General features: G+C 37.9%; 1 protein-coding gene across 5 annotated transcripts; it reads left to right on the top strand.

The window, feature by feature from the left end:
• Nucleotides 1-12,969: 12,969 nt before the first annotated feature.
• On the top strand, nt 12,970-95,329 carry DMXL1 (Dmx like 1). Of its 5 annotated transcripts, XM_059834059.1 has the most exons (45): nt 12,970-13,056; nt 23,686-23,811; nt 30,494-30,560; nt 31,798-31,802; nt 32,497-32,575; nt 33,179-33,311; nt 35,592-35,658; nt 38,592-38,767; nt 40,258-40,447; nt 42,178-42,346; nt 45,771-45,983; nt 46,672-46,922; nt 47,023-47,707; nt 48,215-48,336; nt 48,874-48,963; nt 49,274-49,376; nt 51,500-51,616; nt 52,896-53,120; nt 53,782-55,479; nt 56,063-56,173; nt 57,489-57,658; nt 58,822-58,919; nt 59,638-59,803; nt 60,617-60,860; nt 62,516-63,606; nt 63,873-64,064; nt 65,312-65,388; nt 65,572-65,699; nt 67,463-67,711; nt 75,995-76,173; nt 77,191-77,330; nt 77,661-77,746; nt 79,624-79,825; nt 81,091-81,208; nt 82,515-82,577; nt 84,470-84,556; nt 84,921-85,042; nt 85,155-85,296; nt 90,023-90,083; nt 90,650-90,777; nt 90,952-91,044; nt 91,514-91,605; nt 92,549-92,601; nt 94,369-94,586; nt 94,992-95,329. In XM_059834059.1, the coding sequence occupies exons 1-45, from the start codon at nt 12,970-12,972 to the stop codon at nt 95,214-95,216; spliced, it is 9,138 nt and encodes a 3,045-aa protein (XP_059690042.1). In that variant the 3' UTR covers nt 95,217-95,329. The 5 variants fall into 5 exon arrangements, with proteins under 5 accessions (XP_059690042.1, XP_059690043.1, XP_059690046.1 ...); XM_059834060.1 differs by lacking the exon at nt 82,515-82,577; XM_059834063.1 differs by lacking the exons at nt 47,023-47,707; nt 82,515-82,577 and having other exon boundaries at nt 46,672-46,902.
• The last annotated feature ends 37,698 nt before the right edge of the window (nt 95,330-133,027 follow it).

Genomic DNA, 133,027 nt, shown 5'->3' with positions numbered 1-133,027 from the left:
ATATTATCCACTTAACTGTTTACTGGGAACTGCGATAAAAGAGCAAACATTTTCCAAAGTTTTGCCTTTGACAAAGGATCCAAGCTTGGCTCTGCTGAACTTCAGAACAGTGCCTTAAAATACAGACAATCCCCAGGAGAGCTGTTAATGAACATGAAATAGTAGCCAGAAATCTTTCTTTAACCAAGACAGCAAAAAGCATCCTGGAACCCCAATTAATTAAAAACATCATAAAAATGCAAAGAAAAGTAAAATGGCTAGGGTGCCAGGATGCTAAAGCCTCAAGGTGATATGCGGTAGGCTCTGCTACTGAGGGGACTGCTCATATCCCTGTGAAACATAAGATTTTGAATGACATTCTTTCAGGAAAAAGCTGCCATTTCCCCTTTTCTTTATCTTTAGTGGGAGATAAGAGGAGGACCATGGAGCAGCGAAGTAAAGATAAAGTGGAACAAGTATAGAAATCTACTTCTACCAGCTCTCATATGGAAAAAGCTGTCAGCAGCTGCAGCAAGCAGGAGGGAGAAAGGAGTGCCTCTTAGGGATCTGCTTCATCAAACACACTCTTGTAGGGGTACATAAGCACTTTCAAGATAGTTAATATTGAAAGTGCTTGTAATATAAAAGGCTAGATATTTTTCTGTTAATGTCAAGGATAGGCTCACTGTCATTAAGAGCGAGCAATAACTAAGTTCAAATGACCATGGTGCCAGGTGAGGAGGGAGCTCTGGGAGGTGTTCCCAGCAGGGTCAGCCATGGGGTCAGAGCACTGCTGCTCAGGGAGGGAGGGAGCCTGCACACCCCCCGGACAGCCTGGACAACCCTCGCCTGTCCTGGGGAAAGGTTTCCTTGTGGCTGGTCCCAGCCTTACCTGTCCCTGACCTGTCCACTGTGCCCCTGAAAGAGCCTGGCCCCGCCACAGCCCCTTGTAGGCACTGGAGGCTGCTGTTAGGTGCCCCCAAACCCTGCCTTGTCCAGGCTGAACCAGCCCTGGTGCTCCAGCCTCTGCGCACAGCTCTGGAGCAGGCTGGCAGCCCGGCAGCCTGTCTTCCGTAGGTCCCATCGGTGGAGTCTCTCCCACCTGCTGTAATGTGTTCAGTGACATTTGAACTGTGAGTCTGGCTATGGGTCTGCTTCCTTAAAAAGCTTGAATCATCCCCATATTCCCCTTGTAAACGCTAAAAGTTTTGCGGAAAAAAGAAAATCCACAGGATAAAAGTAATATAGAAAGCTGTATTTTTTTCATAATACTAATTCTGTGCATATATAGACTTGTATTTGAGGACAACTTGTATTTAAGGAAACACCTTACGGAACAGATTTAAATAATCACACCCTATCATTTCCCATGACAAGTAAGATCTGCAGTACAGAGGAATTCAAAGTCCCATGCTACAACACTGTGGCCCACAGAGTAAAGAACTGCTGTGAGATAATAGGAAAAGATGGCTCAGTGCTCTTGCACTGAGATCAGTACGAAAAATCAGCATACACTTCGGTGAAGAGTGGGAAATAGGCTGGAAGGAATAAACCTCCTGCATGTTCAAGGCCAGCTAAGGTGACATCCGCATGGAAAAAAAAAAAATCACGAAAGCAACAGCACTGTTTACGCAATGCTGAAAGAAAAGCCACTTAACAGCCAAACAAAGCAAATATTGCAATTAGTTCGGCTTAAGGCTGCACAATATTACGCAAAGCTGCACATTTTAGAGTCTTCTATAGTTTGAGCTGTGTCTGACACCGATTTTGCTGTCGTGTGTCTGTGTGATCATGTGCAGCAAAGGTCTTTGTTATGGTCTGCCACCTAAAGTTATGAAACCGAGAAACGGGAAACAGTGGTAACGTCAATTTTGTGTGCCCTTCTCAGCTGCAAAATCAATAAACCAGCTTCTATGTTAAAAAAGTCTGTGCTGATATCTACAAAGGTGACAAATTCATACATAGCTTGTCAAAGGTTTATCTTTAGATTATCTTGTTTTGCACCCAGCTTGTTTACTAGAGTGCGCCAGAAATTTTGTTGGTATGATGTGTGCACTGCAAAGTCAGAAAGGTGTACTAATGAGTACGTTAAATTACTGGGAACATGTATTTACACCACCTTCAGGTGCTCAGCATGTGCACTACATCGAATAAACTTTATGTAGAGGTAGAGAAGTGCAGGCAATTTTTAAAGGAGAGCAGCAAACTGTAAAATAATCTAGTTTGTGTCAGCCTGCACATCACCTGATTTGTCCTGTGCCCACGGCCCATTTGTAAGGAGATTGAAAGCAGGAGCAAAGGGAGCTGCGTATGAGCCTGAACAGACATGACAAGCAGGTGTATGCTGCTGACTGCTGCTGCAGTGGGGCCTGTCAGCCAAGTACTGGAAGGTATGTTTAAAAAAACTTCTATCTTAATAACGACACCTGTGAAAAAACTGAGTGTCCCAGCTATTTTAGGCCAAAAGCTCACGTATTTCACTTAACAGTGGTAATGGAAGAGAAGGGGCACACTTCTCTCTTTAGTCAGTTAATTTATTTCTTTCCACTGTGCCTTGTGATAGTCTCCTGCTGGGGCTATTGCCAAGTATTTGCAATAGGCGGGCGACAAATACCATCTTTAGAGGCCACTAGTGAGCTTCTCACCCTGCTCCACTGGTGCGCTCAAAGGCATACTGCCTACTAAGGTGTTTCACCAATATATATATACTTCAGTATTCATCAACTTCACACCGTAAGTCAGATGTCACTTATCTGATTTACATAAAAGAGGATCATATTCCTATTTTGTACATATTTAGTCTCTGTGAAAGAGTTTGGAAAATTCCCCGGTCCATCTCTCAGTTCCTTCTTCTAATCAGGAAATGAAGCCCACACTTGACTGAAACTTAGATCACTTGCCTTAGGAAGAAATGAAATTACTTGTAGACACTTTTCTCATTAGATTCCTCCAAAACTGATAAAAGTAGCAGCTGATACATTTAGTACATGATTTGCATTGTGCTTTAATTTCCATGTTCCTTCCTGTCATCTGACCAGAGGACATTACACAACGGTGCAGCAAATCTGCTCATTTTTCCTTCTTTTATAAAACTTCAAATTTCTTCCAGTTAAATTATTTTATTTCATACACTACTATGCAAAGTGGGCTTATAACCTTTACTATTTCCCAAACCTAAAATGCATTTGTGTTCTTTATGTAATTTATCTTGACAAAGAAGAATGCAGTGATAGCATTTAAATTGGAAACCCGTAAATTCAAAGCTTTCATAACTAAAACCAGTTTAGAATTAACATGTAAGTTATAAAATATGAAATATGAACACTTCATTTTTTCCCCCAAGTAATATTCATATCCTTTGGTAAAATGGGTACATTGCTTTGCTAAAGAGTTCTAGGGTTTTTGTTTTTTTTTTTTTCTTTTGGGCCCTCTTTTGCTTACAGTTTTGTAAGTTATTGAAGATAACAGTTGTGAAACTGTGCAAACAGTACAGATACTAAGATATAATACTTCATTAGCACTTTCCTGAGGACAGTTATTTTTAATTACGTGTGTATCAACCATTCAGTAGAACATTACAGTTGTCACTGTAAATTCATCTAGCTATGATCAAAACCAAATTGATTATTTCAATGGTTTTGATATATTGTCTCATATTTTGTGTTGCTTATTACATAGCACATTAAACTAATGAAATATTGATTTGTCAGATAGTAATTTGGTGTTAATGCAAAAGCTGTAGCGCTACATCTAGGAAAAAAATCCAATTTATATTAGACAGTACTTCTTATGTAATATGAAAACAGTGTGAATTCTTAGAATGGTAAAAATCTTGTAAACCAAAGGGTGAGGAGCTTTTGGTTGAATCATCTAGCAATAAAATCATAAAAAATTCGTATCTCCTCATATTTCAAGTAATCATTGCTGGTTGGTATGCGTTCTGAAAACATGCCAAGTAGCATGCATTAGTGACGATTCATAGTCTCTTTCTTTGTCTCACACAAAAACACACGTATGTGGACACACACATATGCACACACATACTCCCAAAAAGGTAAGCAGGACTGTTTAATGCTTACGTGGAAGTCAAGAGCAGGAAACAACTTCCTAGAACGAACCACCAGTTTTAGGGTTTTCAGTGCTGATTATTTATTTATTTATTTATTTATTTATTTATTTATTTAAGTTATTTTCCTCTCTGGACTGGTATATTTAAACAGAGAACCTAGTTATAGATTATACCTGATTACTATCAATTTTATTTCTCTCTTCTCCTGAGGTGAGGCTTGGTCTTTCTGTTTTTATTTAAGAAGAAGACAGAGTAAGCTGTAAAAGCAAACACAGGATGCATATCAGGCTCCTCTTTTGCCTTGTGACTGTATTTGCTACCTGTTTCTTTGGAAAGCCCCCCCGAAAAAAATAGAGATAATATACTTGATGTAAATTTCAAACAAAAATTCCTTTTAGACCTCGGTATTGACAAAGCAGTACACTTCATCAGAGCCACCGAATCACAGTGGTCTTTGCAATGGAAGTTGAGCAGTTAACATACAGATTAAGACACTGGGATTGCAGAAGAGGAATTTATTTCTCTTCCTCCAAAATGTGTTTAAGGATATCATCTCTGCAATACAGCTGTCTACCACAACCAGTTACATTTTTTTACATGTGAGATAACTGTATTTATTGAATAAAACCTTGAACAGCTGTTTTTTATTTGCCCTGTTGACATTTTAATATCTGTGTGGTTCAAGCAGATTTTGTTTTTAAATCATTGCCTGAAAACGTGACAGAGTAAACTGCTTACAAAAAATATACCTAATGCAGAAAAAAAGACTGAAACAGCCTTGCCTGGATCTGAATCGTATATACAAAGTGATTTAGTGTGTCAAAGCAGAGCAGGACACCCCACTTCTTCATGGCTGTTATTTCATTTCTTTCTTTCTTTTAGGTTTGGTTCTTTCTCAAGTGTGTGCTTCTGGTACAACAGGATCCCTTCTGTTCACACATGCATGGAAAATATCCTGTTACTTGCTCTGTAGGGGTAGAACAACACTGTGGAAAATGCACCTTCCAGGATTTATACATTCCTGCCTCACACAGTATTTCCCCATTGGCGGGTCAAGTCCTATAGGACTACTGCAATACAAGCAATAAACAGTAACAACCAAGGCCTAGGCAAATAAAATATGACCATCTTCCCTCTCATCCACCATCCATATAAGCCAGGAAAACCTTCCCTGCTGTCATTCCCGCGTAAGCTGCTACACATGCAGCTGCCTCTGCCTCTGGCGCCTGCCCCAGTAAATGTGACAGCGTATTTTCCGCCTTTCAGTGATCCTGCTGCCTGCTCCACCAAACAGCTAGCAGTGTGTGATTATCAGCAACATCAAATAGCCCTTTGTCTTATCAAAACACCTGAGATAATTCTCTGCCATAGTTATTCTGCGTAGTCCCTTTTTTTCACCTACACTTTACATTTAAACGCACTTTTGCAACTCCACCTGCTAAAGGGAGCTAGGACAGACGAGGAAATCCTGTCGTTGCCCATGCCAACTCTCATCTGTGAAATCATGTGTTTTATACAGCAAAAATATTTCCTGATGAGTTTCTGCAATGAAATATTAAAACTCATGTACAAACAAATAATGTTATGCTACAAGAAGGATCAAAATTTAAATGGAAAAATAGATGATATTTCTTAGAACTGCTCTGTTACATGTGGTTTCTGCAATCAGACTTTCATTCTAGTGCTTTGGGGTATTGAGCACCCTTAACTTTCACTAAAAACTCCTTGAATATGACAGGATTAAGGCCTAAACGCTTTAAAAAGCTCCTGGTACCATTCAGTTCTCAGACAGGGATTAAAACTACTGCAGGCAGTAGCAAAGTGGTAAATATTGACTCAGCAGTAAATAAAATCAGTCCGTTGAGGTGGAGTGTACAATATGTGGTGGAGGAAGAGTCACGGGAAAGCATTATCGCTCTTGGGCAGATTAAACAGTTTACATCACAAAACCACATGCTGTTTCAGGAAAGTCACAGTCTTCATAAAACACAGTAACACTTTACACTCACAGCAAAATTTAAACAAGGAAATTGTGTGTTCTTATTTTTAAAAATCCAGTCAAAAAGTTATTTTCTTTAGTTGCAAACCAGATGAAGTCTGGTACTGACGGACAACCCACCACCCTTTAATATGTCTCAAATTGTGCCTGTGTAGATTTTAGATCCTGTCAACAACTATGTTAAAAAATCTTATAATTTGTTATTTATAAAATGGAGGATGTTTCAATACCATTCTCTCCTATAAAAACACAAACACTTTACTGCCAGTTAAACAGATGACATATAGGTGATCAAGTGATGAGAAAGACAGCAAATTTAATAGCTCTTTTCAAGCCTCGTTAAGTGTGGTTAGTTCCACTCAAAACCAGTAACTGCAACGCCATTTTCTAATCCGCACATAGCAGTCAACTGTGAATCTACCACCACACTGAAATGTTAGTGTTTTATTAGTCTGAGGTTCTTTGTTTTTTATGTTTCTACAGAGCTATGAATATGGATCAAATGGTGGAAGGAATTTGCAGTACCACAAATATGAGCTCTCCTTGATTTGGTTGTTCTTGCTTTCTCTTCTGTATTTTGAGGGATAAAAACAATATAAAGAAGGTAATACTAATACTTAAAAAGCAAGTATGCCTAACTGGCCAGGCACCCTGCCTAAATGCCTGAGCAGAGGAACATGGCTCTGTTACTGAAATGTAGCAAGCAGAAAAAGAAACAACTCATGAGCTTTCACTGTATACCACTAACATCTCTGGCATAAAAACAAAAAGTGAGACTACGTCACGAAGTGGCTGTGAGATAAGAGGGGGTGTATTTGAGAGCAAAATGGTTTATATTTGAGTTACACTGCAACAGGAGAGAACAAGAGGCTGGTGTGTTTCATATTTTTCTTTCCCAATACTTGAATAGCCATGTGCTTAAATCTGTGTATAGGTATGGGTTAATAACCTGTCCTCTGTCACAAGCTCACATCACCCTCCTATGAGGTTAAAACCTAACCATAAAAAACCTTAAAGAGGTAAAATGTTGAAAAAATAACATAAAATCACTTTTTTCTTTTTTCAGTCTAGCCCTTGAGCATCTTAAGCCATTTTAAAGGCCTAAATATGAACATCCATACGCACTAGATTTGTGGAGATATGCTGATACTGAATTTGGAAACATATACATCCAAACACTTGATATAAACATGAAAGGAACAGTAAAGCGATTGCATTATACCTCAGATAAGTTTGTTAGGGACACCAATAAAGGGTGTCACCCTTTTAAATATGATATGGAAAACATATATGAAAGTTCAAAATATATAATGGAATATTCTTTATTAGAATAGACTGGCAGTATGAACAGAATATTCATTACGTGAATGTAGAGTCCATATATTTATTTACATATCATTTAACATTTCATAGTAAACTAAAAAATAAATATTTGGTATTATACTCAAGCTGAAATTGACAGTATCTCTGAAGAAAGAATAGACTTACTGAATAATTTAGGGTTTACATAAAAAGGACAAATACATTTGGGTAAATAGTACTGTGTAATGCATATTTCAATAGGCTTTCATGTGAATTTCAAGTAACAGACTATACATGAGCTGCCTAATCAGAGTTCAGTGCCAGCAGGTGAGCTGTCAGAGGAACTTCGTGGAAGCCAGATGGAGTCTCCCAGGTCTACACAAAGAACCGACCAACTAAAAGGTTATCTTTTTATGGGTGGAGAAAGCCTGTCTCAGTCATTCCCAGGATACTGACTATTGCACCGTGGCACAAAAAGTACCCTGTGCACAACTGGAGACTGATGACATTTGAAAATCGACTGATGTGTCTGGAATTGGCACTGTTTAGCATTTGCAGTAAAACAGGACTCTTACATGCCATGCAAGATTACTCCTAACCCTGCGCCGCAGAGTCCACCAGCGGGTATTTTGTACAGCGGCTGCGTGCTGAAGCAGCTTGCCCAGCTCTCACAGCCCTTATTTTATACATACACAGGGAAAGAGTGGACAGTTAATGTATTATCCAGCAGCCCTTTTATGATTTTCTTCAAAAGTAGCTTTAATCTCAGTCTGTGAAATAAATGAATGTAAAACTCTGAATATGAATGGAAATTTTAAAAGCTTGTTAATTGTTAACTGTTAATTTGCAAGCCTGAAGGATCTAATAATGGTTGGTTTTTACCTTGGAAACAACCACTAAAGATACTCTGAGCTTATAAAAAGGAAGTATCACCAAAATCCAAATAAAAGATGAACTGAATAAACCAAAACATCTTTACTAATCTCTTGTAAGAAAGGATACCAGTCAGCATGTATCTCCTTCACCAAGTGAAAGGTTATATCAGATCACTGCGGTGAAAGAGAATGTACTGCACTGTACATATTAAGAGATGTGACAGCAACATGAGCTGTTACAAAATGTCTTTCGCCAAATGAAAACAGTACAAAAAAAGAAGCAAACATCACTCTAACCTGCAGGCTACAGATCTAAAACATGGGGTACTGAAGACATGAACAAAGCAAGCTTTTTGCGAAGAAAGGTTTCACGAAGTGGTCAACTGTTTAGGACGGTACTACAAAGTGTCAATGTTTAGGTATTTATGAATTTCATGTTTTCCAAAGATGCCACGTTGTGGTTTGACTCTTTTTACACTGGTAAAAGTCATAAAAGCTCAAGAGAATCAAGTACTTTTTCAAGTGATTCCTGGTGTGGGCCCAGAGGGGGGACTCCAAAACTTGGGGAGATCAGTAAGGGTTTTTTCTCTTGACGTCACTAAGGTCAGACTTTTGGCTCGGGTATTCAGGCAGCAAAGAAACCCTACAGAAAGAACAAGGGCAACAAAGACAAGATCAAAGAGTATATGAGGTGGAACTGTTGTTCCCAGCTGCAGTGCATTGTTTTTGTAAGAAGCAAGTTAAAATAGAATTAATTCTGTATGATAAATTATTTCAGAGGAAAAAAAGAAGAAAAGAATGCTACCTGCCTGTAGCTTATTATTGAGAAATCAGGGAAGAAAACAACATTTTCTAGTACTGTAGCCAAACTCTAAACATGCCATTTAAATGCCAGCTTCTTTCAAAGCTGCCTGTGTATCATTGACATAAGTGAGCTCACTGCTGTTAATGAGTGACTCAGGGATGTTTATTGCAGAAAGAACACAAAATATGTCATTGAACTTCTGCAAGTGAAATAATTTACAAATATACATCAATTTTCTACTGCATTACACTGAAGAATATTGTTAATATAGATTTGCTTTGCAGAGGTGCAATTTTGAATTTAGAAGAGACTTGTGAGAGTATGATTTAAAATTATCATTTGGATTTTCCTCGGACATTATTAGGGAAATACAAGCAGGATTTACTAATGAAAAATGCATATGTATATACTTGATATTGCTTTTTGGAGCATCCAAAGGCCTCATTGTTATTGAAAAAGTAATGCTTTGGTCAATAACTAAAAAGCAGTAAATCATTCACTTCCAAGCACTTCTATGCATGCACAAATGCTGAAATACTGACTTTCAGAACAGCCACAGCCACTATATGTTAAAATATTGGGAAATGATAGTCCTTCCTGTCTTCTGCTATTTTGATATTGAGAATATTTTGTATAGTACCCCTTTAAAAAGCCAAAGGCAAGGACTGAGTGAGCATGTTCAGCAGCAGTTGTGAATGACAGGAGTCAGCAGCTTGTGAGAAGAATTACAGCTCTTGAAGGACTCAGAGAAAGAAGATTTATTGATGTTAGGGGGCAAAACAACAGAAAGGAGCTTGTGACAGTACTTTGTAATCCTGTAGGGCAAACTCAATGCCTTTTCTGTTTTTTTAGATACTTCTGGGTGAAAGGCAAAACAAAGGGCTTTTTGGAAAAAACTGTTTACTGAGAAGGTAAGAAAAATATGCAAAATGAACAAAAAGCACAGGGAACATTTTTGTGGTTACTAGCTTTCTGAGATTTTTTTTTACCTTCCAATAACCGTGAAGTTTTGAAATTCTGAGTAAAGCCAACCTCTGTGTTTTTGTCAACAAGACAATGTATAAATATACTTTTAATTATATTGATTCATTTTAAGCTTTTTTTTTAAATGCCTGCAGCATGCAATTGCACAGGCCAGAGTCGAAATTTGTCACTGTCCAACAGTGCACTCACTTTGATATTATAATAAAAAGTACAGTACATATTTGTCTGTAGCTGAATTCACAGATGTTGCAAGAGAAGTGGGAATGGGTGCCAAACTGAAGGACACGTGCCGAAGTCCCACTTGTTTTGGCTGCCCTTGCCATCCCCCAGGCTGAGACATAGAAGAGGCACAGCAGCAGTGTCAGGAATCAGCAGAGAGGAGTGAGACATCCTGTGCTACAGCTCACTGCTGACAGCAGATGTAGGAAGGGGAAGGTAGTGCCCATCCCTGTAGGGACAGGAGCCAGGATAAGGATGCATGTGCCTGGCTTGTCATCACATAGGCTCTCACTCTATCCACAGAGGAGAGGATAAAAGGTAATGTCCTTTCTGTTATGAAATAAGCCAAACATACTAATCTGAATAGTCACAAAGACCAAATCTAGTTAGGAGGGAAATGAGAAGTTCTGTATTTTCTTACCATATCAGCATGTTAAAGTGCGTCAGTTCTAAACATAACATACTGTGTTGTAATTAGATATAGATTAAAAAGCAGTCATCAGTAAAACTCTTCCTTTCATTCTTTTACTTGGTGTTCTGAGTTTCCCCTTCTTCCTGAATTCTTCAGCTTCCTCAAACTGAGGTCTGGGATTGCTGCCTACTGTTACCCTGCTATCTCATCATACTGCAAATCCTATGTGCTTTATACCTGTGGAGTATACTAGAGCAGTCCTTGTGGGAAGAAGTATCAGCTGGCTGCAGCCAAAGCTGGAGCGGTTCAGTCTGAGCCCAGAAGTAGATGGCCATGCTGAAAATCTCAAATTAGGGCTTCTTACTCTTTTCAGTCATAATTCACTTTCTTGCTTAGAAGCCAATGAAAACAATTTTTGTTAACTTAAAAATCCAGTAAGGTTGCTTTATGAGATTCTGCAGCTGGCAGAAGGGTAAGATCACTTATTAGTGATCAGCACTCCTGGCAAGGGTAAGATCACTACTCATTGATAGGAAAATTTGATAAGCTTTTTGATCCTTTGCAAAACAAAAGTGATTAGGGTTATAGCAGTTTATAACCAGCATGAGAAAAACATGGCTCTTTGAATGTCTGTGGAACATCTATAGGCACACAGTACCAAATCTGATGGATTTTTCTCACATCAGAAGGATTTAGAAAATAGGAGAAATCTTTCATTTGCATGAATTATTGCAGCAACCAGTGTTATGGTGAGATGCTTTTCAATCTGCTTTTCAAAGGATGGGAGGCTTATACTTACTAAAATAATGTGTGAAATGCCATGCATGAAAGGGTATGAGGTTGACCTTGCTTACACAAAGACTGGAACACCTTATAAATATTGTGGGATGTGATACACAAAGTTATGCATATACATAATGAAATTATTTTGATTTTGTATTATTTCTTTGAACAGAAAGAAAGGTGGGCAGAAAAAGGCTCTAATATTCGATACTGGGATAATGTAACTGTAAGAATGAAAATTGATGCGGGAGCTGTAGTTTGCAAGGGAAAACACAAGTAATGCTGATGTTTCTGTGAGAAATTGTTGGAACACTAAAAACTAGTTACAGTGGAAAGAAACGTTAATAACAAGACATAAAGTGCTTTCAATGTAGCAGAGAGAGCGGCCATGCTTTCTCACGATTGAGAGACACCTCAATCTTTCAGTCCATTTAGAGGTGAAGAGCCATTTAAATGGTGAGGTGCCCTGGTAGGACAGATCTGAAGATCCTCCTGTCATCCAAATGTGCAGGTTATGCTGCCTGTCGCACTTGGGCCTGACTTGACCTTCTCTCATCTCGTTGGACCAAACAGGCCTCCACTAATTCCGCTCTTAAGTTGCGTGTAGAGCAATACCCATCCCAGATGGCTCCCATTTTCTTTTTTCTGATGTTGTGAAGAAGGTGAAAAACGCAGTTGCCTACAGCTAACCTGGTGTCCCAGGAAAATGTCTTCTTCGTTTCCCAAGTCTCAGGGAACCATGTCTCCCATCGCCAGATGCTTCCTCTTCTAACGGCCTGTGGAAAGGCTGCGGCCGAGTCCCTCTGCTTGTGAAATTATGTGGGCTAGAAGGGGATGGGATGCATCTGGGGTTATTGATTCTTGTCAGGGCCACTGACTCTTGTGTCTGCTCCACGAAGGTGGGAGGTGGAGGCTTGACTAGGTTTGTGTCCCCCTCCTTCGACCCTCTTGCCACCAGGCCAAGGCTGCATTTTCCAAGGCTATTTTAGTAAGAAAGTTAAAGTCATCGCTGAGCCACCGTTACCCACGGTCTGCCCTTGTGACCAGGCGTACTCGATGAGGGGCCAGCCGGCCCAGAGCAGAGCAAAGGCCCGCCCTCCGTGCCCAGCCTGCCCTGAGGGGCGGCACCCGCCCCGCCCCCGGCGGCGTGGGGCGGCCGCGCATGAGCTGGCAGGACCCGCCCCCTTGGCCCTCCCTTGCCGTCGCCTGTGGCGGCCGGCGCGCATGCGCGGCGGCTGGAGCCTGGTAGGCGCGGTGGGGGGGCAGGCCGAGAGGAGCGGAGTCGTGCCGTTGGGGGCGGGCGGTGACGGTGCCACCACCGGAGCGGGCTCTCGCGAGAGCTGGTGCGGCGCGGCCGCTCGGCGGGCGCGGAGGCAGGGAGCGGGCAGGCGACGAGGCCGGTGGCAGGGGGCGCTGCGCCTCCGCGCCCCGCCCACCCGGCGAGGCTCCGCCCCGCAGTATGTGCCGCTGCCTCCTCCGCCGCCCGCGGAACGAGGGGCGGCCGAGCGGCGGGGGCCGGCGTGCCCGCGGCGGCCTCTCGCCATGAACCTGCACCAGGTGCTGACGGGGGCCGTGAACCCCGGGGACAACTGCTTCTCCGTGGGGAGCCTGCACGACCAGCCCTTCACGGTGAGTCCTCGGCCGGGGCCCGGGCGCCTCCGCCGGGCCCGCGCCCCTGCGCCGCGCTCCCCGGCGCCTCAGCCGGCGCCGAAAGCGGCTGCGTCAGGCGCGGCGGCGGCAGCCGGCCTTTGGAGCGGGGCGGCTCGGCCCCGGTGACGGCGTCGGCCGGTAGCGACAGTGCCCGCCGCCGCGGGAGGGCTGCTCCTGAAGGCCTGCGGCACGCCTGCCCGGGGCCGGGGGGTGGGGGGGGCGTGCAAAACTTTGTCGGAGCGGCGGCTGTGCCCGAGCCCGGAGGTACGGGCATCGCCGGGGGTGGGCGGTCCGGGCGGCGTTTCTGGCTGGGCAGGGAGCTCTGGGGCGCGGGGCGGGTGCGGTGCCCGGCAGAGGCAGGCAGGCACATGCCGCTCCGAGGGGGTTCGCTAGCGCAGGAATATGGTGGCTTTGATAAAAGATTACATAAACGTCAGCCGGTAAATGCGACTTTCTGTGGAAGGGAATTTCAGCACTCGCCTTCAGTCGGATATGTAATTAAAATTAAAATCCTTACTGGTCATGGTTGAAGAAGATGTTGAAATACCGTGCCTTAGTGTTAAGATTTTAAAGCAATTTTTGAACTCCCTGTCGGTGTGTATACTTAGAGTGGAGAAAAAACACTTGCAGTATTTAGTAAAGGCTAAAGCCTTTTATTAGTGTTTGTTTTCCTCCCTTTCACTTTTGTTTTGTAAACAGACTTCTGTTGTGGTTTTTTTCCCACCCTCTCTCCGAGATATACCCTTCCTGCCTTCTGTTTTGGCCTGAAGAGGAATGAAATAAGACACAGCAAAGTTTCTCAGTGCACTGCATTTGAGTATTTTTGACCTTACCTTTTCTGGCTGCCCGTAATTACAGCATAGTGTGGTTTTGAGTTTTATAGGGAAATGATAGATAGATAGAAATGTAAGAATTAAGAAACTTAGTTTTTTCTGTCCTGTCTGGTGTACGCAGTTAAATTTAGCTGGCGATTTGCAACCTCCCTCTGCGGCAGCAGTGCAGTACCAGTGCTGGAAAGGTGGGATACAATCAGTGTTCAGAGCGGAGCACCATGGAGCTGTTTTCCCCAGAGTTAGGCTGGCTTTGCAAAGTCCGTTTATCTATAGCCCTGTCCGGTGATGTGGTTGCTTCCAAAAAAATGAATCCTGTAAATAAGTTCATGTTGGAAGACTTCTTAAACTGCAGCAATCGGGATTTCAAATACCAACTGTGCCTAACTTTCTGATTTTACATATCCAGACATGTTAAAGACCCACCAGGGTGGGAAACCATTTGGTAAGAGACAAGGAGGCTTGCTTTACAGGGAAATGCTAGTAGACTTTCAAAGTATGTTCGTGTAAGTTTTCCATTTTGTGTTTTTTTTTTTTTTTGAAGGAAGTAGTTTGAGTTATCAGTGTCACTGAATTACTGTCCGCCTGTTGTGGCCTAACTTATCAAAAGTGTTAGAACTCCCTAATGGGTAAGAAGAGTAAGACTCTCTCTTTGGGGAGAAAGGAATGACTGCGAAGTGCTGTTTTCAGTAACTGTTTCTATGGTCTTTTTTACAAGAGCTATTTTGACATAAATATAGTAACAATGTTTCCTATAGACACATTCATCTTGCTTTGTTTTGTCCTTTTCCTGGGAAGGTTATTAATGGATTTATTTTCCTCATTTAAAACTGCTAACAGAAATATCCTCAACAGCTTCAGTTTTGGGGTTTTTTTTGTTGCTGTTAGACATTTTATAATGCCATGTTAAGTTCACGAGATTGCTCAGAAGGATTAAGAAGTGAAAAGTACTGAAGCTAATTTCTGCCTTTTTGGAAAGAAGTAGTGGACTTAACCTTTAGAAAATCCAACAAGAAAAATGGACTGTTGTTTTCCCATATCTGAAGTCATGATATAAGCATTAATAAGTATAAATACTGTTGAATAATATCTTAGAAATGGAAAAAAACATGTCTCAGCAAACTTTCATGCTTCCAGTTTTCGTGGCTGAGAACTCATAGGAGTTGATATTTCAGGGTTATGTACTGTACAGGTGGGGTGAGTTACCTTTGCCTGACAGGAGAACTTGGTCTGTGATACCTTGAACTTTTTTTATAAATATGGCCTAGAATATTGTCTGATATGTTGTATTAAATATTTAAGGTGAAGAGTTCTAAAATATTACAGTTTTAAGCTAAAAATAACAGGTTCTTTTCCTAAACTCTGAAAAATTGGAAATGGAACTTGTAAAAAATGCCTGTACCCACTGAATTGCATGCACCTTTTCTGAATATGTGCAGTTCTGTTTAAAATTGGTATTTGAGATACTTGTCCTAATAGTGTGCAGTTGGCAGAGTTTTCTTGTTCTAGCCTTCTTTTTTTACAATGTGAAGTGTCAAGCGGAGCTTGAGCTTCCTTAGAGAGAATGCTGATAAAAAAATTTTTGGCATGTCTTTTATTTATATGTAGAAAAACGGTCATAAGCATTGAGATACCATAAGAAGCATGCCTGTTGTTTATCTGCTGAGAGCGGTGGTAATAACGTATGGTACACTAAATGAATGAGAATTCATCCCTCAGAAGTCAGAATTTAACTGTTTATTCTCTGTGTGCTTCTGCTGAAATCTAATTGTTTTATTTTCTGCGTACTTGTCCACAGTAGACTACATCCTTTGCTTTCTTTTTTTTGTTTTCAGATCTGAAATATTTGAGTAAAAAACCATTTGTTTAATAAGTTCGTGGAGTTTATCACATAGGATACTGCTGTATGAGTTATTACTGAAGTTGTATTTAAGTTACTGGGTAACCAGCACTGATATCCCTTTTGTGATTGGTTGGCTTTATGCATTTTGCTTATTCAGTTCTGCTTCTCTAATATTTTTTTACCTTTACTTTTTTCCAAGTGTCAGTAGAGGGGGGAAAAAAAATAACTATGAGCAATAACAACTCTGTAAGCACAGGTCCCAAGACTAGTAATGGAAGTCACAAAAGAGTGGTTGTTGGTAGGGGTAAAAATTGGGGAAAGAAAGATAAGTAGCATGGTTTATTTCAATGCAACCAGAATCTTTTCTGAATAGATGTCCTCTCTTTATGTGGTTAAATTCATCCTGGACTTGAGACTTGCTTTGTGTGATTGACAAAACTGTGAACTTCAAACGTTAAGTTGAAAAGCACTTGGAAAATGTGTTTTTTGAATAGTTTGGTCAAGACCACGCTGAATTTTCCAAAGATACTGGGTTGTGATATAAAGATTTTTGGCTTTGTAAAATTTTTTTCACAAATAAAAGTAGTTTCTGTGGCTCAATAAAATTGTTGCTTATCTGTCTAGAAAATACTTAACATTTTCTTTGTATTTAGAGCTCGGTGTGTATCTATAGTCAAGAAAATTAACTGACTGGTCATAAGAGTCACTCATGAAGTTACACTGTTTACACCTGCTTCTTGATTGTGATTTAGAAAAGGGAATGAAACCTTTTTGATACTTTTTTTTTCCCTCCTATGTTCCAGTTAACCTATTCGGAACTTAAGAAATGAATTGGTTTTTTAACTGAACTAATCTAAAATTTAAAAAAAGGGGATAAAACCAGTTCACACTTCAATGAAAAGTGCAGTTTCAGTGAGACTTGATTCTAAGTGCATGGCCAATCAATTTGTCATTTAAAGAAGTATGTTCAAGTAGTTTTCATAGGTAAGAAAGTTGGTTTTTTCCCCCAAAGATGATAAAAGAGTATGTCTTAAATTTAATTAATCTTCTTAATGAAAGACATAATTTTTTTTAAAAATAAGATATTTAAATATAATACTTGGATCAAGTTTTGATACAATAATGGGGATGGGGAGAGACCATGCTAAAAAGAGTAATGCAAATTTATATCTGCACAGGTGAGTTTTTTTAATAGAGTAATTCAGTGAGGTACCGTGTGGCTCATGGTGACTGTGCTTTTTGATTTTGACCATTGTGTGCAAAGGAGAAAAATACAGACGTATTGCAGTATCACCCACGTCATAGATTTATTTGCCTTTAATTTTTATCTTTACTTTTTATAAGAATGACCTTTGTTCTAAATTCTTCTTCTTAGAAGAACCGATGGTGGGGGAAGAGAAGTGAGACACAAGGAAATACCCCTTTCCCACCTGTTATATGTTTAGGTGCTCAATCCAGCAGAAGAAACAGGTGTCTGATGTAATTAACAAAGATGATTTTTTCTATTTTTTTGGTAATAAGTTTTTGTTCCTTGTCTACAATGCTTTTCCTTGGAATAGTTTTTTTTTTAAACTGGGAAATGAATCTTCCGTAGGGTAAAATAGTTGTAAAGGTCCTAAAAATACCTATTGAAAACTTCCACTTTCAAACGTGATAGAACTATTACTCAGCCATTATAGAATTTTGATAAAATCTCTTTAATCAGTCAATTTGATTGTGAGCCCTGGCATACTGACCTTTGGGACTTGCTTCATTTCAGTTGCAAGGGACATAAGAACCATTGAGACCCATCAGTGATAAAAATGGTCTTGATGTGGCTCGAGAATTACCTCCTATAAAGTAACTGAATCAGTTGCAAAACAAAAGAAGCAAAAGATAGTGTGGGTTTTTGAACTGGTAAGCTTCCAGTATAGCTATAGCGGGGAGTGAACATTTCCAAATAAGTTAAATGCGGTCCTTTGGTCTGCTTTGGCTAGGTGGTTCTGTATGACCTTGGGCCCAGCACAGAGTTCTGCATTATCTTTCTAGTCTGTAAGTTCATCCCATATATATTTGCATCTGCTATATATATTACTTTATAAATGCATATGTGCGCACACATGTACTACTGCATTCACCTGTGGATAATAGTTGGCAATTTATGTTAGGTGTACTTGTGCCTTTCATGTACGAGATGTAGGTTAAATAAACTTCGTGCAAGTTGTGTAAGGTAATGTGTCAATCATTATATAGCTGTAGCAGAAACTATGGCAAAAACTTTGTATGGCAGTGCATAGAAGAAATATATAAAGAGGGTCGAATATAAGGGGGATAAGTGCTGCACTATGTAAGAGGTCAAGACCCCTGCTCATTTGCTTTTCTTCTGTTGAGAGTAGTCTGATTTGCCAGTACCATTCTCTGTTTCTGAGTTGTGTGTGTCAGGCTTTCACTTTAGAACGAATCATTCATATAACTGTCTATACTATTTTCTGTTGAAACTAACATGCTTTTAAAGTAGTGTTACTGCCAAAATACCAGTTAATCTTCTCCAAAGAAATATCATTTTAGAAATAAGTTTTTAGAAATAAGAGCTGACATCTGATTAAAAGAATGTGTAGAAATTGTGTGAAAACCTAGTACTGCCTGCAAAATCACATTTATTTTCACAGGCCTGAAACATCCTTCACTTCCTAATTCCAGGCTTGTTTTGCTAGGTCAACAGCTAGTGAAATCCATGTTCATGGGGCTTGAACTAGTTCTATCTTGTTTATTTGTGTAACAGAAGAACAAAGCATTGTTTAATAAACGTTCTAAGAGCATGATAATGTCAACATTATCTGCTTGTCCCATTGTGCAAAGACAACTTTTTTGCAATTATTCTAGGACGTTCTTAGGGTGAAAGGCTTTTATGGCTTGCCAAAATCAGACTTAAAGGCTCTGCTTGCTTGAAAAAGGCACCTGTGGTTCTTTTTTTAATTAATATATATTTAGGAATTCTTTCCTAGTTGAACTTTATGGCAGCATTTTGTGCCACCCCTCCCAAGGACCAGGTAATGTAGACAAGAGTATAGATATGAGAAATGCTTATACTCTGAAATTGCTTCTTGTCCTACACATGATGGGATACTTGAATTACCTTTTTTCTTAGTCTCCATAGCTTATAAAAATGCAATCTCCATAGCTTCTCTTAAAAGGAAAATGAGTGACATGCGAACTATTGTGGACAAGTCTTGCAGTAAAAAGTAGATAAAGTTGACAGATAGTCAGAATTCATTTTTGTTCTATCTGAGAGACTGTTAGGGTATAGAAAGTATCCCTTACTCCTGAATACTGACTTCCATTATAGCAAGCTAAAATACCTCACACAGTTTTTTGAGGTGAAAAAAGTGTAAGTGTAAAATTAGTCCAGCTCTTAGTTTTGTGCTCTTGTTTTAGAGAAGTGCCTTTATAGGAAAATACTGCTTAGAAACCTCATGCAGAACTGCAGTCGGGGTTCCAGTGAGTGTGTATGAGGATGTGACTTCTCTGCACAGAGGCAGCTAATGGACGAGTTGCGATGGGGACAGCAAAGAACCAAAGGAAGGGCACCTTAGGAGCAGGGGAACACTCAAGCTTCCCTCCCAAAGTGTCTGGTCAGTGTGAGGTGTAATGGGATTGGGATGGTAGGCAACAGTAGGAAAGGGAGCCTATTGCAGTTTCATTTGCCAGGCAGCTTAGTTACCTTCTATTCAGACACTTCTTTCTTTGAAAATATATAGCTTCTTTCCTCTCCGCATCCCTTGCCTTTTGTCTTTGAAATTGCGGTTCTCCTGCAGGCAAACATTGACTAAAGGTCAAAAATAACCTCCAAGTCATCATCCTTCTGCTTGGCTGTAGTTATATTTGGAAGCTCTTTGAAAATGCTGCTTTTTTTTTTTCCTTCCTACCTCTTTGGGGACAGATCAGCTCTACAGGCTTATGAGCTAGTCAGTGGTTCTGCAGCTTATTGGGCATTGGGAAGTCAATGTGACCACGTATGATCTAATCCAGCTGAACAGACTGATGTCAGAAGTGATTCTTTTTTGCCTGAATGTCAATTTTTTCAGGTAGTGTGGAGAATTACCAGAACGTAAGGATGGAAAGATTGTATTTTTCTTCCAAGAATAAGATTTTAAAAGGGCAGTTGTATTGAGTTTACGTGGCAAGGTTTTGGTAGCCAGGGGGCTACAGGGGTGGCTTCTCTGAGAAGCTGCTAGAAGCTTCCCCTGTGTCGGATAGAGCCAATGCCAGCCGGCTCCAAGACAGACCTGCTGCTGGCCAAGGCCGAGCCAATTGGCAATGGTGGGTTGTGCCTCTGTGATAACATATTTAAGAAGGGGAAAAAAACCCAACTGCTGTACAACAGCAGCTGGAGGAGAGGAGTGAGAATATGTGAGAGACAAGACACCAGTGAAGAAGGAGGGGGAGGAGGTGCTCCAGGAGCTGGAGCAGAGATTCCCCTGCAGCCTGTGATGAAGACCATGATGAGGCAGGCTGTGCCCCTGCAGCCCATGGAGGTCCATGGTGGAGCAGATCTCCACCTGCAGCGCACAGAGGACCCCACACTGGAGCAGGTGGATGTGTCCGAAGGAAGCTGTGACCCTGTGGAAAGCCTGTGCTGGAGCAGGGTCCTGGCAGGACCTGTGACCCTGTGGAGAGAGGAGCCCACAATGGAGCAGGTTTTCTGGCAGGACTTGTAACCCCGTGGGGGACCCACACTGGAGCAGTCTGTTCCTGGACTGCACCCTGTGGAAAGGACCTACACTGGAGAAGTTCATGAAGAACTGCAGCCCATGGGAAGGACTCACGTTGGAGAAGTTAACAGAGGACTGTCTCCTGTGGGAGGGGCCCCACACTGGAGCAGGGGAAGAGCGTGAGGAGTCCTCCCCCTGAGGAGGAAGGAGCAGCAGAAACAATGTGTGATAAACTGATGGCAACCCCCATTCCCTGTCCCCCTGTGTTGCTTGGGGGAGGAGGTAGAGAAAATTGGGAGTGAAGTTGACCCTGGGAAGAAGGGAGGGGTGGGGCGAGGGTGGTTTTAAGCTTCGGTTTTATTTCTTATTATCCTACTCTGATTTGATGGGTAATAAATTAATTTTCCCCAACTTGAGTCTGTTTTGCCTCTAATGGTAACTGGTGAATAATCTCTCACTGTCCTTATCTCAACCCATGAGCATTTAATTACATTTTCTCTCCCGTGTCCTGTTGAGGAAGCAAAGTGATAGAGCAGCTTTGGTGGGCAACTGGAGTCCAGCCAGGGTCAACCCACCACAGCACTCCTCTTGCCCCCACTCTGGTCTGGATTCTTCCAAGTGCACTTATAATTAATTGTTAGAACTGAGAATCGCTATTATTAGAAGATACTCCCCAACTTTTCTTCAGAAAGTTCATCCCCAATTTGACAAACTCTTTTTAAAAAACACAGCATATGAAGTTGGGCAAGAAATGAGTCTTAAACATAAAATAATAGCCATGTTTAAACATAGCAAATGGGAGGAGGAGCTATAGCTCTTGGACAAGAATTTATATTCATAAAGGGGACATTTCAGGAAATGGAAAGTCTATGATGTTTGCATACCTCTTTGAGCTACTGCTGTCCAGCACAGCCAGGGTTAGCGGGAGATAGCCCGAGTTCCAATACTGTTTTAAGTCCTTGTTCCTGGTACATTCATGAAAATACCAGTTCCTAAGGACTCCAGTGTGTAGTGTTTGATAGTTACTTTAGTGTTCTTCCAGGTGTACTCAGGATTTTTTTTAATATGTTAAAACTGGTCGAGTTCTTGATCCCATTAAAATGATTAGTTTATGAACTTCAGGATCGCTGCTAATGGTACGTGTTACTATATATGCTAGTTCTTGCTCGTTGTGGTGGAAGTACTGTAGTGTTGTGATGCTACGTGATCTCAGGCTTGCATGTGAAGCTAGAAATAGAGAGAACCAGATGGGGAAAATCTAGTAAGTCTATAAAGTGCTGATGAGGCCTAGAGGGGCATACAGAAGAACAGGTAGGCTTCATACAGTCTTCAGCACTTCAATCTCTTAAAGACATTTTTCATAAAGCCATGTTATCTCTGTAAAGTGAAGCACTTTTTTTTTTTTTTTTTTTTTTTTTTTTTCCCCTTAAAATTGTCTCCATAAGGAACACTAAATTCAACAAAATGGCTTTGGGAAGAATTGTATATATGGTACTTCTTAGTTCACCAGGCAAAGGTTATTCAGGACTTAATCAGTGATTCACCAGGTGAGATGTTTTTTAACTAAAGAAAAAATACATTCTGTGAGGAACAGGTCCAAAGTTCATGTCATTGCAATATCGAAATAATCACTTTAACATTTGAACCAAAAATAGTACTCAGTCTCCTCTTTTGGAATGTGTTTTAAATTAGACTGCTTTGGAGCCTGAGGTTTAATATGTCAGTTTGTAATAAATGCTGCTATTTTGACAGGAGGAGTTACATTGCTTGAACCTCTTCTTGAAGCTGAAGAGGGGACAGACAGGAAGGGGCTCAAAAACCTGACCAATAATAAATGTTCATAAATATATATATATAGTAATATTTAGTCTGTAGAAGCATTCTAGACAGCATTTTCAATTATCAGGTTATTTTAAGGGTGACTGGTGGTCTGCTGGTTAGAAAGTAATAACTTAATATTGACTGAGAATGGTGATCACAGTCTTCTGGGTAAGATTGTTTTGTGAACTATCACTGAATCCTTTGTGGGGAAAATTGTCTTTGGACCAAAATCTCCATATTTTTAATTTATTTATTTTAATGTATGTAATGGTATGATAGTCTAGGTCAGGCTTTCACGTGAAACACTTGAAAACATGAGCATCAGATTTCAAATTTGTAAAATGAGCATTCAATTTTTCTGCTTTTTTTTTCAAGTAAAAAGAGTTTTTAGTTAATATACTAGAAATTAGTAGGGTTGGTTGTAAGGCATGATCGTTTATGTCAGTATATGGACATCTTCCATCTGCAGTTTTTGTGAGACTGTTCTGCTCTTGAATCTTTTGGCCAACTAATGGCATTTTTGACCTTTTTATCCTTCTCTTGCTCTCTAACAGAATACTATTTTTTGAGCTCTTAGTTTTGTTGCTGGCTTCCTGGCTCTAACTTTTTAATGGATGTGCATTCCTTATTCTAGGACTTTCATTCTTGAATGCTATATTCTTATGCTTATTGGATGATTCTGCTCACTATTATTTGCAAAAGTTTCTCCAGTCTTTAATCTTTCTCTCCATTTTAATCTGTGCTCAGTTTCTAACAAAACTTGCATAAAGATAGGAAGAACTTTTGACTTAGACATTGCAGTACTCAATCAGCTGGCTCTGGGAATGTGTTAGATAAATCAAATTACTTAGTGACAATATAAATTTAAGAGAAAATAAAATTAATCCATGGAATGCAAGTAACAGGAGACTCAACAAGTCTGAAAGCACAGCTTTGCTTTACTATAACTAAGCTTCATTCTGTTACCCTTTTGAATTTTTCCTTTACTAAATTCCTTACTAAGTGCTTTGTACCATTTTAGCTCCGCAGCTCCATTTCCCCTTTTCAAAAATTTATTTTTAAATTCCTCTGTCTCCAGTCTAGGAAATATATTATTTTTTCCTACTTTGCATGAACATTGTTCTTCCTGCTTTTTCTTTTCTCTTGTATGTTTTCATAACTCCAACTTTTTTGCCTCTTCTTTCTTGAACCACTGTTTGCTTGTTCTGCAAGTGGTGTGATGCATTTCTAAGCATGGAGGAAGAGTAATTTGCCACTTTTGTTGCTCAATTTAAAGTGTAGACATTGTTTGATCTCTGCAAATACCTGTGTACTTCTGTTTATAGTGTTCTACACGGACAGGATATGTGGACTATGGTGTTTCACACTTTAACGATTTGCACTAAATAGCTAACGCTTTACTTAATTCTTGTTTCTTTTTTAGGCATATGCATCAGGATGTGATATTGTGGTATTGGGGACTGACTTTGAAAGATTGCAGATAATCCCTGGAGCAAAACATGGAAACATTCAGGTGGGATGTGTGGACTGTTCAATGCAACAGGGGAAGGTACGTAGAGCAGCGTTTCTAATAATGTTCTAGCAATGTCATGTTAAGCGCCTTCCCAAGAGTGTGGATACTTGCAAATTAAAGCAAATACAGACAAGTGAATAGGAAAATGGCCAGTTGCTTCATGTCTTTATTTGTGGTAGGCAGCACAGTGAATGCGAAATAGTAACCATAGATAAGAGATTGTAGCAGATACGTAGGGCTGCATAGGAAGATACAGATACGTGCAGGGCTGCATAAAATCACAGAATCCCTAAGGTTGGAAAAGACCTGTTAGATCATCAGGTCCAACCATCAACTAACACAACCATGCCCATTAAACCATGTCCCACAATGCCTCATCTACACGTTCCTTGAACACCTCCAGTGATGGTGACTCCACTACTTCCCTGGGCAGCTTATTCCAGTGTCTCACCACTCTCTCAGTAAAGAAATTTTTCCTAATATCCAGTCTAAACCTCCCCTGGTGCAGCTTGAGGCCATTTCCTCTTGTTCTGTCACTTGTCACTTGGGAGAAGAGGCCAACACCCACCTCTCTGCAACCCCCTTTCAGGTAGTTGTAGCGAGCGATAAGGTCTCCCCTCAGCCTCCTCTTCTCCAGACTGAACAACCCCAGCTCCCTCAGCAGCTCCTCATAAGACTTGTGCTCCAGACCCCTCACCAGCTTCGTCGCCCTTCTCTGGACACGCTCCAGCACCTCCATGTCCTTCTTGTAGTGAGGGGCCCAAAACTGAACACAGGATTCCAGGTGCGGCCTCACCAGAGCCGAGTACAGGGGCACGATCACCTCCCTACTCCCTCTGGCCACACTGTTTCTGATACAGACCAGGATGCCGTTGGCCTTCTTGGCCACCTGGGCGCACTGCTGGCTCATAATTCAGCCGGCTGTCGACCAACACCCCCAGGTCCTTTTCTGTGGGGGAGCTTTCCAGCCACTCTTCCCCAAGCCTGTAGCATTGCCTGGGGTTGTTGTAAGCCAGGTGCAGGACCCGACACTTGACCTTGTTGAACCTCATACAACTGCCCTGGGCCCATGGATCCAGCCTGTCCAGATCCCTCTGCAGAGCCTTCTGGCCCTCAAGCAGATCATCACTCCCTCCCAACTTGGTGTCGTCTTCAAACTTACTGAGGGTGCACTCGATCCCCTCATCCAGATCATCGATAAGTATATTAAACAATATATTTGTTTGAGAGAGAGGAGGTAGCAAGAATTTGACTAAAAGATGAGTAAGGTGGAAGCAAAGGTAACTAACTTACTGTGGCTTCACACTACTGGGTGTGTCATCGACATGCTTTGACATGTTAGTGGCTGGCAGCAGATGAGTGCTTCCACAAAAATCACTTCCAGGTCATCCAGAAAAATTACATCCCTTTCAAGCAATTCATAAAGTCTCAAAACTGCTCTTGGGCAGGGTTTTGCTTTCTTGAATTCTCAGCTTTTTCTTTTTCTTATGTAGGTAAACTGGATCAGAAATGTTGTATTTTAGACACTATAACGTTTCAAGTCCTTTTTACAGAGGTTCTTCTTAATTGTTCTGTCATGGTAAGGAAGAGATAGCCAGGTAACTATCCATTGGGATGTCACAGTGTGATTAAGCTATTCACCACTTCAGTACGAACTGTGTCTGGATGCATGTTGGCTCATCTAAGAGGGTTTTTTTACTTTGTTGCATTCTTTAAGTCTGTCCTAGTGAGAAGATAACGTCAGCCTTGTGCACATCGCTTCAAGCCTTATGAGTTGATGAGAGCTTTGGTTAAATTCTGGTGTCCATCTTGAGACAAGACCTATGCATAGAAACTAGTTCATGTTTACACGTGAAGTCTGTGATGATGGTCCCCAGCCACCATCTGTCCCTGCTTTTTTACATTTGAGTGATGAACTCTTGCAATGGTAGTGAAGGCACATAAATGAAAATGAGGAAATGTTCTCCTCTGTGTCTCTGGTATCTCATAGCCGTAAAGACTGCCTGTGGTTCTCCATTGGCCACTGTTAACTAAAAAGTTTTTGACTTCACTGGCCGTATATTAACAGATGGTGGAATGCACATATAGATCACATATCACAGTTAATCTTATAAAAATTTTCTGCAAATTTGCAAGGTCATCTTAACTTCATGATAGCAGTTCTGTATGCATTTAAATGACAAACTGTCCTTGAATTGTAAATGAGCATGTACTAATATAGCAAATGATCAAGCTTACTAAATTTCAGAATTTTTTCGTTACTTGAGTAGACCTATGTGGTCATTTTGATTCTCCAAGTTAACTATTGTTTGCTGTTAGCAGTTAGACTAGATGTATTTGCAGAGTGCTGGAATACTAAGCAGGGAATGGCTATGAATCTACTTACCGACCGGGCTGATCAATACATTTCCAGTTCACTGTTGCAAGAATGGAATTTCTTTTTACAGCTTCTTCATCAGTATTGACACACAGATTTCTCTTCAGTTTACCTCCAGATTATTCTTTGTTGTTTAAAATCTATAGGAAGAAGCAGAATGCAAATAATGCAGTTTATTTAGGCTGCAATTTTGAATCTTTCTAGAAAGCGTCCAGTTATAATTTGTAGTTTATGAATGAGTAATTTTTAATTTTTTTACTTTACGGAGAAGTGCTGTCAAGCATTTTCTGCATAATAGCTGGCCTTTACTCTCTTTGCAGGATCTCCATCATTCTCCCTTTGGATGACAGAATTTGTTTGTAAAAACAGTTATTTCCTAGTTACGAAAGTAATGAGTTGAAACTTTTCTCCATTCTTGCCCCTTAAATCCAATTCTAGTTTATTGGGAAGTCAGTGCCTTGTGAAGATACCTTGAAGTAGCAACAGCTTAGAAGTTCATGTATGACCCACCTCTCCCTTGGCTTTGAAGGGTGGGGGGAACATGGTACCCTCTTTTCTCTTCCAAGTCTGGTTTGGGAGATAAACTTAATTCTCTGTCTCCAAGAATGAGATGAGGGGAAAAAAATGGATGAGAATTTTTAATCATTGCACAAAAGAATGTATGTATATGTTTACATTTACATGTGTTTGTGTGCATATAAACTTTTAAAAAAAGTCTCCCATGGATTTGCAAGACCTAGTTTCACAAACGGGACAATTTAATCTTTAGCCACTGAATGCAGTCTCTTGCCTCTGGTTGTAGGCAACTTGGTTATCAACAATTTATTTCTAAGTGGGTACAGTACTTGATCTTCTCCCACACAATGTAAGCTACAAGCCTCTTTCCACTTCCTCTAGTGAATGTAAGAATTAAGGCCAAAACTTTTAACGATAACCTGACAAAACTTTAATTGTTTTCATGGTTTGACTTGTAAAAATATCTAACAGGGTACAAGATGATGGTCCTGGCTTCAGATCATTTGAGATGTTTAATCAAAGTTGTTTGCATCACGTCTGGTGACTGCAGTGTTACAATGTATATGAAGTGTTTTCTTTATGGAACAGGCTATTTTACTGATTGAAAAGAAAAATGTAGGTCCTAACAAAAAATGTCATTTAGTTTACATGCTAATGGGTTACCTGGAGAAAATTGGTAAGTAAAACCAGTAAGTTTGTTAAATAAGACATTTTAAAACAGACCTTTTTTTTGTAAGTAGAACTACTAATTATTTTGAGTATGAAAGGTCAGTTTTGAATCCAGTGTTTATAATTTTGTGAACTATGCTAGGGTGGGTTTTTTTGATTTGATTTTTAGTAGGCAGTCTGTGGGTTCTTTGCAAAGGAACTCTGATTGTTTTATTTTCGGCTGTTTGGTAGTGAGTGATAATGTAACTTATTACAAGTTACAGACCTTTTGATGAATTAGAAGAATGTTTAGAGCTTCTGTACAATATGTGATGGAGAAACACATAAGTGTATCCAGAAACTATTTGAATTATACTAAACTTTATAAAATGAGAACCTGATGCTGCCAGTTATATTCCTACTTTGCACAAAGTGGTGAGGGTGGTCAAAGTTGTTGCCCCAAGGACTGATGCTTTATTGTTTTATGGCAGTGCAAGAATTATCGAGTCATAGAATGGTTTGGGTTGGAAGGGACCTTTGAAGATGATCTAGTCCAACCCCCCCTCGTCATGGTCAGGGACATATGTCACTAGATCGCGTTGCTCAAAGCCCTGTCCTGCCTGACCTTGAATGTTTCCAGGAATGGCTCATCTACAGCCTCCCTGTGCAACCTGTTTCGGTGTCTCCCCGTCGTCATCATAAAAAATTTCTTACTTGTATCTAATCTAAATCTACTCTCTTTTAGTTTAAAACCACTATCCCTTGTCCTATCGCTACAGGCCCTGGTAAAAAGTCTTTCTTAATCTTTCTTGCAAGTCCCCTTTAAGTACTGAAAGGCTGCAATAAGGGTCCTCAGACCCTTCTCTTGTCCAGGCTAAACAACCCCAACTCTCTCAGTCTTTTTTCATAGGAGAGGTGTTCCATCCCTCTGATCATTTTTGCAGCCCTCCTCTGGACCCGCTCCAACAGGTCTGTGTCTTTCTGGGCTGGGGACACCACAGGGGGATGCAGTACTCCAGGTGGGGTCTCACTAGAGCGGGAAAATCACCTCCCTAACCCTGCTGGCCACCCTTCTTTTTATGCGGCCCAGGATGTGATTGGCTTTCTGGGCTGCAAGCGTGCATTGCTGGCTCATGTTCAATTTTTAATCCACCAGTATCCCTGAGACTTTCTCTGCAGGGCTGCTCTCAATCCATTCGTTCCCCTAGTCTATACTGATACTTGGGATTGTCCAAGGTGCAGGACATTGCACTTGTACTTGAACTTCATGAGGTTCGCATGGGCCCATTCCTCAAGCCTGTCAGGGTCCCTCTGGATGGCATCCCTTCCCTCTAGCGAATCAGCTACACCGCTCATCTCGGCGTCATCTGCAAACTTGCTGATTGTGCACTTGCTACCACTATTTATTGTTAGGAATGTAACCTCTCTTAAAACTCAGTAAGGTTTCTCCTCGCATCTTATTTCTAATAACAGGACTTGGGACTACAATAGACATTTGGTTGATGTCTGGATTATTATTGTGGTAGTTTGAGACATTCTTCAACACACATTTGCATTATTCTTTTTTGTGGCACACTGCTCAGTGAGGTCTAGTCTGAGTGGCTATATCATTGTGGAAGCCTGTGGAAACTTTCGGGTCATAGGAGTTGCTCTAGACACTATTTGTTTATCATTTTGGCATGCTAAAGTTAGTTTGTCTGAAAAACCTTCTAAAGGCTTGTTCCTTACATTGGTTAGATTTTTTCCTTTTTTCCAAGGGAAAAACCTTCAGCCCAATCTAAACAATGTGAGTTTATGTAAACTTCTTGCTGTTGGGGTGTGGATTGGAATTACAAGAATAAAAGAGTAAGTGAGGTAGTTAAAGAGAATTAGAGAGGGCAAATATTAGTCTGGAATGTAAGGAACAAGTTTCTTCAGGCATTTTGCAACTGTGACAAAATTATTCTTGGCATTTTTGGGTCAGGCTGATGTTTAGGTTGTTAGTGTGATAGAAATTCATTTGACTATCTGTTCTTTTTAATGCAGAGGGTTTCTCTTGAAGCTATGAATCTGTGGATTTTAGAATCTGTATGGGTCTGTACATTTGTACAGACCATGTACATCTGTAATCAACGGATCTGTAAATAATATTAACAACTTAGGTAGGACAGTTTAGTGTTTTTTTGTCTTAAAGGTGTTGTGGCTGATACTGAAATCAAAATGTATTTTATAAAGTGACTCTGACTTTCTTCAATGTTGTTAAAGGCGAGCTGTGAATACTTTGAGCCAGAATTTCACAGGAATAGGAGATTGACTATTACAGCATATCAGAACTGTAGATAAGCTCCTTTTAACATCAAGCATCACTTCAGAAGGCAGGACGTCCATTATGCATGACCTGTGCAAACTCCTTAATTTTTGTAAATCTGTATTTCAGAGTAGTTTTAGGCAACATTGCCTTGTGACAGCTCTCTCAGGCTCTCTGCCTGAGGTCTTTAATATACATTTGGCTTGGTTTGGCTGCTCTTAGCAAGTTTTTTAAGCTTGCTTTTATATAGATATCTTGAAATAAAGTACTCTTAATTTTGACTTAATGCAAGTTTGGTGTGGCTGATACTACTGATGGAATAAGACTTTGAAATACCAATTAAAGCTGACCATACTGCAACTTTTTTGAAGTATTTTACGTTAGCATTTAGTAGTTCTTCTGTTTTGCAGTTCTCTGCATTGGGTGTTTAGCTTGTGTATCTTGAGTCTTCTGAATTAACTTTTTATAACGTAGCATGTTCTCATGCCAGGGAAGTCCACAAAAGTACCCTGAACCAATGTTGGTTCCATTTCTGAGAATGTGAACTCAGTACACTCGTTTGAGTGTTTACCTAATTTAAAGTGGAAAGAATGATAATAGATCTGATTTTTTTTTAATAAAAAAAGATGCTCATGTCCACCTGTACTCTCAGTAGTTCATCAGGACTAATGTGTAAATAAAGACTGTATTTTTATTGTCGTCAACAATTGCTTCATGATTTTTGCTAGGTGTCATTTTTCTGTTATTGAAAGGGAACATGAATGTGAGCTTCAAATTTATCTACAAGGAGGGTTAAAAGTATAATCAACAATTTGCATTTTATTCTTGTTTGTTCTATAGCTTATTTCTTCTGTGTGTGTTGATGTACATAAAAATATAAATTGCTTTAGATTGCAGCTTCTTACGGAAATGTGATTTGTATCTTTGAGCCAGTTAGCCTCTTGAAGCAGAACAGCAGTCATCATAACGTAAGTAATTCATCACTCCTTAATTCATTTACTCAGTTATAAAGCCTGACTCATTTTTCTGGTTTGCTTTGAAGTTGAAGATTTCTTTGATGTCGTCTTTTAATGCTATGATAAAATTGAGAGAGAAGGTGGTCCTTGGGAAGTCAAAATGGCAGGAGGAGGGCAGAGACATGTTATTTGAAATAGTTTTAAAAGGAATACGTTTTACCATAATGCTTCATATTACTGATTTATCTAACCCTGCAATTCATAACTGAAATATTCCAGAACCCAAAAAGACATGCATGCCCCAGTTCTCCAAAGAGTATAACCATTATAATAGGAATTCCTTTTTGAACCACCCTGTGTAGCTTTTATGTCCTGATGTGTTTTACAATTCTTATTTTAACTTTGGTTTATGAAACTGCATAAACTTGGTCAAACCTGTAATTGTTTCAAAAAGTCTATGGCTTTTTTAGAATATCTGATTGAATGCTTATATTTCAGCGTTATACTGGTGAATAAGAACAATATTTAGTCTCTTGATAACATGGCTTAGTTTCAGTGACAGTGGTTTAGTGAATTAGCAGCCAGAATCTTAATTTCTGGCTAATAATATGATTTAGAGCAAGTTATTTAACCATGCTTCTTATGTGGAGAGGATTACTCTTACCATTAGAAGCATTAGAGTCTAACTAAAGTCAGTTTGACGATATGAGGGCTTTGACAGCAATTGTTCAAGGAGCTTCTGTCTCCATCTTTGGGGCTTTGGTTTCTCCATTGTATTAATAAATTGTTTATACGGCCGTATAGTGGATTCCTTTCTTTATACTAGCTGGCTCAGTCATATGGTTCTTGGTGTACCTGTAAACCAGTGGTATTTTATGTAGCCATTGAATCCATCCTGAATGTTTTTCTATAGCGGCAAACATTACACTTACCTTGAAACTTTGAAGTTAGTGTAGTAACTCTAAGCAGTAGAGGAAGCAATCTCCACCTGTGATTTGCTTTCAAATCATTATAATTGAAGAAATATTCTGTTACTTCATGCTTGCAGTTAACATCTATGCAATAATTTCCGGCATATTTAGGTTGTTATAAGATTGTGTCTGTCTTCCTACTTCCATTCTTACTAGAATGTTCAGGATCTAAAAAAAAAAAATAAATAAAAACCAGCTTCAGAAATATTTCATTTAGATCCTTATCTGCAGGTACTTCATACTGTTTTCTACCAAACTTGCTGAAAGATATAGTTGTTATTTCAACTTTCACATCTATTGGTTTGATATTTGTGGATTGGGGGTTGATTACTTTAAAAATGTCTGTCTTTGTGAATTAAGAAAAAAAACCTGTTGGCTCTTAATATTATTTCCAGTAATGATTTCTGTTTCTGTTATAATTCAAAGCATCAAAACTTTGTAACCTATTACAAAAACAGACCAGATAAATATTTTGTGAATTTAATCCTCAGCTTGTTCCAGTGAATGAAGTAATGATGCAAAATCTGAAGATAGTTGACAGTCCTGCTGTATATTAAAAAAAAAAGGGGGGGGGAGTATCATATATGTTATCGTGACTCTATTGAAATCCTTTAATTTAACAATACTACTGACAGCAAACACCAGGTGCATTTACTGTATTTCATTTTTGAAATATCTTTTTTTTTCAAAAAATAAAATCAGACTTCCCTTTGTGTACTGAATTTTTTTAAGCTGTATTTTAAATAAGTTAGAAACTTCTATTTGTATGGTCAGATTAATGGAAAGCTGTTTTGTTTAAAAATCAGAGTGAATCCATTTTTATTAGATAAGTAGTAATGTATTTTTAAACACATCCTTCATAAAAGTTGGAGAGTGCAGTGATGATGTACTGTTTCTGTTATAAAAGGGGAAAGGATGGGAAGGAAGTGTTTTAATGCTAATGTTTGTGAATACTTAAAATTTCAGACTTTATATTATCAGTGGCAGAAGAATGCTCAAATCTTACTGGAAGCTGTAGCACATAATCTAACGTGGGATCCCACAGGTAAGAATAGAATGAAAGAAAAACCTAACTATTTGATACCAGAAGTAATTTTTTATTTAAATGTCACCGTTCTTTGGGGACAAGGAAAAGATTTTTGTTTTGTCCTAGCACGATAGAGAACACTGAAGGAGTGAACCTACCTTTTCTCATTTGTTATAGCAGAACCAAAATATTAGGTTCATCTGTATGTTCTTACTCAGATTATCCTAATCTCAGCAGTATCTAATGTTTAAAAACATGACTTAAATCGTAAGTATTTGTTGTGGAAGAGGGAAGTCTACAGTAGCTCTAGGTGTTTCTTTTAGAGAAGAACTAGTTTGGATTAATTTTCATTATTTGAACTGTAGATACTCAAAAGAAAATGTCTTATAATACATGAGTATATCTTCTTGCAAGATTGACCCAATCTATATCCATGTAGGGGAATGTGTAAAAGGTACGCTGCTATTATAGTAACTCTGCTATAGAAAAGGTGTTAAGATAGTATTTGGTGTATTTTGTTCTGCAGCTTCAGCTTTGCAAAAGTGTTTTTTCCCTCTGTCTTTATAGCTGTCTATTTTGGTACTTGTTTTGTAGTTATATTGTTACAAATATTTGTTTTAGGCACTCGCCTTTTGACTGGTTCCAGTTGTCTTCAGCTTTGGTCCAATGGTCCTTTGGAAAACCCTTCTGACAATGACAATATTGAAAGAACAGATGTTGGACTTGGAGAATGGAAGTGTATCTGGCAATGCAAGTAAGAAACTCATTTATTTCGGAGGAACTAGTTAGTGTAGTTCAGTGAAATCCTATTTTATACAGTTACTTGGTAAATATTATTGATATGTGATAAATTTGAATAATATTTCCCTTGAATATGTAAGATTTCTTTCTTCCTACAAGATCAGTTGTAATTGGTTTTGGGGTAGTTCATGTTCTTAAGCAGTTCTTCAGTTATATTGAACACTGCTAAAATACTGAGGAAAGGCTGCTATTGAGACTTACCCAGTAGACTTTGTTCCTTGTACAAGAAGTAAGGTGAAAGCTGCATAACTGAAAATTATTGTGCTTGCAGGACTGATTAAAATAAACTTCCTTCTATGCCCAATGTATTGCACTTTCTTTCCTTCTCACACATCTCCCTCCTTTCACAAACCTTTTACTTTTTCTGTGTAATCCATCCATGCAAAGATGGATGCATTCTGTTTTACTGCATCTCTGAATGCTCTTCTTGTACTCATGTTGATTAATCTCTTTAATCTTTGTGTCTGTGTATTTGTACATTCAGAAGAGTTTTAGTTTAGTACTTCAGTTTATAAGACAATTTAAATCATAGTCCTTCCTGCCATAGGAAGACTTGTCTAATACATCAGGTACACTGTTCACTTGGGACCAGTGTACCATATGGCAGTCAACTTAAAGAAGTCCCCTGAAGTGGCTGGCTGGAGGGACCCACCTGAAATTATTCTTTATGAAGCACTTAGCTGTGGTTGGGTAGTTCCCTGGATGTACCTGGAAAAAATCCTCTTTTCATCCTTCAGTTGTTCCTCTTTCTGTGTACTCCCTTTTATAAAGGATGTGTTTAAAATCCCAAGATCATCCAAAAGACAACTGAAAAATTTTCCTTTGAATACAATGGACTTTCTAAATAAAAGTTGGTGAAGACTTACTCAATTTATTGAGACACCTTTGGACCCTCATCTCTCAGCCTAATTAGAGGAGGAGTCAGCTGTAGATAGAATGCCATGGGTATGGTTTTAGAATCTGGGGTTGTGGTAACAGTAGTCAAGATCATACAGATACTGCTTTTCCTCTGTCCCTTCAATAATATGTTTTGCATTTGTGTCATAAACCTTGCAGGAGTCTTCATAGCTCTCTACCTGTTTCCCTCTTGCGGAGGAGAGAGAGCTGAATGTTGTGTACTTTGAACTAGTAGGTCCTGGAAAAGGTCAACAGAACTTGCTTTGTCAGTTCACCTTTTATGCCTGTATGTCTTCTGGCATTTGTACTTCAGTTAGATTTAAAATAGGTTTTTCTTAAGGAGAAGTTTGCAAGTGATTTTACAGTACTACCCTTTGCCAGAATAATTTTTAATGTCCAAAGGAGGCATTCCCAAATGTCTTCATATTGGCTCTACTAGGAGAATGTTGCTTAAACCTAGGTGGAAATTTACTTTCTTTGATGCACAGCTTTTGTAATTGACTTGCTGTTGTTACTGCACACACTAAATGCATCACGCTTTTGTTGACCTAACGGATAACTTAATCCTTCTTGAAAGTTAGGCCTTACAACTTGTTATACATGTCTAATAAGTTCAAGATGAAAATGTACACTGTACATGTGCTGCACAATTAAATTCTTGTATGTTCTTGTTGCCATTAATAAGCCTGTCACTTAGGCAATAGCTTAGTACTTCAAAACCTATAAAAGAAGCTCATTTACTAGTATTTCCAGTGAAAGTAAAACAGCAAAAACAAACCACATACTTAGGTTTAGATTTTTTTGGTGTGGCGTCTTTTACCAGTGTGACCATTAATGTAAAAAATACTTTCAGATACTTCTTAATTACATATTTTTTTAACACCTTTTTGTTTTCTTGAGATACAGCTGTAGGAAGTGTGAGAAATGGAGGTGTCTTTCAGATAATTTGGAAGATAGTATGGTACAGCAGAAATCAATTTTGAAATTTGAAATACAAATAGTTGTGAAGTGGAAGTAGAGCATAACTGCATAAAATTTAATCTGTTAGCAGCTGTGTTTCTCTTATGATATCTTGGAATATGGGAGATTGTAGCACCCTCAGCTACAGCTTTTTGGTTTTCTGTTTTTCCTGTGTGACCACAATCATGTGTTGCACACAAGTTTACCTCCTACTCCTTCTGGACTCTGTTAAAGCTTAAGTTGTCTCACACAATACAGTGGACACTTGCATTATTTATTAATCACTTTCATGAGTTCAAGGGGAAAAAACTGTTTATAGAGTGCTGAAAAAGTTCTTAAAACTTAGTTTCTATTTTTAATTGTCTTTATTTCATAGAACTGCTTCTCAAGTCTGTTTAATGAAATTCTCGCCAGACGGGGAGTTTTTTGCTACTGCTGGAAAGGTAAGCATTTTTTTCTAGTTTGTTTTGTACTAATTCAGACAAGCTATTAAAGCAAATGAACAAAACAAAAACACATTTTAAAAAAAAAAGCTTTTTAATGAAAAATTTATTTTTCATATATTTTTTGCATAGTATTTCCAGTAAACCCTTTATGCATCTTTACATTTCGGTAAACAAGAATTTGGGAGAAAGGTAGTTTGGGGGGAAGGGAACCCAACAAATATTCAGTGCTTACTATTTTAAAATACCCATTTTTAATCAGTACCAATTTATAAGACATCAGAAAGAGAAGAGTTTTGGGCAATGGGGGAGATCTGTGGATGAGCTCACTGCTGGATATCCTCCTAGTGAGGAAATATATTCGGTATTTGACGATTATAGTGACACTATTAATCAAAAATAGCTCTCTAATATCTTTTTGTGTAAATATGTCTGTATGCCTATTTGTGTACATAGAACATAATTCATATTCCTCTCCACAGGTATATTCACACATAGTTAATGTCAGTGTTTGTGGCCAATCTTACGGATTAGTTCTGTGTGCTCACCATTGAGTGGTTTATCAGCAAAAGCAATAAAACCCCTTGGCAAAATAAGAAAAAAGTTAAAGCAAAATGTCATGATCATATCTTTTCACTTCCTGGAACACTAACTAATCTTTTATTTTTACTACAAAACCTGTTGTTCAGGTTTTGTAAGAGAATAATATCCTAACAAGTCAAAGCTGACAAGATAATGTAGAGGATCCAGTGAAAAAGTGTGACAAATCTGTATGAGAATTTATGATACTTGTTAAGAGATGTGAAATGAGTAGTTGTTTTCTGCAATTAATACTATTGTCTTTATTTGAGGGGAGAGTCGCATTGACATTGGTCAAAAAGTGCCAGTAAGAATGTCCAGACCCATCTTGTGAGAATTTATGGGATTATCAAAGTAGACTGTGGGGAAAAAAAAGTTTTCAGATTACTGTTTTTAAAAAAAGAAACAGAAAACTTAACAGTATAAGAAGTTTTAACACAGATTAGATGCAGGTTTGTGCTACCAACTAAAGAACCTTGCAGAGACTGCAGAATTATTAAAAGAAAACAAAATGCTAGTATGTAAGGTTAATTGGGACAATGCAGTTGCTGAGATTAGTGAAAAAAATGGTTTAAATGTCACGGAATCTAGAGCAGTATTAACCTGACAGAATGAGTTTCAGACTTAAGAATAAAAGGCGGTTGTGCAGTTCGGTCTAGTCTGTCTTGGAAGCATGAATGAAAAATTAGTATGTACACATAAAGATTGGTTAGAACAGTGATTGATTTAGTAGTAGTATGTGGAACTTCACTGTTGCTGTTTGGATCATAATGTCCCTTAATACATGCTTGAAGCACAAAGATTCAAGGATGGTTCAGTCTGCAAATCAGTCTTGCTTTTAAAAGGTAGTTGTCATGTATATTTTCATGATTCAGTTGTATGCATCAAAAACAGATGAGTAACACAGGTTTTGCTTAGTTGTAGGTGTCTGGTTTTTCCTCTAAAGCTTGCCATTTCAGATCATTATGCTTGTTTAGAAGACTAACTTCTAAGGCATTTGCTATCTTTAAGGAAGGGACAAAGATGTAAGAAATCTGTAGAATAACCTGGATTTCTTTTTCTAGGTAAACTATATTTCAGTTGTCTAGTTTCCAACATGTGAAGTGAAATACTTTCTTGATGATAAACTATACTCCATATAACAACAAAGCAATAAGTTCTTATGCTCCTTTCCTGCTTTGCTTGTTTGGGATGTCATATTGCTTGCTATATGTTCTGTGATGTCTTCAGCCATTTTCTGGCTGAAAGGAGAGTTACTGCAGTCATGTTTAAGATAACTATTACTTATAAAATTGTTCGAGTACAATTTTTATCAAAAAAAGTGTTTTGTTATTGTTGGCAATATATACTGTATGTATTTCACTATCTATTTTTTTGATGGGTAGGAGTTAATATTTATTTTAAAAGTCAAGTTTTAATGGATTCTAATGTTATAGTATGATAGAATTGTGGAAAAAGAAATTAGTCTGAAAATAGCTTCTATAGGGCTAATATCCTTGCAGAGTTTTGACTGGAATGTCTTATGTCCTGGTGTATTAGCTTACATTATAAGCTCATGCAAAGCACAATTACTAAATAAGTAGGAATAAGTAGGAAAAATTACTAAGCAAGAAAATCAATGACAGATTTTTTACCATAAATGACTAAGTTAATTACCTGCCTGCAGAGCCTTTAAAATGCATCTTTGTTTCTGTGTTGTCTTTCTTTGTTTTAATTTTTTATGAGAGAAGATGCTGGTCAGCAAAACAACCTCCCCCTCTCCCCAGGTTAATACAATATTTCAGTACCATTCATATTTGATAGTTGATAAACAACTTGCGAATCTAGATGCAGATTAATTTATCTGGTCCTTAAAGGCATAATGACAAGGACACTAGGAACACGATTTTTTTCAGTTTATGTGTGTGCTTATCTAAGAAAAGCAGGCTGAGCAGTACTGAGCTTGATTTTTGAGATGTCATCTTTGACTTTGGTTTGTATTCCTGACATTTAAATGTGTGTGTGTGTAGATTTTGGGGGTTTTCTGTCAAAGTCCAATAAGCTGTATTAATATTTGAATACCAGCTCAAGACAGTACAGCTTGCATTTTTGTGGTTAAAAATTGGCAGCTAATCAGAAGGAGCAAAATTAAACCCAAGTTAGTAATGGCAAGAGAGATTAAAAGGAAGCTCTGCTCCTGTGCTTTCTTTGTGATCAGGTTTTGAAGTTCTATTTACTGAACTGACTTTCTGTCATCAGAAAAGTATTATACTTAAAAGAAAAATTAAAATGCAGGAGACATACCAAGAAGTACTTGAAGTGCATCATATTCTTATGCAAAATAGTCTTATTTACTGTCTCTTTTCTTTCCGCAGGATGATTGTCTTGTCAAAGTATGGTACAATACAGACAGTTGGCGATCAGCTGTAACACCACCTGGCGCAAGTCCAGAAAAACAAGCAAAAGAAGTTGATTTTTCGTTTGTTTATTTGGCTCATCCTCGATCAGTAAACGCATTTTCATGGAGGAAGACCAGTAAATTCATGCCACGGTCAGTAGCTTTAATAACCTGAGGTTTGTAAATTGCCCAAGAAAACCCAAACTGTACAGTATTCCCAGCTGTACAGTCAACAGTCACATAAGTTGTATGGTTTACTTCAGTTAATAATTGAGTTTGCACACCTTGTATATTGTTTGTGTGTGTTCATATAATTCCTTCACACTGAAGTTCTTGAGAGGATGGCAAGCATACTCTTGCCTGTGAAGGAACTGGAAAGATAGAAAGGGTGTCCCACAGACTGCCTTAGCGATTAGACTAAATATAAAACCAGGTCTTGCAAAATTACCTCTCTGCATCTTCTTGATTGCACTGTCTTAAGTGACCATTCATGCATTTGATCCCAGCTTGTTACTCTCTTTCTGTCCTAATGGAATCAGAGCAATTCCAAAGTCCTGTTACTTTGTCATCTTTCTCAAACATTGAAATATTTCCATGTCTTATAATTTATTTCTCTATCTAATACAAAACTAGACTTCTGTCAGAAACAGTATCTGAAAATTGAATTAAAATGATAATTTGGAATTGGTATTTTGGGTTTGATTTTTTTGTGTGTGTTCTGACGATTCCTAAATGATGTGTCCCTAGTTTTCACCAGTAATTGCAATCTCAAACTGAAGTAGTGTTAGCATCTTTGTGCCCTGCAATCATGTTTTTGCCATGTTATTCCTAATAGTAGCCATTTGAATTCTGCAAACCTTTGTGTGTTTCAGCAAGTTTCTGCTGTCTTTTATAGCAACCTTTGAGTACAAGACTCTTCATAAAGCCATTACTGTAGCCCTTAAATCAGTTCTGAAAATTTACCTACTCCATAATGCCAAAGGGAGTTTGCTGCTGGACAGTCCAGTCAGATGATCCATATAGTTTCTGAGTCTTAGCTAAAACTAAATTGTGAACTTACATGAACTGGAAACCTGATGGTCTGCATAGGTTTTTTTCAGTGCCTAATTTAGGATAATTGGATTTTTTGCATATATATGTAACACGTATTGCATTTGGAAAAACAGTAATTAAGAAAAAATTGTAGTTCTAAATTGGCTGTTGTGTTTCTGGTATTACCTTGGTTTCTCTGTTTTGGATATATAATTTTGTAAGTGCTATATAGCAGTAAGATCTGTGGAATTGAGAACAGGTATCCAGACTGATTAGCTCTTTATGTAAAGGACTTTAAAAAGAAAAACATAAATTTTGCTATTCCAGCTATGACTAATTCTGCAAATTGAAATCCATGATTTGGTGTTGCACAGTTGTGTAATGAAGTTTGAGATAATTTATATTCAGATACTTGAATAGATATGAAAGCCTTTCATACATAATTTGTTTTCCTAATAATGTATTGTTGTGTTTTTCTTTCTTCAGTATCTTTAAGTTAGTTGGTACAATTCCGAAAACTGATAATGGAAAACTGTTTGGTAGTGTTTTATTTTGATGCTTTGTGATAGTAAGTAAGTAGCTTCTTCACACCTTGAATTTTCTTTCATTAGTGGTGCTGTCTGCAATGTACTCCTGACCTGCTGTAAGGATAATGTTTGTCGTCTCTGGGCAGAGACTTTGTTACCCAATGACAGTCTGTTGTATGGTGGAGGATACAACAACTGGAGTGAAGCAGCGAACTTCACAAATAACTTCAAGAGAAATACTTCAAGTAAGGAAAAAGTGCAAAATGCTTTAGAGGTAAGAATTGAAATTGAACAGTGAGAGTAAACATGTGTACACACATGTAATTTTAGACAGGACGGTAATTAGTAACTTGAACATGTATCATAAGCTGAAATGCTTTATACCGTGGATGTGAATAAAATGTTACAAAGGAGTGAATTTACTTTAAATCTTCCTTAGGAAGGCTATGCTAACAGCTGTCCTACTGAGCTTTCACATTAGAAGACACACTGTCACTGCTGCCTATTTTGCTCTGGTGACTGAAGCAAAGTGCTTTGCAGTGTCTAGTTCAAAGGGCTAGGAACAGTACGGAGCACATACTGTATATAGGTTATGTGAAACCCACTAATGATGCTGCCTTAAAATGTATGGTAGGGGCTCATTTGTTACCTCTGAAGCTGTGGCTGTTCTTTGGCTTCTGCAACTAGAAAAACAGTGCTAATATGGAGGGAAAAAAGATAGCCTTTGTTGCCTTTCTACTGTAGTCCTCGAGCAGAGCAGACTGCTTGTAAGCTGTATCTCTAAAGCAAATGATCCTTACTGGATAGTGTTTTCTAACCAATGGGAAGCAGCGGGAAGGTGAAGCATTAGTGGTCTCTTAGAAAGCTGTGTAGAGGGTATGTGGGTATTGTGCTCTTATCTTAACAGAGTGATGTATTTAGCATGATCATGGTGCTTTCTTAGCACATGTGGCACAGATGAAAAAATATGACAGGCTGAAAGGCACAAGACAGCAAAGAAAAAATACTGAAAGGGGGAGGAAAAAGGAAGTTAGAGACAGTTCTGTGTTCCTGTTGAAGGTAAGAGGCAACATTAGAGATCAGAAATAACAATTGCATAAAAATTGGGAGAAAACTATTTTACCTGACTGTACTGTGGTAAGATGCAAAGGATAGCAAGTGAAGAAGAATGCCAAGAGTGTAATACCATCCTTAATAGAAATCGTGTACCTTCTTGTACCTTAATACTGGCATAGTCAATCTTAAAAATTGGATATTATTTTTCCCTTGGAAACATCTATTTGCGTAAAGGAGGGAAGACCTTAAAACTCATTGGGCTCTTCTGATGGGAGTGAAAGTACTGATTCAGTCAGATCCAAAGTACTGATCACAGAATCACTAAGGCTGGAAAAGACCTGTAAGAACATCAAGTCCAACAATCAACTAACACCACCATGCCCATTAAACCGTGTCCTGCAATGCCTAATCCACATGTTCCTTGAACACCTCCAGGGATGGTGACTCCACCACTTCCCTGGGCAGCTTATTCCAGTGTCTCACCACTCTCTCAGTAAAGAAATTTTTCCTAATATCCAGCCTGAACCTCCCCTGGTGCAACTTGAGGCCATTTCCTCTTGTCCTGATCCAGTTTTTCAGTGTCTGAAATGAGGTTCTTCAGATTTGCTGCTTTTTTTTGTTCAGAATCTTGAATAAACATGGTACACGTTTATGAAACACCATAGTATTTTCTCTTTAAGTATAAAAGCTATATGAAACATACTGAAATATGAAGCAGTTACTATGTCAAGGTACTGTATGGGCCTTCATAAATTAATCTGAAGGCACTGGTCTCTTTCTACTGCATACGCAACCTGAATAGTGTAATTTTTGCAAGAAACTCCACTTACACTTTAAAGTAGCTTTTAAACTGAAAAATTTCATTCACTAGTATCTAGAAAACCACTTACAGATGAAATCTTTTTCTTTTTGGAAGGAATTAAAAATGACACCTTATTCTTCATGCAGTTAAACCTGAGGCACTTCCGACGAGGAAGGAGGAGGTCGGGTGCTGTTGTAGCACATACTGGATATGCCCCACATCAGCAAGATCCCCACGAAGTTCATAGGAACATCCCTCCTCATGCAAATGCACTTTGTCACTTCCATATTGCTGCCAGTATCAATCCAGCCACAGGTAAGAAGAGTGGTAAATCCTTCCTACAGGGTGAGCTGCAATTTCTCTTAGGTCTGTGTTGTCTCTGTAAGCTTAACTGGCTCATATGTATTTGTACGGTATTTACGTGATCATGCAAAATTACTAGCATGTTGGTTTCATTTAATGCATAAAAGCACCTTCTTAAGTAATTAAATTATTTGAATAAATTTCCTCTACAGTAATCCTGTCTTTCATTTTTGGTCATCTTTTAACTGAGATTCACAGTAGTCTGAGATGCAGAAGGCTACATATTTGTAGCTGGAGTTAAATTTACTTGGAGTTGTGTATGATATTGGGAGCACACTGAAAAATCAAAAATTTCCAAGCTTCTTAAAATGAGTACCTGACACTAAGTGTCTGAAGTAACTGCACATCCCTGTACTTTTGTTCTGTCTCTGAACAAAGCAAAACACGCCTTCATCTTGTGTTCTGTAAACTTTATTCTCTTGCACTCAAGCAATTTGTTAATAGGCATTAAGGAAAATCCCGTATAGTTGCTGATATTTCTGTCCTCCTAATTGTTTGTGTATGCTGAAAATGAATACATGTCTACTCATTGAAAAACTGAATAGCAATGCAATATTGAATGGCCTGTCATTAAGGCTGTATTGCTGTGATATGATTTCCTCTGTCTAGACTTAATGAGCAAACATAGTATGTAATCCTTTTTTTAAAATAGTTAAGTTCTGCCTTATAATATTTTTAAATTGTTTTTTTTGTTCCTACTGACCCTTGTTTGAAAGGCCAATTTTGACCTAAAGGTGTTTATGTTTAGCCCATATTTGTAGCTGTAGTCTTTGGTATGATTATAAAGAATTGTTGGTTTCCATTGCTGAGCTAAGCAAGCTGTAAACGCTTTCTCCTGCAAGATTAGAGTTATTCTTCACCTTTTTTAGTATTGGTTCATGTTTCTTTTAACAGATATGACAAGAATCACATCCAGCCTACCAAAAGGAAACTTTTTGAGTTTTGTGTTGTACCATTAATGCTGTCTTGTTTCTACAGTAAATGTCTCCAGTCATTACATATGTTACTACCCAGTGTCATAAAGGAAAATTTCCTGAAAGCTTCTTGGAGATTTGTAGTTCTCCTCTCTGCATTTCTGTATCTTCAAATTGCACAAGGAGCTAGCTAACCTTGTCATTGTGGCTAGCACGTGATCTTTCACTATCTTTTTTATATCTACTCTTAATGCATTTCTTTCCTTGTTTCTTTATACATAATAAGTAAACTTTAATTTCACTTTTAATAGTCTGCGCAAACTCACAGAATGGGAATAATTTATATTATTATTATATATAAAATATATTATTATATATTATATAGTGTATTATTATTTATATTATAAAAATTATTTTGGAAAAGAATGGTAAAATATTTTCCTAGGTGTCTAACACTTGTCTTCGTCATTTTTAATCTTGTATTCCTTCTATGTTATCTGTATTATCTATCTTGATACTGTCTTTTGGATCCCTTGGTCTTTAATGCAGTAGATTGGATGATAACAGGTGGTTCTTTAATGCAGAACCTCTGTTCGAAGTAACTTTCACATCTAAAATCTTAATTTGAAGAAATATCTGCTCTCTCTCACAGTCAAGTCCTTAAGTACCTCAGTCTAACCAGATTCTCTAGGTAGTCCTTTTAGTTTGCCCTTTTGAAATTAAATTTTATCTGAAAACCTGATTGTATTTTCTTTCATTTAATTTAAACGAAATTGGTTTATTGATCTCTCACTTGAAAATTTGCCCTTATTACAACATTTAGAGTACTTGATAAAAACTAAGGCCAAAGTAGCTTTATCTCTCATTCACTTCACTTCTTGAAGAAGAATAATGCTTCCATATAAAAGAATAAAAGTCATCTTAATTTTTATTGTATTTGTGTTCTGTTGCTAGTTTTGAAACTCATTTTCTTGTAGCAACTCATTCTCGTGTAGTTCTTGAGAACTTCTTTTATACTAAAGTGTTACTTAAACTGGTATTCAGCCTTGGTGGAGTTCAGTGAAAGAAATAAGCAGTGGTTGTTAGGACAAAATTATCTCTAGGCAAGTGCAGAAGAAGTTATTGAATCCAAAGACCTTAGAAGTTTTCTGGAAAGTGTGAATGTGATTTATGAAGCAAATAGAAATTCACTAAGGATTTTGTCCAGAGCTGAGCATCAGTTAGAAGTTGGTAGTTTTGAGGTAGGAGAATGGGGGAAAAAGTGATTTCTTTAGCGATCTTTTGACATATACTCAAAGCACGCAGATCTATAATTAATCTGAAAAGTCATCTTTCCAGTTCACCTTCTTACTCATGTTTACTGTAGTTTCGTCTTCCAAAGAGAGGTCAACAGAATTCTTCCCTCCAAGTTCTGTTTTTGCCAAATGTATTACGGTATTTTTGAGACTGGCATTAATTGGCCTTTTTAGGAATACAGGCTGTATTTCTTAAATACTCGGTGCTCTTCTTGCCCCTCTCTCCTGCTGCGTCCCCTCCCCGCAACAAAATTGCTGGTAGTCATGGTGGTCCTTTCTTCTATCTGTGTGCTCTCAGTTACCATTTTCTTAGGCTAGACTGGACGGTAAATAATTCAAAGCCATCACTGGCTTTAAAAAAAAAACAAATTGGAATAAAAAGTATTTTGTCTCCCAGGGCATGGAATTTAAGTAATGCTGCATAAGTAGGGAGCACAAGGAGATGAGAATATATATGGAGACTTCTACATGGCAATTAAATGCATGTTGTTGTGTGGACCATTTAAGAAAATTACAGTAAATCACCTAGCTGCTTTTTAGCCACACTTGATTTAGATTATATTACTTTGCAGCAGTCTGGTATTTGCTTCCATTACTTACTTCATGATTACTGCTTTATTTTTCACAGCCACCTGGGACACCAAGTAACATCATAGAGCAATGTAAAATAATAACAGAATCTATAGGAATCAGAAATCTTGGCTTTATGTGATAATGTTACAGAGTCACTGTACTAGTTTTTGATAGCATAAGATGTGTCACTTGTGGTCCTTGGTTACAGTGTATGCCTACCACAGCCTCCATTGTTGACTAAATGTTGGGAAATTATGCTTAAATTACTTGGTTCGTACCAAGCTGTAGTGGCAAAACACAAGATAAATTAAACTGTACAGACAGTGTTACGTCATGAAGATGTAACAGTGCAGGGCCACACTATAATCCTAATATAAGCATACCAAAGAGCCTCCCTGTGGAAAATGTCTTGTGGTAGCAGTCAAGCAATTTAATACTGAAAGTAGATGATGTTGGTGAAATGAATGACAAGTAGCAATACACTTAGTGTATTTTTTTTTCATGGTAGGGTTTCTGCTTAAAAAACATTTCTCTAAAATTGTTTTTTGACCAAACTACTTGGTTTTCAAAAATGTCAACATCTTTTCATGGTAGATATTCCTCTACTCCCTTCTATCACATCTCTGAGTCTCGGTGAAAATGAAGAAAAAAGTGGACCTTTTGTTGTGCACTGGCTAAACAATAAAGAACTTCATTTTACCTTATCCATGGAAGTATTTTTGCAACAACTTAAAAAGAGTTTTGAACATCATTCTTCTGAGACTAACACTGAGGAATCTAATAAAATGGATGGCAGATCAGAAGAAGGTAAAAGTCTTATCATAGACAAATGGCTTTCATTTTACAAAGTAATTTGTAATGTTCTTTCATGTGAAGTAAGTGGGAAGGTGGACATGTGGGCAAACTGACATGTAAGGATACAGACAGACTACAGTAGCATTTCTATGCATTTTCTTCCCTTACAGTGGAAGTATCTAAGTAACTTTTAAAAATCTGTGTCTAGAAATTCTGAATTTGTTTATGGTTGTTCCAGAGATTTTGAGTTATTTATGCTGAAAACTGTATTACTTGCTTAGGCTGACCTGGAGGCCTTTGCATGAAAGTGTGTTATTTTAACATGTTTAAGGAAGCAGGTGCAACCTTAGAATTAATCTTTTTTTAATATTCATATAAACTTAATTTTAATCGCTTTATTATATAACATAATATAGTAAATTCATTTGAATATATACAGTTTGGAGATGACTGCTTTTGTTCTGCCTGTGCAGGCAAAAATGTATACAAAATGGGGAAGACCAGAAGTATTTAAAATTACTTCGGTTTGTTAGTCATTGACTGAGGTCCACTAGAGGATTTCTGGTTAAAATTTTCATAATTTTAAGTTTATGCTTATATGAGTAGTTTATAAAATGCCTGAAAGATGCTCCAATGCCTGAATAACACTGCTTGCTATACTTTTGCTTTTGAATGTCTATATCTCTGTGTGTTCTAAAAGTTGATGAAGATGGAGATGAACAAAAAGGAAACCAAGAAAAGAAAGAACTGGGTGATGAGAAAACTACTCCAAATTCAAGCCTTGTTCCTTTATCTTCTGCTATTATTGATCATGAAATTGAAGTACTACTTTCTGAATGGAGTAAAAATGCTGACATGCTGTTCAGTATACATCCTATGGATGGTTCACTGCTGGTATGGCATGTGGACTGGCTAGATGAATACCAGCCTGGCATGTTTCGCCAGGTGCAGGTACTTTATTTTTTTCTGTATTATGCATTGTTATTCAGTGAGAAGTATGATGAGAAAGTAACTTTAGTACCTGTTCTTTCTTCCTTTCTTAAAACTCCAGGTGTCATTTGTCTCAAGAATTCCTGTTGCATTTCCGACGGGTGATGCAAACTCTCTTTGCAGAAGTATAGTGATGTATGCTTGTACCAAAAATGTTGACTTAGCTATTCAACAAGGCAAACAAAAACCTCCGGGCCTTACACGATCTTCATCTATGCTTATCTCTTCTGGACACAGTAAATCAACCAACAGTTTAAAACTAAGTATCTTCACACCCAATGTTATGATGATTTCCAAACATGCAGATGGGTCATTGAACCAGTGGCTAGTGAGTTTTGCTGAGGAATCTGCCTTTTCAACTGTACTCAGTATTTCACATAAATCCCGATATTGCGGTCACCGTTTTCATCTCAATGACTTGGCTTGCCACTCAGTATTACCGCTGCTGCTTACAACCTCACATCACAATGCTCTAATTTCACCAGATTTTGAGAATGCAAAACAGGCAAATGATTCTTTAAAGTCTCAGGAGTCACCAGTAAGACTTCAGAATAGAGGCAATGCAGATGTAACATCCCAGGATCCCAATGCAGTTTACAGTGAACTTATTCTTTGGCGAGTTGACCCTGTTGGACCTTTGTCCTTTTCTGGTGGAGTTTCTGAACTCGCTCGGATCAATTCTCTCCATGTTTCAGCTTTTTCTAATGTTGCATGGCTGCCCACACTTATACCCAGCTATTGCCTTGGTGAGTTTGATTTCCTGATTTGTGAAGTATTCTAGAATAAAAGTAATATATCCTAATAATGCTGTTAAATAGGTAATGTAGATATACTTGAATGCATTTGAAAAAATGTTAAGCATGGGACCTCTATTTCACAAATTTCCAAGCCGCTGGTTACTTGGAAATTGTTTGTTCCTACGCGAAGAATTACTGTGTTCTTTTGCCTTCTTTTATGTATTTGATATTTTAGGAGCTAATGCAGTAAAGTTGTTAGATGCTAGTGCATACTTCAGAGCATATTGAGCACTTAAAAGCAGAGGTAGATTTTGCTCTGGTTTGCAAATGGGATTCTCATTGCCTTTCACATATTCTGATTTGTTTGCTGAGCGCAGCATTAAACTTTGTAGTTCTTGCTTGTGAACAGAATAATGAGAGAATTTTTCTTTCTAACTTCAAAACTGCCTCATGCAAAAAAAAGGGAGCAGGTTGGTGTTTGAGTATTTGAGCACTTTGTGCCTTTTTATTTTTCAGGTGCATACTGTAATTCTCCAAGTGCCTGCTTTGTGGCTAGTGACGGACAGCATTTGAGATTATATCAAGCTGTAATAGATGCTAAGAAACTTTTGTGTGAGCTCTCCAGTCCAGAAATCTCTGTAAGTGAGAAGTTGTCTCAAGTTTTTGGTGATTGGAACTTAATTTAGTAGCACTAGTTTCAGACTTGTTGGTAACTGACAAAGCTGGTTGCTGAGGATTTCACATTGTAGCCATACTGCATTCCATTTAATCTCAAACTCTTCATCTTGAGGCAGGTCAATGTTTGGTTGGGAAATACCTCTGAAATGCTTGCATTACAAGGAGTAATAACAGAGCAACAAACCGCGTGTGCGTGTTGTCCATCTTAAGGAAAAGTTGAGATGACAATGCAGCTTGGGGAAAGGACAATAAACTGCTGAATGTGAGGCTTTCCAGATGAGAGATGCAAGTTCTAGTCACCTTTCAACCATTGAAACCAATGTGGCTCTTGATTAAACTGGGAACGTTACCTGTGTTCTTGGTGGATTGCAACCAGTGTATATTTAATGCTTTAGTTTACATTTGCTTAGTGATGTTGCACCTACCCAGCATGCTGTGCCACAGAAATACACAAAACTGAGTTAACAAGACCATCCCCGTGACTCTTTTTTAAACAGAAATATGTTGGTGAAGTTTTTAACATCATAAGTCAGCAATCTACGGCTCGCCCAGGATGTATCATTGAACTGGATGCTATCACAGAGCTTGTAAGACCTTTTTCTGTACTCATTTTATACCATAATTATCTTGTTTAAAAAGTGTTAATAATAAGGCTATACCTGTAGCTCTCCATCAGGTAAAGGTGAGGTATTTAAAGACTGATTCTGACATATACTTGCTTTTGGTTTCATAGTACCTATAAATGAAAAAAATGTGAGTAATGAAGGTGCATTTTCTTGAGAGTTCTTTCATTGATGTGTGTAACTTAACAACCAAGTTAAAAGCTCCCATGTTAAAGAGCCATCTTAAACAGTACACTCCATGATGTTCACTACTTGTGTGTTTCTACTTTCTTAGCATGGCAGGAAAACACAGTTATTCCATGTTTTTCAAGAAGACTTCATTTTAAATAACCAGGAGAAGGAAATACCTGAAAAGAACAACAATTTCTCAGACTCTGGTAAATAATTGTTTTTCATAGAACATTGAAGACAAAAGTATTATATTTTTCATTCCACAGAGGAAAAAGAACTTGTTATATAGCTTTTAGCATTTTAAGGTCAAATACCTTACTCTGTTATATACCAAAGAATAAAATCTCGCCTAATGAAACTCGTGGGTGTTTCACTTCCTTTAAGAGTAGTGCACAACCAAATTTGGATAAAGTAGCTTAAATCATGAGATACCCATCATGTACTGTATTAAACATTCCATTGCTGATACCTGTCTTACATAGAGGGAGAAAGGGTTTTAAATGTAGAGCTTGTAGCTGTAGGGTATGAAATAGACAAAACTTACCTGCATCCTTTCATGATGGATGTTCATCCTTTACATCTGCTAAATACTGCTCCTCAGGCCTTGTGTTGTATAATAAATGACAGGCCAAACAAATCCCTCAAAACACAACTATAAAATACGATACTATGAGTAGTGTGTGGATTTGTATGTCTTAGGGCAGATGTGAATTGCTCTGGAATAAATGATCAGTTTTCCTTTGTGGAGTGGGTCAGTGGTTATATTATATAAGCTTCTAGTTTTGGTTTTTTTTCTGTTCCAATGAAGTGATGTGGAAAAAAAGTGTCGGAGTAAAGTTTGTGATACCAAGTCATCTTCAGTAGTAAAGGGTATGCTGAATAAAAGGAAGCAAAGTTGTGGAACAGTGTCAAAATGTTGCATGTTAACTTGGTACACAAAATTTATTTTTTTGAGAAGAGGGAGACACATAGGGAGATACTACCTTAACTGTATATACATAGTGATCACTTCTGAATTAGCTGTTTCTAGTTGAGAAGGAGATTTGGAGTAATGGAGATAATCTATGAAAATGTCAACCCAGCTCTCAGTAGAGGTCAAAAACTGTAAATGGGATGTTGAAAATTGGGAAGAAAATAGAGAACAAAAAGAAGTGTTACTCTTCAGCATAAATTTGTTGTACATTTGTGTCTTAAGTATGATATACAGAAAAGACTTCAAAAGAAATATGGAAGCTATTTGATATTAGAAAAGGGGAACTGTATACATCTGTATGTGTTCTGAAGGTATATGTGGATTGGTGCCATATAAGAAATTGAGCTAAATGGACCATTTGAAAAACTGTAAATTAGAAGTGTATCATTCACATATATTCTAATTTGAAAGTATTTTCTAGTATTTTAAAGCTCTTTAGTTTTAAAAACAGCCACTATTTCCTCTTTAATAAATCATACAAGCATTTAGCTCATATTGTTTTTAAAAAAAGAATAAATTCACTTGCATTTTTCTACAGTACCATAAGCAACCCCATGTCAAACCCCAAGGGCAAATATAGGTTATTCTTAATCACGTTTTATGTGGATGCACACCTGAAGAAGGGTTGGGGGAGTCATGGAGCAAAGATGGCCACTAAACTAACTATTCCTTCTTGGTCCTAATGGGTTAATTTTGGTGCGAAGGAAAATGGCTGGGTGCACCCTCCAGAAATGGGCTTCTACTTGATAATACAACTCATGTTGTCTTTTCTTGAGGTGAAACTGTAGCAAATAATTTCTTAGGAAGAAGCATTGTACCTCTTGTGCATTCCAGACTATCTAGTCGGTTTGGCTCGGCTGTGATGGATGAGCCTATCCACTAGATTAGGCTATGACTTTCCCAACAGCTTTTGCAACATGGCATTTGCTCTCTAGATGTAACTTGTACACTTTTTATACATTAAAGGCCAAAGCTCTGTCTAGCTCACTGTCTTAACTGTTACAGTTGCCAGTAACAGATATCTAAGAAACTGCAAGAGACAAGCATGTAAAAGACAAAGGTGTAGAGCTGAGAGTACATTCTGGGATTTAACTTTAAACACAGCAAATTCAGGCAAATATTTTGTCTGCTCTATAAGAAAACAATGACGGTTTTTCATGCATGTACCTATGATTGTAATGGTTATTGCTTGTGATAAAATGCTGAGGAAACTAATATAACAGTTGGATGCAGTCAGACCATTGCATTTCAGTATTAGGCCGCAATAGCTTAATATGATTATTTGCTAGCCAGCAGAATTTAGTTCTGCTTTCAGGTGAATAACCTCTCAGATCTTCCTGTTCTGAATTTCACCAGGAAACCAACAGAATGGATTCTCTGAAAAATTCTACTTAATAGTAATAGAGTATACTCAAAACCATTCATTACTACATATGTGGCATTTACATTTGAAGTCAGTTCCTGTCTCAGTAGGTAAGCCCTCTTTCTTGTAGTTTTCTGTTTAAAAAAAGAAGTCACTATCATGTAAATATGTCTGCTATTCAGCATATTCTAAATTGTATTTCAGCTTTTTGAGAAGAATCCATGATTCTTCCATTACAAGCTTTCATCGCAACCCATTCTTTCTTGATTACTTCTTAATGTTCAGAATGCTGAAGCTTTTGAGTTCAGCCTAAGCCCAAAGTTTGGTATTTTTTGTTCATTCTAAGGGTGAATATATTTGTCTGGTTTTAATACAGCTTAACAGTTCAGATGTTTTGCTTCTCAGAAGTTTTTGTTCTGCAATTTTGAGTTTACATCTAAGTTCTATATTGGACCTAAATGTCAGAGATACAATTACAATTATGAATAATTCTAAAGTTCTGAAATCTGCTGGTTCTTTTTCAGACTACCAAACTACCACGAAAACTACAAAACTTTTTAAGTAAGCTAAGATATACTTCAGTAGTTTTCTGTTAACATTTGAAGATTTTAGGAAAACAAAGCTGGCATTCGCTACATACCAGAGGAATCTGTTATAATGCATGTTTCTGTCATTTAAACCAAATTGGTATTTGTCCTAGCGTTGCTTTCAAAGGCAGAATTTCTTCAGTTATTTTAAGTATTATTGCAATGAGTTTATAAGTTGGTGAGGAGACTAAAGATCCAAATTTTCTTATCTACTTATATGATGAGGACATTACAGAGAAGGCTTTTCAATCAACCTATTGACAATCTTCATGTTCCAAATCCATCAAATTCATACTTCAAGTGTTGAGTTTTATTTAAAAAAAAGAGTAATGAAGCATTCATATCACATAATCTCAGAGATCCCACATTTTAAGCAAATATTAATAAAACTTTTTTGAAGAATGCCTTTCCCCAATTTTTAAGGTAAGACAGAGAGGTCTTATTTAATTTTCTTTAGCTGCAGGTATTTTGTGCTTCATGAAGTGTTAATTTCTGTGGATAACCACATACATACCTCTTTCATCTGCAGTTGTTTTGTTTCTGGTTACAGTTTGATTGTTTTAAGTCTGGAGAGTTTAAAGCTATAACTTCTCAGCAGTTCTAGAATTTCAGAAGTATTTAATCTGAGCTGTACTAGTATTTATCTTTAAATCTGAATTTCGGAACACGTTCCATTAAAATGAAAGTAAATTTTTAAGTCATGTTGTATCGGTCTTTTTGGAACTTTTGAGATGAGTAAAATTACTTCTTAGGCTAAAAGAAATAATAGACTTTTTAAAATTAACAATACAAACTTTTTTAGATGAAAAGATAGATTCAAATATACCTGAAGCAGCAACACAAACGGAAGAATTGTATTCTTCACCAGATCCAGAGAAGATCCAATCACCTTTCACTCAGAAGTATCAGGCCTGTAGAGCAAACCTTCAGAGCACCAGCTGGCTTACTCTCTCTTCCAAAATGGTGTATAGTCAAGAGCTGAACTTGCCAGAAGGAGTAGAGATAATAAGTGTAAAGCCATCAGCAGGTTTGTAATTTTTTTTAAAGAATAAAGTAAAGAATCCTTGCCTTCCTGACTTTGTTCTTAAAATAGAAACAAAGTAACAGTAAGTTTGATATTTGTTGTTAAAATTAAAATGCCTATATGTTGATCCAAAAGGTTTGCTAAAACTTGCTCCCCTGACTTTATATCTCAATCCTGGAACTAATATAAAAATAAAGTTTTTATTTAAGGTATAATGTTTATTGAATTCCAGATTCTTGCAATAAAAGGAATTATAGAAACACAAATTTGGTTTTGCAGTCATTCATGATGTTTTTTGTAGGATCTATACTTAAAATTTAATGCTTCCATCAGTAGTTTTCTAAAAATATTTTATAAAGTTTCTTAGATTTCTGAATGGGAAATGTTTGTTTGATGGGAGAGATGATAGATATTAATATTCAGGTTTAAATCATATAATTCGATTACTCTAGAGCTTGAAATGGAAACTAAGGGTAAAATGGTTTAATAGTATTTTTGTCATGTTGTCACCTTTGTGAAGCCCTGCAAACAGACCTCTTTGTGAGGAAGTGCTAATATTTTTTTGTTTCAGAATAATAACATGATAACTCAATAGAAAGGCCTTTACTTTTTTGCTTGCTTTTTCATATTTCCCCCAGTAAAAGTGTATTCTATTTAATTTTAGGACATCTGAGTTCTTCTTCCATATATCCTGTTTGTCGTGCACCGTATCTGCTGGCTACTTCATGCTCTGATGGAAAAGTTCGATTCTGGAGGTGCAGAGTTACCACTGAATCATCAGCATCTTCCATGCCAGAATATAGTGGACATAGTAGCGTTACATATGTATGGGAAGAATGGCCATTACTGATTGAGGATGGACTTCTTAGTAGTAGTGCTATTAATGTTCCAGGAAGGCCAGCTGAAGTTAGCTGTGCACACACAAACAGATTAGCAGTAGCATACAAGCAGGTAGCATCTAAAAATAGTCATCTTTCTCAAGATTTTATAATGCATGTTAGCATTTTTGAATGTGAATCTACAGGGGGTTCTTCCTGGATTCTAGAACAGACTCTTCATTTAGATGAGATAGGCACCATGTTAGACTCTGGTGTTAGTATTGATAGTAATTTAGTGGCATATAATCGACAAGACATTTCGCTGTCTCATGGTGGGAATATTATGCCCAGCACTAAGCACTTGGTACACTTAGATTGGATGTCTAGGGAAGATGGTTCACATATTCTAACAGTGGGAATTGGATCAAAACTTTATATGTTTGGTCAGCTGTCTGGGAAAATGCAAGAACAAAATGGTAAGGAGATTGTAGCAATCTCCCATAGTGGCAGTACAAAGGCTACAACCGTTTCTAGGTTTGTTCTGCTGCGTTGTGTTGACTTGGTTTCATCTGTAGAAGGGTCACCTCCTTTTCCAGTCTCCTTGTCTTGGGTGCGTGATGGCATTCTTGTAGTTGGAATGGATTGTGAAATGCATGTTTATTCCCAGTGGCAATCTCCTTCCAAGCAGCAACTAGTTAGTACAGATTCCTACGGTGGAAGTACGCCGTGTATAACTAGCTTAATGAAACAAAGCCAGTCAGCCGCCTCAGGTCTGCATCCACCAAAGCGAACCTTGACCAGATCTATGGCCAGCCTTGCACAGAAACTTAGTGGGAAAAGGTCTGCCTGTGATCTGTCTATGGAAATGGAAGATTCTGGTCTTTTTGAGGCAGCTCATGCATTATCTCCCACTTTACCTCAGTACCATCCGTATCAACTGTTGGAACTCATGGATCTTGGTAAAGTACGTAGAGCAAAAGCCATTCTGTCCCATCTGGTGAAGTGCATTGCTGGAGAAGTTGTTGCTATAAATGAATCTGAACCTAATCATGATAAGAAGCTCCGATCTCTGACCATCAGTGCTAGTGGAAGTACTGCAAGAGATCCCAAAACATTCAGCAAAACTGAGACAACAGACTATATTGAAATAGACTCTGTTCCACCATTGCCTTTGTATGCTCTGCTTGCTGCGGATGATGATTCATCTCATTCCTGTTCAGAGAAGTCTAATAATCAAAATAGTCAAAATAAAAAAGATATGCCCAATGACAATTACGAAGATCTCTTCCAAAATGCTGTTATAAGTACAGATGAACTTGTTACATTTGATGCAGAAGACGACAGTTTGAAACCAAAAGTCATCGATCTTTCTCAGTATAGCCCAACTTACTTTGGACCAGAGCATGCTCAAGTCCTTTCTCGTCATTTGCTTCATTCAAGCTTGCCAGGTCTGACTAGAATGGAGCAAATGTCATTGATGGCCTTGGCAGATACAATTGCTACTACCAGTACTGACATTGGAGAAAGTAGAGACAGAAATCAGGGTAAGCTGTCTCTTCCAAGTTAAATGTACTACTGTGCCTCACAACTTCTTTTAAATTTTCCTATTTTGGAATATTTTTGTGGCTTATGAAAGCATGTCGTAGTTTTGTTTCATAGTCTAGCCTGTATTATTTCCTGTGTCATCACAGTATTTACTGTTTAACTAAAGTTTCAAGACTTCAAACTTTCAGAAAATCAAATCTTGTATTGCTAACTGTTAATGCCAGTATTAGTCCATCAGTCCACATACCATAACTGTTTCTAATTCACTTTTGAAGAGACAACTTTCTTAATGGCCGATGTTTGTTGCAGTATGTAGAGAAATTGAGAAATAACTTTATGGAATTCTTTTATATAACACTTTTTCTGTTTCTTGCATTAAGAACAAATAACTTCAGAACTTTTTATATTTGAAATTTTCCTCTCTCCCTTTCCTCGAACGGAAGAATTATGAATTAAGCTATTATATTTATGAATTTAAAGGATTAGTAATCACGGAATTGTAAAGTATTTCTTCTATTAAGACATGCAATAGCTACTTTTGGTAGTTTCTCTAAAGTGTGTGTAAAAAATATTTAATTTCAGGTGGAGAAACTCTTGATGAGTGTGGTTTAAAATTTTTATTGGCTGTTAGGCTTCACACATTTTTAACAACTTCACTGCCTCCTGTACATCGAGCTCAACTACTTCACCAAGGTAACTGATGTGTTTTCTTAGATGAGCTGCATTTTAGTGATGTAGCTGTACCTATGATAGCTGTGCTATTGGCATGCCTCTGCAGAACTAATGAGTTATTTTGTTGTTTGGTTTTTTAAAAATTGTTCAATATGAATGTATGCCAGAGCAGGAAATGTCTTTTTTATTTTAGGTAGAGGTCTTGGAACTGAAGCGATTTTTTTCTAACAATTTTTTAGTTTTAATTTTTTTTCTATTTCCCCAAAAGAGCTGGCTTTTCTGTACTTCTAGTACCATGTTGTTCCAATAACCTTCTGCAGGAATAATGCAGTAGAAAATAGAGCACGTGTTTACTTTTTTAATACATATTTGGAAAAAATCTTACAGTCTACTCAGACTTTAAATGTTTTTTCATATGCTTACTGTAATTATCCAATGAACTATTTCAAGTAGTTTTCTTTGGTATAGATTTAAGTAGGTACAACCTGATACTGCAGATGACTGAATGAGATGGATTTGATTAGGCCTAATCAAATCTAAAGGACTACCCTTTCATTAGTCATCGTGACAGTTGATGGCATTTCCAGTCTCATGGCTTGTCACTCGTAAGCTCCATCAGAGGTGGGAATTTGCCAGGACTGCCACAACAGAGTACTGCTGAGTTAGCTCTCTGATGGAATACCTTCAGCTGAGATGCTTCTGCTGAGCTCAGAAATTGTTAAGATTTAGAAGTGCCTCCAAGGCATCTGCAGAGGTGCAGTTGAGTGTGCTTCTGTGCAAAGAAGCATCTCCTGGGCCTCACTAGAGCTGCAATTATCCATAGCCAGCTATGCTGCTGCTTAGTAATTGCTATCTTCCTCATGTAATTTTTTTCTTCCAGTTATCTTTTTATCTCTATCCTCAAACCTGTATTCTACTGTGAATATCTGAAACTTTGCATTTTTTAATCCACGTCAAAATAGTGAACCTACTGTTCAAAACTTTGAAAAGTTTAATCAGTATGTTGCACTTTGTATCTGGGCTAGTCTTAATGCCACCCACTACAAGTGTATTTTGAGCTTCAGTCAGTAACTCTGTTCCTTGCAAACGTACATAAAGAATTTGCAGGTGACAAAATGTTTTCATCTGTATGAGCTTTCTTTAATATTTTGTTTGCAGTGCTTACAAATATTCTTAAATTTCTTTTGTCTCATCAGCAAGGCACTTAAAAATCCGAAATAAACAATTCAACCTGCTTCCCTTCTCCCTTTCCCACCGCCTTGACTTCAGAGTCTGGATTATTTTATTAGTGAATTTCTTCTTTTTTTTTTTTTTCTTTTAATGGCTTATTATGTAGGCTTATCTACTAGTCATTTTGCCTGGGCGTTTCATTCAGTAGCGGAAGAAGAACTACTGAGCATGCTCCCTGCAGTGCAGAAAGGAGATCCAACATGGTCAGAACTCAGGGCTATGGGTATAGGATGGTGGGTTCGAAATATCCATAGCCTGCGGAAATGCATAGAAAAGGTAAACATAGCATTCTGAAAAAAAAATTACCAAACTTTTTTCAAACAGCTGTCCTCTGGTGTTTACCTCATATTTATGTGGTTTTAAATTTTTAGATATGTCCAGTGTTTCTGAATGTTTCATGCTGTATTTTTTAGTACATATAGTTTATTGTATGAAGTTTTGTATTTAACTGTACTTTAGGATTCAAATTCCAGTGTCAAGTACATTTTGGGCTTTTAGATATTCCATCTTGAAGGTGCCACTGTAATCTGCTTATTGTGGATGCTCAAGATATAGATTGAGCGTATAGTTGTATTATATAGTAAAATTAGGAAAAAAGTTATGGAAAGAGGTTATCCTTAGAAACCTGTCAGAAGTGGGGTCAACTAAGATGATGTACATCTGTCTTGCTAATTGATACATTTCCATGATAACAAAACCTTCCATTCTTTTGTTTGGCTTTTTTTTTTTAAAATATCTATTTTAATCATCACAGATGCAGCAGTAAGCCTAACTTTGTTATCACTTGTTTTAAACTCTTGGAAAAGCCAAGTGTATTGAGCTGGAAAATGACATGCACAAGATACTTTGACTACAAAGCACAAAGTGGTAAAATGCATGTCTCTACTTTTACTTTTCAATCTTCTGCAATTAATCCATCACTTTATGAAACTTACCTGCCTTGCATTTAAAGAATTCCAAGTATTCTGGGCCTGCATTTAGGTTACCTTACATGGGTCTTGGACTATTCTTGCTGCCACTTACCCCTTTTTCCTTTCCAACTTACAAGAGTAATCTTGTGGAAACAATTTTTCTCCTGTTGTGACTGGTCCCAGCCTGTTCTTCAAGACTCCATCTGTCCTTTGATTACCAGAGCAACTAATAAACGGATTTTGTTATGATTTCAGGAACTGATTTCAGATGTAGGCATTCCCGTTTCATCTGCCAAAAAGCTTCTAAAACTGGAAAAACGTTAGCTAAATGATATCAGACAAAAACAAGAGGTTGAAGCTGTGATGTCTTCAAACGTTCTCATGTCAGACTCGTAATGAGAGGAGGGATCCTATATTAAAGAGAACTTCCAAACACTGTGGGGCATGGGATACCAGTAGCAACAGGAATCCCATTTAAGATTCATTTAAATTTTGTTTGTTTTTTTTGCTGTTGAACTGTCTTCACAGGTGGCTAAAGCAGCCTTTCAGCGCAACAATGATCCACTTGATGCGGCCATTTTTTACCTTGCAATGAAAAAGAAGACTGTGATCTGGGGATTATACAGGTGGGAGACATGAAGTTCTTACATTGAGTTTGATACTGTCTGGTATAATTTTGGGAAAAAAGTTGAATGTGATGGTAATCCGAAAGAAGCACAAATATTATCATTGAAAGCTGAGATTCGTTTTCTAAATTAGTCTACATTGAAATTAAATTTTAAGGTTACATTAAAACTAATTTTAAGCTTCTTGTATTCACTGAGTTAATTTAGTTGCTGTTTCTCAAGGTAGATGCTTCAAGTTTTAGTTTCAAATCTACTGTAGTTGCAGTCACTGCTTAATTCTCATTTACTCTTGAGGACTGCCTGTGTAGTGTGTGGAACGACATGGTTATCTTTTAGAAAAGTGTTTGTTGTTACAAATTTTACCTTAAGTTCAGAGGACTGAATGAAGTCTGTCTTTCAAACTGACGTTTCATAATACAAAGTTCAACGTTGCAAACTTCTTAAAAGTAGTTTGCATTGTCACTTAAGAGTTCACCTGGGAAAAAAAGCTTTTCTCTATTTGTATCAGCGTAACTGAAAATACCATTATTTTTTGCATTTACTAAAGTTTTTGTTATTTTTAAATTTGAAGTCTCCTATGTTCCCAGTGTGGTGAAAGCCTCTGCATTTCCTAATGAAAAGATCTGTGTAAAATTCTACTGGCATCTGAGGAAATGGAAGGGCCATAATGCATCTAGTAAAATATACAATATTTTTATCAATTATGTTCAATATGCAGGTCCCAAAAAGATACTAAAATGACACAGTTTTTTGGAAACAACTTTACTGAGGACAGATGGCGTAAAGCAGCATTAAAGAATGCTTTTTCTTTGCTTGGCAAACAGCGTTTTGAACATTCTGCAGCATTTTTCTTGTTGGCAGGACACTTAAAAGATGCAGTGGAGGTAATAAAATAATGAACTTGGTTTTATGTTTAAGACTGTTATATTGTCCCAAACTTAGAAACATATCAACTGTAACTCACTTTTTGCATTAGTATGACCCCTGAGATTGTGGTTTGTTTGTGCTCTTTCCCTTCCTCCCCCTGCCACCGCTCCACCCCCCACCCCGATTAATGACAAATACAAATCCTTGATCTGTTGACAAATACAAATCCTTTGATTCTGTTTTAGTTCTCTCATTAGTGATACTAAAAAGTCCCATGGTTAATTTCTCCAGAATAATATTAAGAGGCCTACCTCCCATTAACTTGCTTTCAGATTGTCTGTGCTGTCATATGTGAAGACAACCTAGTTTTTCATTAGGAAGTTCGAAATATGAAAAAGGCGGCTTTTTGGCAGTGGTGTGGGTTGGCTCCTAGAATCCCTTCACAAAAAAAAATTATTTCCTGGGTCTGTTGAATTGAGAAGTTGGGAGGAAATTTCTCTTCGATAATGAAGGATTTGTTCCATAAAGCTTTGTAACCAAAACATCCAGCTTCAAGAGGTGGCATGTGCATACTGACAATGATTTATAGAAGCCAATTGATTTCAAAGATCTGTTGTCATGTCAGACTTAAACTGAAGGAATTGCAAATCAGATCTTGCGTATAATAGTAGGCCACAGCTATTCTGCATAGGTCCTGCTAATTTTTGATGGATTTGATAGACCTACTTATCTCAGTCTTAACAGATTCATGTCACTTCCTGTCTTGTGGTCATTTAACCAGAGGAGAAATTATAATGTTCGGTCCTCTGAATATATTTATTTTCAATTAGGTCTGCCTTGAAAAACTGAATGACATTCAATTGGCTCTTGTAATATCAAGACTTTATGAGTCGGAGTTTGAAGTATGTAGTACTTACAAATCTGTACTACAGAAGAGAATTTTGGGAAGTGTGTTTCCTGGAAAAGAGAGCTCAGGAAACATGCACTGTGACCCTTTTCTGCGAAGTATGGCTTACTGGATTTTGGAAGATTATAGCAAGGCTCTTGACACGTTGATTAAACATTCTATTGAAGGTGGAGGAGGTAAGAATATGAATATTTTGCCTGTTAGGTTGGTTTTAACTATTTGTTCATTTAAGTAGTAGTTTCTTAAACCATAGTCTGAACAAGACCAGGTACTGCATAGTTACCGTTGCTAGTAAATAGCTTGCTGTAGCCATGTGTGTGGTTTTTAGAATAAATGTGGTGACTGTGTTATTGTTATCCTGTATCTCGTGAATGGATACTTAATTTATCCTTTTAAGTATATGAATATCAGCATAATGAGAATGACCCTGCAGTGATGCAGCTGTTTTTCCAGCAGCAGCTTAAAGATGAAGAGACAAATTAACTTAATGAGTTAATTTGCCTCCATCACAACGTAGGAAAAGATTTCTGATTGTACAGTTACATAGGAGAGTCTGGAAGACATGGTGTTTTGTAGCTTTTAGTCCTTGGGAAGAATGGTTGACCACAATGATAAACCGGCATAGAAAAAACTTCGATATTAACTATGATACAAGGAGGCGCATGTGGTGCCTGAAATAGCCTGGAAGTCTCCTGAAGTGATTCTTTTCCCTGTGCACTTGCTAGCTTTATAGGCCTTCTAAGAATCAGATGTATTATTTCCTAAAGTTAATGTTCTCAAGGAAGTTAAATGTTTCAGGTCCCTAGTAGTTAGCATGCTAGCTGATTTTTAGTCCTGGCTACTGAGAGAAACTTGATGGGGATAAATGAAGATTCGAATCCCCAGAGTTTGTGTAATTAATTTTAAAAACTGGTTTCACTAGAAGTTACATGCCTCAGGATAATATTGAGCAAATGAGGGTTATAGTGTTCAGTTGTTTCTGTCTTGGTCACATCCTCCTGTGTAAAATAGGTTTTTTTAATGTTACTAATTCTTCTTTAATCAGTTCAGTGGCTCGTTTGTGGTGTTTTGCTTTATTTGCTTACTTAAAAGGTGTTCTTTCATGTACGTTTTTCCTATTATGTGTAGTTAGTTGTACCATAACTCCTAATAGAGGAAACAGTAAGGGTACATCTCAGCTAACTGGGACTGTTTGAAAGCTGTGTGAGTCATCCTGTGCTGATGCTCATATCTTTTCAGGGGTTTTTGGGTTGTGGTTTTGGAAATGAAAATAAAATGTGTAGGTGCTGCACTGTTGTGTAATTAATTTATTTGTATGTAATACTGATATCAATATGTATAAATGTTATGGATGTCCTAGTTTTATTATAAATTCCATTTTTGTCAAGAGGTAGACAAAATAAAAAATACTAATCCAAAATTTTTAAAAATACTTTTTTATTTTTAAGAAAAATCTTTAGTAAGATGTAACATTTTATTGTTGTTTAGTGATGGAGACTTCAGAAATCTAAAGTGAACAGGAATGTGGTCTTGTTTGACTGCGGTAGAACTGGCCTGACTGCAAGGAAAAGAAATGGCAGCTGTTTTTAAATTAAAGGTCTTTGCTGCTCTCCCACTCAAACTTCTCTTTTTAGTAGTGATTAGGTTTGGCAATGCCTCCCTCCCAAGATATTCAAATGATAAAGGTGGAAATTGGGGTGCAATGAAGTGAACAATAGAATGAATATTAAGACCTAATAGCTTTCTGATGAATTTAGAACTTTGCAGATGGATTATTTCATACAGAATGGTATATTTTCCTCATGATGCAATATCTTTTCAGATGAAGGAGATGGCTTATCAAGTTGTAACCCTGCAGTGTTTAACTTCTATAACTACTTAAGAACACATCCTCTCTTGTTGAGACGTCATTTTGGCTCTTCTGATACATCTTCCACACACATTTGCCTAACAGTGGAAAATGGTTTAGCTGACAAAATCAACTTAGGCGAAAGACGGCTGTTTTTCACCACTGCATATGCTCATCTAAAAGCTGGTTGTCCTATGTTGGCCTTAGAAGTGTTATCAAAGATGCCGAAAGTTGTCAAGAGGTCAAAGTCTTTCTGTAGATCCTCTAGTTTAATGGATACTAGTAAAGATTTCTCACCGTCTTCTCCAGTTAAAGAGTTGGAAACAAAAGACCAGTCTTCCAGTGTTGATTGGTCACAGCCAGTATTGAATGGTCTAGGTTCATCTTCAGATTGTTCATCAGGAAAACATTCAAATTCAACTCTTTCCTTTGACTGGAGCCAGCCAAGGGTGATATTCCAGGATGAACACTTGAAACTACAGTCAGACGGTGATGAAAGTGATGAGAGTGAAGATTCTTCCCTCATAATGAAGGAGCTAAAACCTCTGAAGAAAGCTGAAAAATTATGTGAAACAAGTTCTAGCTACACAGAATCTTTCAGTGTAGTTGATGACAAAGATATTCTAAGTCCATCAGAAGATATAATTTCAGCACAGCTGAAGTTTAGAGCATGCCTGAAAATTCTTACTGTGGAGCTTCGTACGCTGTCCACTGGTTATGAGGTGGATGGTGGGAAGTTGAGGTATCAGCTTTATCAGTGGCTTGAAAGAGAAGTGGTAGCTCTTCAAAAGACCTGTGATTATAGTGTTGAAGTAGAAGAGATACAGTCAGGAATTAGTGTGATGCCAGAGGAAGCTACATTGCATGAGAACACTGAAGACTTAGCTGACCAGCAAAAAAATATGCTACAGAAAGAAGACTTTCAGAAAAGACGTCAATGGCTCCTGAAATATCAGTCTCTCCTAAGAATGTTCCTTAGTTACTGTATACTTCATGGCTCTCATGGTGGAGGTTTGGCATCTGTCAGAATGGAATTAATTCTCCTATTGCAGGAATCTCAGCAGGTATGTGGGACAGCTTAGTTTGTGTTTTCTCTGCTTCAGGTTTGTTGCTGATTTTCTTGGACGTGTTTCATATTATTGTTGAAGTTTTCCTATTATAGCATGCATCTGTTTTAGAATATGTTTAATACTGGTTTTAACATGTTGTGTTTTCTGCAGGTTATGTTTTTTTGTTGTTTAGAATCCCCTTCCCCTCTTTGAAAAGTTCTTCTGTTCCCTTTAGGAAGGTATACTATCACTTTGTGTGTGTGTTTCTTGCTTGTTTTTAGGAGCAGTCAATACAGATACCTTCCAGCCCTCTACCAGAGCAAAGCTCCATACCTCTCCTATTTGCTTGCACAGCTAGTGCCAAAACAGTGGTGGCTAATCCGTTGCTACATCTTGGTAACTTAACTCATGATATATTACATGCCATAATAAACCTTGATTCGCCACCTCATCCAGATACTCAGAATAACAAGGTGTGTATTTTTTTATAGTTGTTTGAGGTGGTTGTTGTTGTCATTGTCCGGTTTGCTGAAGTCATGAATCTTTTTCTGACAGCATGAAAACTTTCTCATGTGCCTGTGTGTGACAAGTAATAAAACTGTGGAACATAAATATTTTCTTCAGTACTTACCTTGGACTAAAATAAAGTCCACTGATTATTACTTATTGTTGAGGTGCTGAGCATCTGGTTCAACAAGCTGAGGTAGATTGGCCTGTCTCAGGACTGGATATTTGTCCAAGATGACATCTGTTATGGAAAACATGTTGTACTACACTATCAGTGTCACATTTGTCTTTATGACAATATGATCATTACTTCTGTTAGAGTAATGGTAAACTCTGCATTTCAGTCCTAGACCTACGTAAAATTAAGTTTTGATGTACAGTAAACTCAGACTTTTTTGTGAAACAGTATATATGTTCATACAGTAAAATATGGTCTGGTTTTTTAAGTTATATTTCTGTATGATTTTCTCTCTATTTAACCTTGGACTGGAAACCAAACTTTTAAGTGTTAGGTTAAATCTTTCCTGAAGTTTTGATGTGCTAGGTCCCAAATCATGTTTACTTTTACTAAGGATTTCTAGAGAATACTCAAGAGATTGCTCAGTTCCTAGTCTGTGCTTCGTTTCAGAGGGAACAGGCAACTAAGTATAATAAACTCATTTTTTTAACTGAACCTTTTTGATCAACAGATTCTCTAGCGCTTTATGTAAGTGTGTTTTGTGATACATTAAGAAAAGTATCAGCTATGATGAAAATGGTGATCAGTGTGATACTGAGTAAATGATGTGTGTGTGTCTGAGAGCTGCTCAAGAATTGGTCAAAAACTAACTCGCATTATAATTTTCATTCTGAAGCAAAGCCTTTGTATTCTGAGCCTACAAATTGCTACTGTCTTAAGGTATAATCACTTACGACTGTTATATAGAGGTTTAATAGGTTGCTGTTTCTTAAATAAAAACATTGTAGCTAGAGCTGATCTGTGATTAGGTGGGGTGAGTGGGTGCTTCCCCATCCCTTTCACTGCAAAGTGAATTGATTCATCTGAAATGAGTTCTGAAGAGAAGGTGGCTTTGTAAGTGATTTTTGCCATAAGTGCTTATACCTTCCATATTCAGTGCTTGTCCACTGTTAAAAATCTGTATGCATGAAAGGCTCTGATACTAACCACTGTTCATCTTGAGTGTAATATGTTCTATAAAACTTTGTCTTACAGATATATGTAATGCATACCTTAGCAGCATCACTCTCTGCTTGCATCTACCAATGTCTTTGTGATGGCCACAGCTACAGGTAAAGGTCTATGAAAAGTACTTTTTAGAGAATGGTCAACACACTGTCTCACTGTAGTGATGGTATAATAGTGCACCATAAGGCAGTGCTCACACCTGCCTACATTTAGAAAGGGCTATCACTTGAATAGTTTTAAACATAACTTTTTTTATAAATATGACATCCCACTTTTCTGTTTCACAGCTCATTTCAAGCAAATCAGTTCACTGGAACAGTGTATCAGACAGTGCTATTAACTCACTGCCATTCTCTAAGAACAGCAAGCTTAGAAGAAACAGTGACTCCCAATACATCACCCGCTCAGTGGCCAGGTATCTAGAGTTGATTTGTTTCTTTCCTCTTAAGGAAAAATTAATTGTTTGAATCCATTGTAGCTATGCTCTGGACTTTCTAGTAGTATTTATAACAGCTGTGTAGTAAAAATAAGTTCTTATAATAGAAATTTTATCTTCATTTTTCAAAAGCTGTAAGCTAGTAATTCTGGTAAGTCAAGTTGATTTATATGGCTTTCTCTTGCTAAAAATGTTAGTGGGGGCTTTAGTAAAGGGCAAGTAAATGGAAAGTAGGGTGAAGTGTTGTCCTGTGCTCTACTTGCTCCCCCTGCAGGCAACAGATCAGTCTCACCATTATTCAACTTCCTTACTCTTGAAAAGGACTCAGAAGGCTATCTTGGTTTGTGCTCCATCTCAGAATGATTGTAGCTTATGTACAACTTTTGAACTAACTTGAAACTATTGACAATGAGAAGTTTATAATGAATTATGTTTTGCTGTAGCTCTAAAACCCACGTAGGACTTCAGGTAATTCTTAACATGTGCTGGGATCTATGCTAATCAAGCTACACTGGTCACATTAGAGGAAGTGTAAGCTATGTGTCTATATTTGGTTCAGTTTACAGTGCTAGCTTTAATGTAAGCATAACCAGGAAACTTGCTTTCATATTATGGTATTGGTTTTTTCAATAAGAAAATTTCACATTAAAAAAAATCTTTTGGAGAACCTTAAGCAGTCTTTGTGTTTGATGCTATACTGTTTTTTCTTTTCCACAAAATGTTCTGTCACTGAATCTACAGATTTTAGACAGAAATCAGATTGTCATCTGTTTTCTCTGTATTTCATTAATTGCAGAGTTAAATGTCTAATGAACAAGACAAGGGATTGTTAGCAGTTGTGTTTATAGGTAACATCACCTTGAACTGATTTCTCTAACTTATTAATAGCTTCACATGCTTTATGTGCAAATGGGAGAGTATGACACAAAGCAGAATTCTTTGGCCACTGCTGTTTGTATTTTCTTTTGTCTGTACAAAGAGACATGGTCTGAGCCACATCTGAAACTCTTTACAACTTTTTGAGGGAGCATAAAAACACTACAAGATGTTTAGAACTTGGCTGAAAGAACACTTGTCAGACAATCCATAGTTCAAGTTGATGCCCATGATTTTTGGTTGGTTTTACCACTGTAAAGTAAGAATATAGCATTTCAGCTTATAGTGTTATGCTGGAGTTATAAACCTAACTGGTGAAACAAGCACCACAGGAAAGTCAATGAGCAGATTAGTATTTTTATCTTAAGTATAAGATTTGGATGCTATGTATTGAATATACTGTGAGGTACTGGATTAAAAGTAGAGAATAAAGAGCTAAACCTTTGCTGAAAGGATTGAGGAGCCAGAAAAGAAAGAGCTTGAGACGTGGGGGAAAGAAAGATTCATTTAAGTAAGGTAACTAAATGTTGTATCATAGAGTTTCAGTACCAGGGAGCTGAATTAAAGCTGCCAGTGTTTTATGTAAGATATATCCCAAAATTTGAGTGCTTTTTGTGATTTTTTTTTTTTCTTATTCTTGAAAAGTTGCAATGTATTTTTTAACTGTTAGTCTAAAACATGAACCTGTTAAAAATAAATAGCATGCCACTTTCTCATGGAGTTTTCAATTTCCTCTAAAACTTAGAATTTTTCTACACTAGAAGGTACTAAATAATGTAGGTTGACAGTCAAAATACCAATGATAATCCAGAGTGTGTTCACGCGCACATACATGCTTTTTTGTGGTGTTTTGTTTTTGTAAACAGGAATAACAGCTCTGGTACGTCTCTTGAATTCTGCTGGTGAGGAAGCCCAACCAGGTCTCACAGTTCTACTTTGTGAAATTCTAACTGCAGTCTATCTGAGTCTGTTCATCCATGGCCTAGCAACACATTCTAGCAATGAGTTGTATAGAATTATGGCTCATCCACTTAACAACAAAATGTGGTCTGCTATCTTTGGAGGAGGAGCTCATATGCCCAGCAGAGGACAACTGCCATTAAAGACAAAAACTGGTTAGTTCTGTTGTTTTACTTGTACTTGTTTTCTAGGCTTTTTAAGAAAATTATGTGACTGATGAAAATTTAACAGAAATTGCTTTAAATAGTTCTTGTTCAGTAAGAATTCAATATGTTTTTAGATCTGCAAAGAAAAACAAGTATCTAAAATTATTAGCATAGATATTGTGTAGAAGAGAGTAGGAAGCAGAAGTGAATGTTATTGAAATAAGGTTTCCAAGTAGTACAACTGCTGTAATGTGAGGGGGTTAAGTTCATCTTAAACAGAAAATTTTCAGTACTATTACAGCCTAGTTTTTAAAGTTCATTTTAAAGCTTTCCAGTTCTTTCATTACAGGAATATATTCCCATTTTACAAATACAGTATGTTTTCTCTCTTTGGCAGGTAGGCACTTCCCAATGCCTAGCCCACATCAGGTAGTAGTGTTCTCCATGGAATGTGTGGGGTTTTCCAAATCCCTTACTGCCTTCAATACTCATAGTCCTACCAAATCTTCAGGCAAGATACGAGATTTAGTACTAGGCCTCTACATGCAGTTTGCTATGTGTGATTTTTTTTTTGCATACGTAGAAAGACAGAAAAACTTCTGTTTGCAAGCCATGACATCAAAATTTAAAGCAAAGTTTTGTAACTAAAGCAGCAGTTGAATTGGGCCTTTAAAAAAAAAAATCGGCAGTGCTGTTGTATTCTTACTACACTTCATTTGAAATCAATGTTAATTATAACATTACTTTGACCATGGTTTGAAAGGATCAGAAGTGTTTCATATCTTTGCTGGAGAGCTGCTTGTTTTGCTTCTTAAATATATGCATTATTATGCATGTGGATTTCTAAGTGTTTGTTCTAGACATTACAAAGAAAAGGTGTCCTGTTGATATTCAGTTTTGAGTCTGAGAACACTTCAAGAAAGCAAACAACCTTCAGGTTTAAAATTCAGATGATTATAAATTATTCTGAGGTCCAGAATGAAGTCTGTAATGCTTTTCTTTTTGGTACAGATTTGTGCTTTGTAATTTAGTTGGACTTCTATAAATCAAAGAGCAACGATCCTACAGATTATCTAATTTTTCAAAAAGAAGATTTTGTAAGGATAAATTTACTTTGTACATTACATCTGAATATATATAAAAATGTAACTTAAATTCTATAATTTATTATTGTTATTATTGATATTAGATGTATGTTACATATAAAAAAGTCTTACCTTGCATTTAAGGAAAACTGGAAATGTAGTCTGTTTACAGACTTTGTCAGACATTTAGAAAATTATTTTCAAAGTAGAGATCTTTAATCAAAAGTGAGTTCTTATTCTAGATCTGATCAGTTTTCTCCGTGGTATTGAATAAGTATTTCTCATTATCGTTTTGTTAAGGTAAATATATTTGCCATATCAGAATTGTTGGAAGGCATAACTGGCTTTTGTTGGCAATTCTAAGTTTCCTAGGAGTTGGTAACTGTCTACTGAGGTGTGTTAATGCTGCTGCTACTACTGTTTTAAAATTATAATTGTTTTTACATAGAAGTGTATTCTGAAATGTATACTAAAGGCCTGTCTACTGCCTGTTTTTCTCAAAAATGAATGCTGGCTGTCTGATCACAGAATTAGTAAAACTGTTACTGGAAGAATCAAGGAGCTGAAACTGAAAATTTGAGGGAAGAAGGGACCTTTTTAAATACTAATTTGTAGGGTTAATCAAACACTGGAAGAAGGGCTGAGAGGTGTTGTAAAGTCTCCATCTTTGGAGTTATTCAAAACTTGGACAAACTAGGCCATCAGCTAAGTCAGCCCTGTCCTGAGCAAGGGATTGGACCAGGTCCCTTCCAACTTACATAATTATATAGGATTCTGTAGGTCTATTATTTGTTTTTAATGTGTGTTTATCTAGAGTAAATTCGGGGAAAAGAATTTTGGAGAAGCATCTCTCTCTGTCACTTTAAATAAAAAAAAAAAGGAAAAAAAGTCAAATTAGAATCAGCTATATTTTTGTGCCCTTACTGTCATCCCTTTTTCTTCTGACACCCAGAAATGAACACTGAGAAGTGACTGGAATGCTTGTTCCAGTCAACTATGGCATGTTCTTCCATAATACGATTTAGACTTTTTATAGCTTCCCATATGCATAACTAGACTTTTTTCTTAAGTTTATTTTTAGATTTTTGTAAAATGTTTTTGCTCTCAAATGGAGATCAAAACCCCCAAATTCTTAAAACTAAAAATTCTAATATAGCACTATATGTCCTGCATGTCTTCTCCTCCTTACCTTGCCCCCCAGTCCTGTAGCACTTTATCTGAATGTGGATGTTTGTCTCCAAGTTTCAAACTTGTTTTCAGAGATTATAGTACTATGTACAGTGCTGGCCAATAAAGTGTAATGTGATTTCTCTTTTTGCTCTTTCCTTTAGTTAACTTGAGCATATAATAGCTTTGGACATAAAATGTCTCTTAAATATATATCATCTTTCTTTTAGACACAAACTAAAAAACAGGAACCAAAAAATAGTTCTTGGTAGTCTTGTAAAATCCTGAGCTCTGTTAGGAATTAGTTTGTATGAAAAACTATTGTTTTCTTGCCTCTTTCACAGTAAAGATCAGACAAAGCATAGCTTTTCAGAGCTGCCTGATATATTATACTTTCCAAACGTGTTTCTTGTTTTCGCAGTTGCAGCAAATAATTTTGACAAACTGGGTTAGCATTTGAGGATTTACATTATGTCTTAAAATTGTGGATATGTTTTGTTTTCAAAGAGGCAATTAGCATCTGAAAAATAACCTTACTGTTGATTACAGTAGATTTTTTCAAATCATATTTACCTTATATTTTCTCTTCAAAACTGCCTCAGAAAACTGTTTTGTAACTTAAGTCTATATAGACATGGTAAATTCTCTATAATCCAGAGGGTTCTTAAGGAAAAGTTTGAATTTTGCTTTAACAGTTAGAAATCCATAATTTCATTTCATATATTCAATTATTCCATGCTACAAGAGTAAATTAAATGCAAAACTACTTCGAAAACTTGAGTATTTTACAAGTACAATTTATAGACTTAAAGTTGTCATTTTGGGTTTCAGATGTAGAAGATCACAAATCTGATAATACTTGACTACTAAGACAAGTTATTTTTCTCCGCTGACTGTCCTAACTTTCCAAGCTATTAAAAAAGTTTTAACACAAATATTATTTCTGAGTACTGTCATAGTTGTACTTTGGTAGGAAGAAATGATAAACTGTCAGCTCTTCCTGTGATGACTTTTGCTAACATACCAGAGTTGTGAGAAACAGATGCCTTGATAACTAGGATGTGCACATAAAATTTATCCATAGGATGTGCAGTCCTGCTCTTAGACTTAGGCATGTATTTCTTTTGTTAGATCCTTTGAATTAATTTGTAGCTTTCTCTTGCTCTCCACAAACAATTATTCATGACCTCCTAGAAAACATACTGCCATTACAGATTTCGGAAATATCTGACTTGGAGTAACAGAGCATCTAAACAGAAGATTAATTTAGTGTTTGGCCAAGTTTTGCTTAGGGAACTGTAAAAAAACCCCAAACCCTTAGCAGTCTTGCATTTATCTGCTTGCTGTACCTACTGTGAGGTAGGTTTTACCCAGAATCTAAAACAGAACAACAACAAAAAAGCCTGAACTTGCATTGGTAGTGCTTCAGACTAGAAAAGTTCGCCTTCAGACTATATCCAACAGTGCTATATATCTGCTACTCAATTTCACCAGCAAATCAGAAACAACAGTAAAAAGTCTTCATTTTTAGACTTTATCTCCAGGAATGGCTTAATCTCAGAATAGATAAAAGGATACAGGTTCCTCAAGTTTTAAAGCCTTCCAGCTTGTGTAAGGACCTACAACAGCCATGCCAAACTGCTCCTTTTTAATGCAGGATTCCCTGTGATATTGTTAGTGATGGAAACTTTGACATCAATGTGAGAATAATTGCCTTGAATTCCAGCTCAGAATTAGACACTGCAGTGTTGGACTTGTTTTCTTATAGTATTTTGGAGTACTAAGTACTTCATTGCTTGTGCGGCCTTCCTATTCTGTTAAAGTCTTTGTCTTCTCACTATTACTGTCTTATTCTTGGTTAAGTCAGCCATTAAAACAGAAGTTTGTCTTGAAGTGTTCGCTCTGTGAATGATGGAGTTATTTTGGCTTAGTAGAAGCAGCCTTAAATGGTCAGAACAGGAAATGGCAACAAAATATGTGTATGCTACCAAGTACGGTGTTGTGGTTATCTAATTTTTTGAGAGGTTTCCATTCACCATTTATTGAAACACCCACAATGTATATAATGTCTTCAGAAACATCTGTGAGTTTAATATATACTTGCTCTGAACTTTTCAGTGAAACAATACTCATTAAATGGTGCATAAATACAACACAGAATTTACACTCTTGTCTACATATAGTAATCAAACTGCAGTTACGGAACTTAGTTGCAATTGCTACTGTTGAGTGCTAATTCATTAAATTAATCACCTTGGCCACACAGGCTATTGCCCGTGAGTAAGCAGGATATCATGTGGAAAACTTCAGGATTTGTAACCTTGCAAAATGCAAATTCTTTTTAGGTTTGAAGTAGAAATGTCCAGCAGTGTGGACTTCCACCAGGCTGCTGTTTTAGTTGGCTTTCATAGCTTCCCAAAGAATTAGAAATTTGTGCAGGGCTTAACACTTATTAAAATGATTTGAGGTGTGATTCAAAAAATCAGTATTTCTTTGTCATGTCTCTGTCATTCCACTCTGTTTGGGCCTTCAGCAGTGCTGATACCTGTTGATGCCTGCAGTCAAGGATAGTGCTTTTGTAAGAAGAGGTCTTCATAACTTTATGTTTCTTAATGAAGACTTGCATTTTTCATAGGATGTTGGGGTGTTGATGCTTCATGCCTGCACACAGTCTTTAATAAAACACAGTAATTCTGATTTTCGAGTTTTTTTGGAAATTGAAAGAGATCTGCCTTTTAGGTCGTCGTGGGAAGGTGGAAGGGAGGTGATGCAGGCAACAGGTCTTTTGAATATCATTGCATGTGTTAGATCTCAGCAGAAATAGAAGCATTTCCCTTGTCTGAAATATTCCAATATTCTTTGAAAATAACATATATTTTGCATTTGTCTTATAAGTAAAATGGGACCAAAGATAAATGTTTTGAATGCAAAAAAACATGTAGAAGAGTTTTAACTAGAAATACATGAGAAATCTGAAAGTGAATGTAATCAGTGATCTGAAATCCCAAATGACAAAGTCAGATTTCTAATGAATTTGTTATTTCAAGATTTTTAGAATGCAAAAAAAGAAATTAACATTAGTGGTATGTATTTCAAAGAACTTAGATGACTGTACTTTCATTTGCCTTAAATATTGAATTTTTTTCAATGGCTAGCCTGTAGTATTCTTAAAAACACAAAGAATGATCCAACAGAATGGAAAAAAAGTACTGTTTTAAAGTAAAGCATTTGCTTTTTGAATTCTCTTTAGCAAAACAACCTGCAAGCATATACTTGCTTATTTCTGTATCATGCAGCACTTGCTCCTTATTTTATGCCGAGTGAATTTCTGTTTTTTTTAATAAATTGCTAAAAATTCATACAGTGATGCATGTGCATGCTCTCTCTTAGCTGATGAGCTTTAAATAATGAAATGAAAATGCATTGTACTACAGCTATTATATTTGCGACTTTTAGTAGAGGTAAGTGTATTTCAAATAATATCACTAACAAGAAAAAAAAATTAAGATGCAGTGTAGTAGTGCAATGCAGCCTGTTAAAATATGCAAGTTTCAAGATGAAAGATGAGATGCTGTCTTCAGCTTTTATTAGATTCTGTATATAAATTATTTTATAGTTCAGCTGCTTGTAGTGGTAATGGTCATCTTCATGTATGGTCAGAAATGTTTTTGAAAATCCTTGGAAAAACATGGTTTTCTCTGGTCCAGAAATTACAAAAAAAAATCCATCAACCACTGTGAGAACAGAGAATTTGCCCATTTGAAAAAAAAATTTTAAAAAATCCAAGCTGTGAGGTATAAAAAACCCAAAATTTTTTTTAAAAAGTCAGCTTAAATCTTGCCTCCCTTGGGGTTTACAGATGGCTCAGTTTGTGTCATGCGCATGTAAGTCTTAGATGTGGAATATATCTGTTTTTAAATGAGCACTGTGCTTTTTTTGTCCAGAGTGTTAGACCTTCTGTTTTCAAGTGATTGGGGTACCTATAAGTGTTTTCAAGGAAATAGTCCTTCAAGCACCTATCACGACTCAGTCTCCTGTGGATAAAACATGTAAACAAAAAAAGGGTATAGGAAATACTTCTTTGTGGTAGTTCACTCCAGGCATACGCAGGGATGCTGGCTCTTTTTGTGCCGTTCCCAGCATTATTAACAGGAGAATGTAATTTCAGAAGCTTCAGTGGAAGTCAATTTTTGTGGGCCCTTGGTAGCAGAAGGGAATAAGGAAAGTTAAAACAATAAAGCACCCATTTGCGTTTGTGATGTTCATATTAGTTCCTCTTTGCAACCAGTCTGGCCCAACACGTTGATGCTTGAACTCAATGACAGGAAAATCTAATCTCCAGGTCAGCTCTTCTAGCCTGCAGATTTGCTTTTTTGGAGCCTATTTATTACTGCTGTTACATCAGCCAAAGACTTGAATCATAAGGCAAGCCAGATTCCCCTTTACTTACGAGGTGTTCAGATGAGATCTTTTATGACTAGCTGCCTAGTCTCATTATTGCTCTATGCAAAACAAAAACCCCATTTAATTATACAAGCAACCAAAAAGTTTTTCTATACTCTTCTTCCCCAACTGCTTTTTCTGCACTTAAAAAAAAAAAAAAGAGAGTGTAGTGGGGTGGAGCTTAGATGTGTTCTGTGATTCTTTTGGGTGATGTCATAGTTTTCAATCCTTACCTGGAAAAGGGAGATTTTGAAATGCTTAAGAAAAAAGTAAATGTTCAGTACTTGGTTAAATAGGTTTTGAAAGTTTTGGGGACTTCAAAAGGCAGTTCAGAAAATCGACTCCTTTTTATCTTAATGTTTTAGCTTTTTTTGTTTTACCTAAGTCTTGAACCCATTCACTTGTTTCACTATAGAAACTAATCTCCATGCATTACATGTATCTATTTGAAAATAAAAAAACAAATTTTACAATCAAGTAGGAAATGGATTCAAGTCCATTGTGTCTGTAATGGAAGATGAATGAAGACCACCATGTTGTATCAAATCTCCAAATACGATTCCCTTTCTCCCTCATCCCTTCCACTTCAGAAAAGTTCTGGAGAGCCAGAACACTAACTTACTGCTCAGGGACAGTGACAGTCAGTATCATTCCTCCTCTACTAACAGAAAGGCTATACTGGAATACAATTCATTTGCCAAGAACCTGAATGATTTCAGGTTATCAGATGGTTATGTGAGCCTCTTTTTAAGTAAGCTGTTACTTTTTCCATATTTGTGAAGTTGATACTTTTCTATTAGCAAGAAAATAAGGAGTCTGAAATGAGGCTTGCTAGTTTATTCATTTGTGCTATAACTGCTTTAAGATGTTTCTGATAGCTTGGATAAGCTGTTTACTTGAGTACTGTAGTCATCAAAAATGTAATTCAAATAAATGTCTTGTAGACACTTCTGAAAAAAGTCAATGTTGGGGGAAGTGAGGGGACCCCTCAACTCCTAGGAGTTATTATTACAAATAATTAGTCCTTCCCTGTTTGATAAGGTATATATCGGATCGTATTAGTTTAAATGTGATCTTTTATATTTGCTGGAGAAATATATTATCGGGACATACAGATTTATCAGAATTGTACTGTTTAGAAAAAAGTACAGACCTCCTCTGGAAGGAGACATGGAGTTAAAACTCGTAGTAGGAATGGCAAGCTCAGATATTTACACTGTATATTCTGAAAGCCAAGACTTTTGGCTTGTCTTAAAAATAAGCATAAATCAGTATTTGGTAGTGCTTATTAAAGTAATTTAAGTTTGCAGTACTGTTGCTTGAGCAACAATATTTGTAATTTTGTTGTAGGAAGAAAGCTTCTAATGCAGTTATGGGTGTACTGTACTATTCTATATTATTTGTGCTGGGGGTTTTCCCCTTCTGGAGTTCTAGTTATACACTAGTTTTGCGTATTTGAGGATTACCATTCTCTATGGTTGCTTGCTATAGAAATGTTAAGGTAAAATTCTGAAAACTTGTAATGCTTTCTATTATAAATCCCTTTATTAAAAGCAGTAGAGAGGTGGAACAGACAATTTAGAGCAATATACTGTATTTTCTTCCTCTGTAGATGATGGAGAGAAACAGCAAAAGCGTTACAGGCTTTCATCAAAAGCCTCTCCAAAAGAGAGTTCTCAGTCGCCTGCATTGCCATTGGTAGACCAAGAATCTCCATCTTACAAAGAAAGATTTATTCCTCCTGAGCTTAGCATCTGGGATTATTTCATTGCAAAGGTACTTCTTTGCTATTATGACAGTTAAATATCTTCTATCACTTCTAGAATGGTAATTTTTTTCTTCTTAGTCTTTATTCTAGGTATCCATTTAGATGTGTGATAGAAGCTGCCTGGTTTTGTTACTCATATTTAGCTTTTTCTAAAACATTGCCTATAGATATTTTTGAAACAGCTTTCTTAAACTGTTGTTATGAAATTAATTTGTTTTCAGATAATGGTGTTAACAAAACATGCTGCTTTTTACAGTTGCAGAGTACAAAAGTATAGGTAATGATGGATCAGCTATTTACATGAACATGGAAATATGAGAAGCTTTTTATCATCTATTTCCAAAGGGTGAAATTAATGTATATACTTACTAGAAATCAAACTACATTGCCTTCTGTCAAGTCTGCTGTGGCAGATCTTTATAGAATGTTACATAACTGTATGGAGTTGTATGGCACATTTCTATGTCAAATATTAGCTGTATCAGCAAAATAAATATATAAGCAGTATTTTAGGAGCAAGGGCAAAAAAGAAATTGCAAATATTGAATAACACAATTAGGCACTGATGGTGGGCTTATCATAATTATTGAACTCTGTAGGCAGGGAATAGGATTTTCTTTAGTCCCCTGAGCCCTTGGAAGAACTAGAGAGAAAATATACTGGTGGTTTTGGCTTCTCTCTGACAAATAACAAGCTTGTGTGTTCCACATGTGGTTTGATATATCTGGCATGAAAGCAAAGCAGAATAAGAATTGGAAAACTATTAGTATCTTCATTTTCAGCATTAGAATTTTGGGTAATGTAAAATGTAAAAAATAGTTAAGCTGTTAAAGTATGCAGTGCTCATGGACAGCTACCCTTTTCACGAGGTACAAAATCCAACTGTTGCTAAATTGAGTAAGATGATATGCCTGCTTTTTTTTTATAAAAGGCATTAAATGTTATAGTGATGTATTTTTTTGAAAGGTAATTTAAAACTAGATGTTGGCTAGAAGATACCCAAGGAATATTGTTTAAATTTTTAGCCTTTTCTTCCATCACAAAGTAAAGTTGAATATGATTCAGAAGAGAGTCAGGAAAGTGGTGAAGATGATGAAGATATTGATGGAGATGTGTTTGCATCAAATTCACATAATCAAGAGCATTCTAATCCAAATTCATACAGGTAAGTAACTCTTTAGAATGCAAGATGTTCTGCATTGGCTAGACTTGTGTGTCTGGCCTTTTATTTTTGAGATAATACACCAGTTACTTGATATTTCATGGCAATGCATTATCTAGAATTAGTAGTTAATTTTTCACAATGATTATTTTACTCGTTTTATTAATACATGATATAGTGACTTTTGAATTCAAAGTATCTATGATATTCTAAAATACTGTTTCTAGTTATCAGCAGTTTGTAATGAGGATTTAAAGCTCTAAATCCTAATTGTGAATAAGTGAGAAATTTCTTTTCCTATTAGTAAATGACTTACTAGTGCTTTCTTGTTAGTTGGTCACTGATGAGATTGGCAATGGTTCAGCTGGTACTTCACAATTTGAAGATTTTCTACCCTTTGGCTGGACATGATCTTTCAGGTAATAAGCAGCAGAGTTGTCTTTTCATACTTAATAACCACATTTAAAATCAGTAATGTGTTGAATAATAGGTATGTTGTAGCTTTCTTTTTAGTTCAAAAGTTCTTAATTTTTCCATGATTTGGGAATAATTATTCTAATACTGTTTATCATACAGATATATTTATGAAATAACATTGTGGGTGGGTGAGAAGGGAATGCTCAGTAGTTAGCAGAAGTTTCTGCAGAAGTTTCTGCATACTTAGTTTTTTCTTTACTACTTAGTCATACAAGAATGTTTACAATATTTAGTTCTTGGTGGAAACCCTATAGATTTTGTAATTCAAGTTACATCATTCCTAATCCTTGTTTCATATAATCAAGGACTGATTTGTGTTGGAAAGGGACCTTAAAGATAATCTAGTCCAATGCCCCTGACGTAGACAGGGACATCTTTCACTAGATTGTGTTGCTCAAAGCCCCATCTGACCTGACCTTGAATGTTTCCAGGGATGGGGCATCCACAACTTCTCTGGCAGCCTCTTCCAGTGTCTCACCACCCTCATAAAAAATTTCTTACGTGTATCTAACCTAAATCTACTCTCTTTTAGTTTAAAACCATTACTCCTTGTCCTATCACTACAGGCCTTGCTAAAATGTCTTCCTCCATCTTTCTTGTAAGTCCTCCTTTAAGTATTGAAAGGCTGCAATAAGGTTTCTCCAGAGCCTTCTCTTCTCCAGGCTGAACGAGCCCAACTTTCTCAGCCTTTTTTTATAGGAGTGATGTTCCATCCCTCTGATCATTTTTGTGGCCCTCCTCTGGACCTGCTGCAACAGGTGCATGTCTGTCTTGTACTGGGGTCCTGGAGCTGGATGCAGTACTCCAGGTGGGGTCTCATAAGAATGAATTAGAGGGGGCAAATCACCTCTCTCGCCTGGCTGGCCAGCCTTCTTTTTATGCAGCCCAGGATGTGATTGGCTTTCTGGGCTGCAGGCACACATTGCTGGCTCATGTCCAATTCTTCATCCACCAGTATCCTCAAGTCTTTTTCTGCAGGGGTGCTCTCAATCCATTCATCACTCAGTCTGTATTGATACTGGTGATTGCCCTGACCCAGGTGCAGGACCTTGCCCTTTGCCTTGTTGAACTTCATGAGGTTCGCATGGGCCCAGTCCTCAAGCCTTTCAAGGTTCCTCTGGATGGCATCCCTTCCCTCTAGCTAATCAACTGCGCCTGCAAACTTGCTGAGGGTGCACTCACTACCACTGTCTGTGTCATTATCAAAGATACGGAACAGTACTGATCCCAATATGGACCCCTGAGGGACACCACTTGTTACTGATCTCCATTTGGACATTGAGCTGTTGACTGCAACTCTTTGCATGCAGTCATTCAGTCAATTCCTTATTCCTTGAATAGTCCATCCATCAAATCCATATCACTCCAATTTAGAGGTAAGGATGTTGTGTGGGACCATGTCAAAGGCCTTACAGAAGTCAAAAGTAGGGGACATCAGTTGCTTTTCCCTTCCCCACCAGTGCAGTCAGCCCATCATAGCATGCCACCAGATTAGTCAGGCACGACTTGCCCTTTGTGAAGCCATGTTGGCTTTCTCTCATCACCTGTCTGTCATCCATATGCCTTGACATCGCTTCCAGGAAGATCCCTTCATGTTATTTAATTTCTGTCAGCATTGGAGGAGTCTGTTCCTGTATTTAGCAATGATGGCACAAAGCAACTAATCTTTTTATACTTGTAAATATCAAGTTGAGGTTTGAATAAAGCTTACTTTTGGAGATATTTGAAATACACTTCAGCCTTCAGCTGTGGAATTATCTTCGTCAAGGTTATAATGTCAAAGGAAGGTTTTTTGATTATTGTTTACTTGTCTTTCTAGAGCTTCCAGTTAGCTCCCCGATATGCCATGCAGTTTTGAAAACACTACAGTGCTGGGAACAAGTTCTTCTCCGACGTCTTGAGCTATATGGGGGTCCACCTCAACCTTATATTTCAGTTCATGCTTCTGAAGATGCCCTGGCTGCTGGTCCTGCATTGCTTCGCCATAAAACTTTACTTGAGCCTACAAACACTCCATTCAGGTGAGTCTTAATTTCTATAAACACTGACTATTATGTCTTTAATATATGTCAAGCATTATGTTGTTTATGCATGTGATAGACCATAACTTTGATAACTATAATGCCAGTTTCTAGTCTTGCTCTGATCCATTGTGAACTTGTGAGTACACATAAGAATTCATGCATCTCTGGTCCAAAGCAAGATCAGGAAAAACAATCAAAAGTTTCTCATGTCTTTTAAGTTCTTCTGTTGAAGATTAACATACTGATTTTGAGTGTCTCTGTGGAAAAACTGTGGTTGACAATGAAATAAAGAATAACAAATTTGCTCTGAGGGATAATTAAGAATGAGTGACAATTAATTAAAATAATTGCCCCACTTTTGGAGGGAATAAAATTGCATTCTTATCAGTATCTTTTCCTTAAATCAGAGAATAAATATTTACTATTTATATTTGCATAGCTGTGACTCCATACAATTTCATGTTCAAGTGTGCTCAGTTTCTCAGTAGTTGCCAGAGAAGTGTGGTCAGTTTCTTAAATTGACACTTTTAAAATAGATTTCTGCCTTTTTAATCTTACTGTCACCTGTGGTTGCACAATCAACAAAGTCTCTTTTTGTTGTAAAATAACTCACAATTGTCACACTTAGGTTTACTATCTTGATTAAAAAGGAACATATTAACATGTATCTGCTGCCTGGCATTATTTTTAATTATGATTTAAAGTGATTTAGGGTTTGATGGGTTTTGGCCTGCTGTAAGCAGCTATATTTGTATTTACAAATTTTGCTTGAGCATACAGTTCCCAGGGAGAAGAATAAACATTTGAAGTCTGATCTGATTCTGCAATCCTTCCGGTTTTATTACTGAAAAGTCATAGTTTCAGAGATACTACACAGCCGGTGATGTGTTCCTAGCAGGACGTGTTAGTCATGCATTGTTCATGTAATAGAAGCACTCATTATCAATAAACAGAAATTATGCATGTTGTAAAGAATGAGGTGGACTAATAAATAACCTGTATGCTCACCTTATTGTTGTGTAATATCTTAGATTTTTCTCACTTGTCCCAAGATAGGAGGTAAAAATGCTACATGTTATTTTCCTTCTTCCTTTTGCACCTCCTCTCACATGTAGGTTTGTCAGGAAGATGGTACCAGAATGCTTCTGAGTAGGTCTTGTACTGTAGTTTTGCTTCAGTATTTCTTCTGACTACAGTTTGATTAAAATATAAGGTATAAGTATGAACATGATGTAAATACTTATTTTACCTCTGTTCTGTAGATCTAACAGTCATGTTGCACTATCTGTGAAAAGGCTCTGGCAGTACTTGGTTAAACAGGAAGAAGTCCAGGAAACCTTTATCAGAAATATTTTTACAAAGAAGCGATGCCTAAATGAGGTTGGTATGGTATATAAAATGCATAAAATGTTACAGATCAATCTGTGAGCTATTACTTAACTTTTTTGGCTGACTTGTTTACTTCCTAGAGCATGAGTGGATAATATACTTGGCTATGACTCTAAATCTACACTATTTCATATTAAAAATCTTTGTTGATTGTTTCACTGAAAACAAAAATGACCGATCTTTGACTGTAGACTGACATGTAACACCGCTTAGCTACAATCAGCCTCTTCGTTAAGATCAGTATAGAAGCTACTTCAAAAGAATGACAGACTTTAAAATTTCAAAGATTAAAACCAGTAACTTAATCAGTCAAAGTTCTAAAAGTTTGAGTTTGTCCCTACCGTAGTCATCCTGGGTTTATCCACTGGTTTCTATTGTGTTATGATTAAATTTTAGTAAGAAAAATGGTCATAAAACAGTTACTATTTCTGTCCCTGATAACTTGCTGTAGTATCTAGCTGAATTCCAAGTTCCAGATTCAGTTAAATGTTTAAAATTTGTGGTTCTGTAATGGGGTTTTGTTTTTTTTCTCCCTCTATAATTGCTCCTATTCTTTCTTACTCACCCCTACTCCCAATAATCTGAAAGAATCACTTGTATTATAGAAAAACCTATGGAGTAGCAGAAACATAGGAGAAAGGAGCAGATCCAAACAAATTAAACATACAGGAGAAAAGGAATATTCATGACTAGTAAAGTCATGGCAGCAGAGTTCTATACAACCTAATCTTTGTGCTGTGACAACTAGAATATTAGCTTGTTTGAGTATTTGTGGCTAATTGTGTTCAATACAGACTGCGGTTAAAAGGAAAATTGTTCCTTCTGTCTTGTCCTTTGAAGGTGCACCATTTCTGATCACATGTTATGTTAATACAGCCATGTTGCTGTGCTGTGTGGAAAGGTATTTTGGAATATTTTAGATGTGCTTTTTATGTTTCCAACTAGGATCATTGACAGCCTTACACAGCATAGGTGTGTTGACTTTATTTTGTATCCTCTTGTTACTGATAAAATGTCAGTGGAGATTGCTTCTTTTCCAAGAAATTTGACTTTTGAGATGGACAAGATGCTGTTACAGTACAGAATTAGGTGTCTTCTGTACTGAATATAAAGTTTAGAATTTGTTAATCATGGTTACTACATAAAATATGTGTGTGTGTGTATGTGAAAACATGCTGTTGTGTTTTGAGTGTTCTGTGTTGGGGCAAGCAGCAAGGAATTAAGGATTTCCTTGATACCTTGTGTGTTATGTCTTATCTTTATTCTTTGTTCTGTGGTTGTTCTTTCCTTGGTGAAGTCATTAGAGGAGCACAATGAAACCATGAAAAATTCTGTGCTGGAGGAGCCCATCGTCAATAAGGTACAGAGTAGTAATGCTCACATTAATTAGATGTTACATCATTACGAAATATTTTCTTTTTGAAATGGTGCTGATCTCCCTTAAAAATCTTTGCTGACATAGCAAATAAACTTTAAAATTTAGTTTTGCAAGAGGTTGAGTTAAACTGGTCTTGTTATAGAGCATATCTGAAACTAAATGATCTTAGATAGCTGGATTAAACAACCAGGTAAGAACAATATGTATTATGAAATTCCATAGCTATGCCAAGTGAAGAGCTGAGGTTGAGATTTGCCGAAGTGACAAAAATTCAGTAGTACTATGGGGACATCGTACACACAGGAGCTTTCACCAGTATGAGATGGCTAGAATAGTTGCCTGTAAATGAAGGTGGTTAACTGAAGTTTGAACAGTTTGTTAGCATGATACTAGTTTGCTACCGAAAATTTTCGCTGAGCCTTAGTTTTAAGATGGTGACAAATGACCAACGTAACACCTTTATAGCAACTTCCTTGAAAAATTAGTATGAGAGACTAAAAAGGTATAATACTATGCCTAGAAATGCAAACATATACTGTATTCTTCAGGTGTTCTTTTACAAAACTAGTGAGAAGACAGAAATGAGAACACCATGTGATGTCCTTAGGGTACGTTTTTGTTATTAATTATGTGATAAAGCAGTATTAGAAAGTAGGTAATTGGAACTGACTGGGGAAAAAATAATCTTAATTTCATGCGCATTTGTTTACCACATAACACAAATCATGGTTTTGTATGTTTGTCACTGCAGTTTTGTGCAGTTTTACATACATAAGATCACCAGAATATCAATTTTGTTTTAATCTTAAAAAAGGTATTCAACTTCGTGGTGTATAACACCTACAGACTTTTTTCAGACTTTGAAAAATACTGTTTGCAGTTCTTTGACAGCACCATCTTACTGTTTTTCAATTAAAATATCCTTATTTAAATCTTTTGAAGACCAGAGAATTAAGAAATTGAAGGGGAGAGGCTGGGAAATGGTAGATCTGGAATAATTCTTTGTTTTGGAGAAAATACAGGATTTTATATTTGTAATTCAGGTTTGAATATTTATGTCACCATTTGTTTGGCAATGCCATTTTTTTACTGTAAAATTATTTGGTAACTACAACAGACTGGAGTCTGTAATCTATCAGTTTAATATCTGCAATACTGAGCTCTCTAATTTTGAACAGGAGTGCTGCATTGCTGGTAGAGTTTAGAGTTTTGTTGTGTGCTGGCATACATCTGGATGCATTTCTAAAATACAAAAGGTAGGCAGGATTCAAATACAGCATTAGATCACATTAAAAAAAAGAAAATATGTTAGTAAAAAGTTTGTGGTACTATAATGGGCAGGATTCCACCTTTATTTAATTGTGGATTGTGGTGAATAGATAGACTGACAACGTGCAAATTTATTTTCCTACTCAGGATCTTGTCTCTTCTTTTTGGACTATTTCATCAGTTTCAGTGGCAAAAAGTGTTTGCTAAGAGCATGAAAAGGCTAAGCAAATCTTTTTAAGAACAAAACATCAAGAGTCAATGTTTTATTGTCAACATCCCCAAGTGTGCATGTAGCCTTGCTGGTTTTCAGCATCCCTGAAAAACTTGAGAATGTACACAGTACTCTGTCCTCTGTGACAAATTATGCTTTCTGTGTTGCTGTGGTAATCTCAGCATCGCAGTGGGAAGCTAGATGATTACACACAAAACAGGTTTACCGTAATTATTACAGGTTATATTTGTCACATTTTTTAATATTAAAATTAAAATCGAGGAAAAAAATACATGAAATTTCATATGATCCAGTGTTTGGTCTCTGTACTTCCAGTAAAAAGCAGTGTTGTGTAGAAGTTTGTATTGAAATAGACTTCACTTCTTCAAAACAGATAGAAACAGATTTGGGATACCCAGGAGGCAAGGCAAGAATAATCCATAAAGAATCTGACATCATTACTGCTTTTGCAGTCAATAAGGTGAGTATAAAGGCGGTAGGATAATCTAATTGTGTTGTACTTCCACTTGATAAACAGGTGGCAGTCCCATTGTGAATGTGTAAGATATCCTTTACCAGCCCAGGAGAAAGTAAAGCTCCTTGATAGAGGTATAAAATACAAATAGTGTGTGATGCTATCCCAGATGCAAGTAAACTTTTAAAAGGGAAATGTCAAGTTTAGACAGTTTAAGTATATAGCTTTGTAGACATAAATGTTTGGGCTTTGTAAATTGAGTAAGTGTATGTTTTTGTGAACAACTGTACCATAACCAGAGAAAATTAAAAAACCCACCTTTTTGAGTATTCCTTTTGTATCTGCCTGTGTGTGTGTTACTTTTTTCCAGGCAAATCGGAACTGCATTGCAATAGCATCAAGTCACGACATTCAAGAATTAGACGTTTCTGCAATTCTAGCTACACAAATCTATACCTGGGTTGATGATGATGTGGAAATAGAAAAAAAAGGGTATACTTCCTATGTTTCCAATACCACAGCTTGACTGTGTATAAATCAGTGTAACAAAGCATGATATTTAATGTTGTTGTTTGGAATCTAACTTATGTTGTTTCATTTATAGGGCTGATGATTTCTTAGTTATACATGCTCGTGATGATCTGGTAAATGTTCAGGGAACTACTCCTTATACTCATAGTAATCCCGGCACACCTATCAATATGCCTTGGCTTGGTAGTACACAAACTGGCAGGGGTGCATCTGTGGTAAGTCACTTGTCAAAGATTAGCCTTATGTAATCTCTACTTCTCTCCTTTTGTCTGTTCAGTGTTTCTAGTTATATTTTACAATTAGCATGTAAGTACTACTACATTAGCATGTAGCTTTTCTGTGTAATGAAAGCGAGCTGGAATTTTTTATAGCAATTTGATTAATAGGTTAAAATACTGCACCGAATTTAAGATACACCAACTAAGGAAGCAGTGTTTTTAGTCAAGCCATATACTCTTTCTATACTTAAGATACAGCACTCGAAAATAAAGAATCAGGGTTCAGGTAAGAAGTTGCAGCTTAAATTGTTCTTTAATGATCTGAAGCCAAATGCTTTATCTAAAAAAAAGTATATATTCAGGAGATTTCAGGATATAAATTCCTAAAGACGGGGTAGAAGTATTTGTGTGAAATATTGAGGTGGCTTTTATTTGAAGCATAATGTTAAATTTCATTCTGAATTCCAGATTATTCCAGTTTTTATTTAAAAGTAAATACCAACTTCTGCTCTGGTACAAAGTACCATTGTAGTGCACTGTGTATTAGTATGAGCCTGTATTGTAGAAAAGACAGCAAATGAACTCCTGAAGTAGATTTCGCTGGCAGGACAGAGGCTTCCAATGAAATGAATTATACTTGGGAAACCAAGCAACTTAAACCTGGGAAAAATGGGGATTCTTGGTTTCATAAGAAAAATGAGGAAGGTAGTACTGCAGAAATAAGACCAACTACAAACATCACACATAGTTTGAACTACACATCACCTGATGTATGACTATTTATCTCCAAAGCTGTTGTCAGGTCTGTCTTCTCTGAAGTGCTGCACAGTTTTGCTGTAACTCTGCTTAGTAGCATTATTAAATATCTCACTTCTGAAGATCATTTTTTAGAGGAGCATGTTCAGCATTTCTGAAATACACTAGAGTAAGGAACACCCAGGAAAGTGTGACTATGTCCACATGACCAAATTGATCCTTCTGATCATAGAGGTGACACCTGCACAAGGGTAGCTCTTACTTTTAGAAATAGATTCTGTGTCTGGAGTGAAGCTTGGCCCTGAGCAAAAAGCCATTAGCTCAGATTTAATTCAGATCAAATAATAATTCTAGTCTGGCCATTGCCATACTTAACCTTAGTTCCTGTGCAGCATAGATGCTCTTTAAGAATGCAGATCTGTTGATTTGTTAGCATGGAGATACTTATTTGAAGCCACTTAACTGGGCTGAAATGGTCATATTAGACATCTGTATCTGTCAGCGTATCTTCAGATAGATGTGGAGTTTTCCTGGATAACTGAATGCATTAAGTCTTGTGACTTGGCTGTACTTTGTGGCATTTAACAGCTCAAAGGAAGTCCGTGAGTGGTTGCAGAATGGTAGAACTGAATGTTAATTTATATTGTAGTTGATTTTTTGAAATTATTTGGTGATTAGGAGGAGTAAATAAGGAATGAATATTATAAGAACGATAATGTTCTCCACATGTCAAAGTGGCTATTGTGCCAGCACCTGCATGTCTCCCTTCTATTTAGGAGCTACTGATCCTAGTTGCCAGTTTTGCAGCTCTGGTATCACAATCAGGTCTTTTCTGGAAGTATTCTTTGAATGACTTTATCACTTTCTCCTCTCAGTTCTGTTTACATATGTGTGTGCATGTGTGTGTGTAGAGAATTTGTGTGTGTTTGTGTATTTATCAATGAAGTAATTACATAAGCTATTAATGTAAACTATTCTTACATGACTTTCTATTTTACATATAGTAAAACTTTCTTACCTAAAGATACATGGCTGTGCTTGTGTTCAGTGTGTTTACTGTTAAAATTTGGACCTAAATTTTGTTTGGCATACTGTTTGATTGTGGCAAAGTAGAAAAACAACCACAGCACACGACACCTGCCCACTAGGGATGGGAGACAAAGGTACTGAATGAAGGACAAAGTAAATGAAAGAAGATACAGGGATTCTTGGGAGAAAATAGTATTACCATGAAAGGACTCAAATCTGGAGGAAAACCAGCTTCACCAAAATCTTTCTGTTGCTACTGTTCATTACTTTGTTCCTTCAGATACTACTTTTGATCCTTATTCCCATCTTTGCTTTTCCATAATTTGCAGCCCATTTAGTAGATATAGTCCACTGTTCTTTACCATTACTGGCTTTTCAGTCTTGTCTTTGCTTCACTTCGGTCAACAAGGGAAACTATTGGACTTAGGATACTCGGGCAGTTAATGTTTTATTAGCTCTAAGGTTTTTTTTGTTACTCTTCTTCACTGTTTCCCTTTACACAGTTCATACAAGGTAAGTAAGGAGGCTCATCACCAGATCCTTCAGTACAGTGTGTTTACACAGTTCTTACAGGAAGTGTTTCTAAGAGAGCACTGAAGTAAATAGTACGTATTGTCAGCTTTGAAACTCAGGTAATGTTCAACAGCTTGTCTTCCAAACCAGTATGACTGACACCAATATTCACCAGTTTAATAACTGGTGGGTCAGATTTTAAGCTTTTTTATTCTTCAGTCTTACTGTACATTAGGCCCAAAGCACCCAACTCTCCAACAAAGGAATCAGTGTTCTAGCCGTCAGCTACTGTTAAGGGGAAACTAGCAGTATCAAATGTCAGTTACATTGGTAATGGAAGTATTTGCATTTGATAATGATACTTGGCTTCTAAATCAGAGATGCTGCACCAGAGATTTATGTTAGCCTAGTCTTTCAAAGGCATGTTTCTGTAAGCATGCATTTTCCCAAAGATCATGATGCATGCTTATCTGTGGAATGAAGGAATATGATTTCCATTGACTTCTGGGTAAAAGTTGGTAGCTATAAAACTCAACACAGCCCTTCATTTCGATGAAGAAATAGAACGAACACGAATAATGTTTTTTTCACTTACGAATAGAGATAAATTGTAAGTTTAGAGAGCAAAGTACTGCAGTTATTTACTGATTGGTATATGCACTAACGTTTGAAGAATGTCATCCGTTGTTGTCTTGTCCTCAATCTTATAAAGTATATATTGTTTTACTCACCACTGTTTTACCAAACCATTGAGCTTTTTTCCTTGTCATTTAAAGTACTTACAGAAAAAAAGGAAAATATATATTTAAAAATCTTATCTTTTATCTTCAGGAAAGTGTTTTGAAATAAACTTGGGTAACCAAGAGGCATAAGGCTTTCTCTTCAGCAAATAATAAAGCTATGAGACTTGAAAGATCTGAATTTGCTTCCAAAATGTAATCAAGAGGATTGCAATTACTCCACTAATCCAAACCCTAGGAAATTTTAACAAGAAAGTAAATTATTTCCTTTCCAAGTGTTTTTCCTCCTTTTTGTTTGCAAACTGAGAATTTTGCTTTTCAACTCTTTGGATCATATTTACTAATATGAAGCAAGTAAAAATTTGTAATTCATACGTTCTTCCATTTGACACCCTGATACGATTGGAGGCCAGGGGAGAATAGCATACTTAAAGTACTTGACTAGCTATCTACTGTTTCAGTGACAAAGCAGTAGCAAAATACTGTACAAAATTATAGCAGTTGAAAGTCACGGTTGGACTCGATGATCTTAAAGGTCTTTTCCAACCTAAATGATCTATGAAAGTAGTTCAGTGCCAGCTTGCTACTGATGTGTAGTAAGTGGTAAGCTGCTGCGTTGAAAGGAGTGCTCTGGCAACAAACTTTGTGTTACAATTTAAAGTTAACACCTGGCACGAATATGAACTTATGCCCTCTTCTCTCAAATGTTTAGGTAAATAACAACATGCATGAGCAAAATGAATCCAATGATTTTCTGAGGAAAGACAGTCCTCAAAGTAGCCAGATGCTTTGAGGAGAACTAACAGGAAATAAAAGAATGAAAACTTAACTTTGACGTACGTTAACAGAAGGAAAAGAAGGGAAGACATATGCAAGGAAAATACAGATGCATTTCCCTGATGAAAAATCCCTACTGTTTCTTTCCAATTGTGGTATTGTGGGTTGGACTTATGATTTAATTAGTTGGGGTTTTTATCTTAATTGTCTAATGTCTCCAGTCTTCTTCATATATTGGACTCTTCCCAGTTAGGAATTAATCAACTGAGAAAAACAGCATTCTTGGTAATGTACCTTATGCAAAGCAAAGTTTGGAATATAGGAACAAAAGTGCTGCTGAAAATCCATTGGATCTGTATTTGCAAAATTATAAATGCTTTTGAAGAATTTTTTTATTTACCAGTTGCTAGGTATATTGCTTATTCTGGATGGCCCCAAGTAATCAGTTTTCAATCAATGATACTAGATTAACTAGATTTGAAAATAAATGTATTCCTTCCTATTTTTTACTTCTGTTAAAGTTTGTTTACCTCTTTCTTTACATGCTTCTGCCTCTCTCTTGCTTATCTTACAATATTCAGGAATATTCCAATAAATTTAATGGAATCAGAAAGGAATTGGCAAGAAAAGAGGTAAGACTGCAGTCTAAGGAGTGTTTATATTTGGATCCATAAATCTCTGAACCAAAAAGTTAGTATTTACCTAGATGTAGAAAGCTGCAAAAGTATTAACATCTACACTGGTCTTGGAAGAAACTGACTTCTACCTGAATTTCCAAACCTGGTACTTGCTTTCACTAGGAATTTTGGTAGGAAACAACTCTCTCCAAGCACTAATTATTCTAGTTCAGTAGGTTTTTTTTCAGTAGTATTGCTCAATTATTTTCTATTATTTTGTATATTGAACAGATGCTCAAGAAGGCTATTAATAATGTCAGAAGAATGGCTTCTCATCCAACATTACCATATTGTAAGTTCAGTTTTGTTAAGAAAAAGCAAAAAGTTACCTTAAGATTATCTATTCACGCATTGGCACTGTTTCTTAGTATGCTGCTATTTTGTACTAGCACAGCAATGAATTTTGTTTTAAAAGTTGCTTATAAGCCCTATTTTACTGAAACTTTTTTCATGTTAAAAAAATTGATACTAGGGGATATAGAATAGTCTTTAGAAACAGTGGTATTTTTTAATACCGAGAAGTACTGTATTTCTGTTTTATTTGTGACTTGGATGAAAGATAGTAGAAAAAAGATGCATTATCATTTCCAAGTTAATAGCTTCATATTTCAGTACCATCTAAATACACTTCTTAATTAAATAATGAGTAAGTGCTGTTCAATAAGTTTTTAATAGGGTTTAAGTTTCAGTGGTACCCACCACTGCTACAGTATGCCAGGTACTATGGCACATACTGTGGCACTAGTTATTTTGAAGAGGATGTGAGCTGGTGTGAGATTTCTTAAAATTTTGGAAGAAACCTTCCTGCTCAACTGCTACACCACCTGTGGAAAGTCATGTAAATATTTTCTATTGCAGACCTGACAGGTGCTCAAGATGGTAGTGTAAGAATGTTTGAATGGGGTCATGCACAGCAAATCACATGTTTCCGGTCTGGTGGCAACTCAAGGGTAACTCGAATGAGATTCAATTACCAAGGAAATAAGGTAACTGGCGGAATGCTTCTGTACTTACCCTCTTCTCTGTCCCCATCCCCTCCCAAATATAATTGTAAGTTAGCAGAAATACCACATTATTCAAATCTAAAGTAGTTTCTCTGAATTATGAATAATTTCTCTAATACATACATATGTATTTACAATTAATATATTTTTTTTCAGTTTGGAATTGTTGATGCTGATGGATATATAAATTTATATCAAACAAATTGGAAATGTTGCCCACTTACTGGAACTTCACCTAAACCATTTTTGGTAAGCTGAAAACTAAATTTGACTCCGTAAACTTGCGTTGTGCTCTCTTATTTCCTTCCCCCTTTAGAATAGTTAAGAGAGGGCAGGGACTGTGCTGATAACCAGTATTAATCAAGATTTAATAATACATTGTTGCCATCCTGTGATCTGTATGACAGATAAGTATAATTAGGATTTATGAACATACCAAGTTGGAGTAGAAAATGCAATGTTAGATCTGAAATAACTTTAATGTTCTTTGAGACTTGTCAATAATTGTTAATTGTTAATTAATTGTCAATAATGCAGGACTGGAAAGTATACTTCTATGAAAAATTAAGAGTATCAAAAGGCATACATGTACCTTTATATTCTGTATTCTTTAAATTGTTTTTGAAACAGCTCACCTTCTTGAGGAAGTTTAAGATTTCATGCTTACACAAAATCCATTTCTTTTTTAATTAGTAATTTCTAAACTGCAATTTTTCAGACCTGGCAGTGCCATAACAAAACAGCCAATGATTTTGTTTTCATCAGTTCATCATCTTTGATAGCCACAGCAGGATTGTCTTCTGACAACAGGTAAGAACTGCTGTGATAATGCATAAAAATGAAGTGGTGCCATGTTTTCTCTCCTTCCTTGCCCATCCTTTTTTTTTATGATTCTCCTTAAGCAGTTTAAGAGCAACATGTGTACTTCTGTTCTCTTTCTTTCTTTCTTTGTGGGAGGGGGAGAGAAGTGATGTTTGCAGCTAAATTCTATGTGCCTATTAAAGGAGGTTCTATAGGGAAGCACAAATCCTCTGTCTATGTTCCATACGAGGAGGGGAAGTGGAGAGGGAGGTGTTCAGCTCTTCTCCCTGGGATCCAGTGACAGAACGCATGGGAATGGTTCAAAGCTGCATCGGGGGGGTTCAGGCTTGACGTTAGGAAGCATTTCTTTACTGCGAGGGTGGTCAAACACTGCAGCAGGCTTCCTAGAGAGGTGGTTGATACCCCAAGCCTGTCAGTGTTCAAGAGGTGTTTGGACAATGCCCTTAATGCCATGCTTTAACTTTTGGTCAGCCCTGAAGTGGTCAGGCAGTTGGACCAGATGATCTTTGTAGGTCTCTTCCAACTGAAATACTCTGTTTTATTCTATTCATATGAGCCTGTCTTAAATAATTTTTATAGACATAGTGAGTTGTGCATAGCTCTTCATTTCGCACTTGTTTTCTTAAGTAAGTTTTGATCAAGGAATAGCAAAAACTGCTAACATTCAGGTGAATTCAGCTACAAAAGATTGTAATCTCAGTATGAATACTTTATAAGAATAACCAGTTGTAGAATGATTGTGTAGAAGACATGCTCTTGCAGTATATGTGTAACTATGAAAGTAATTTGGAGTCTGCAGAAGTAATCATTGAAAGTCTGTTTACAGTGCTTTTATGCCTGAAACAGTCTTTTTAAGGTTCAGATGACTTTTCAAGTGTTCAAAATACTTCAGAACATTTCTTGCTGTATTAAAACATATTTTTTTCTACAGAAATATTTGTCTTTGGGATACTTTGGTTTCACCTACAAATAGCTTGGTGCATGGTAAGTAAAATACAACCAGCAAATATTTGATCACAGTGAAAAATATGTATGCGTGTGTCTGTCTTTATGGAAAAGTTATTGTGGGAAGTAATTTTACTATTAGCAGTAAAACATCTTTCACTGTCCTGTGTGAGTGCACCAGCAGGAATATAAAAACAGATTCTTGAGAAATAATTTAGTGCTCTATGTAAATGATTGCTTTCATGGACAGGAGCACCCTCCTTTGCATACCTTGTATCTTTGCACCACAAGTGCAACCCCTGACAGCCAGACAGCTATAACTTCTGTTCCTTTTTAAAAGATTCTGAGCAACTCCTGCTTGTAGTCACTAGCATGTTGAGAAAACAGTAGCTATAACACTGTCAAAACTACAGTTTTTAGCACAGTTATGAGATACATATTTGTAGGATATGTATCCACACCCTTCAATTCAAGGTTTCTGTGGCTGTGTCTGTACTCATAAATTAGAGAGGTCCCACTCAGACTTTATCAATTAAGTGTTAGATCAAATAATGGTCCTATAAAGATTGCATTGGGCACTTGGAGAGACATTATGTGTTTGGAGAATATGTGGTTTTTATGAACTGTTAAGTATTTCATTGCCTCTGTGAAAATCTGTCCTCAGAGAAGCCATGATTATAAAACAGTTCTCTGAAGATATGCATATGAATAAATGCACCAAATTTTCTAGAAAATATTCATTGATTTTTTTATTAATGCATTGAACAAGGAGATGTACAAATAAGATCTCATAATTATATAGTAATTTTCAGAGTTGAACTAGAAGATGAACTTACTGCTATATTTGTGAAGTAGTGTGTTTTTTCTTCCAAAGGTTGTCTAGTTCTAGAACACTTTTATTCCATGTATTATGCCAAATACTGTGGAATGTTTTAAATGCTTTCTGTGTGTGTAGATATCTATATACAGTGTTACAAAAATGCTTTAGAAGAATTATTCCTGTAAGGATACTTTTTGAGATGTAATAAATATTTAGCAGCATTTCATTAATTTTATTACTAATATTTTGTTGCAGTGGAAAAGAAATACATTTCAATTCAATGTCTGAAATACAGCATTAGGCTCAGAGAGAGGAGTTGTGAACTAATTGAAGTGTGGTGAATGCTTAAGTGTATGTGAGTTGCATGGCATTTCTAAATGTAAATTTAGAGAACCCTTTGAACTACAAGTACAATATACTACATGCGATGTGTTAGGATTCATAGCGTCTAGTCTCAAACATACTGAGCTTTGTTCTGATAATTGTTATCTTCATTCACTTCCTCTGCTCATTTGGAGGAGTAGACATATCCAGACAAATGGGAAAAGCAGCAAATTAAAAGTAAAATAACCAGTGGAAACTTACAAGATGTTTGGGAAAGTAATTTCGGAGGACATGTCTTATCGAAAACACATGCCTTAAAATAACAAGCATTAGAGAGTTTGAAAAAAATCTGTTTCTGGTCAAGGCTTACTAGTTTGTAATTAAACAGGGATAGAAAGAAGGATATAAATATTTTTTTGTACAGATTGTGACTGCTTAATTTGAGAATACTGCAACTTCAGGATGTCTGAAGTGAACCTGGGCTTACATATATGTGGTACTGCAATAAATGGACTCATTGTGGTCAAGTGGATTACAGCAGTGAGAAAGTCACTGTTGCTACTGTCTTGAACCATTAGAGGCTGATAGAAAATTAAAGTTATTACTGTGAAATTGAAGTTAGTACTGTGTGTTTATTTAAATTACTTTGCTTTGGCTTCCAGCTTTTATCTGTCATGATAGTGGAGCAACTGTGCTAGCATATGCTCCAAAACATCAGCTGTTAATATCTGGAGGCAGAAAAGGATTTACGTGTATAATTGATCTTCGCCAAAAACAGCAGCAACAGTTACTCCAGAGTCATGATTCTCCAGTCAAAGCAATTGCTGTTGATCCTACAGAAGAGTATTTTGTCACAGGATCTGCTGAAGGCAACATAAAGGTATTAATGAGGGGGGAGGGAGCAGAGAGATGAAGATGGTGGTGATGTGTAAATTCAAAAAGAATCTTGCATCGGTGTGGAATAATCAGATGTCATATGTTCTGCATTTGTTCTCAACCCTGACTTTCACATTTACTAATTTAATTACGAAATGTTAGTCTTACCTTGCAGTCCTCCTTTTAGTTAGTCTTACCTTAGTCCATGTATATATTCCTTATTATAGAAAATTAATATTAAATATTCTATAACTGCGTCATTACAGTTGCTACATGTCTGTTCTTTTACAGTTAGTGTCAGAAAAATGAATGCAAAATGTAGTCCAATTTCTCCATGACTCATTACTGGTGAATTTTAAGATCATAGTAATTATCCTTATAAGAGATTGATGTTTTGATGCTTTTTCAGGTATGGAGTCTGTCTACGTTTAATCTTCTTCACATTTTCATCAATGAGCATGCTCGACAGTCTCTCTTCAGAAACATTGGGACGGGAGTCATGCAAATTGAGACAGGACCAGCAAATCACCTATTCTCCTGTGGTGCTGATGGAACAGTAAAGATGAGAATCTTGCCTGATAGATTCAGCCCTTTAAATGATGTGTTAAAAAATGATGTGAAATTTATGATCTAATATTTTTCTCAGAACAGTGCATAACATTGCCTTTCTGCCATCCCTGAAAATATTTTTCCTGGAACTAGCCAACGATGCAGATACACAGTGATAGCTTGTGCCACAAATATGCTTCCCTGCCCCACCCCACCCGCCCCCCCCGGCCATATTTATTACCCGGAGCTTTTAGTCCCTGATGTACTGATGCCTTAAAGACTAACAAGGTCCTTCAGATTTTGATCGTTGCCTAAAATAAAATCTATACCTGACTCTGAATTATATACTTACAATATTATTAAGATGTTGCTGAAGTTTACTCTTCCTTTTGAGGTAGTTACACTCCCACCTGGAGTGTACCATCTGGGCATGACCTCTGCTTATATTCAACACCTGGCCTTCTTCTAAAAGCAGGCCTGTCCAGATGGAAACCTTAGATAATTTTGTTCTCTCACTGTGGCAACCATAACTGTCTCTCTTCTCAACTTCTTTAGTCAGCTGACAATAAAAATTTATACCTATGTGTAGAAGAGAAACAAAGCCTGTATGAGTAGATACTCCTGGCCATGCAAGCATTCATATAATGAGCCACTGTCTGTCTCCATTCCTGGAATCCAGGCTATTTACCTCTGACTTGCCTGATCCCTTTCCTCTTACCTAGGGTACAAGAAACTGAAGGATACTCTGTAACTTCTGTTCTATAGCTTGAATCACTGCCATCAGGATGGCAGGCTTACCTTTTAAAAAATATATTTTTAACCCTGAACACTCCCTTTACAAAAATATGTAAATATTAGTGGATATCTTCCTAGTAAAGTAGTCAAGATTATGTGTGAAGCTTTAGTCTTGATCAAAAAGATACAGGAAGATACTGCTTTAGGATATGGCACTAGAATTTCTTCAAAGAATATTTATTTACATGTCTGTAGAAGAAAAAAAAACTAATTTATTTTTACATTTTTTCCAGTAAGACTTTTATTTAGCCCAAAGAGACTCAGTTCATTCTTAGCACTTACATTCTTGTTTGTCTGCTTTTCCTAAGTACTTCAAAAAAGGAAAAAAGTTCAACAGCAAAGTACTTTAATACTGTCAGTCTTTGTACTGTATGTTTACATCTGGTGTAAAATGAAAGAAAAAAATTTTGACAAGGATAGATGGATTTTTTGCCAAAATATTAAACTGAATAACTTAAATGTTTGACCAAATTATTAATGCACAAAGCCTTTACCTTTTTTTTTTTAGTCAGCTAAAAACTGTTTCTGTAAGTATTTTGGTTTCCTTTTCCTGACTTGAGAGCTTGACAAAGATTTAATTTGTAATTTAGATGTGAGGCTGGATTACTTGAATGCCAATGGTGTACTTTTTGCTAAAAGATATTTTGTGACATATAGCACCAAGATATTAACTGTAAAATAAACTTGTCAGATTAGGAACTATGGGGATAAATAAAGCATAGCAGAAATGAAGGGCTTGTAAAACGAACTTTGTAACATTCTCAGGATGCTTTTGTCTTAAGAATATAAAATTATTTAAAAAGATTTTGTAAAATGTATTAAGGTCATTTTAAATGTATGTTTCGCAAGTTGCAGTGCAAACACTATGAAGGTTTTTATGCACATAACCCAGATTTTCAAATTGTGCAATAAAAAGAATGTGAATATTTTGCCATGAAGAAACATGTGACAGCATTTCAAACTGGTACAGCTGTTCAGTGATTCAATTGTAATTGTTCTTCCACAACACTTTAAAAATTGAAATCAAAATTAATATCAAAACAGTTTAAGTACAGTGATGGACCAGAAAAGTGACTGACTAAAAGTGACATCACCTTACAAAACCGACTTGCCCAATGCGTGTGTCATATCTGCTCAGTGACCGAGTTTCTAATATTCCTTATTCTTATGAAAGGAGGAAAGCAATGGAAGTAACAGTAGCACACTCCTTGAGAATCAACTGAAACCCTGACTTTGTAGCTGCTTATACACATGCATTAGTTTTATGCACCCACTGAACTAATAAAGTTACATTCAGAAAAGGAAAATGTGCAAAAATCCTGGCAACATTATATAAATGTCCTTCATGTTTTGTCCTTAGATATTTGTATCTCATTAGCTTTAATATTTCAAGCTCAGTTTATTGTACTGGCAATCACAAAAAGCTGTCTTATCTGCAAACTGAGCAGATTTTATATGTAATTTGCCAAGACATACAATGTTGTAATTTTTCTGAGTAGAGCTGCACTATGAATAATCCTGGCAAACTTGTGCTTATACCAGAAAAGTACTGATTGTGAGCTGGCATTTTCAATAATGTTTATAGTTACCATAAGCTACCCTCAAAACTAAATTATGTAAAACCACAGTGTATTTGCCACACCTTCATCATCTTTCCAATAAATCCTGCAGAAACTCAACCTTCTAGAATTCCATGTTGCTGCTACTTCATTTACAAATCAGTTGTCTAATGTTCATTGATGTTTAACAATGATTGTAAGTCAAATTATTGGTAGCTTTCTTGTAATGATGGAATCAAAATGAGTTAACTTCTGTTGTATCCAAAACTTTTAAAGGGACACTCTCAACTTCAAATCTAGTCATTGGGTAAAAACTGAACTCAGAACTGTTCCAGCTGTTGTCCTTAACAACTTCGACTGACTTTTATCCTCCCACAATTAATGCTTTCTCCCTGTTGCTCTGCCAGTTACACAAAGAGAAGGGTAATAGTGGCTACCCAGGGTTCTGTGCTTGAAGTAGCCATGTGCCGAAATTGAACTTAAATTTTGCATTTACCGGTTCTTAATCTACAATAATTCCATGTCCAGACAAAGTAATTTAGCTTGTAGTTGATAATGTCCCTTTTAAATACCACAGACTAGCAGTGTGACTTGTGTTTGTCTATGTAGCAATGCATAATGCAATCAGAGTGTGTCATTCTTGTGTTGCTAATTGATGCAGTTACCTCAAACGGATACATGATCCAAGTTCTTTACTATAGTAACCTGTGAGAGTTAAAACTCTGGCCATCGGGGTACTTAAACTGGCTTGCTGTGTGACTTTTAACGAGAAAATTCTTAGCTGACAGCTGATGTTGCAGGATGTTTATGGAGAAAGATGGAGAGTGGAATAGATGCAGATTTTGTACCATGCTGCTGTGCTACAAGGTGAGCTTATACATGTTCTACTGCGTTGTAGGAACCTCGCTACCAGTTACAGGAAATGAAGTGTTGAGATATCATACAGTAGGTACCACTCCCTTCCTCTTAAGAGCACCCAGTGTTAGAGTAGTTGCAATAGGTATGAAAAAAGCAACAATGATTAAAAGGAAATAAGCTTGGAGATGGTATGTTCTCCAAGGTAATTTTTTCAGATGTCTATTTTTACTAAAAATAGCAAAACCACCTCTAATGGCAGGTTCAGCACACTGATCAAACTACTTTCTATAAAATAAAGATGCTGATTTACCAAGTTTCTTGGTGTTTCTTATTCCTCCCCATTTCTAGCTCTAAAATCTGCATGGTTTTGATTGTTCTCCTTTCCTGTCTTTTTTTTTTTTTTTTTTAATGCCTTAGCTTTCCTAGTAGTAGCTTTTTGATGGTGGGGTGTGTGTGGTTGGTTGGTTGGTTGGTTTTTTTTTTAATTCAGTGCGTAATTAGCAGTTGTAATCGGTTCTAAGTAATTTCTCAGCAGAGTGAGGCTGATGTGGTGATGGTGCTTTCTGTCATTTTCTTCCTTTGACTCCTTGTGTGTTTCATTTAAGCTTAAAAGCCTGTGAAGGTCTTGGGGAACTCGACCTCTCTAATTTTGCCACCCTGGAAGAGGTGAAAAGATGAGTGCCCCTGCTCTAGTTATACACTAGGCAGCAAGCTGCTGCTGATATTAAAAATACCTCAACATACAGCTCTGTAGAACGAAAGAACAATTTTATTTGGGGTTTGCCCTTGCAATAATTGTAACTCCTCCTTTGCTAGCAAAGCAGGGAAAGAAGCAAAGGAAAGAGGTACCCCAAAACCTAGCACCGAGACTGATTTCCCTTGCGGGCATGTTTAACCCCCTCTTCTCCAGCTGCTGTTTTCCTCTCTGTGTGCCCGGGGGGGAAGGCAACCTAGCTGAGCTGCCTCCCGCGGTGCCGATCTGCCTGCCGCCCGGCTTTCCCCGCGGCTCTTCCAGCTGCCTGCCTGGCTGAGAGGTGGCGGCGGAAGTTTGAGTGGGACCGACGACGGACGGGCGGGCCCCGCCGGGGGAACACGCTGCCCGCCGCGGGGGGCTGCCCGGCCTTTCCCCTCCCCTCCCGCCCCGGGGCGAGCGGCGGCGCCGGGCCGCGGAGGGCAGAGCCGCCCCTCTCCCGCCCGCCAGGGCCGCGCCGCGCCCCGCCCCGCCCCGCGGCGCGGGGAGCCGGGGTTGCCTCTGCCGCGCCCGCACCGCCTCGGCAGCGCCGCTCCCGCCGGTCCCGCCGCCAGCCCCGAGGAGGCGCCGCCGCCCCCGCCCCGCGCCCACACAGTAAGTGCCACGGCTCTCCGCGGCGCGGGGTCCCGCTCCCGCACCGGGCAGCCCCTTCCCCTGCGCGCCGGCGGAAGGAGCGGGCGAGGGCAGCAGCCCCGCCGCGGCAGGGTGGGCCCGCGCCCGGCGGCGCCTCAGCGGCAGGGAGGGCTGGGCCCTGGCAGCCGGGCAGCCTCGCCGCCGAGGGGGCGGCTGTGGGGGCCCGGCTGCCCGGTGGCTGCAGGTGGCCGACCCCGGGGCGGCGCCGGGAAGCAGAGCCGGGCTCCCGGCGCCGCCCCGCAGTTACTCAGGTTTCGGCAGGGCGGCGGAATGCGGTGGCCGGGGCGGAACTCGGGAAGCCCCCGCGAGGCCGGGCCGGGGGCCGGGCCGCGTGGCTGCCGCCTCCTGCCGCGGCGGCTCTCGGCGCTGCGAGGCCCCGGCACCGCCTCGGAGGGGCTCTCCAGGTGGGAGCTGCCCAAGAGCACTCACCTTGAGAGTTTCGCCAGGCAAAAACGTGTTTGGGAGAAAGCGGTACGTGGGTTCCTCTTCGGGGAGGTCTAACTGCCTGCCTTCCCTCTGCCGCTCCTCCCGGGCATCAGGGCAGCTTTCTGCTTTTTTCAGAAGTGTGTCTGCTGTGGCCCGGAGTGAGCCGTCGCCCTTGTCAGGGTGTGCTTGGGCACGCACAAAACACATCTGTTGCTCTTGAGGCAGAGGCAACAAGTATGGTAACGCAGCTGAGTTCTGCGTGGTGCTGGTAGAAGACAAACTTTCCTGAGATTATGTGAGTTTGGTTTTGAAATGCTACTGGCAAAAATTCTGCCAGTAAAATTAGTTTGTGTCTTGACGTACTGCTAATTAAATAAGAGAGATCACAGTTCAGTGTGGGCTTTTCCTTTTTAGAAATCTGGGATGATCAGACTTCCCACGCTGGAGGTCTGTGTGTCTCTAGCGATGGATGTTCGCAATCTTACTTGACCACACATACGCAATGGTAAAGCAAAATGCAGTCCAAATGATGTTTTTCTCTGCACGTGTCTTGTTTCGGTTATGCTCTTTTGCAAATTATTTTGCATAACTGACTGGTGAAACTACTCACGGTACGAACTGCCCGGTCAAAACTTCTCCGAGCAGTCGGATACACCAGATGAGGAACTGTCGGTTGCAGTTGCTGGCTGGGTTGACTGCTGCTGGGTCTGCTTATCTCTTGTCAGCTCTAAATAGGAAATTTGCTTTGAAAGAGTGCTGATAGCAGAGCCGAGCGCTGGTAGCCCTTGCGACAGCCGACTAGCCTTTCGATTGCCACAGACCACAGGTCAGGTCTGAAAAGCGTTGCTGGTCTGAACCTAATCACTTGTGGGCACGGCTGCAAGACGCAGTTACCATTCTTTATTGGCAGACCCAAGGCAGGTATTGCAGGGGTAGCACAGGTCAGGCTGTTCTGTATCTGGAAAGGCACTGCACACTGTTCCTGTGCTGGGAAGCATGTTAGATTAGATGGCTGTTGTTAAAAAACACAGGAAAAGCTATTGACACTGTGTATTGCTCATAACTCTTCTAGTTAATGGCTTCTGGTGGGAATCTCTTATTTCTTTGTGGTGGAAGTCTCTGATTATTATTTTCACTTTGCAGTGATTAATGAGCATTTTAGTAAACTTTGGAGACAGTGCAGGTCTGAGCCATTGTAACTCGAAATTAGGCTGAACGCATTCCCTTCCCCCTCATGCTACTTACATTGTTGCCATGTATTAATAGTGCAAAAATGTAACACCATGTGCTTGCAGACCTCAAAGTTTTAACTTAAATAAACAAGCACATGATGCATGTACTGCATGGTACCTGAACAGGATACATTTTTACCTTTGCCTCATTTGAAAAATGATAATGAGGAGGAGGAGACAAAAAACTCCTGAAGGGAATGAACTACTCAAGTATTAGGAGAAGGTGTTTGGATGTTCCTCACTGCTTCATCCCAGAAGTCTATTTTCTAAGAGGAGAGCATCATCTGCTGTCTATCAAATAAACTGCATAAAAGTTTCCTGAGGCTCTAAACAGGAATCGGTAGGAAGAAAAATCCAGAGAGGAAGAGTTTTGCAGAGGAAGGAGGTCCAAGACCTTTATTTGGAAGACAAAATTTGGTTAACTTGGAACATGCTTAGAAGCAGGGTGAAGGAACCAAAATGTTCTAGTATGTTTACATACTTTTCTTTAACCTGGAAGCAAACTTCTATTATCAAAATAGAAGTTATGGCGCAGATTGTTGCAGGAGCACAAAACACTGAGGCTTGAAATGGAAGGTGCTCGCTGTTTGCCCTGACAACAGGAAGCCACTCATTTCCGTTAAATAGTAACTAGCCTAATCTGACTAAACCTAGATTTCAGTATACTTTGTGGATTAATTTGCCCTTTTTGAGTTTTGCTTAAATACTTGTTCCTGGGTAAAGAATAATAACTGCTGCTTCAAATGGCTGAGTAAATAATCAAATGGTTGGGAAATCTCAACCTTGGTCAGCTTCTTATTTTAGTATGTCAAGATGAGTCCTCCAGTGATGGATGGTAAAATGCCTAATAATCTTTAAAGCAGGTAATGGTAATGCGTGCCTACAGGTTATTTTTATACGAGTAACAAAAGTACTGAATAACAAATTATGGTATGTAAACAGTAGCTGGTTTGAGAGAAGTTACATCTTTATGATGTTCTTTATGATGTTCACGCTTGATTTTACCACTTAATAGAGGTTTTGGCCTAGAATTTCCCGTTATTTTTTTTTTTTTTTATTAATTCTTATACATGAACAGTAAAAAGGTGGGAAAAAAAGGTACCACGTGATATTTGTCACGATCTTAACATTGGCTATATCCACTTAAATTACCTGCTTAATCTAAATGGTTGGCAGTGTGTTTTCCATAGTTTTTACTGCATTGATTACCTTCTAGCAGCTTTGATGACTGTCTGGGTAAATTTGGTTTATAGCTTCTTACATCACTGAGATATAATGCAAGGCATTTGGACTGTACTTTACTTCCTCTTTTTTTTTTTTTTTTTGTTTTTCCCCTTCATTCTTTGTAGGTACATTTCTTGCTGTTTCTTTTATTTTCCCACCTTTAGGTAGTTCATTCAAACTACTTTCATCTTCCCCCACTGACAAATTTCTTAATGCTTTTTTTAAGTTAGGTTAGGTGGATCAGATTGATCTGATGAACAAAACAAAATTTAACTGAAAATTAAGTATATAGGAAGAATTTTCTCACATGGAAAGTACACCTTGTATACAATATATCTTGAACAAGTGTCATATTCCAGTGATATATATATTGATTTAACAAATTCTAGTACTCTTGTCTATTGTTTGGAGTATCGATACACAGAATGTGGTGTTCCAGGAGCTGATGATTTAATGGCAAAGTAACTTAGGGACTTTTTAGGGCTGGTTTGGGGTTTTTTTTGTGTCTACATGCCCAGAGCCATGAGCAGCCATGTTGTCTATTTGATCTGTAATAGGAATGTTTGCAACATTTTTCAACTGTGATGTAGTGGAAAATCTAGTCCTCTTTATCTGATACTAACTTCATAATCAAAGAAAGTGAGTATGGCTTGAAATTAGTTACGGGGTTTTTTTTCCCTTATGCCTCCAGCATCTTCAGATCATAAGACCCAGAATAAATGTTTTGTGTGGTCAAGTAGAAGTTAAGATGGCATTTTGTCAATTAAGAAAGCAAGCAAGAAGTTTCACTCGGCATTTTTACACTCCCTTTCTCTAGTAATGCTTTGCTCAAATCAGAATTTCCTTTTTTAACTTGAAAATAGACTGACCTCACCCCCACTAAGAAGTGTGAGCTCTGTGCCCTGAGACTGAGGTATGTAATCTGCGAAGCAGTAGCACATGCCTGTTTCATTAGCATCTAACAAGTCTCAAAGAAGGGGAAGAGTACAGAATACATGACTTAAATTGGAAGCTGATAATCCTGTGCTTCAAGTGCTGTTTTCTGAAATGATCATTGACACTGTCACATAGAGCCAAAATATCGATTCTTTCTCTTTCTTTATTTCACTGTGGTGGTTCCTGGGATCTCTGCAGCAGCCTTGAATTCAGTAAGGCAAGTGTGTGAGATGGAGTATCAAACGAAATACATATCCTTTAAAAGATGCAAGTTAAAGCTACTCATTAATTTCAATTCTGTTTTTGTTCAGAAACACAGATGGTGAAAAGTAGGTGAAAAGTAAGTGTCTCAGCTCTTGAGCAAACCTTACAGGGACTTCTGAGGTGCTACATGCCTTTTAGATGATAAAACCATTAGTTGGCATTGGTAAGTTAATAAGATGTATGTTGAGGATTAAGTCCAGAAGATATCAGTACCAAAATCTGCATTTCTTTCAATGCTTTCTCATTAACTAAAAGCATATCTCCTAATAGGTGAATTTTAGTATTAAATATGCCTGGCTTAATCCAGGATCTAATTTTTCTTCCAGAAATAGGGTTGGGTATTTTTAAATATCTACTTTTGAAGTTCAATTTATGTTATAGGTTCAACAAAACTAGAGATGTTAAAAGCCAGCATTTTCTTCCAGTTTATGGAATAATGCAGTGAAGAATACAGTAGTGTTATTCTACAGAAATCAGGCTGGCTGCAGTCGTTGCTAATGGTAGTTATTTGGATACATGTCCTACCATGAATGATAGTTGTTAAATCATCTGGAGGAGGTGTGTGTGAGCCGTGGGCTGGGCTCTGCATCTGAGGCACAGTATGTGGCCCATTGCGTGTCCATGTCTGGAGGCCCCAGAATTCAGAATGAAATGGTGGGAATGATGTTTGGTATATGAATTTGATATTTATTACCTGGATCAACAGCAAAATTTTTATTGTGTAGTGTGCTTAAGCCTTCCTCAACGAATGGCTTAATTTTTGCTTTAGTATCGCCGCTTTATGGGAGCATGTCTGAATGCTGTGCCCTTGCTAAGGAGCTAGTCTGGAGAACAATTCAGGAAATGGGAGAGCAAAGCAAATTGTTTTAAACAAAAGTAGCTGGTGTTCAATAGTCAAAGATTGTACGTGCTTACTTTCTTTTAGTGTGTTCATCTGATATTTATAATCTAACTTTCTGCTAATCGAATATTTTTATAGAGACAGTATGGTTTTTCTTGTTTGGTGTTTTGTCTGCAAAAGTTACTGTCACTCAAATGTACTCAGCATTGGCTGTCCTAAATAGCTGAACCAAAGAAAAATCCATAACTATAGTCCATGTTATTCCTCTCTGTAGCAAATACATGTAAAAAGATAGAATGTTTTAAACTGTAAGGTACTGAGAAGTGGGAAAACAAGCTCTAAACTGAGAAAGCATATCTGCACTTAAGCTTTGAAGTTGAATACCTAATTTGTGAAGGAAATAAAAAACCTCTAGTTACTAAGTAACAGATTTTCAAGCCCTCTATCGTCCCCAGCATGTATACAACACATAGATAATGTCATAAAATTGTCTGTCTTGAAAGGCATTTTAAGTAATAAAGTAATAAGTGATCCAGGAAGGCAAAGAAAATCTTTCATCTCTTAGGGAAAAAAATGTTCAAGAAGGAGATAATAATTTTATTCAAAGACATGCTGAAGTGGAGTTTATCAAAAAAAATGCTACCACATTTCAATGATTGATTGGGAACTATGATGTTCGTAACCATTCTGGTTCTCCATGAAGATGAATTTCCCTTCAGTTTCTTGCTGAAGTAAGTTGTTTTGGACCCAATTCCCATAGAGAAGTGTCGGCCACTTCCAATTTGATGGGTAGTACTAAGCTATCAAAAATATGTTGGCATTACTGCAGAACATTATACTTGCCTGAAGAACTTATTTTACCTACAAGTACAACTGAAGTTCTGGAAGTTAATCTGGAAATCCTGAAAAAAAGATAATTAAAAGTAGGTTTTAAGTGATGAGGAGCATTGTCTGTTAGAAGTCTGTTGGGTGGGTGTGCTAGCTAGCACTCCAGGCGTTAATATATCACTGCTGTCACTCAGTCCTAAAAGAAACAAAACCTTAACTACCTGCTTTCACCAGTTCTGCAGAAATCTGTGACATAAACAAGTCATTGGTGTTACTGCACATAAATAGCGAAATGCTCCTAAAATATGATTCAACTTTTTTTGTTACAATGTCAAAAGAAAATAACTGCCTCTTGACTTACTGAAAGCATTCTAGTGTTACTTTTATACAAGTAGTAATGAAGAAGGTTTTGGTGCTGCTTTGCTTTAAGGAATGAAGAGGAAGTTGCTGCTATGTTATTTATTATTAATAAAACATCACAGCTTTATATGAAGCAGTCTTTTTTTTTTGACCTCTCTCTGGAATATTGTGGTTAACTAGCATGAAATATGTGGCTAAAACATACCTCCATCTTTCCCAAAACGTTTTGTAGATTTTTGGATTATTTAGATTGTGTGGTTTCAGAATGTTGTAGAAAAATACTAGCTGGTACTGAAAGGTACCTGTGACTTTCTGACTCATCTGCTGCAGAAGGTACTCACCAAGTGGTGAGTATGCACAGGCATAAAAAACCTAGATAAGCTAATTCTAGTTAAATAGCCCATAATTAAGCGCTGATTGTTGAGCCAATTTTAGAGTATTCATGATTAGATTTGTTTTTCTTTATGACATCCTTCCACTTTTTGGTAGAAGAGTATTTGTTTTGTATAATTGCTTAGCCTATTTTCTTTAGTGTATTAAAGTAATTTTCAAGTCCTGTGGAGGAACCTTTGTCCACCTTCCACTCATCCCACATTCCTCCTCCTCAATTGGAAACACAAACTCTGCATTTTATCAGCTGCACTTCAGCTGAATTTTGTATTTCACGATTCTTTTACAAAGTGAAGCAAAAATCAACAAAAATTGTTCAGCAAATATTTTTTTAAAACAACCAGCTCATCTTCTTGTTTTATAGTCAATAAATGTTGATATTAAGATTTTATCTAATCCTGCTATGTATAGTACTGCCTTTATGCCTACTAACTGCAGAATAGCTTTATTTAAAAAAAAAAAAAAAAATTCCTCTTCAGAAGATACCTTGCCAGCCTACTTAGAGCTTTATGTCCTTGATATATTTTAATTTTTGAGTTTATATTAAGGAAAATAATTTGCTACTGTTGGGCCTCCAACCTGTAGTGTTTGGGATTCCAGACATAAAACCTGCCTCTCAAGTAGTCTAGACTTGGTCTTATTTGTGGTATTGCTAGCACTTTTAGCTGTGTTATCTTTTTGGCATGATTGGAATGATTTTGTAAACAGCTAGGGGGGGTTTAGTGGCATGTGGAACTTAATTATGCTTTTTATGAGATTAAAAAGTAGAAGCCTTTTGCATAAGATACAGGGAAGAAAAGAAGAATGTAAATAAAAGGTAGAGCAAGAGAGGCAAAGTTGAGCTTATTTTAGGAGCTTTGAAGTTTGCTTAGCTCTGCAAAACTTTGCAAGTCAAGTTAGAAGAAAGCAGTTGATAACCTTTATCCTTAGCTGTTTAGTTATGGCTATTTTTACAGTGAAATATGGAATAATACAGCTCAAAAACTTCTTGTATCTGTGCTGTTCTTGAAATGTTTATGTAACAAAAACCATTACTGCATTTTTGTGTAACAAAATCAAGAAGCTGTGTTGTTTTATTTTAATGTTAATCTTGTGATGCAAACTGACTGTCTTGCAGAGAGCTAAAGGACAGATCTGCATTGGTGGGATAACAGGTTTAATATTTCATATCATCCCCCCCCCCCCCCCCCCCCAGCTTCTTATAAGTTAATAAAAGCAACTATATAAAATACATGAGGTTCATTTGTAGGGATATCTCCTGCTGAAGTCTCAAGTGGATTCAAGATGAGTGTAGCATTGTTTTTTCTGAACATCTTCCTGTGGTTTCCAGCAGTTTCAGAATAATTTAAACACACTGAGGGGAAGCTAATGTTTTTCTTTGTTTGGCTAGAGTTTTCTTTTCTCATATCACTGAGTAGTATTTGATGTTACTAATAATGTGGTTAAATGACAGAATGCTTTAGCCTCCTGTCTGATGAAATCATGAAATAAGATAATACAGATCTGTTACTGTAAACAGTGTAGTGGGAATTTTGATACTTTTTTTTTTTAGCTGCCAAGCCTTTTTTTTCCCCCAGTAGTTGACAACATATTGATAATTAGAATTGTTTCTCCTTTGAAGATGTCATTCTAGAAATGATTTATATGATACTTCTGTATTTCCATGAATTTCATATCAAGGTCTTATCTCCTACTTTATGTGAATTCAACTGATTATTTCCAGGCACAGCCACTTAATTTTTTATCCGTTAAAATTTTTGTTGTAGTACTTCAGTGTATTAGATTAGCCTCATGTTAAAGAAAAAGAAATCTGCAAATCCATTTTTGCTTGGAGCTTTTGAAAACTTAGGAAAAGTTACATGTAGCATTGAATAATAGTGGAAATGTGATCAACCTTTGAATTGTAGAGAAATCTCTGTAATCCAACCTATGAATTTGTGTTGTACTGGTCTGCAAAACACCACAGTGGTCAATGATGCAGAAAGTATGCTGATTGTGACCGAATGCTTTTGTGCAGTATTTGCTAGCAGTATTTGCTGTACAAGTGGTTTTGAATTTGCAGGTGGATAGTTTAAACTCACTTGAAATGTGAACTTTTTTGTTAATACCAGGAGGATAACTGGGCAATAAATGAAGAAGAGTACTGAATGTGAAGTCAGTGACAGGCAATAGAATACTGTTTACATTTTTATTTATTTATTCCTGTAAGGTGTTCAAATGTAATTTCAGATGATTGGCAGTTTATACGTTTCTTCTGCTTCACATACTAGGCTGGATAGGACAGAGTACTGGAAGTCTGCATTATTACAAAAATATCCATCCATTGAAAGCATGTTCTAGGTGACATCAGAAGATAAAGAGCACAGGACATGGCCCTTACTATTAACTGCAGTTTGTACAGTGCTGCCCATCTTTTCTGGCATCTCTAAACACTGGTTGTTTGCCTGTGTTTTCCAGTATGCTTTGTGTAAGTTGTTTTTTGTTACCTGTAGTTTTTTAGAAGTTTCTTAGTATTTCAGCGTACTAATTTTCTAATTAATTTCTTCAAAATTTAAGACCTTTGAAAAAAAAACCCACCCATATTTGTGTAAAGAGCCAGCTTTACAGGAAGTACCCAGTTCTATGTATCAAGCCAGGTATTTAGTTTCAGTGATCGTAGGACAAGGTGTATTGAAAACTTTTTCAGAGTGTTTGGGTCCAGTTTACGGGGAGTCAGCATTTGAGACCTATAAAACCTGCAAGAGCCTAAAACCAGAGTGTGTGCTGCTGTTATGTACGCAGGAAACCGTGTCACAAAACCAACCCTATTTTCTGCTCAAGCACAACAGGTTGTGTGTAGGTGACAGAGTTTGGGGAAGCGGATTGTGTCATTACAGTGGACTTTGAAATTTAATTTCAAAATGATAGGAAAGCAGACCTCTGTAGTAGACAAGCTTAAACGCAGCACGGACCATTTAACAATTTATTAGTTTTACAACTGTATGTAAGAAAAGTCCACAGCTAAAAATGCCGTTATGACTGATTTCAGCTTTATTTGCCTTACAACCACGCTGTTTAAAAAGTGCATAATTACAGCACAAATTTGAAAGTTGGTGTTCTGTGTCTTGATGGCAATAAATACATTGATGGAGAAAAATGGCAATTAACAGACAGGCAAAGAGATAATTGAATAATTAGCTATGAGGAGTAAACTCAGAACTTGACTAAATACTGGGATAGGGTTAAGGAGGAGTCTTGATGAGGAGTTTAAATGAACTTCTTGAGACCAAAAGACTGAAAATACAACTTAAAAATACATTAAGTTTGTGGTTTGTTTTTTTTTCCTTCTTAATATGAAGACCTTGATAACACCATAAAACAGTAACCTAAGCTAATCAAAAACATTTGACAACAGTGCCAGGCAGAAAAGAGGTCTTTTTCAAAGCCTCTTCGTGCTACAGAAGAAGAGGTTTAGATACCCAATGTGGCAGTCTGAAACTACTTGACAGTGCAGTTTTTTTCTGTGCTCAGTGAACTAAGGGCTTGTTATGAGAACAGTGGTAGAATCAGTGAATTAAAGCTTTTCTGGATATTATTTCTGTTTTGGGTGGATATGAGCTGAAAATACTTCAGGGAATTTTACTGCGGTAGAAATGTGTTGAAGGCTTGTTGGCTTTACAGCACACCCTTGCATGAAGAAAAGCTGGCGGACCCCGTCTGTACCATTAATTGAAGCTCACAACTGGGGCACAGCTCTTTGTGAGGGTCAGTAGCCGGTGTGGTGCCTTGGACCACAGGGACGCGTGGAGCAGAAGTACCCAGTGTGCCACGACTGTTGTGGGCAGCCCATGTCTTCTGGGGATGCTCTGCAGGGGTGCAGGGACATCACATAAAGTGCCTTGCAAAGTCCTCACACGGGTCACGAGACTGTGGTTATCTACCCAGAGTAACCATCAGCCTTCAGTAATGCCTGTGGTTTAGACAGGTACACTCTTCGCTGGGTAAAAAACTGGCTGGATGGCCGAGCCCAGAGAGTTGTGGTGAATGGGGTGAAATCCAGTTGGCGGCCGGTCACAAGCGGAGTCCCCCAGGGCTCAGTTTTGGGACCGGTCTTGTTTAATGTCTTTATTGATGATCTGGATGAGGGGATAGAGTGCTCCCTCAGTAAGTTTGCAGACGACACCAAGTTGGGAGGGAGTGTTGATCTGCTTGAGGGTAGGAAGGCTCTGCAGAGGGATCTGGACAGGCTGGATCGATGGGCTGAGGCCAACCGGATGAAGTTCAATAAGGCCAAGTGCCGGGTTCTACACTTTGGCCGCAACAACCCCAGGCAATACTACAGGCTTGGGGAAGAGTGGCTGGAAAGCTGCCCCACAGAAAAGGACCTGGGGGTGTTGATCGACAGCCGGCTGAATATGAGCCAGCAGTGTGCCCAGGTGGCCAAGAAGGCCAACGGCATCCTGGCCTGTATCAGAAATGGTGTGGCCAGCAGGAGTAGGGAGGTGATCGTGCCCCTGTACTTGGCGCTGGTGAGGCCGCACCTCGAACACTGTGTTCAGTTTTGGGCCCCTCATTACAAGAAGGACATGGAGGTGCTGGAGCGTGTCCAGAGAAGGGCGACGAAGCTGGTGAGGGGTCTGGAGCACAAGTCTGATGAGGAGCGGCTGAGGGAGCTGGGGTTGTTTAGTCTGGAGAAGAGGAGGCTGAGGGGAGACCTTATCGCTCTCTACAACTACCTGAAAGGGGGTTGCAGAGAGGTGGGTGTTGGTCTCTTCTCCCAAGTGACTAGTGACAGGACTAGAGGAAATGGCCTCAAGTTGCGACAGGGGAGGTTCAGGCTAGACATTAGGAAAAAGTTCTTTACTGAGAGAGTAGTGAAACATTGGAATAGGCTGCCCAGGGAGGTGGTAGAGTCACCCTCCCTGGAGGTATTCAAGGAGCGTGTGGATGTGGCATTGTGGGATGTGGCTTGATGGGCATGATGCTGTGTGGTGTTGGGTGGGTTGGTTTTTGGTGTGTTGTGGTTTTTTTTTTTTTTTTAGGTTGGACTTGATGATCTTACAGGTCTTTTCCAACCTTAGTGATTCTGTGATTCTGTGATCAGACAGGCGTATTTGTGTCACCTGTATTCAGGTGGGTGACCAAGTACAAATCTTCTGAAGTTATGCTGCACAATTGAGGGAAATAAACATTTTGTCAATTGATGCTATGCAGACAGCCGAAGAGCAGTGGCCATTGCTTAATTTCCTCTGCTAAGGTAAATTCAGCTGAAGTTCCCTCAAGGGCAACACGACTGTGCCTGACTAATTTGGATGCAATTTGTTCAGGTGCTTAGTGTTGCTGCAGTGTGACCCTGAAAATAACATGCCTTAAGCTTGTTTATATCGTAAACAAGACCGTATTGTAATTATGATTTTCAAGCTACAGAGTGAGTGCTGCTTGCTGAAAACTATATGTCCTGCTAGCAGAAGCCCTTCACAGTCAGAGCTGGGGAAATCCTTTACTCTGGACAACCCCCATCCCACTCTCAACCCCTTTTATTAAAGAAAGTACTAGGAAAACAGTAACTTTCTCCAAAATTAAACATACAAAGACCTGTTAAACTCTGCTAGAACTTTCAGTTAAAAAGAACAGCGTGACATTATCTGCTCTTTTCTCCACACGTGGCCACAGAGTACCTTTGACTACTTGTTCAAGTCACCAGCGCTGGTCACCTTAGTTTGGCATTGCAGTCCTTTACGAGCAGCTGAAGACCGGATCACCTAAATGGATCTGCCTGAGGAACAAATAACTCGCAAACAATTTGATGGTATTTCCCTGGCTGGTACATCCATTGCTATGTCTGTCCAAATAGCCTGGTGGTAGAGTAACTAGCTCTCAGAACTTGCCATACAAAAGCTGTATCTACGTATAGTTGATTTGAGAGCTGGAGCATCCGTTTTGTCTGATGATAGTTTTAGGAAATGTGTTTTTGAACATACCCATGTGGAAGATGATAGAGACATATAGTGGGTGATGAGAGAGGACAGTGGGGTACATCTGAGCGTGACGGACTCCCACAACTCCTGTTACCTCTGACTTCTGGGACTCTCGGCATGCGCCCAGCCCACAGCAGCCCACAGCGCCAGGCGATTGTGTCCCAAAAGTTATGCTCTTGTATCTGAAAACTTTGGCTGAGTACAGTGAAGATTGAAATAGGAAATAGCTGTCTGTACGAACACAATTATTGTGCAGCAGTTATTCTGTAATACTTAACATGTGGCAGTTTATAGCAAAACTAACTCCTATTTTGGATCAGAATCCTGAAATGAAACTTCAATGCAAGATTGTTTTGAAGGAATAAAAGTTGATCAAGTGCTTCAAAAACATAACCTCTTTTTTTTTTCCTTTAAAATTATTTCAAGGTGTGGTATTTATGCATAATTTCATTTTTAGTGATAAACCGGCATTGATGGTGTAGTTCTGATACTTAAAATGGGAATCTTGAGGCTGTTCATGAATCTGTGTAGTTTAGGAAAAAAGTTACATCAATGATATTTTGGCAGCCCAGCTTAACAACTGAGAGAAATGGGAAGAGAAATGAGAGAAATTAAGTTACTCTAACATAAGGCAGTGAAATAAGAGGATGAAATTAAAAAAACACGGAAAGACTTCAGGCAATAACTTGCCTGCTCCCTCAGTACCCTCTTTTTTTTCAGTGCTCTAAAGGAAGTAAACTAATTAATCTTACACCCATCTATTCTTGTAGTACCTCTGGCACTATGCATGTACATATATACATATAAAAGTTTACTCTGACTAGCAAGTTTTGCAGTTGTTCTTGTTTGTGTGATCCTTCCATACAGGACTTGTACAAAATTCTTCTTGCCCATGCTCTTCTTCTCCAGAAAACGCCCAGAGATATTTGAATAGTGTAAGATGAAAGCAGCCCGAGATGACCCAGTAAGAAATAATGACCACAAAAAGAAAATGAGTTCCTCTTTGAGTACACACAATCTTTTATTGACAGTAGAGGTGTGTAAGTGAATTATTGATGGTGGCTGGTTGTGTGATCCAGGGTAAATACATTTACAGATGTTGAAGTGTTTTCTGTTTTGAACAAATCTAAAGCAAGCTGAAAAGAGTCCAGTAGAGGAAAGCGTTCTCTGTGAAATTTTAAGGTCCTTTTACTCAACATGAGTGGAAGAGTTCGAACTTTCCTATTTGGATAAAACTTCCTTCCACATTGCCAAATAGAAGTACTTGATTTCTATTGTGTTTTGCAGTTATTTAGATGAGGAGTTTTCACTAACGGGTAATACTTGATCATGAGTATAATTCGAGATAGCTTTCGTACATAACACACATCCATTTTTATACACAGTTTAAGAGGTAATTCATACAAAGCTAAACCTTGTTATACACAGGAACGTTTCTCAGACAGCTGGTTTTAATGCTTGTTATTGAATTGATTCATTAAATGCAAGGTGCTTTAAAAGTTGTCTTGCTCCCTGTGATTCATATCTCTTCTCTTTATTTTTTTTTACAGAGTGCCAAATCCAGACAGGTTTCTCTAAATTTCTCTGTAACAGCTGCATGTAGTTACACGTACATCAAGTAAGTGTAGTATGTCTGAACAATGTTCTCTGCATTAATAACATACAGAAATTACTGTGATTAAAGCTTTTCAGTGCTTGGGACCACAAGCTAAATTGCTTCTCAAAAACTAATTTTTTTTCCCTTGTTCTTTCAATGTCATTATAGGACTGAAGAAAATGGCTCAAGATATTCAGACCTGCATTTTAATTCTGAACTCTTTAAATATTTTTTTTAGGAAAACTTTAACCCTGAATTTTCTTGGAAAATGCCTATTATAGAGACAATTGCACCATCCTATCATTCTATTTTTTTCCTTGACTGCATGCTCCCATTTTTACTAGAATCACAGAATGGTTTGGGTTGGAAGGGACCTAGGTCCAGCCCCCCTGCCATGGGCAGGGACATCTTTGACTAGGTCAGATTGCTCTCAAAGCCCCATCCAACTTGACCTCGAACACTTCCAAGGTTGGGGAATCCACAACTTCTCTGGGCAACCTGTCCCAGTGTCTCACCCTCATTGTAAAAAAATTGTTCCTTATATCTAATTTAAATGTACCCTGTTTCAGCTTAAAGCCACTACCCTTTGTGCTATCACTACATTCCCTTGTAAAAAGTACCTCTCCAACTGTGTTCCAGCCCTCTGACAGTTTTCACGGCCCTCCTCTGGACCTGCTCTAACAGGTCCATGTCTTCTTGTGCCGGGGACCTCAGAGCCGGATGCAGCACTCTCAGTGGGGTCTCAGGAGAGCAGAGTAGAGGGGTAGAATCACCTCCCTTGCCCTGGTGGCCACCCTGCTTTTGATGCAGCCCAGGATGCAATTGGCTTTCTGGGCTGCAAGTGCACACTGCCAGTTGATGTCCAATTTTTCATCTACCAGTATCCCCAAGTCCTTTTCTTGTATTCTAGTGTAGCTTTGGTGGGAATTCCCTTAATCTTATTTAGTACTTTTAGGTGTCCTTATTTAGTATTTAGAAATCCAAATGTAATTTTGGCATATTTCTAATACTTGTAAGTAGAGAATGTTACCTTTAAATCTTTTATTTTTGGTGACAGTATTCAGTGGTACTTATAGATGGTTTATTTATTCTGGAGTTGAAAATACACAGGAGCTGTGTAATTGTTGAAGCTGTTTGTGTAGCTGCTTTATCATAAAGAAGAAAGTGCAAAACAGTTTACGTTTTCTAATTTTCCCTATTTTTTCTTTTAGACTCCTTTGCATGTGCAGTTCCCACCTCTGTCCTTAACCTGTGCAGCTAAAATGTTACAGATGGACAATAGCTGGTTCCAAAATGAAAGAAAGAATGAAAGTAACAAGTTATTCTGCTTTAAAATCTGCCAGTCTGTATTATTTTCAGGGAAAGTACGCTTAATTTTATGAAAAACAATGCATGGCCTTAATTCTCTAGGAAAGACAAGTAAGGTGAGAACAGTGAAAGAGGTCCTTGTGGCAGGTGACAGCCTCAATGGCTTTGACTACATCCCAGTGTTGTAAGAATTTTCAAGGAAAATTTGATTATATTAATGATGCTCCCCTGTTTAGAATGACATACCTACACATGGAATGGAGTCCCATTTCCAAAAAGAGATATTCCTAGCTAATGCAAAAGAAGATGGAGGTTGTGTGAGGCTTAATTCATTTAACATTTAGCTATGAAACATCCAGATCCTTCTGGTTTCGTGCAAGTGCTTAAGAATTTTGTATTTCTTTATGAAAAAAATTCAAATCTACATTAGACTTCTAGAAGCTTTAAATAGAGAAGTGTCATGTATTGAGATCTTATAGAAGAAAGAAACAGTTCACTGCAGAGTACTACACCTTTCAAAGGAACTGGGTTTTTTATTTATGTTAAGAAAATGTATTTCTTGATTGGTTCTGTGTATGTTTAGAAGTATTACTTATTTTGTTGTTTTTTTCCGTACAATTCCTGTTTATGTGTAAAGCACAGCTTGACTGCAGAAACACAAGCAGTGACTCCTGAAGTATGACATTCACAGGTTCCCCTTCATAGCCTTGATAGGAAGGTGCTGCTTCAGGGAATGCACCTCTCCTGTCCTGCAAGAACGCCTTTTTTGTTTGTCAGCCATGGGAAGCGAGTGCTTTCAGCCCTGTCACACTTGCTTGGATAGCATATGTAGATTGGGAACCTGTTTTTCAGAGGTAAAATTATGGAAATTTGTAACCCTCCTGACAAGTTATTTGCGTAGCCTAGAATGAAATTCTAACAGTAACTCAGAATAGTAATTAAAGTACCTCCTTGTGTTAACTACAACATCTGGCATAAGATAGCTGTAAGGAAGTGTACTTTGTCAATAGCCATATAATAAGGAAATTTTACAGTGTCCTTTGGATAACGTCATTTTTTATTTCGAATGCATTGAGCTTTGCTAACGTTACCTGGCAGTAAAGATGACTAGTTACAGCACATTCCAGGAAGTGCAACTGTTTGCCCTCTTACAAAATAATGAATATATTTGTTGTAGAGACTGAGCAAGGAGACAAATCCCCTTGCGACCGATACTGCCTTCCTTACTGGAGAGCCTGAAGCCAGGAATCTGAACTGTTAAGAAACTGCTTCAGCTGATGCTTGTTAAAATCAGCATAAGCTTTTCCAGTCATAGACTGAAACCAGCTCTCATGCTGCAGTCATCTGCCACTTTCACTCACATTCTTCTCTTCCATTGTTTTTCCAATAGGAACTGTAAAAAAGGTCACATCTCAAACTTCTTCCCTGAAAGAAGAAACAGAATGTATACTATTTGAAGCCTGTTAAAATAATTTTTGACATGGCAAAAGTAGAAAAGTGCCTATGACTTTACTAAATGTTGGGGTTTTTTTTAGTAGGAAGATAGATTTAAAGAAATTTAACTTAAAAAATTATATTTATAATATCAAGTTAATCAGAATCAAGCTAATGATGGGCAATTTTGTTAGTTCTGCTGGCTGTGCAATTTTTTAAAATAATATTATATCTCTGGACAGAAATTCCACTGCTGTTCTTCAAATAATATTGAATACTCTCCACTTCAATTCATATTAAATATTTTCTAGTGTTTTATCACTAATCACCTTGGGATGCATGCTAAATATTTTTTGCTAATGTTTATGCTGTTAGCTTGAAATGAGGTGACACTTGTCAGAATTTTTGCCCTTAATAATTAAGACATCCCCTAATTCTTTTTGATAAGATAAGGTTTATAAGAAAGTTTTTTTTTGCTTTTGTCCTGGTCCTTTATACAGTCATACCAATTCCATTAGGTTGGTGGTGGCTGCGTTTTCAGAAGATGTAACTGGAAAAAGCCTGTCTTCTGAATCACAGGCTCCAGGTCCCCCTGTAGCGAGCAACTGTGTCTTATGTTGCAGTCAAACCTCAGGTGCACAGGTGCTTGCACCCTCTACAGAGGTGAACGATTGCTGCAGTACGGTAGGCTTCTGATGTTTAAAGTTTTACTTGTTTTTTGTGGCTGGCCTGTTCTCACTTGTTTCCGTATCAGCCTGTGAGCTGAAATAATTCTTTCCATTACCTGCTGTTCAGCCCCTGGATGTTTTTATAGACTGAGGTCTTCCATAATGAGTTTGCTTCTTGAAAGAGTAAATATGCCAAATTCTTCTGCCTGCTGCTGCAGGATGGGCACTCAGTCCCTTTGACTGCTACAATCTTCCTTCGCATTTCCTCTGGTTTCAATTCTGCTCTCCTGAACAGTATAGGTACATGCCTACTTTTGTTTACATACATAGCTATATGTGTGTTATAAATAGCATCTCTAGATAGAGTCTGTCTCTGCTGAAATTATTTCTCATTATTTTTTCTTTTCTCTTCTTACTTGAGAGGGACTGGTGGGCTCCTCTGCTAAGGGTTTCATGGTGACATAGGCATAGATAAACCTTAGCGTTAATCGTCATATTGCGGCGGCATTTCTGGTACAGTTTGGAAGACTAAAGATCAACATGCAGGCTCATCTTGCTGCATTACCATCGGATTGTTATGCACATTATTAGCAAACATATGGCAAGACATGTTTTTCTTTGTGCTTAGCTGTGAAAGCCGCTCTGAGTAGTATGTGTGATGGTGTAGCAGATGCTGTTGGAGCTCAAGGGCGTATGTTGCTGTGAGGTCCTGGGTGGATTCAGCCCTGGTGCATGCACAAGGCTGTGAAGTCCTGCATGAAGCAAAAAGAGATGCGACATGTTTGGCCCCTTCACTTTCTGCATGTGAGAAACAGTACAAACTGCTTTGTTAGCAAACGTTGGCAAGATTAATCCGTTTGAGCTAATTGCAAGAATGGTGGAAAAACCTGTGGGCGGGTAAAGTTATCCTTATTTCAAGCAAGGAAGGTTAAACTGTGTTTGTTCTGAGCATACACTGCCGAGGTAGCTGCTCATCTGGAGTTGACTTGAGGGTGAAGAAGGCCCAGTTTAATAAGATAAATACCCAGTCAGCAGGAGAGAAGCTCAGTGATGTTTGTTTATATTGAAAAATACAACATTTCAAGCATCAGTAGGTGTTGGGATTGTGGGTATGTGAGCCTCAAAGGAAGCCTGTGGGGTGAGCATTGCACTGGTGCTATCCCAGACTGGTTCTGCTGTTGTCTTCATGCTCACCTTCACCAGGAGAACTAGGTGCTCTGCCAGTGAAAGAGGTCATTGCTGAAATGAATGGGATCAGTCATTGATGCTGACAAGGCAGGTGTGATGCAATGACAGCCAAGCTAGCAACATTGTCATGGCAGGCCTGAATTTGGGTCTTGAGATGGTCAAAATGCTGTCAGGTTGGGTGCAAGGTAAGTAGATGGGAAGAAATGCGGTGCACCTAGGAAAAGCTGTTGAGGGCTGGTAATGTCCCTTACTTATCAAGCACACTTAATGCCTGAGTGAATGTAATGGAAATTTGGACTGAGGAATAGGCTATCCAAGAGTGGTATTTTTGGAAAAGCGTGATGTGTGTTACTTCAAATGCAGGAGTCCCTCTGTAATCAAGCAGTGAAGGATTAGGCATGACAGGTACACCTAGAGCACTGGAGTGGTAGCTGTGGTCAAGGGCTGAATAACTGAAGGAAATACTGTAATATGAACTAATAATTTTTCAACCTCAGAACAGAAAAGAGATGACTGGAACCATTTTTTGACCTATGTGGTCTCTAATTGTTTAAAGGGATTATGATAGTCACTTACCACTGGGTATGGGATAAGAAACAAGGCATCCTTAAGCCCATACAGCCTTTTGTGAGTTTCTGTAGAAGAGCTGAAGCTGTGGTTTATTGTTTAATAGCATACCAAGTGTCTGTGTCATCCTTTGCATGCAGATAAGAGTCTGTGCATCCCACCATTGTGTGTCATCTTTTTCGGAGCAGTAACAGAATGATTTGTCATGATCTCGTGGCACAGGACTTTGTCTTTTTGTTTCTAGTTGATGATATCCTCTATTTACTGAAGGATTCAAGCGAGTAAGCACTAATTTCATACACATCTTCGGATGCCAAAAATGTCATTCAGTCCTGCTCTCATGCTCGTATTATTTCCTTCCTTGAGTCAGCAGAAACATTTCATGTTCATCAGACTGAGGAACTCTATCACAAGATCGGTTAGCCTTTTTTTTTTTTCCCCCCAGCAGTTTTTCCTGTGAATAAATTCTGCAATCTGGTGTGCTGTACGGCTAAACAGATGGTTATGCTACCACAGGGAGCTCTCAGGCTGGGGTGGGAGGAGAAGACAGAGTTGGTATAATGTGTCTGAGGGTCGGGAATTGTGCAACCACTTCTTCATTTGGAGGCAATGCTTAAAAGTTTGTGTTCATAAAAGTCTCTCAGTCTGACTTTGCATTTAGAAATTCTGGTCTGTGTCCCATTTCACTGAAACTAGTCCTGCTCAGATTTGTTCACTTTTTCCTGCGTGTTTTGTCTTTCTGTGTTAAGGATGCCTCTCAGCTTTGTGGGAAGCATTGCACAAACTCTCACATTCTTTTGAGCTGTTTTATTACTGAAGTTTTGGTTAAGTATGTCGTAAGGTTTAACCTTACCTAAATTGTAGAAGAAACCTTCTTTTAGCCTGATATTTACCCTTCCAGTACTCCCTGTTATCATTTTTGCTTTAGTTAATCCATTGTCCAACTCCGCACTAATAGTCATCTATTGTTCACTAGTAACTTTCCATATAAGTCTAGATCGGGAAAGACAGGTTATTTTCAGATGACCTACTTCTGAGATAACTGTTTCTGAATTATGTTTCAGTTTCATGAATGTCTCTTTAAAAAGCTTTCCATAACCTGGAATGCTACAGGCTTGTAGTTGGTCAGGTCACTCTTCCTTTTTCCATTCCCCTTTGGTGTTTGCTGTTTTGCAGTTTTCCTAAATTACAGATATAATTTATTCAGCCTTAAATCAATATAATCAACACCTGTGTATAAGAATTTTTTAGGAAATTTTGTAGAGTGTTTGGATTCTGAAATATTTTTAGGAAAGATGTTTGATTCTCTTTAAGCCAGTTTTTTAAATTTTTTTGTTGTTGTTGGAGCATTGAGTATTTGACTACAGCTTGGCTTTGTTTCTCAAACGTAAACTTGTGTACCAGAAAAAGCTGCCTTTGAGTAACGCTTATGATCCATAACATGTTTGTTGTGCCACTGTACTATTTGTGCATTTATTAGTGCAACTTGCCACAGTAAAGTAAGAGATTTACCTAGGAATGCAGGGAAATTTGACCTAGGAATGTCTAAGTACAATAGTTGTATGGAAGACAAAATATGTCGGACACTGAGATTATTTCATTAGTCTTAGCCTTTCTTTAGCTATGTCCAGTGATTTAATTTTGTAGTTAGCTCTTATGAATATCTGTCTTCTCAGTGTCAGCAGTGGCAGGGTTACATTCCAGGACGCATATGAGAAGGGCCAATGTAGGATCTGCAATCCACATGTGTGTATATTGTGTTTTAGATAAACCCTTTGCTGTATAAACATCTCAGTAGATAAATGTGTAGCTGACATACATATGCACATCAAAATATTCTTATCTTTATATCAGTAACCATGCAGAGTTTTAAAAATATGCTTCTTTAGCAGTTGTTTAATTGTTTCTGTATAGCTTTTCAATGCAAATGGCAAGTCAATGCATGCAAAGGAAGCACTGGGATTTTCTGAAATATTTTGAATATTAACTAAGGGAGGAAAACTAGTAGTATTTAATGCTGACCTGCAGTCTCTTTTTCCTGGGTTATTTGCTGCAGTACTTCTGTGCTTCTCTAAAAGCCATAATACAGAAGATCACTTAAAATTGCAGTTGTGACAGGGATACTTGAAAAACTCAAGCCAAAACACAGAAGCCAAGATGCTGTGACTTGCTTCTCTATTACAGTTGTATTTTATTATCTGCTGAACCAGAGTCATGAAGGTTTAATAGACATAGATGTCTGATTTTACTGTTTAGGATTTTTTCCAACTTCTTCAAGAGACAGCTGAAAAGTACATTGTTTAGGGATTTGTAACATGTCTTTATTGAGCAAGCTAAGATATTTACTGATGAGAATTAAAAAAAAAAAGATGGGGACTGCACACACAGTTGTAGCTAGCAGTGAATATCAAGATCATGTAATCTGTGATCAGAATCAAAAACTCATGTTTTCTGACCTGATATCCTTGGGTAGAAAAGAAAGTAGAAAGTATGTAATATAGTTGGTGCGATATAGAACAAGAAGTGGGATTCATGTACATACTTTTTCATGCTGCTGCATAGACGCACACTGCTAGTTTCCTTATCTATCACCACTCAGGTAAAATAAAAAAATAAATGCCGTAACAGGAATTATTTTGGGTGGGTGGTTTTTTGAGGTGTTTTCCTGTTGACTTTTTTTGTCCTAATTCTTAAGAACAATTATCTGGTAGTACACAATATTGAGCTGAAGAATTTCTCCCTTTTTTGCATCAATTTAATTTGTCTTAACAATCCTGATCTGCCCTGCCCCAAACTTATTTGTCAAAAATATTAAGGAGGACAAATGCCCTAGAAAGACAGCAGGCACTGGAAAGCGGTGGAGATACGTTGGATGGATTTTGGCTTAGAAAGCAGAGCCCTGTGGAGCTGATCTGTAGCAGCTGAAGTGGACGAAGGTAATAGTAATAAAATAAGTTCCCACTAATGGAGCCTTTTGGGCTTTCCTTCTTGGGGTGGGGTGACCCTGGCTGGCAGGTAAGTTGCCACGTAGTCACTTAATCACTCTCCCCCAGTGGTAGGGGAGAGGATCAGAAGGACAAAATTGAGGAAAAAATCCCTCATGGGTCAAGATGAAGACAGTTTAGTAGGTGAAGGGGCAGGGGGGGAAGAGACAAGTAATGCAATAGCAATCATTTACCACCAGCAGACCAATGCTCAGCCAGTCCCAGAACAATACCTACTTTGGAAAAACTTCCCCCCGCCACCGCCCCCCCCCCCCAAATTTAAACACTGGTTACTGCATTACATGGTATGGAAAATAGCTTTGATCAGCTGGGCTCAGCTGTCTTGGCTGTGTCACCTCCAGACCTCGTGCCCACTCCCAACCTACACATTGGGAGGGAGTCAGAGTGAGAGGCAGAGGAGGCTTGATGCTGCTCAGCAATAGCCAAAGCATTGGTGTTATCAGCACTGTTTTGGTCACAAATCTAAAACACCATAAGGGCTGCTATGAAGAAAGTTAACTCCATGCCAGCCAGACCTGGTACACTTCTATTGACTAACCTGTAAGGCAGCAAGTACAGTAGATCTTAATAGGTTTACTAACTTCGCGCTGAAAATCCAAATATTCCACAAAATCATGGTAAAGGCAGCACTCTGTCTTAATATGACAAACATTTTAATTTTACTTTCCAAATTAAGGATTAAACTCTAATGCCCAAAGTGGACTTCTCTAGAGCTTTCTGTCAATTATCAGTTAATTCCCCATAAGCTCAAGCCTCCCAGCTGAAGCCTCATTAAATTAAAACAATGGAAGCTGCTATGAATGAAGTATCTGAATCCTCTTTCTAAAGATTAGACTTTCCATTTTCTTGCTCATTAGTTCATGGTTCTTAAGAAAAAGTTTTGGAAATGTAAATCAAAGTTAGCTGCTTCTTTTTTCTTTTTTAATTACCAAGAAGCTTAACATCTTTCTCTAGTTATAATGTCCAGTACCTTCCGTATTTCTAAATTTACTCATGTTTTTGAGTAAATAACTCATGACTTTCCATCACAGCATTCTGCTGAGGGCTTGAACTGCTTACCGACCATTATATACCACACTGTACTGTTCTGTAAACACCGGCAACTGAAATTTGTTAAAATCATAAAGAAAAGGAAAAAGAATTCTTAGAGTGTGGAACCCTAAATCTTCCTCTAGACTACAAAAACTTTCATTTAAACTGTCTCATAATTCAAAGAAAATGTAGAAATGCAAGTGCAACAATTAACAGCTTTGTGAATTGGATCCGAAATCTAGTTGTATCTTTGGAAACTTGTATCTGACTGACAATACAAAAAACTCCAGAAAATAGCTCTTACCCCCATCTATTGTTGTGAAGGATTTCCATAGATAGGTTCAGTTGTAAGCAAATAAGCACGTGCCATCCTCCAAACTGACAGGATGTGAGCCTCGTTTGACTCAAAAGCTTGAATTAACAAGCCCTATGAGATGTGTCCTCCAATAGTACAGGCCGATTGTTTCACAAGCTGTGAACATATTTTAGTGATTAACAGTTGCTGGTTATGAAGAGACTGTATAAACTGGCACAACTCGGTCTATGGGGACTTGCGTTTTGGAGTTCTCAGTCCCAGAGCTAGCTGACGCACCAAGTCGGTTTCATAAGAAATCTGATGGTTTACTTGCTGTCCACCAAAACACCTAGAAATTCATGGCAAACAGAAGCTTCCAGTTATTCAATGAAATTGTTTTGCTTGTCATTTTTAGCAACTGAAGATGGAGTTGGAGTGTCTGTGGTGCTTCTTCACTTCTCTTGCGGGGCAGGGTGGTTGGGCATCTACGTATCTGTTCCAGGGGTTCTGAAAGCCCTTTGGAGATCCTGGGTGATTTGTCAGTGAATTAGCCCAAAGCCCTTGGGACCCAGCATTATTTTGCAATGCTGTTTCTAAAAAGTAGATCTGAGCAGAACAGATTCAGGTTTGTTTGTTGCCTGTCAAGAGAGGTTATTGGAGCCTTTCAGAAGCATTTGCAAGATAAATGCAGTGAGGCTGTGGAGGTCCACAGTACTTAATCAGCAGTTAGAAGAGACAGGTAGGTATAACAATTGCAGCACAGTCCTCGGACAAACTGAGTTAATATATAACATCATGATAGTGTCTGGACCAGTTTTCTTTTTAAATCAACAAAACAGACAAGACCATAGTAGTTTTGGTAGGTTCCTTTTTTTTGGGGGGGTGACATAAATGAACAAAAGTAGATCTTTCGAATGCTTTACAAATTAATATAACTTTTGTTCTAATTTCAGGTTTACTTTTACAATATAAACAGATAACTCCTACTTTTAGGACCCTTAATTACTGTAAATTAAAACAAATTATTTAGTGCTAGTCCTTAAAGACTAAGAATAAATTTGGTCTAGTACTCTAGTAGGTAATTCTGCTTAATTCCACAGAGGAGTAATATTTAAGAAACATAGATAGGTTGATACTGGGACTGGATCCAGCAAATACTAAATAAAGCATTTATAAGTTTAAAAAATGAAAAAGTTGCACAGATGTTCGAGTACACGAGTAGTTCCCATGTAAATCCTTTAAGTAAATGTTGTCATAATTCTTAGTGATCGATATGATGTTGTCCTCTGTTATTTATACGTTAGTTATACAAGCTAAAAGCTTTAACCTAATGAGTTATGAAGTGCATTTCCCAAGTTAAAGAATTAGGAACTCTTAAATGTGTTCCTGATCCTTCCTGTTTATATTTTTCTCTATGTTTAGTTATTAACTCCAGTGCTTTCTCAAATTCTTTTGTGTTGTACGTATTACCTATAAGCCATCTCTGCCTCCAATGGATCCTGGTCTGGTCTGGTGCAGCTGCTCTTTATGTTTGCAAGTGATTACTTAAAGCGAGGAAAACTTTTAGCTGTGTTTTTAAAAAAAGCGTAATTTCACAGCAGCAAAAGTGGCTAATGCTTATGTGTCACTGGTAGCCTTAACTTTTCGATCACCCAGCTAGACTCTCAGGTTTGAAACACTGCATGAACTGGGAAGTTTCTAGTGCTGTAAGCAAGATGTATTTTTGCTAATGAAGAGCCTAATGTGTTCTAAGGTTTAAAGGTAGGGTAAGAAAACAGTGCAAAGGAAAGCCTGCCTCCCGGCAGGTTTTCTCTCCAGTGTCAGACAGATGCTGACTGACAGATACCACTGGATCTTTTACTATCATAAGGAGGAAAAAAAAAAAATAAAATTTTGCCTTTTGAGAAGATTTTCCAGCTCCTTCAAGGGCAGGTAAGATTAACTCAGATAGCAGAGTACCCTGACTTGTCCCATCTCACAGACTGTATTATAGTATCTCCTTACAAATCCTGGCAGTCCTGCAGATGATGGTGGTAGAAAAGAACTACCTGAGAAATTGAAAAAGCATGTGCAGCCAAAGGTCCTTGACATCCTGACTAACCTCAGAGTATTTGACATTTCCCCTTCACAGTCAGGCGTAGCTTTGGCTGCAGTGACCATAAGATGGTGGAGTTCAGGCTCCTAAGAAGAGAAAGCAGAGCAAAAAGTAGGACCATTGCTGTGTATTTCTGGAGAGCAGACTTCAAGCTTGGAGGAATCCCATGGGATGTGGCATCAGAGAGAAGAAGGGTCCAGCCAGGAGAGCTGGCTGATATTCAAGGGTCACCTCCAAACTCAGGAAAGACCCATCCCAACAAGCAGGAAATCAGCAGAGATAGCAGGAGGCCTGCATGGATGACCCAGGAGCTCCTGACTAAACTCAGACATAAAAAAGAAATGTACAAGAGATGGAAGCAGGGACAGGTGACTCAGGAGTAATACAGAGCTGCTGTCCGAGCATGCAGGAGAGTAGCATTAGGAAAGCCAAGGTTGACCTGGAGTTGAATCTGTCAAGGGATGGGAAAGACAACAAGAAAGGCTTCTACAAGTATATAAACAGAAAAAGGAAGGTTAGGGAAAATGTGAGCCTGCTGCTGAATGGTGCAGGAGAACTGGTGGCAAAGAAAAAGCTGAGGTACTCTACCCTTGCTCCAGACTTCGGATTAGGGAGCACTGAAATAAACTGGATGTACAAAAGTCCATGAGGCCTGGCAAGTTGCATACATGTCTGCTGAGAGAGCTGGCTGATGCCATTGTGAGGCTAATCTCAACTAACTTCTTTCACGGCAACTGAAAGAGGTTCTTGAAGACTGGAAGAAAGCAAATGTCGCTGCTGTCTGCAAGAAGGAAGATCTGGGGAAATAGAGTCATGTCAGTATCACCTCAGTTCCAGGGAAGGTGATGGAGAAAATCCTCCTGGAAAGCATTTGCAAACACATGAAGGACAAGAACGAAACTGGGAGCAGTCAGCATGGATTTACAGAGAGGAAATCATGCTTGCCCAACCTGATGGCCTTCTACAGGGTAGATAAGGGGAAAGCAGTGGTGTCATTTACCTCAGTTTTGATAAGGCTTTTGACACTGTCTCAGTCTCACATAACGTCCTCCTAGACAAATTGACAAAGTACTGCTTAGGTGAGTGAGAAGTGGCTGAAAAGGCAGGCCCAGAGGGTTGTGACCAGTGGGACAAAGTCCAGTTGGAGCCAAGTCAGTAGTAGTGTTCCATAGGGGTTGATACCAGGGCCAATACTGTTTAACCTCTTCATTAGTGACCTGGATGCTGGGACAGAGAGCACCCTCAGCAAGTTCACAGATGATATAAAACTGGGAGGAGTGGTGGGTACACCACTTGGTTGTGTTGCCATTCACAGGGACTTGGACAGGCTGAAGAACTAGGCTGACAGAAGTCTCATAAAGTTCAACAAGGGGAAATGCCACGTCCTGTATCTGGGGAGGAATAATCACATGCACAAGTACATGCTGATGCCTGATGGACTTGAAAGCAGCTGTGTGGAGAAGGACCTGTGTGTCCTGGTGGACACTAAGCTGACCATGAGCCAGCAATGTGCCCTTGTGGCAAAGGCTAGAAGCCTTTTGGGCTGCATTAGGAAGAGACTTGCTAGCAGATCAAGGGAGGTAATAATTTTTCTCTTCTCAGCACTGGAGTGTTGTGGCCACTTCTGGGCTCCTTGGTACAAGAAAGATAGGGACTTGCTGGAACAAGTCCAACAAAGAACCACAAAAATGATTAAGGGACTCCTCATATGAGGAGAGGCTGAGAGAGCTGAAGAAGAGAAACCTTAGGGCAATTTTATCAATGAAGAAGGGGGACCCAGATTCTTCTCAGTAGTGCCAGTGACAGGACAATAGGCCTTGGGCACAAACTGAAATGTATGAGATACCATCTGACCACAGGGACACGCTTTTTTACTGAGGTGATCAAACAGTGGAATGGATTGCTCAGAGAGGTTGTAGCGATATTCAAAACCCAACTGGACACGGTACTGGACAACCTGCTTTAGCAGTGGGGTTGGACTAGGTGATCTCAGCAGATCCCTTCCAGCCTTAACAAATCTGTGATTCTGTGATTTTGGTGACTACTGCGGTAACAGTGGAACCAGCCCTGATAAAATATTTTCCTACAACTCAGTTTTGAATTTCATCAGACCTTTATCTTTCTCTTCCTCCAACAAAGAGGATTGTTCTCATAGGTGGAGACTTTGGCCATTTGAGCATCAGCACAAAAAACCTGTAATCTCAGAAAACACTCAGATCTCCCTGGTGACATTTTCAACAAGTGAACATGGCATTCAGAGTCATCATTTCTGGATGATCCTTATGTCAGCCTCACTCTGTTTAAAAATAGTTTGAAAAAAAAATGATTTTTTAGTTTATTTGTACTCATACAACCTCAAGATGCTTCCTTTTATACAGGGACAAGAAAGGATGTAACCACGCTTTGTTCTCCACCTGCTGCAGTACAGTGATATCTCAAATAGTGTACTCCCTGCCACCTCGGTCAAGGGTTGGATACTCCTCCAGCATCTGCTGCTACCATGAAATAACTTAGGGCCCTTCCCAAAGTTGTTGAAATGTATGATGACAAGTCTGAGGAATCTGACAAAGGCTCTGAGGTTTTCTCCTGGTATCTGATTACTACAGAGATTGGGGTAGGCTGCTGCCAGATGTCAGAAGCAATGACTATCACCATATTCTACCTATAAGAAATTCTTGGAAAACACAAATTTCACATGGTTTTACTGCTTAACTCAGTGGCTTCTTTATCCATCTTGAACTGATTTCCCTCATTGCTGTTGAGTATGAAAAATAACTGGCAGCTTTATTCTGCTTTTTTGGTAAACAGCTGTATACGTCTTGGTTCTTATGATAAAACTTGTATTTGCAAGCCACTCTACAGATTAGCACAGTAAATTGAAATTTTTCTGTCAGCATTAACAGTTTATATTCACTAGACTTAAATGCTTAAAATTATTTCCTTTTCTCAAAGAAGTAAGCTGACTGCATTACTCTTCCACAAGATCATCATACTTTGAACTTTCCCTAGAAGAGGTGCTGGAGTCACAACAGCAAGGACTTAGAGCTCAGCCATTGGGAAGTTCCTCTTCACTTTCTGCACTGTCTCTGAAAGAAGCTAAACCAGAATTTAACCATCTCTAGAACCGCAAACTCTGCCTCTGTTATTTAACATTATGACCACTTGTATTCATCCATATATTCAGAAAAGGAAGCAGTGCTGTTGCTGATACAGACTGTCTTCCTGTCTTTGCCTCCAACTGTATCTTGCCACCACATCTTTGAACACCTGCCAGAAGTGGTGTGTTTTTGTTTTTCTTCTTCCTCTCTTCTGCATTTGAACACAGACTGTACATTTTCCATTTCGCTTGCAGCGGTATCATCATAAACATCACTTTTTATGTTTATGACATCCTATCTAACTGTAGTGAAATGTGTGATGTCATCAACTGACATAGTATCTCATGCCTTATTCCACATAAATTGATGCAAGGCATCAACAATCCCTGAAGACAGCTGTGATCTCAGTCCTTCTGAGAATTTTAAACTCTTTCTGAATGATGCAAGGCTAGACAAGGTTTTTGGGGAACTGTCCATCCAGATTCCGATGATATGGAAGTCACTCTCCTCAGCATGGTAGCACACTTTGATTGTTAAGGCACAGCATTTCTATATAGCTATGCACAGCAGCTCCATGCAGTACAGAGGGATGTCTAGCATTTTCCCACTGAATCAACAGCTGTCATGCTTTAGTGTTGACAGTTAACAACCATAATGTATCACATAAACAGAAGTATGAGCTCTTTCTCCTGTGTAAAAGTCATTGGCTTTTGGGAGGTTATCTTACAAGATAACTCAGTTTGGTTAAAGAGCTGGGCTACTAGTGAGAGGCCCAGGACAAAGGTTCAAGATACGCATTTTGAATTAAGAATTCCTAAGGCTTACCTTACTTTTTACTTTAAGAAGCGATGGCTTTTCTGTTTCTGAGCCTATTGATTGCCAGCATCGCATGGATGGATGCCTTCCTCCTCCCTCAGACTGAGATACACATTTCTACTGAGCTTTTCTGCCTCTTCTTCAAAAGACTAGGAATCCCTGGAGTGCTGGGGCAGCTTCCCTTCCTGAATTCTTCCCCTTTTGTCATCTGTGTGTTTCACCCACTTAAATGTGTGGGTTTCTCAGCCCCATGAGGTGCACTTGTCAATTTTAAATGCAGTCTTGGTCTATGCAAATGATATCCTGTGTCTTCTTGTCAGGCCTCAGTTGGGTTTCTTACTAATTTCCTTTGATCAGGATAGTGTTTCACAGGGTGTCTTAATCAGGCATCAATGTCTTTTGCAAGGGAGCCTTTCAAGGCTGCAACCATGAGTGGTCTACTGTTTCTACTGGAGAAAAAGGAGAGTGAACATGAATGAGCACTCACCTGAAGGAGATGTGAAGGCTGTTTATTAATCACTAGAGGTTACTCCAAGTATATTCTGTATTCACATTCGTAGTCCTCTGTCTTTTTGCCTCAAGTACTGTCAACTGATTTTGAGATTCAAAGATTGTAAAGAAACTGAGAATGCAGCAGCATGTTCCAGCTATTTGTGTCCTCCTGGAGGGAGGAGATGTGAGCACATCTCCTGTCCCAGCAGCTCCAGTCACGCTTAGTCATGATGTGAGTGGACAGTATCTCTTAAAGATATTGATTCCTGGTAATATACACATTTATGAATATAGCAGAATTGGATTTAGAGAGGACTATCATTTGTGGATGAAGTGTGCGTGACTTAGGAATATTTCTATACTGTATACCAGGTAGGTGGTTGTTTAACATTGCTGTCTCATTTTATAATAAATCAAGGTTTATACAGACCAGAATGATAGCACAGGTTTGGGGTAGAATGCTGAATATATTCACTGAGTGTTAACATTCAAAACAAGCATTTGGCCTAAAAATAAATTCTTTGATTTTTGTAATGAAACTGGTCCCCCAAACTTTGTAATCTCTAAAATGCATGTAAAAATAGAAATACATATTCCGTTTTGAGCAAATACCAGGCATCACAAATACAGTTAAACAAGAACCTTGCAAGTGCCTTCACAGATGCTAACTGTTGATCCTTTCTGTCACTACCTGGACTTTATCTTTCATAACGTGGCGAACCTTGTTTTTAATGGAGGCATATCAGACACTTTGATCAATAGCTAGTCTCCGGTTCAGTGCGGAAACAGACACTATTTATTTGTTGGGGGTTGGCAGTTCTGCTCAGATATAGAAGATACAGTTTCATTTATCTTATTTAGTCAAAATAACATTTATGTCTAGTTTGAGTTTTAGTATAAAACACCTGTGAATAATTAACTTCCCTGTTAAGCCTATTTTAGAGTAGGTATTTGTAGTCACAGTAGTTTTACCCTGTGAAAGCAGTACTATGTGAAATGAGAAATCTGTTGCTTTATACCCGGGGGTTTTGCTATATAAGATTTTGGGAGGAAAAAGCTGCTGTCTTATTCACCAAGGGGTTTCAGCACACAGCCCTGGGGTGGATGTCAGGACCCCTGAAGAGAGCTGGCCGACTTACGTGGGATTCACAACCACCAGTAGATTAGGTAAGGGCTTGCCTGAGCATCAGTAGGAGAAGCTGACATTCATGAGGTCCTAGTTCCTCTCTGGAGAGAGACACCCTACTTCGAATGCAAAGGCAGCACCTGATTCACCCCAAAATCTGTATCCTGGAGCTTTCACTTCTGAAACAAGGCCTTTTGACGCATGGAGGTTGCTAACACATGAATTCAGACTTAGTATCAGTTGTGGGGTTTGGTTTTTTTCTTTATATTCTGAGGTTAGGAACAGCTTCAAGATGATAAAAATTTCTTATTTCAAGTCTCAGTCAAGGTTGAGCATGTCAAAACCAGTTCAGTTCTGATTTCATTTAGAAACCATTTAGTGAAAAGCCATAAGTAGCTCCCAGCTGGAGATCAGATAGATGAGCATAAATCTCTGTGGTCATCAAATACATTACTTACTTTCAGATCTTTGTTGCACAAACGTTATTAACTATGAGTGGTTTCTGGGATTTGTGGTGCATATTGGCCTGTGTACATCTATAGTTCTGCAAAGAATTTTTAAGCTGTATTTAAAGGAAGGAGGTGGCATCAATGTGTAACACTTTTCGAAAGGTAAAAATTCATAGATACTCTATTTCAAAGGATCTGGAAAAATAGACAGTGGGTATCCCACAGGTGCTCTGTGTGTGCATGCATGTATGCATCATTGATGAAATCTCCACAGAAACCTATGTTACCCAGAGTCATGCGGGGGATACTGACATTTGCTATACCTTATCACTTAAAAATGCAACATTTCATGCTGAGTGTACTTGCGTACTTCTTAAAAACTAGAGAAATAAGAAAATGTATCCAGTTCACAACTCTAAGCCAAAGCAGCAGTGTTTGTCAGCAATCAATCATCACAAAATATCAGTTTTGATTAGCAATTTTTTTAACTTTTTGATAATGTTTTTCTCCAAACATTATATTAAGACAGATTTCCTTATTGGTGTTAGACACTTGCGTATTTTAGTGCAGTAGGTTCCTTGTTCTTTTCATTATTTCCCTATTCATTCACTATCCAGTGATTGTATTTCACATGTTCACATGTTGTAGAGACTGCTGTGTTTAAATTCCATAGGAATTTTGAAAAGAAATTAGGTTATGTGTGCAGTGACTGTAGAAGAGCTATCTTTAATTGGTCACAAGCCTGAAGGTCAGTCTGCATTTACAGTATAAACTGCGGAGTAAAAACCACAGAGGATTGTGAAACCAAACTCTCAGGAAATGGGGAAACATGATGCCTTTAGTACTATGTTGCCCAAACATGTTCACTGTTTGCTGTCAGGTAAGTTTCTGCTGGCTTTTTCCTGATGTTAAAAATAAGTTGTGTTATGTAGGTATTGGAATGATCTGTTTTGGGAGGGCATTGCATTAGCTTTGAGTCAAATATATTTGTAGCCTGGCCCCGTAATGCTACATTTCACCTTTGCTTTTCCATTCCTCGACTAGACTTGCTACTGTTTTCTGCCTGCAGTCAGCTGTGCTGAGATAAGTAAGCCTGTTTAGATACAAAAATCCAATCTGAATGGAACAGCTCCATAGCCAAGTGAACATATGAGCTTTCTGGTGAACAGATGATATTTTACTGCTTTCAGTTAATGTGTTCTTTAGTACCATTCTTTTAGTTTCACAGTTAAGACAAGCACGTCATGTCTGGTATTTGATAAAGAATGGAGATGTATTTTTTCAATTTCACTTACAGAGATGAAAAACTTGGTAAGTCTACACTGGCTTAAAATATGGATAAAGATGTTGGGGAGATTCTTACCTGCTTAGGTGGCATTGTTTAGAGTAATGGGAATGTTTTAAGTGGTGGCAATTCCTGCTTCATCTTTTTTCAGGGGGAGTGTGAATGTATTTGTACATACATTTAGGATGAAATGCTTTAACGCAACCAGGAAGTAGAAAACATAGATTTAGTATTTGTTTTATTTTCTTAGACTTCTGAAAACATGACAGGCAGGTGTCTCTATCCAACACTGATTAAACTAGAATATCCTAATTTGTCTTACTGCCTCTCTGTTACTGTAAATTAAATGCTTTTTTTTTTTTAAATGTCTGCTAAGGTTTTAATTGA

This window comes from Gavia stellata, chromosome Z, assembly GCF_030936135.1.
Source record: "Gavia stellata isolate bGavSte3 chromosome Z, bGavSte3.hap2, whole genome shotgun sequence".
Classification (NCBI taxonomy): Eukaryota; Metazoa; Chordata; class Aves; order Gaviiformes; family Gaviidae; genus Gavia; species Gavia stellata.
Note: the sequence above shows the minus strand (reverse complement) of the source record. Positions and strands in the feature narration are given on the sequence as shown.

Coding starts and splice junctions, on each gene's coding strand:
- DMXL1 (XM_059834059.1), top strand. CDS start 12,970: ATGAACCTGCACCAGGTGCTGACGGGGGCCGTGAACCCCGGGGACAAC. Junction 48,337..48,873: donor TCTCCAGTCCAGAAATCTCT/GTAAGTGAGAAG, acceptor TTTTTTAAACAG/AAATATGTTGGTGAAGTTTT. Junction 76,174..77,190: donor GGGATTATTTCATTGCAAAG/GTACTTCTTTGC, acceptor TTAAATTTTTAG/CCTTTTCTTCCATCACAAAG.